General features: G+C 43.8%; 5 protein-coding genes and 1 long non-coding RNA gene across 6 annotated transcripts; 5 read left to right on the top strand and 1 right to left on the bottom strand.

The window, feature by feature from the left end:
- Positions 1-9,133: 9,133 nt before the first annotated feature.
- Positions 9,134-16,734, bottom strand: LOC310800920 (uncharacterized protein). The gene is made up of 6 exons (XM_083664806.1): positions 16,710-16,734; positions 15,333-15,413; positions 12,928-13,043; positions 9,689-9,758; positions 9,473-9,545; positions 9,134-9,269 (listed from the first exon to the last, which is right to left on the bottom strand). The coding sequence occupies exons 2-6, from the start codon at positions 15,369-15,371 to the stop codon at positions 9,196-9,198; spliced, it is 372 nt and encodes a 123-aa protein (XP_083520932.1). The 5' UTR covers positions 15,372-15,413; positions 16,710-16,734; the 3' UTR covers positions 9,134-9,195.
- A 37,670-nt stretch (positions 16,735-54,404) lies between these two features.
- Positions 54,405-55,895, top strand: LOC310800912. Its single transcript, XR_014553918.1, has 4 exons — positions 54,405-54,456; positions 54,626-54,718; positions 55,175-55,243; positions 55,649-55,895. It is a non-coding gene; the product is annotated as an uncharacterized lncRNA (long non-coding RNA).
- Positions 55,896-62,357: 6,462 nt separating this feature from the next.
- On the top strand, positions 62,358-83,400 carry LOC310800906 (angiotensin-converting enzyme-like; the record flags this gene model as incomplete). The annotated part of the gene is made up of 14 exons (XM_083664790.1): positions 62,358-62,775; positions 67,959-68,135; positions 69,866-69,953; positions 71,798-71,941; positions 74,791-74,982; positions 75,619-75,716; positions 75,875-76,044; positions 77,414-77,637; positions 77,760-77,904; positions 79,058-79,156; positions 79,632-79,754; positions 79,860-80,066; positions 82,746-82,864; positions 83,378-83,400. The coding sequence occupies exons 1-14, from the start codon at positions 62,554-62,556 to the stop codon at positions 83,398-83,400; spliced, it is 2,031 nt and encodes a 676-aa protein (XP_083520916.1). The 5' UTR covers positions 62,358-62,553.
- A 3,617-nt stretch (positions 83,401-87,017) lies between these two features.
- On the top strand, positions 87,018-91,638 carry LOC310800904 (uncharacterized protein; the record flags this gene model as incomplete). Its single annotated transcript, XM_083664789.1, has 5 exons — positions 87,018-87,156; positions 89,417-89,465; positions 89,614-89,683; positions 89,822-89,992; positions 91,501-91,638. Exons 1-5 carry the CDS (start codon positions 87,087-87,089, stop codon positions 91,636-91,638), a joined length of 498 nt encoding a protein of 165 aa, XP_083520915.1. The 5' UTR covers positions 87,018-87,086.
- An 883-nt stretch (positions 91,639-92,521) lies between these two features.
- LOC310800908 (uncharacterized protein) lies at positions 92,522-96,245 on the top strand. Its single transcript, XM_083664792.1, has 6 exons — positions 92,522-92,689; positions 92,817-93,026; positions 94,747-94,872; positions 94,990-95,154; positions 95,908-95,991; positions 96,128-96,245. The coding sequence occupies exons 1-6, from the start codon at positions 92,549-92,551 to the stop codon at positions 96,152-96,154; spliced, it is 753 nt and encodes a 250-aa protein (XP_083520918.1). The 5' UTR covers positions 92,522-92,548; the 3' UTR covers positions 96,155-96,245.
- Positions 96,246-102,213: 5,968 nt separating this feature from the next.
- LOC310800903 (uncharacterized protein) lies at positions 102,214-136,310 on the top strand (the record flags this gene model as incomplete). Its single annotated transcript, XM_083664788.1, has 5 exons — positions 102,214-102,283; positions 104,548-104,577; positions 112,273-112,408; positions 122,142-122,435; positions 134,688-136,310. The coding sequence occupies 5 exons, from the start codon at positions 102,214-102,216 to the stop codon at positions 134,890-134,892; spliced, it is 735 nt and encodes a 244-aa protein (XP_083520914.1). The 3' UTR covers positions 134,893-136,310.
- Positions 136,311-144,179: the final 7,869 nt, after the last annotated feature.

The following is a 144,179-nucleotide window of genomic DNA, read 5'->3' as shown; positions in this document are numbered from 1 at the left end:
GACCCGCCCGTCGGTCCTGATCCTGATGTGTTCCAGTCCGCAGTGTTTTCGTTCCCCCATAGAAATGCAGCAGTAGGCAGCCTAACCTCGCCAGTCGCTACGAGTTAGAGAAAAAATAAGAAGCATGGACATAGGCTACCAAACAAAGCATTAGAAACTTGCCGGATCCATTACATCTTTGAAGCACTTTGGTTCCTACGTTCCGCCCAGGAAGACCCGCGTCTTCCGGTGGATCTTGCGCTTTGTGTGCATCAATGTTTTCGTTCCCCCATTTTACTGTTCTGACTAGTCTCTTATGCTGCCTTCCAGACAACTGGGACCTTCGGATTTTCTGGCCTCCTATTAGGAAAAGTCCGCTGGAACGGCACTCAAAGTGGGAGCTCCCACTTGAAAACTGGGAGAAAAAAATCTACCCCCACTAGGCTGGGAACCAGTTGTCTGACGTCACACAACAATGGCCGCAACATGGAGTATGTAGTCCAAAGTATTAAGTGCCTAAATAAAATGTATAATAGAGTCTGTTACATTATGTGTCATTGCTGCTCCTCATTTTCATTTAAATATGTAAGGAGGGTGCTCTGCTCGTTGTTAAGCTGTCTTGCTATTTGCCAAACAAAAAAAGTTTGTCGCGGTCCACCATGTTTCTTGGTTGCATTTTGCCTTTGTGCTCTGGAATGCTTTGAAGGTGGGGGGTGGGACTTTTCCACTGGGAAACATCCACGTCCCAGGTGTCTGGAAGGCAGCATTAGAACAGACGAGTTGGCTTCCGCAATTTTCAAATGCTTCCGCCATACCTGCATTCGCCGGATGTAGATGAGAGAGTCTGTTTTAAGAGACTAGTTTTGACCGGAACTGAATTCTCTGTCAAGTGATTTACACAAAAACATCAATCATTTTTGTTTTGAATGACTATTCAGAGAGGAAGTCTTCAGTTTGGCCAGTTTTATTGGAAGAGCTTCGAAACTGAGAATGGAGAAGTTGTTTATCTGAAGCTGAATCAAGTAAAGTTTTGTTTTGAGTGCAAAATCACACCAATGTGTCTCAATACACTTTCCAATAAACAACAGAACGATCAAAATAATCAGTTAAAAGACAATGAACTGTGAATAATGAATAATACAATGAACATAACAAAAACACAGTTGAATAGAGGAAAATATTCAATCCAGGGTAGGATAGAGTAAGAGAAAGGACATAAAGCTAGGTTAATTAACTATCTAAAAAAATCAACAATACTGTCTCAATTCATGTACATTTTTATGGTTAGTTTTAAATTAATTAGTTTTAAATTAATTACACACTGTGTGTGTGTGTGTGTGTGTGTGTGTGTGTGTGTGTGTGTGTGTGTGTGTGTGTGTGTGTGTGTGTGTGTGTGTGTGTGTGTGTGTGTGTGTGTGTGTGTGTGTGTGTGTAGGGCTGGGTATCGCCACTGACTTCCCGATACGATTCCGATACACAAGGTCCCAAGCCGATTCGATATCGATATTTTAGTTACAATACCAGTTTTGCTTTGATAATGGAAGAGATTCTCAAAGAACTAATGCTGTAAATTGTACAAGGAACCCTCTAACCTGGTGCATTATTAAAAAATATTAATATTTACATTAAGAATTAACCATAAAGCAAGCAGTTACATCATGTAATTCTTTTTTATTTAAACATGACAACATAGTCATTCAACATCTTATCTTTCTTTACAGTCTTCTGTCTCTTTCTTTACAGTCTTCTGTGAGAAGCCAAACAAATTTAGATTTCCACTATACAACAGAATCATTGAACAGCAGCATGTTGTAAACAGTGTTTCATAAAGTATAAATGCTTTGTAAATAAAATAAAATACAGCTCATGAACATTTCCAGTTCACAAACATTATAGTGCAAACAGATTTGAGGTCTGTACATCTGTCTCATGGTGCATGCACAATGCACATGTAGCCTACACTTTTTATGTTTTTGTTTTAACTACAAACATAAATAAACGTCAACTTGAAACTATGTTTTAACTACCACACACAGCCTATAATATTATAGCCTATGTTATATATATATATATATATATATATATATATATATATATATATATATATATATATATATTGCATTTTAAAATATCGATACTGGGATTTATGTATCGATACTTGTTCCTTCACATGAATATCGATTCAATATCGATATATCGATTTTTTTAACCCAGCCCTAATTCAGTATATATATATATACTAGGGATGCACCGATATGAAAATTTTGGCCGATGCCGATAACCGATATTAACATTGCTGTTATAGCCGATAACCGATATTTACCGATGTCGATATGATCTGTATAAAACCACATTTTTATGATCATCACATTTTGTACATACTGAAAAACACATGTTAACACTGAATTTGAAAAAGTTACGCATTTCTTTATTTGCAAAGCCTTTGGAAAAGCCCATAAATCATAGATTTACTGCATTATTTCATATCAATGTGAAGAATTTGCCTGATAATGATAACCGATATTAACATTGCAACATCTGACCGATACCGATATGACCGATATGTTAAAAAATGACCAACATCGGCCGATACCGATATGATTGCCGATATATCGTGCATCCCTAATATATACACACACACACACACACACACACACACACACACACACACACACACACTCTGTGTTTGTGTCTCTAATTAGGATGGTAATGGTTTCCCACATGTTGTTGTGGTGACAGAAAACATGAGGGTGTTTTCAGCTGTGAGCAGTATCTCCATTCTTTATACAAGTGCTTCTCTAATTGTTTGAGAGTTTTTGACCGTGGTTACACCATGTCTTTTCAAAGCGATTCCACCCACGCGCGTCATTTAAATGTTTAATTTGAGTTTGGATGTGTGGATGGATTTATTTTGTCCCCACTCATTACTTCCTGGAAAAATGGCATTTGGTGCATTTGAGCATGGGAGGTGTGCTTGAAGGTGGCCACAATACTCCCTGTGAAATCCAAACACAATGTGAACCAGGTAACCAGGTCATTCTGTGCCATGGCCAGTGTTGGGCAAGTTACTTTCAAAATGTAATATACTACATATTACTAGTCACTTTCATTGTAAAGTAATAAGTTACTTTACAATATTACTGTCTGTGTAGAGTAACTTGTTACTTATTACACTACTTTTGGATTACTTTCACCAAAACAACAGCAGCAGCAGAATGACATCGCCGCCCCGGGACCATCCTGAAAAATAATGTCAACTGTCTTGAAGTCAGTGTAAACAATCCAAGATTCTAAATGTTATTATTTTCCTTTGTTATTGTCATCTATAGTGGCTATTTGCATAAAAACACAGTTTGATTAGGAAATGATTGTATCTTTTTTTAAATATGTGCTTGGATTTAATAAAATGTAACTCAACTTGTAACTTGAGTTACTTGACAAAGTAACTGGTATAATATTACTGAAATCCTATAAGTAATAAGTTATATTACTGAGTTACTGGTAAAAGTAATATATTACATGTAATATGTTACTTTTGTAATGAGTTACCCCCAACACTGATGGCCAGTGTTGGGCAAGTTACTTTCAAAATGTAATATACTACATATTACTAGTCACTTTCAATTTGAAAGTAATAAGTTACTTTACAATATTACTGTCTGTGTAGAGTAACTTGTTACTTATTACACTACTTTTGGATTACTTTCACCAAAACAACAGCGGCAGCTGAACGACATCGCCGCCCCGGAACCATCCCGAAAAATAATTTCAACCGTCTTGAAGTCAGTGTAAACAATCAAAAATTCAAAATGTTATCATTTCCTTTGTTATTGTCATATATAGTGGTTATTTGCATAAAAACACACGGTTTGATTAGGAAATGATTTTATTTAAATATGTGCTTTGATTTTTTTTTTTTATCGATTTGTAACTTGAGTTACTTGACAAAGTAACTGGTATAATATTACTGAAATCCTATTGGTAATAAGTTATATTACTGAGTTACTGCTAAAAGTAATATATTACATGTAATATGTTACTTTTGTAATGACTTACCCCCAACACTGGCTATGGCACAGTAAGAAATGTAGGCCTATTTACTGTAGGCTATATCTCCTTACCCCTTTAAGGGGAGAGATATATACTGTATATAACTGAACCTTGCCCTTCAATCCTCCGGAGAAGCTCTGGCAAACAGAGACCAACGCAGAGGATGAGAAGTCCACAGAATGGTTCTTTAAAAAGAACAATTGCACCGCAGGCTAGAAATAGCACTACATTATCAAGGCAAAAGGCCATGGACCAAATAACTGATGAGCTGTTTTCATCCAGACGACAGCTCTGCTGTGATGATAAGAGTTCAGTCAGTTTCCAGCACAAGCAAGAAGAGAGCTATGATGAGAATGAGCACTTTATAGCTCCATATCTAAATGAGAACAAAACAGTGAAGGATGTTGAACCAGAACGAAAATAACATCCAACCACGACTGCTGTATTAAAACAGAAAACCAGAGAAGAAACACTGATTTCAAAACTTGAGAATACATTGTCTTCATAAGAAAGGTTATATTAATAATGTATTTTGTCTGACTCTTATATCTCCGTCAAAATGATGGCATTTGGATAAAATGTCCTTGCAAGTCAAGAGACCGTTATAAATTAACTCTAAATAAATCTATGCTTCAAAAAAAAGTCAAACCGTGTTGATTTTTGTCTCTGCAAACATACATAATTACCATGTTGCACCATAGAACTGTATGTCTACAATAGAAAAGCGTGAACGGTTTTATTGTCTATACTCTAGGGAGGGCAGTGCTTCTCAAATGGGGGTCCGGGGACCCCCAGGGGTCCTTGAGGGGGTTCCAGGGGTCCCCAGTCAAAAGGGGGGTCATTTATTTTCACTATAATTCCATTCATAAGTAACACAATGACTATTTTGGTCATGGGTTTTATACACTTTCTGTAATAAAACATCTAAAAGCATCAATCTTATTATCATATGGGGGACCGTGGGACAAAATCCTATCAAATGGGGGTCTGTGGTCTAATTTTTCTCACTTTAGGGGTCCTTCATGTGAAACAATTTGAGAACCACTGATCTAGGGTTATGTCTACAATACACTCAAGTGTAATTCTCTGTTGACACACTAGATGGTGCCATCATACAGCTAGCATACAGGGCCATGAATTAAAGGTATGATTTCATACTCTATAGATAGATGGTAACATTTAGCCTACTTAGGTCACAGTAAAACAGCAATTTATTTCCTAACATTTACACTATACAAAATACATCATTACAAATATTTCACACTGACAAAAATATATTATTAGCATTGTATCCAAATAAAAAATAAAAACTGGGAACAAAAAACAAGACTTTTTACAGTCCCACAAGAGACACAAAGGTCAATTGTTTTCATAGAAAACGTGGAATTTCAGTGCTGATTTTTCAGTGTGTGATGCATTGACAGTGTGTTAAAACTGATCACAATAAAAATACACAATCCATCACTGATCACTGGATGAACGTGTGTGTGTGTGTGTGTGTGTGTGTGTGTGTGTGTGTGTGTGTGTGAGGAGAGACATGGCGATTGTAGCTTAATTGGCTTAATGCTTCAGGTCAAAGGAGGGAAGAAGTTGACAGAAGGCCGAGGTCCTGCTCGTGTCTTCATGAAGAAGTCCCAATACCCTGTAGGTGGAGCAGAAGTGGTCGCCCCAAAGGCAACGCTTCAAGGAGTCTTTCCCAAGATGGCCGACCGCGTGCGGCCTAGTGTCCGTGTTGACGCTGCTGGTTGTACTGGTGGTTGTATTGGTGAAGTTGGTGGTGGTAGAAAGCACGATATGGGCAGTTCCCCTTCATCACAAAGTGTTGAAACGTAGGCCTCATGGACATATCTGACGAGAGAGCACAGAACACAATTACCATCTCTAGCCATACCAATACACCTGCTGTCAGAACACAATTACCATCTCTAGCCATACCTATACACCTGAGAGCACAGAACACAATTACCATCTCTAGCCATACCTATACACCTGAGAGCACAGAACACAATTACCATCTCTAGCCATACCTATACACCTGAGAGCACAGAACACAATTACCATCTCTAGCCATACCTATACACCTGCTGTCAGAACAGCTGCAGACACAAGGCATAACCAGACACACCTCAGCTGGGGCTGCACGATATGCAAATCATCATCATATTGGGATTATACTAACAAATGTTGCAATTGCGCTATGCGATATGATTTTAGTGGGAATGGTAATTTTTCTATTTCATTTTCACTTCAAATAATTTACAATAAGGTGTCTGGCGGTTCCGCGCGTCGCACATTTGCTTCGTTGCTCAGCGGGGGGAGCTGTGCGAGCAGCTAGAAATTAGCACGCAAAGCGCCTGGTATTTCTAGTATAATGTGATGTGATTTTTACTGGAGTATGAACCAAACATGCATGTTCCCTCACGCCTGGAGAAGAGGATTTATAAGCCGGGGCATACCACACGGATGTGACGTCATTCAACCGCCACATCCCAGTTTGTTTGCGTTTCCCAGTTACAAAGGAATGCACCATGTTGTATGCAAGCGTTCTTGAAAGGAGTTGCAGTCGCGTGTTATTTCCCTGTTCTATCCACGGTACTTCAGAAGTTTAATTACAAACACAAGACTCGTATGTGCGGAAGATATTATCACGAATATATCAAGTGGAACTGCCGCTCCGTTTAACTCTGGGGAGAAGAAGCTCCTCTCTTATGGGACTCAGGTTTAGCTGTGAAGCTAACGACATTAGCTGTGACGCTATTGGAGCTTTGAGTGAGTACGTTTGTCAGTAATAGTTCTGGAGGAAAGGTTCCTGTCACTGTGTGAAAATGAAAAAGACTCATGTCCAGAAGCTGCACAGAGAAGCCTTGTCTCCAGACATCATTCAAGAAGAGGTTCCCACTGAGCAGCAGGAGTGGAGCCCCAGTCTGGACCAGGAGGACCCAGAGCCCCCACACATGAAGGAGGAACACTGGATCAGTCAGGAGGGAGAGCAGCTTCAGGAGGACCCAGAGCCCCCACACATTAAAGAGGAACAGGCAGAACTCTGGGTCAGTCAAGAGGGAAAGCAGCTTCAGGAGGACCCAGAGCCCCCACACATTAAAGAGGAACAGGCAGAACTCTGGGTCAGTCAGGAGGGAGAGCAGCTTCAAGGGCTGGAGGAGGCTGATATCACCAAGTTCCCATTCACTCTCTACACTGTGCATGTGAAGAGTGAAGATGAGGAAGAGAAACCTCAGTGCCCACAGCTTCATCAAAGCCAAACTGAGGAGAACAGAGAGGAGCCTCTAGCCAGTAGCTCAAATGAACAGATGAAAACAGAAGCTGGTACCAAGCTGGTACCAAGCAGCTACCAAACCTGGTTTGGTAGCTGCACTGCCGCCAACCGGAAGACCCTGCAGCGCATCGTGAAAGCAGCCAGGAAGATCATTGGTGCCTCCCTCCCCTCCCTCCTGGAGATCTACAACACTCGCCTGGGTCGCAAAGCCACTAACATTGTGTGCGACCCCACCCATCCCTCTCATGGACTTTTCTGCCTGCTTCCGTCTGGGAGAAGATATCGGAGCCTCCGGGCCCGCACCACCAGACTAGCTAACAGCTTTGTCCACCAGGCTGTCAGGCTGTTAAACTCTCTTCCCTCTCTTCCCTCTGCCCCCAGTCTGGACTGTTAACTTTTCATTGTACAACTCCCCTCTCTTCCCTCTGCCCCCAGTCTGGACTTGAACCCATATCCTCACTCAGCACCAGTCACTTTATGCAAAACTACTATGTCGCTTTGTTCATTTTATTGCACTTTTCTGCCATCACTATTTGCACTATCTGACTTTTATTACAGTGATTACAGTGACCTTATTATGACCCCTATGGTAGTATTTTATTGTATGTTTTTTTAATCTAATTTATCTTCGTATTTTATGTCATGTGTTGTCTCCTATCTGTATATTGAGTGCACCGTGGATCGTGAGATACAGAATTTCGATGCTCTGTATGTCTTGTACATATGGTAGTGATTGACAATAAAATTGACTTTGACTTTGGTGGAGAGGACTGTGGAGTATCAGAACCAGCCAGGAACTTAGATCAAGCTAGTAGTTTACAACCAGCTAGTGATGACAAGACTTCAGACTCTTCTGGACCTGAGACTGAAGGCACTGATGAAAAATGGATGGGAACTAGTGAACCTCAGTCAGGGTTAGACTCACAAAGAAACAGTAAGTTCATCTACCCAAATCGCTCATTTATAGCGTTGTGAAATGTCGGGTGCATGGCGGGCGTGGATCTATAAATAGCACGAAATAATTTGCGCGGATTTATGGCGGGCGGACGGTTCATGCATACACACAGATTAGGGTGGCATAAAAGCTCATCCGAGCATCTCTACTGTGTACCTTTTGGCATCTTCCCAGGTGATGGAGTCTTGAGAGAAGGGGTCCTCCTAATAAATAAATAAATAAACAAATAAAGGCTGCACTAAAATTACAATGTGGGAGGTAAAACCCAACAATGCCCCTTCATAATCTTACCTTTATCAGGCCAATGGCAGAAGCTGGTCTGAGGCGCAGGCTTCGTGGTGGAGCGGGAGAGTCAGGAGGCAACTCTGGGATCAGGTGAACTCCAAATGAAACCCGCTTCTTCTTCAGTCGCGGACTTGCTTCAAGTTCTCCACGTTCTCCACTTCTCTTACGTTTTTTGGCCGTCTCACATTTTTCTGAAGAATGAATTGAAAAGATGATTATTGTACATCAATACACTGCAATACCATTTAAGACTAAATAAGACATAAGATGGATTATAAAGCAATAGCATTTCAAATGCTAGGTTGGAAAAGAGCTATTGAACACTGCAAAAGCCTTTTAAACAAACATGCTGGGATACGTAAGTGTAATGCACAAACTAATTTAGTTAACTCACTTAACATTGTGTGTGAAAATACAAAGATTACAATGCATGCGGTTTACCATTTTTGAAAGGAGCAACATCCGGTTCACGACGTACATCCTGGGTTTTGAGATTCTTCTCTATGCTCCTTGATGACGTCCTCCACAGGGGCTCCATTTTGGAAGCATCTGGCTTTCCAGCGACTTTCCTGACTGACCCAGGTTTGGGTGTGCAGACCCTTGAGGCTGGCGTTTGAGGCACGCTGACAGAAGCCTTCTGTAGAGTCTCCACCTAAATGTTTTCCTCCAGGCAGTGCTGGATGTTGTCATTGTTGCATAGTTGCATTGTTCCATCTTCCAAATGGTCTAGAAACAAGCAAGAACAAAAGATTTATTTTAGATCAAAGACAGTCATTTTAATACAACTGAACTCCACAACAAAAACAGACGGGTAGCCTAGATATCTTGGCAAATAAAATAATTCTGATTCTGATGATATTTTTTAGTCTTACAAGTCTAACCACTGACTGAAAACAACCCCCCCCCCCACCAATCACAAATAGACTCACCTGTGGACACTTCAGATATCCTCTTTTCTCCCACCTCAGCAGCAGTGGTGTCGCTCACTTGATCTTGCAGAACCTAGGTGTCAGCACATTGTGATTAGCACACACTAATGATGCACATGTATACACAATCTGATTGATCAGGGTTGTAGGGCATATCCAAGGTGCAGAGCAGTACACAATGCTTTATAGATCGATTGATAATAACAAATGAATTACTTTGAATGTCTCAGTTTTGCCGGCTACTGAAGGCGTCTTCTTTGGTGTGGGTGCTGGAGGGCCCTCAAACCTGAAATGGCAATGAATAACAAAATGTTAATGGTCTCATTCACATTTAGTGTTCAAATGTGTTCTGTATCTGGATACGCTATCGGGATAATGATATCGCATATTATCCGATCACTTGCTTTGCATTTACACCTGGTATTTAGATGTGTTCTTCATGTCTGGATGCGGTCCACATTGTGATCTTATCTGATTGTGTGCGCACTGTGCAAAGCAGGCAAATAGCTGGAGAGGTGGAATTATGGACAAAACCAAACATGGCAGGTGTAAAATTGCCCTCAAGATTTTGATACTTTTATTTTCATGAAATGCTTTTAATGTCCACCTCTGACACACATTTCTTTCGACAGTGGGGGACAAAAGTTGCCCCCACATTTTTTTTTAATGTCCTCCACTGCATTTAAGGCAGAGACAACGATTTCATGGGAGGCAACAGAAATCATGCTTGCAGCTACTGTGAATGCTACTTCAGTGTTTCCCACAGGATTTTGAGCTGTTGTGGTGGGTGGCAGGCAAATGTATGTTTCTCCATATTTTGCACGATGGAGAAGACAACAGAATAACGTTTCATTTAGACCAAAAAATAAATAAAATGTATAATTTTTATTTTTGACCAGAGTGAAATGTTATATGGTCTCTGATTCTAAATATAGCTGAATTGCTTGGTTTGACCAAGTAAAACATTTTTTTACAAGAATTTTACGAAATGTAGATGGGGAAAATGAATGGCGGATGAAATCCCTTGGTTCGTATACGCCTGAAGAGGGAGTGACTTTGGCTCTCTATTTAGATGGCATCATTGCATGTTCACTCCAGTCTTCTAAAAGAGAGAACGTTTCATATTTGGTGAAGGGCTGCTCAGATCTTTACAGTGAATGTGCTATGGTTGTTAAAAGTTAAAATACTTTAAAATGCTCAGTGCAATGCATGGAGTAGTTGCATCACCCGTGGGCCAGGCAGTCAAAGCGAGCATTAGGCAGACTTGCTTTGATGTGTAACGAACAGTGTCTGGCTGATAGCGATGTTTAACCTGGTTACACACTAGGGATGTTCATCAATTATCGAAAATCGATAATTGATCGTTAAGGAATTGATTCGATCATGTGGAATTTTGATCGATTATTATTATTATTTTTTACTAGGACTAGGTTTGGGTGGAATTCGTTCCTCCTCGCCCCACTCCATTGCACAGCCGACTAACGTGAGGTGGAGCTTCATATAGTCTCTATTTTTCTGGCTGGGCACGGGCCTTTGTGCCAACAAAACTGTTTTAAACATGGGGAATTCACACTGGCATGCGCCGGGACATAAACAAACGCACCCAGCGGTCTGCAGACCTGTGTTTCCATTACAGTTTTTCGCAAAATAATTGCGATATTTCTACAACTTCGACAATGTGCAATTGCGACTTGTAGGCGTTTCCATTGAAGTTGAGTTGAACGCAATTCCCCGTTGCAGCAGCTGCCACAGTGATCACGCACGGGGATCTGCCCCAAATCCCGTCCCCTGCATGCTCAAATCCAACCAATGGTCAATGCAAAACACCACATGAAGTTACAACGCATATAAACGAGCCTGATTATCAATTCAAAAGAAAATGAGTGTCAACATATTGCTGGCTGCAGTGAATGCAGTGAGCGCGAGAGGCAGAGGAAAAAAGGTAGCCTACAACTGCGCGCACACAGACAGGCAGCCTGTCACCATGGACCGTTTCTGTCATTAAACATGATCTATTTTCCCCAGCTCCGCTTTTGCACAACACTCGTCTTTCTGCTAGGTAGCGTTGCTTAAAAGTTTTCCACTTGCTGCGGAGGTTTTGCCACGGTTTATCGAACCTTTTCTCCCTCATTTCCTTTCATTTTCCGCTCCGTTTCCAAAGGAGAAGATGGGTCACATGACATGCAAATGCGAAAAATCTGTTTCCATTACACTTTTGCGATAAACTGCTATATCGACACGTCTGAAAAACCACCTCATGAGAGCGCAAAAACTTTTTGCGATATTTGGGAGGTTTTTCGAAATTTACGTGTTTCCATTACCCACTTTCTATTGCGATATTTAGATTTTGCGCATTTCTGAAAGTAATGGAAACACGACTAGTGAGGCTCAGGCCTGTTGATTTGACTCTTGTGCTGTCAGCTAAGCTGGAAGACGCCGATTGCCTTACATCATGTAACCTGACATGTAACATGTTTGTTTACCTGGCCACAGTGCTAGTGTCTGATATTCTTACTACACAGCAGCATCGCCATTATAGCTGGCCGAGAACACGCAACGTTATTACCAGACCAGAGTAAAATATATATATATATATATATATATATATTATTACTACGCTATCGATAATTGATCGTTCATTTTCCTGATTTTCGATTATGGAAATTGTTCAAAATTAACATCCCTATTACACACGCAGTCAAAGCAGTCTGACGACCGCTGTCGACGCGCCGAGGTGTATGAGAGCAGACACTCTTCTCGCTGTGATGTGATTTCCTGGTTGCAGACTTTCCGAGTAGACGCGGCCGCCTCCCCCACGTGCATCTCAATGAATGACGATGCATTTAATCAATCAAATGTCTTGAAAACGACATTCTACTCTGCCTCTGATTGGCCCTGATATCACTCAATCACTCCGCTGTCCTGTGTGTGTGTGAGAGAGAGAGAGAGAGAGAGAGAGAGAGAGAGAGAGAGGACCAATGTGGAGTTTTGCGAGGGGGAAATGATTTGGCACTCATTGGTGCATTTCGGCACTGCGCCATAAATGTGTCAAGTATGGGAAACACTGTACTTCAGTGACTCCTTCACTATAGATAGAGTCGGTCTGTGTGGGAACGCCCACAAATTGTTACTACGGCTGGTGCCCGAGTGGGGTAAAACCCCCCATCTATCTCAATGGGCTGACTCACCAAAGGATGGTGCTGCAGCTCTACACTACAGGATTGGGGAATCTAGAGCAGGTACATAGACGTCCGTTCAGCCAAGCTACCCCAGTAATATTGTGTATAAATGGGTTGTAACATTTCCAACTTCCAAAAGTACAGGCAGTTCAGGAACATATTACTATTGAGAAGGCAAAACTGATGTGAGTAAAGTAACTTTGTGGTGAAGAGAATTGATGTCAATGGTGAGAGGAACTGTGAAACTTCTGTTTGTACCCATTGAGCAAAACTAACCTGAAAGAACGATAAATGACAGTGATCACATCTCCATGCTTCAAACATTCAGACTGCTCCAAATCCTCTCCGTTGACACGGGTTGGATGCTCTGTGCTCAAATTCGTTAGAATGACCTGGGGGGGAAACAGAAATGAAAGAGTTATCTCAAATACACATATGCTGTGTTCATTTAGCTTGAAAAAGGAGAATACCGGTGTGATTTAGAGTTAAAGTCTATTTATTCATTTTGCAATGCATGCCCTATGCAAGTAGATTTACCACTTTTCATGTTTAAGATACATAGTGTTGTCAGAGCTAGCTTCAAAGTAACTTAATGTTTAAAATGCATTGTGTTGTCAGAGCTAGCACCAATGCAGCACTGATATGAAAAGTCTCAACTCTGTCAAAATGAAATAACAATAAAACAGAAATTTTGACAAAATAATAATAATACATTTAAATAAATTAATGTCTCACATTTGCTATGACAGATCTAGCTTGGGCATTTCTCAAGTCTGTGGAATTTGTTTTTCACACTGCAAAAATGAACGGCATGGCTTCTTCTGAATTGAGGAAAACCCTGTTGTGCTTAGAAAACTATAGCATATGATGGATGTTGCAGTTGAGTAAACGGGGTAGTTGGATTCAGAAATCAGGGAAAGGGTATACTTAAGCCCAAAAAAGTTTGAGAACCACTGAACTAGAACCAATAGCTTCAATCATTGACATCACGTGGAAGATTTATAATCTCAAATTAGAATCACAATACTTTTCTATCCAGGTTCAGTCTCCCCAGGCCTATAGCCGCTACATTTTTACATTAATTTACATTTACTTGAATTTTGTTATGGGTAGATTTATACATAATTGCAAATTCTACATTGATTTTTTTTTGGGGGGATTCTAGAAATGGTCTGGCTATAGTGTTGTAGTGAGTGAATTTTTACAGCAACTGTAATGCAGCTTTATATAAGGACATTTGGTGCCAGACTTTCATCAATAAATGTATGTTTTCTTTAAAAAATAAATAAATAAATCAGTAAATTGAATTTGTAAACCTGAACCCATGATTTCAAAGTGGTGTATTTTTATTGAGTGTAACTTCTTATCAATATACATTCTTTGACCCTGTTCACAGAATGGTAAATGGCCTGCATTTATATAGCGCTTTTATCCAAAGCGCTTTACAATCAGTAGGTTGTAAACCAGCTCAGTGGCCTTGTGGTCTGAGTGTCCGCCCTGAGACTGGGAGGTCGTGAGTTCGATCCCCGGCCGAGTCATACCAAAGACTATAAAAATGGGACCCATTTGCCTCCCTGCTTGGCACTCCGCATCAAAGGGTTGGAATTGGGGGGTTAAATCACCATGTGATTCCCGAGCGCCGCTCACCGCTCCTCCAGGGGATGGGTCAAATGCGGAGAACAAATTTCACACATTGTGTGACAATCAGTGGGACTTTACCTTTACAGGTACATTCACCCATTCACACACCGATGGTGGCAGGCTACCACAGCACGCAGGGTGCTGGCACACCATCAGGAGCAATGTGGGATTCAGTATCTTGCCCAAGGACACTTCGACATGCAGACTGGAGGAGGTGGGAATCGAACCACCTACCTCTTTTATCCAAAGCGATTAGTGGACGAGCCACGCTATACCTCCTGAGAAGTAGAGAGCTGTTTCCCTGTCAGAGCTACTCTGCTGTTCCTAACTGGGAGTGTGCTGGGTGCATTCTACTGCAGGTACTGGGTAGGCCACACTGACTAACTCATAAAACCCCACATCCCCCCAAAAATCACAACTATCCCTTTAACTGTGCCGAATGTGTGCAGGCGCATGATCTGATTTCACCAAGTAACAGTTGTTCCTGGACCAACATTTCTTCCTAGTATGGGCTGGGGAAACCCCGCCCAAAACTCATTTGATTGGTCGCCACAATTGCTCCTTAAAACGTGAGTCAAGGAAAAAATGTGGTTAAGATTAGGGTTAGGGTGTGGAAAAAGTGCAGCTGTCAGCGAGCTCGGTCCTATGGCTAAATGGATAATCTAATCTGAGAACTGGGGTTCGGCTCCCGGTCGAACCACACACATTTGTATAAAACATTAGGTTTAGGCAAGTACAACAATGTGGTTGGGGTTAGGGTTTGGGTCTGGTTGGATAAGAAAACCCTAATCTTAAACCACATCTTTTTTACTTGCCACATGTTTTCAGGAAGAAGCAATTGTGGCGACCAATGAAATTAGTTTGGGGGCGGGGTTTTCCCGGTCCATACTAGGAAGAAATGTTGGTCCAGGAACAACTGTTACTTGGTGAAATCAGTTGGTGCATGTGCAGACACAACCAGGAAGAACACAGCCGGTATTATCCTTTAAACATGTCTCCTGTGGCAGGTTCATGTCAGTGAGTGTTCAATATGTAGTTACCTCTTTATTTTCATTGAGTTCAATTCTGCAATGCTCCATGGAGACTTGAGGATTGTGAAGGCAAATATCACAATCAGGTGTCTATGAGATCAGAGAGAAGCAAGTTGTCAGTGCAACAAACAAACTTAGAAGAATTGTTCATCACATCTGATCAAAAGACAAGCTCATTTTCTACAACCAGAGAAACAGTACTGTAATTCTATGCCATGTGATTTATGTTGGTACTGTGTGTAAGAACAGGAACAAAATGTGTTTCAGATGTTTTTGTCAAAAGAGTAGTGACTTCTTCATTGACAGTGCACGTCGGCGTCTGCTCTAGCCCCATAACGTGACCCTACTAACCTACTGTACTCCGATATTCTCGTACAGCAGTCAGGGTCACACAGCGTTCGATTCGTCAATGAGTGGGAGACGCTGTTCAAAATGCTCTCGTACCCGTATCCGACGTCCGATTGCAGAACCGAAGACATGATAGTCCCCCTACTGAAGCCAGTAATTTGGGTGAGCCGGTGTCATGCCGAGTTTTGCACCCCCGCCGAGAATTGCATCCCCACCTTCCGGGAGCATATTGTAATGATTTATACGGAAACTTAACTGTTTAAAAATGATATAATTGACTGGGTAGACGTGATCTCCAAGCCAGGGGGTCTGTCCTGGCTCATGGATACCGACTTTGATGTATTAGATCCGCGTGGAGGTGACTTCCATGCTTGGGGCTCTCTTCTGGCTCATGGAAGCCGACTTTGGTGCTTAAAATCCGGGTACAGAGGACCTCGAGACCTGGGGATCTCTCCTGGCTTTATGGAGGGGGGTGCACATCTCGGCAGTTTGTACCTGCCGAGATTTGCATCCCTGTTTTTAAGTTAAAACTAGTCTGGGCACCTTCCACCCCGCTTTTTGTCATGGGGGCGTAAACCCCGGACCCAGAATTAACACCGGATGGCAATGCGCCTAACAACGTCTTTGTTGCCGTTAGCTTGACAACGCTGCCATCCGGTCTAGGGCGGGCTCTAGGCGGGAACCAGTAGGGTGACAAAATCAATTGTGGGCGGGAGCCAGGCTCTTTCTCGCCGAGAAGAGCCTGGTGACGCGAGGTTAAGTTAAAACCATTGACAGTACAGTCCCAAAATATGGTGGGGGTGCAATTCTCGGCGGGGGTGCAAAACTCGCCATGACACCGGAACAACTGGCGACCGTCAGCCAAATGCGTCTGTGGTTTCCACAGCTACGCCAGCTGTTGAAAGGACGCAACAGAATACGTAGCTGTCCTTGTGAATGCCTCCGTTTCGTTCCCCAAATAACATATCAAAACATACCTGTCTGAATGAGTTGTCTCATGAGACCTGAGGAACCGTGTCACGCAGGCTAAACACTCACCTCTCCACCAGCATCCACCCACCCGCACGCTCTCAGCGGACTCACGTTCTATCTCTCTACACACATACCTCCAAAATAGCTTCCCTCCCCTCAACCAATCCCCGAAGAGAATACCACCCCCACCTGTCTCTCTGGTGCGTTCATGTGCCGTAGGAAACTAGCAATCTAGCACACAACATAAACCCCGTAATACAACACAATCCCACATTTACCCCAAAACCCACATCGCTACAATATATAAAATAATAATTAATTACTGGGTCCCTGATGCTGTGACATCCTGTATGGTAAGCCAACTTCTGGATATGTAGTCTGGTTATTCTGAAAATATTTACTAAATCCAGTAGCCTAAATCATGTAGTATCATACATTTACTGTGTTGGTGGCGGTAATGCACCAATTCGTTGTTTGCCAACCGCCAATAATAAAACTTAAGAAGAAGAAGAGGGGAAGTGACGTTTCAATCAAATCATATTCAAATGACCAATCCGGCAGGGACTATCCTAACGGTCTTCAAATCACCACCCTCTTTGAAGGATTGTTCCGCTAAATCCGTAAACAAAATAGTCCCTCCTTGACATGCGTTATGTGAATCGGAGGAGGGCCACACATATCTCCAAAAACAGTTGAATACAAAACCATGCCTATTGTACCTCAAAGCGTACAATAATTTGGTTTGGTAACAGTTTGATTTCCGCATGTGTTTTGGCGGAGGGATCTAACCGTATGCTTGCTAAATATAGGCGGCAGCTCCGCTCCAAGTAGTCATTGCTGATCTAGACGAGAAGCAGGGCAGTTCGGTGTTAGCGACTACAGTAGCCTACATTTTGTTTCTGCTGATCGGAATATCGCAGTTTGTGTTTGTGGATTCCAGAAATCGGCGTGACTGAACGGTTTTGCAGGTAAGGTCATGTTATATGCTAGCTAGCTCATCTATGAGCGATATTTCCCCCTGGTGTTGATGAGAGTTCGCACCTGCCGTGGGTTGCACCGTCCAGCTGTGCATCCATTGAAACCTATGGTTGAAACGTAACCTAGTTTGAGCGTGAAGTCTCACTAAGTCCGAGTTTACGCAATACTAAAATATTCGGGTTGCACCAAGTGAAATAGTTACAAGTAGGCATAAGTTAGAACTTAAATTGTACACCTACGTGTAAAGTCCTCCATAATGTAGGTAGTAATTAGCACAGCTGTTCTGATCAGTTATTACACCCTTTGATATTTATGACTCAGGCTTTTGTTTTCCACAAACTGCCTCGCTGCATACATTTTAAAATAAAATAACGGCAACAATTTAGCGAGGCAGGATGGTCGTAAATTAGCCTACAACGAGAAAGGAGTGGAGTGCCAATATGTGTTGATGTTGAATCATTTGAAGAAGTGGAAGGTGTATTTGAGGCGAAAATAATGAGTCTGTTTAGAGTTGGTGTAAGAGGAGAGTACTTCAGTGTGTTTGTGTTTTGAAGGAGAAATCCCTGATCGAGTGTTTTTGGATAGTGTCAGCTACAGTGTAGGCTATAGGAAGAGGGACTATGAGAGGGCTCCTCTCAGGTGTTGTTCTTGTCAGGAGGACGGTCATGTTGCTGCAGTGTGCAGAGGAGAAAGGACATGTGGACGGTGTGGTGGACACGTGCAGGAGTGAGACATGTAAACATGAAGTCAAATGTCTGCACTGTGTGAGGGGAGTCACAACACAGGATCAGCTCAGTGTCCACGTAGAGTTAAAGGAACACTCTTTAACTCTAAAAACGCTTGTCGTTTTCCTTTGCTTATGGTCCATTGTGGATATTGGCAGAGTTTGAGTGCGTTCTGAAGATGTTTTTCCTCCTCCTGTCTGTCCTTCTCATCTGTGATGATGCTGGCCCGGTTGTACAGTGTTCTGACGACTGAGAGTTTGTGTGCTGTGTGGTGTTCTGATGTCTTTATCTTTATTGTTTATTTGAGCAGGGACAGTACACAATAAATATATTGCACCAGAAGTGGCTAAAAGCTCATTTGCATCTGTAGACCCTGGGTGCACAGAGTCCTGTGAGCACACAGTACATATCAAATAGAGAAATTAAAAGAAAATCCTCGTGTCTAAACAGTCAAGATGCATAATAAAATCAATGAAGCTTACAAGGTAATACACATACAATGTGTACAATCCTCCTCCAGAGGAGGTACTGATCTGTGTGTGTGGGTTTCCTATATACTGTAATTTTGATGCTGCCGTCTTCTCTGTGGTGAATGTTCATGTCCAGGAATGATATGGTCCGGTTTATTTCCTCTTCGTGTGTGAATTTCATATTGCCGGTGCTGTCTATTGTGTAGATGGTCCGTGTTTTTGTGTGTCCAGTTTTTATTTTTTCCAGCATGTCATCCACATATCTTTTCCAGAGTGTCGGTTTGAAATGTGATGGTGCTGTGTGGATGGCTTTCATCTCCAGGTCCTCCATGAAAAAACTACTCATAATAGCTGAAAGTGGGTCTCCCATTGCGAATCCTTTTTGTCTCTATAGTTTACCTTTGAATTGAAAATATGTTGATTTAGCAATGAAATGTAATGGGGTGGAAATGTCATTGGCTGTCGAGTTTGTGCATTTTTTCAGGGTTTTATTCAAGATTCAAGATTCAAGATTTTTATTGTCACTCCATGGTACAAGTATCACGTGTGAAATTCTTGTGCTGTAGACTCCGTTTACGACATAGTACAAATATAACAATGAGTGCAAAAACAATAAGCAATAAGCAACAATAAGCAATAAGGCAGTATAGTGATAAGACAGTCCGAGACAGTGGCATATTCACTGCACATAGGTGCACATGTCATGTGCATACGTTAGACGTGCTTAAACATTTTAAATTCGACGTATTTGACATACAGGTGCAAATAGCATGTACCTTATTAAACATACAATTAAACATTAGACATACGTAATGGTAGCAGCTGCAGTACGGTACGGTACGACTACTACACTATTTGTGTATGTTAAGGAGTCTCGTGGCCTGCGGGAAGAAACTGTTCCTCAAGCGATTTGTGCGTGCTTTTGGAACCCTGTATCTCCTCCCTGAGGGTAGCAGGGAGAACAGGCTGTTGTGGGGATGGTTTGTGTCTTTGATGATCTTCAGGGACCTCCTGAGGCACCGCTGGTTATACAGTTCATGCAGTTCTGGCAACTCACATCCTGTTACGTGCTGGGCCGCGCGCCTCACCCTCCGTAGCGCCCTGCGGGCCATGGTGGTACAGTTCCCGTACCAGGTGGTGAAGCCGCCAGTCAGCAGGCTTTCAATGGTGCCTCTGTAGAAGTCCCCGAGGATTTCTTTCCTTAGCCCAAATTTCTTCAGGCGTCTGAGTCCGTGTAGTCGCTGTTGGGCCTTTTTGACAACAGTGGCGGTGTGACCGGCCCAGGTCAGGTCCTGGTGGATGTTGACTCCCAGGTACTTGAAGCTGTCCACCCTTTCCACCACTACAGGAGAGGAGAGAGGGGGGGTGGCGGGGGGGAGGAGAGAGGGGGGGGAGGAGTGGTGGTGAGAGGTGGCTGAGGTAGGAGGGGAGGCGCTCTGGCAGAGGGGTCGAACCTGGCGTAGAACGCGTTTGAGTTCGTCTGGCAGGGTGGGAGACGCGTTGGCTTTTTGCTGTTTTTCTCCTTTAAAGTCTTTGGCAGCATGCAGTCCCCTCCACAGGTCTCTGGGGTTGTTGGAGTCTAGTTTTGCCTCCAGCTGCCTTCCATATTCTCTCCGTGCTTTTTTTATTGTAACTCGGAGGGCGTACTTCGTCTGCTTGTATTGTTCTGGCGTCCTGGACTTGAAGGCGGTGGTCCGGGCGTGAAGTGCAGCCCGTACCTCACTGTTGATCCATGGTTTCTGGTTCGGCATTGTTTTAACTGTTTTTGTGGGGACTATGTCCTCTGTGCAATGTTTAATAAAACATGACACCGTTTCAGCGTATTCTTCCAGATTCCAATTAATAACTCATTAACTCAAATCAACTCTCAATAACTGTCAAACTAGATGAAGGACAGAATGTTTGACAGTTATTGAGAGTTGATTTGAGTTAATGAGTTATTCATTTGAGTTAGTGTGGACCAGTGATGTCACTGGTCCACACTTTAACACTCAATAACTGTCAAATTAAATCACAGACTTCAAAACAGTTTACAGTTTTCTAAAATACTACTGATGTTCTAATGATACAAAGCTGGTTGAAAATGGGCAGAGTGTTCCTTTAAGCCATCACACATGCAATACTTTCAAGACCTTCTTCAACCTGCTGTTAATGGTGGCTTTTATCCTACAATGGGGCTATTATTTAAAATGATATGAAGTCAAATGGGAACTTTGACAGTATAACTGGCTAGCTTGCAGGTGCTTGTGCTACTTGTACGATGTTAAAAAGTAAAAAAGTGGCATCATGTCTGGTGAGGCAAAACAACTGCCTAAAATTCATAATAGCAGAAATGGCGTTAAAATGTAAGGTATTTTCAGCTTGGTGGCCTTTATCAAGTCATATATGACTCATATATGACTTGAAAAAGGTCACCAGGCAAGACACTGTGACCTGTGACCTGTACACAAAAACACATTGCCACACATTTTGACGGAGATGGTCTTATTACCTGATGCTGTGGTGTCCGAGAGGGTGCCAGCATCCAGTGAGGAAGAGCTTGGCTGGGTTTCCCAAAAGCTTCTTAGCGCTAAGAAGCTAATTTAACCCTTCTTAAGCTGGAGAGCATTAGCGGACGTTGCCAGTTGCGGGGATCCTAGAGTTGGAAACAACACTGACTGCGTTAGAGAAACGCAGGGATCCGTGTTGGTCATAGCCACCTGTGGAGTCGCTGGAGTGTGAATTGGCCCCGGGTTGAGATGAACATCTCCTGACAGCAGCAGTAGGAGGAATATAGTTGTGACGGTTTTCCATCTCGCCGGCCGTTGTTGCGCAACCTGTCCCGGCCCAGATCCAGGTGCAGAAGCTCTTCAGCAGGAAGGAAAAAACGGCAATATATCCATGTCCATAGAAATTGATCCTTGGTTTTTCGGTTAATATACTCATTGGGTCTTCAATGTAGCATCGGGCATTGTAGCCGGGTTTTGTTCTCGGGCCTTCCACAGTATTGCAGGTGGAAACCGCGGGGATCAGCAACAATAGGCTACAGAGAAGATATATACAAACATCGTGTTTGTTTTCGCCATAATATTGTTTTCGATCAGGCTTTGAATTCTTGCTGATCTGATAGAGATATCTGATGAGTTGGTAGATAGGCATTAAAAAGGTTAAAATAGTAAAAATGACAAAGGTTTGGAGCTGAGTGGAGCCTGCCAAACCACTCACTCCTCCTTCCGCCATCTTTCTGTCTTTCTGTCAATAAAGATGGCTTTCCTTGAATCCTTTTCCTTTTTAATTATGTTTTTAGTTTTCTTATTTCCAGACAAATTAGTAGAGTAGATGTTATTTTTACCTGGAAATGTGTGGTGTGGCAACCGTGGGCGCAGGCATCCCTGGGTTGTGGCTAGATGGGGTCCAGCCACGGATGGAGTGATGTGAAATTGTGGCAATTGTTATTATTCCATGTAATTTGTGTTACTTCTTGTATAGTGTCATGACGAGGTGTGTGTGTGTGTGTGTGTGTGTGTGTGTGTGTGTGTGTGTGTGTGTGTGTGTGTGTGTGTGTGTGTGTGTGTGTGTGTGTGTGTGTGTGTGTGTGAGAATATGTTGCATGCGTTTGTGATCACCAATACCATTATTATTATTTTTAGGGCTTTATAGCATGAATGAGAGATGAATTGAGGGGGCAGCTATTATTGTTTTTGTATAAATGGCAGCACTCAAAGCAGCATGCAATAATACAGTCCACAGCAACTGAGATAGGCTACTAAGAAGGACTACCCGTAAAACTGCCGTGTTACACACATTAAACTGGGACAGAGAGATGACTAACATTACCCACAGGTAAACATTACCCACAGTAAAAACCTCCGACTTTTCTTCCTCTCCTTTTCCGCACGACATACAGGGGCAGGAGGGAATGACGCACGCAACATTTGACATGAATGAAATGAGGGTTCAAACGTAACTCGCCCAGCTGGCGAGACACCCCCAACCCCCCCCCCCCCTATTTTTTTGTAGTGAATCACAGTAAACAGAGATATCACACACACATACACACACACTTTGTTGTAGTGAATCACAGTAAACAGAGATATCACACACACACACGCACATACACACACACTTTGCCCTCAGTTGGCTGCCTGTTTAATGTTAGATGATTGAAGTCAGACAGAAAATAGATCCTTGCTGTGCAGTGTTCTAGCTAACTCTTCCTTTGCTGTTTATAGGTACAACATGCCACTACACGGGCGGTTAGTGAAGCTGAACAGGAGCAGAGGAGATACTGAAGACCATCACCTGCTGTCTTCATGGGAGCCTGTAGGCCTATGGATGACATGGGCAAATCCTGAATGGCAGGCGGCCATCGCAGCATTTGAAGCAGCAGAGGCCTTAATTAAAACGTGAGTTTTATAGTCTGGATGTCACCATTGTGATTTTATTTTATTTGGGTTTCTCAGGGATGTAAACTAGTCACCGTTAGGTGACAGTCACCTTTTTTCATCCCACAATAGGGCACTTAAGTGAATGATTTTGTGTCTGCCCTTGTCTTTCGATCAGATGTGATGAATAAGTAAGATGAACAAGTCTTGTAAGTTTGTTTGTTGTACTGACAACTTGCTTCTCTGTGATCTCATAGGAAACCTCTTCGCATTCATCTTTGTGAATTTCCCTGGGAGCATTGCAGATTTGAACTCAATGCAAACGAAGAGGTAACTACATATTGAACACTCACTGACATGAACCTGCCACAGCAATACATGTTTAAAGGATAATACCGGGCGTGTTCATCTTTCCTGCTTCTGTCTGCACACTTAAATGGATAGTTGTGATTTTTTGATGTGCCACTGTTCCACACTTCTCCTTTATAGATGAATAATGCTGCTGTTTGTTAAATATTCACTCATTCAGCACAGAAATGTGTCAATTGCTTTTGTTGTTCTTGTCAATGGACGAGTTTTATAGAGAAATAGTGAAATAACTGTTGCGATGGTGCAGTGTGCCGTGCCACGCAAAGCAGCGCGGCACAACCCCTCCCCCACACCGCTCTCTTTTTTCACCATACATGAGTTTGCATCCCTGTCTAAAAGACACCAGTATTCCCCTCTCTTAAGCTACATGAACACAGCATGTTGTGTGTTTGTATTTTCATGTATTTTCATTGTTGTTTTTCCCCCCAGGTCATTCTGATCAATATGAGCACAAAGCATCCAACCCGTCTCAACGGAGAGGAGTTGGCGTTGGAGCAGCCTGAACGTTTGAAACACGGAGATGTGATCACTACCATTCAATGTTCTTACAGGTTGGTTTTGCAAGCTTTTTGGAGGGGTTGCTCAATGGGTACAAACGGACGTTTCAGAATTACTGTCACTATTGGCATCAATTCTCTATACCCCATTGATACACAATCTATTAAACTGTGATCTATATCTCTGTAGCTGGAGAACTTATCTGGGAAAATCAAAATGTGAATGAATGCATTGTGTAAACACACAGCATGCATTAAACCAGCCACAGGCAGCCAGGTGTAACTGGTATCCGTGTGTTTGCGTTTGTGTGAAAGAAGCGCCCACAGGGCAGAAACATCATGACTTTGAAGTCATGATAACTGTGATATAATTCCTTACCATAACTGTATGCTTTGAAAAACATGGTCAATACTCTCCATCATCAAACAAAGTTGGCAACCGTCTCTGAGATGCATTCACAGTAGCTGCAAGCATGATTTCTGTTGCCTCCCATCCATGAAAGAGTTGTCTCTGCCTTAAATGCATGCTGTACAGTATCATGCTACGCCTGCCATGTTTGCTTTTGTTGACAATTCCACCTCTCCACCCCTTTGCCTGCTTTGCACAGTGCACGCACAATGAGATCTGATCACAATGTGAACAGCATCTAGACATTAACACATGTAAATACCAGGTGTAAATGCAAAGCAAGTGATTGGATAATATGCGATATCATTATAGCCTATCCAGATACAGAACACATTTGAACACTAAATGTGACTGAGAAGCATTAACATTTTGTTGTTCATTGTCATTTCAGGTTTGAAGAGCTTCCAGCACCCACACCAAAGAGGACGTCTTCACCTGGGAAGAGTACGACTCCAACTAAGACTCCACAGAAATCTTCTGTCAGCGTGCCTCAGACGCAGAGAGGACTTCCTGCAGCCCCCCAGAGGCTCACATTCAGTGAGGCGGTTGACCAACTTTCTGCTGAAAAGCCCAAGACTCCCACCAGGAGGAGCAAGAGCGCCACCCCCATCAAACCTGCTCTTACTAAGGGACAAGAACAAGCCAAGGTGACTGAGGTCCAGCCAGATGCTTCCAAAACAGAGCCCCTACTCAGGACGTCACCACTTCATGAGCTGGAAAAAGGTAAACGGCGCGCATTGTAATATGTTATAGTGAGTTAAGGAAATCTGTGTGTGTGTCTGTGCAATACATTGATCCTAGCATGTTTGTTCAAAAGGCTTTTGCAGTGTTCAGTAGCTCTTTTTCAACCTAGCATTTGAAATGCTATTGCTTTTATACTGTATGTTCTGTAGAGCTGCCGAAAATAATCGATTCAGAGATGCATCGCGATGCTTAATAGGACGATTCTGAATCGATTAACAAATATCAAAAATCGATTTTATTTTTATTTTTATTTTTTATTTTTTTATTATAATCAAATAAAATAGAATGTAAGTACATGCAGTTGTTTATTTTAATTATGGATCATAATACAATGCAATTCCAAATGCACTTTTATTTTAAAAGTAGCCACACAGTGAGAAAAAAGAAAGTGAGAAAAAAATAAATCATGTATTGCGGAAAAAGTGATGCATCGATTTAAGATGCATCGAGATGCATCGGAGATGCATCAAGATGCATCGTATAATCGAATCGAATCGAATCGTAGACTTGTATAATCGAATCGTATCGAATCGTGAGATCAGTGAAGATGCACAGCTCTAATGTTCTGTCTTATTTAGTCTTAAATGGCTTTGCAGTGTATTGATGTACCATGTTTTCAATTACATTTTCAGAAAGCTGTGAGACGGCCAAAAAACGTAAGAGTGGAGGACTTGGGGCGAGTCCACAACTGAAGAAGCAGCGGGTTTCATTTGAAAGTCACCTCAGCCAACTGAAGAAGAAGCAGATTTCATTTGGAGCCCTGAGCCCAGAGCTGTTTGACAAACGTCTGCCTCCTGACTCTCCATTACACAAATGGGCCACTGCACGACGAAGCCTGTACCTCAGCCCAGCATCTGCCATCGGCCTGATAGAGGTAAGATTATGAAGGAGCTTTATTGGGTTTTACCTCCTACCTTCAATTACCTTAATTGTAATACAGCAGGTATTTATTTATTTATTTATTTATTTATTTATTTATTTATTTATTTATTTATTCATTTATTCATTTATTTATTCATTTATTCATTCATTCATTCATTCATTCATTTATTTTAATGGATTTTGATCTCCATAGGAATTCGAACCATCACCTGGGAAGATGTCCCCCACAGTGCAGGGCCCCTTCTTTGTCTCACTCATCAGCGTCCCATCACCCGTCGCAGAACAAGATTATGTCACTTTCCTGGTGCCTGGAGTGGCTGTTACCGCTGCTAAAGTTGCTGCAGAGCTCTTGAGCAGGAGAAGTGGCGTTTCACGGCCATCTATGAAAGGTATGTTGGGCTCCAAACTACATTTTCCCCACTACCATCCTCAAGCCTTCCTGAAATATTATTAGTGTCTTTTCAACATGCATGGGAACAATATCATAAAAAAAGGTTTTTCTGAATAATTAAAGGAACACTCTGCCCATTTTCAACCGGCTTTGTATCATTAGAACATCAGTAGTATATCGGAAAACTGTAAACGGTTTTGAAGTCTGTCATTTAATTTGACAGTTATTGAGTGTTAAAGTGTGGACCAGATCACTGGTCCACACTAACTCAAATTAATAACTCATTAACTCAAATCAAATCTCAATAACTGTCAAACTAGATGAATGATGAATAGTTTGACAGTTATTGAGAGTTGATTTGAGTTAATGAGTTATTAATTTGAGTTAGTGTGGACCAGTGATGTCACTGGTCCACACTTTAACACTCAATAACTGTCAAATTAAATGACAGACTTCAAAACCGTTTACAGTTTTCTGATATACTACTGATGTTCTAATGATACAAAGCTGGTTGAAAATGGGCAGAGTGTTCCTTTAATGCATAGTAATTGAATGTATTTGTGTGCACTGACCCTTTAAGACTTGAGTTGTAAAGGGAGGTAGTGAAGAGTGCTTTGCATACTCTTCTTCTCATATATTCTTTCTATTTTAATAGAACCAGAAGTTGGCTGTGAGGAGGAAGATGGACCATCAGTTAATATGGAGAATGTCCCCCAAGCTGACATGGCAAAAGGTACGTTGTCTTCTAGTGTTCTTTCATTTATGTTTAAATTACACTGAACAAGCGTCCGGGTAGTGTAGCGGTAGATTCCCTTCCTACCAACATGAGTGTCGCAGGTTCGAGCCCCCGTGTTACCTCCGGTCGGGCGTCCATACCGGCACAATTGGCTGTGTCTGCGGGTGGGAAGCCAGATTAGGTGTACGTGTCCTGGTCGCTGCACTAGTGCCTCCTCTGGTCGGTCGGGGCGGAAGGGAACTGATGGGAATAGCGTGCTCCCCGCTGTCAGGTGAAAAGAAGCGGCTGGCAACTGCGCATGTGTCGGAGGAAGCATGGTGCTAGTCTACGGCTCTCCCCAGATTGGCAGAGGGTGGAAATTGGCCAAGTACAATTTGGGAGAAAATGGGGGAAGTGGGTGGGGTAAATACACTGAAGAAGATTCCAGCTGCCTGTGTTTTCCAAGCCTATTTTTTACTTTTGGAAATTAAAGTTTGTTTAGTGACATAGCTGTGAAAAAATAGTATAAGTTTTGCTCATATTGGACACTGTTTGAAAGAGAAGTAATGCACAATGTCATAGTTTGAATTAACACGTTGAGTGCCAAGGACGAGATATCTCGGCTTACATGATCCAACAGTTGAGTGCCAAGGACGAGATATCTCGGCTTACATAAACATTTTTTTTTTTTTTGACGGTGGGATGTGCATCTAACCCTTTTACATCTCTTATATAAGTATTGGACGTGTACAACGTGTACAACCCATTCCACCGACCCACTAAGTGGCGACAAGGAAGGAGGAAGGCAAGCAAAAAGCAGTGTGACGAAGCCATTCTCATGAAAATGGATTGGCGGAGGCGCTTTCGTTTTCGCGCTGATTGCTGGCGGTGCGGGATTGCAAACTTGCATGGTGGATTGCGGATGGAGCACACTTTGAGGCACGCAGCGTAAATATGACCAGAGTCGCAGGGGCTTCATCGGAGCTCTCGGCCAGGGCTCCGGGAGGCGGGCGAGTCCAGCCGGGCTTCCTCGGGGAGCGGCCGCGCAGACAGGCACAGCCAGGCACAGCCGCACAGCGGCAGCGGGGCAGTGAGACTGGTGACAAGCTTGTGGTGCAGCAGGCCATTTTGCCTTGCAAAATAGCACCAAATTGGAAACAGCCATAAAAGGCTTTTAGAATGGGATTTTCAACCCATTCTTTTTTGTTTCTTTTTCGCTCTAATTTAGAGTAATTTAATTTCTATTCAGAAATTTATTTGAGAGGTCGAGAGTATGAGAAAGTGCATTTGCACAGGTAGGAAAGTGCTTGTGACACGGCGCTGCAGCCAAGAAGAACGCCCACGGAGGGAGGAGTTGGAAGCAGAGGGGAGTTTCCTGCTGTTATGGAGGAAATTACTGTTCAAAACTATTGTTTAGGTCTTACTGATGCCAAAAATGAATGGTTAAAGTGACTGTTCTATCGAATTTCACAAAAAGCCGTTTATCTCTGAATATTTTTTCTGACGCTGAAACCATGCTGTATTCAACTGCTAATGCTTACATAACTACTAACTCTACAAACTAACTCTTTTAGACAGAGAAAGCACACATTCTATTAGTTCTTTTTAGATGATTGGTGTTCACGAAGTCCTAACAGAAAAGAATCCTCGGCTCTTGTAAAATGAGCCTAGAATCCTCAAAAAAAAAACTGGCAGAACCTACCTACAGCATTGAAAAAAGGCTGGCAGTCAATGTGTTAAGATATTCAATTTTATTTCTGAAAAAATATGACACTTGGGGAAACAACATTAACAAAGACTAATGCATATTATCAAAAGATTATCTGATCCCTGACTCAATTATTTGACTAATCAATTATAACAGTTAATGTTCAAATAATACAAATGTGAAGAGAAGTTGACTTTTCCACCATCTTTATTCCAGAAGCGGAGGCTGATGAACTTGACAAGCGGAAGTACTGGCAAATAACTGAATTACTGCCGACCGGACTCAGGATGAGACGGGTCAGCTTAACCCGCTGCAACTTTCCCTGCAACGGTTTTGTCATGCGGTCCCAAGCCCCAGCCAGGTCCCAAGCCCCAGCCAGGGCTAAGAGAGGAAGAAATGCACCAGCCAGGGCTAAGAGAGGAAGAAATGCACCAGCCAGGGCTAAGAGAGGAAGAAATGCACCAAAAGTTGCTGTTGATGAAGCTGCAATGCTGCCAGAGGTTGCCATGACGGCTGAAAAGGTGCTGGAGATTGATGTTGAGGCTGTGAGTGAGCAAACCCCTCCAGCAAATGTCAGTCATGACGCAGATGAGTCTGAAGCAGCCCTGGAGGAAGCCATCTTGAAGCCCAAGAGAGGAAGAAAGAGAAGACCAGCACCAACAGTGACGGATGCTCAGCAGGAGTCCCAAGCCCCAGTCAGGGCTAAGAGAGGAAGAAATGTCCAGAACGTTGCTGCTGACGAAGCTGCAATGCTGCCAGAGGTTGCCATGACGGCCGAAAAGGTGCCGGAGGTAGAAGATACGGTCAGTGCTGTGGAAACTAAGCAGGAGTCCCAAGCCCCAGTCAGGGCTAAGAGGGGAAGAAGGGTTTGCCGAGGTGTAGCTCCTTCCCCTCAGGAGCCCGCTGAGCCGAAAGCAAAAAAATCAGTTACCTGGAAAGACAATTTATCAGTGGTGTGGTTTTACAACCCAAAGGTTGTGAGTGAGCAAACCCCTCCAGGAAATGTCAGTCATGACGCAAATGAGTCTGAAGCAGCCCTGGAGGAAGCCATCTTGAAGCCCAAGAGAGAAAGAAAGACACAAGACAGACAGTCCCGAGCCCCAGTCAGGGCTAAGAAGGGAAGACGTGCCAAACAGCAGAAAGAGGTGGAGGGTGAGACTGTGTCCCAGGAGAAATCAAGGAGAACAAGAAAGGCCAGAGAAGACCCTGTTGAGCAGACATGTGTTGTGGACAGGAAGAAGAAGGGAGGAAAGGCAGCCACAAAGCCCAGTAAAACAGTTACCTGGAAGGACACTTTGACCTCTGTGCGGTACTTCAACCCGAAGACCGTGTCCATTTTGTAAATAGTTTGTTTTGTTTTCTTGTTCGTGTTCTTGATGTTATTATTAAAGTTTTGTATAATGAGAGATTCTGAATGCTCATTTTTGTCAAATCCAGTCTGCCCAAATGCCGTAGTATGAAATAGGGTTGGTTACCAAAACCCGGTACGTACTTTTAGAACGGGTACTACCGGTGCCGAATTGCAACGCAGATCTAGATGCCTCATTCAGGTACCATGCCCGAGCTGCTGAGCGAAAGATCCGCCCTCCTGAAACGGCGCTGCACGCACCTTCACTAACATTCTAGGGCATAACACATAAAATTGTTTGAAATCCTCTTTACAGTCTCTTAAAAAAGAAAAGAAAAATGTTTATATCCACTTTATTTATTTTTAAAGTACCGTTTCAGGCACAGTTTAGGTACCGGTACCCGTTTTAGAAATATCGTTTTAGCACCGGTATCGAAAAATATGAAATTATACCCATCCCTAGATATGAAGTCATGATTCAATTTAATTTGTTGCTAGTTTATTAGCCAGTAATATTGTGAGAACCTTTAAGCTAGTTTGTGGAGACTAGATTCTTCATTTTCATGACATAGTAATTACTGGTTGACACCATTTAAATATATACAGTGAATGGTTGACACAAGGTGACATTTCATTACCAGAGGGGTTTTCAGGAAGCTCAAGTTTAGCAGAGAACTAAAATATTGCTTAAAGGTAAATCTGTATTTGACCAGATTTGATGTTGGTCACCCTTTTTGTTACACATGCACATGCTGTGATTTATCCATATTGGTGCTTGTAATTTATATACAGGCAGATCCTGTATGTCTGTTTCTATAGATATAAATCATTCAAAATGTTTGAATTAAATGTCAATGGAACTATTCTGCATATTTAAATATTAAAAAAAAATGAAGGAAACATTTGGATGAACAATTCTCTGTTCCATCATCTCATCAATCTAATCTAAAGAGTCACCAACAGAATAATGCTGCCTTCATTTGGGTTTGACTGGAAAGCTGAGACTTGTGCTTTCAATGGGCCCAATTGTATTCATGTGTGATGTTAGTCCCCATAGTAGCCATTTCATTGTAGTGAGACCATTTTTCAAAACTTGACCTCACTGTATAAAATAACTACTTTAGCAGGTTCATGCAAATCTGTGGTCTTTATTGCCATAGCCATTTTTTATTTTTTACATGTAAATTGGAAGGAGGTGGGCACTTCAAGTGTGGTCACCCAGGGGCACCACACTTTATTTATTTTTTATGAATAATTATGAGAGGGATGCCCTTTTTTCACTTGAGCACCTGCCCCCCAAAATGTCTGCACGCCACTGAGGACCCCAAGTGGCCCGACTCAAGTAGCAGTACCGCCTTCTAGAGATGACAGAGACTTGAAGGATGTGGAGGAGGTGACATGGAGCAGTGACAGTGATACAGAACAGGTCCAGATGACAGAGACTTGGAGGACTTGGAGGAGGTGACATGGAGCAGTGACAGTGATACAGAACAGGTCCAGATGACAGAGACTTGGAGGACTTGGAGGAGGTGACACGGAGCAGTGACGGTGATACAGAGCAGGTCCAGATGACAGAGACTTGGAGGACTTGGAGGAGGTGACACGGAGCAGTGACAGTGATACAGAACAGGTCCAGATGACAGAGACTTGGAGGAGGTGACACGGAGCAGTGACGGTGATGGAGAACAGGTCCAGCCTTACCCCACAGATAGGAGTCATTTTGGTGAAATTGGTTCAGGTTATATAGACCAGTGGTTCTCAAATCGGGGTCCGGGGACACCCAGGGGTCCTTGAGGGGGTTTCAGGGGGTCCCCATCCATTTATTTGATCTATAATCCATTAATAAGTAACACAATGAGTATTTTGGTCATGGGTTTTATACACTTTCTGGACCATGGGACAAAATCCTGTCAAATGGGGGTCAGTGGTCTAATTTGTGTCAGTTTAGGGGTCCTTCATATGAAAAAAATTGAGAACCACTGATATAGACTAACTATGGGGCCTTGCAAACCTAGTGGTCGGCAATTACTATACATTCTTAAGCATGTATTGTTGTAACAAGTCAAACAAAATACATTTTTCACAAATCTCTTGACCAGGGTGGGAGAATCTCTTGACCAGGGTGGGAGTTACATGCAGGCCATGGCCTCCGTTGCCCCTCCCTCCGGCCCGTGGTGCCCTGAGATCCTTCAGGCCACCTTGGCAGTGCCCTGCTACCAGCCTGCTGCTCAAAGAGATCAACACTGACCTCTCTGCTCTGGACACTGAGGGCGTCTATGAAGCACAGGTAATATAGACCTTTCATAATGCTGCTCTTGATGCTATACATACATGTGTGTGAATCAGATGCAGACTGACACACTTACTCAAGTTGCATTCTACTAAAGGAAGTGCACGCTAATTGATATTTCCACATGTGCTGCTGTGTACAGAATATGAGGCACAGGAGGAGAGCTCCAAAGAGAGAGAGGGCCGTCAGCCTGAGGTCAAAGATCTGAAAAGGCAGATGGAAAGAAAGGCTCAAAGCAACGAGAAGAACCTTTTGAGCCAGCTGGCAAGTTTGAAAGCACAGGTTGGTACTGTTTTGAAACATGAGAAACACACATTGATGTGCTCAGTTACGATGTGGTATCCTGCCTTTACATATTGAAACAGGCAGATACAGAGGGACGGTGGAGGAGGATAGGATTTGTGAATATTGTGAGCTGAAGGAAGTGGAGAATGAATTTCATTTTATTTTGTACTGTCCATTGTATCATGACTTACGAGAGATACTATTTAAAAAAGTTTACTCCCCTGAGCTAAACTTGTTAGATTTTGAAGAAGGAGCCATACTTGAATTTCTTTTTGACAACATCTTTGCTTTTTCCGAATATATTTCACTTGCGTGGGATAGGAGGAAAAAGATGACATAGTTCATTCATATATTTTACTTACTACATATTGTAGTTAAATCTGTGTTTTGCTGTCCATTTCCTGAATGTATTGTTTATGCACCGGAATCGATATGGTAATTACTTTATGTTGATGTGTCTGATAATCCCATGTGGGATGGGTCATGTCATTTGTCCTGACACGTAAATAAAACTTTCATTCATTCATTCATTCACATTGAATATAGCGATTCTACACACTGTCTCTTGCACGCACACACACACACACACACACACACACACACACACACACACACACACACACACACACACACACACACACACACACGCAGAAATTAAATTATGGGTGGGCCTGGATAAAATTGGTGGGGCAATTGCATGACAAAATTTTGCGCACAAAATTCCTAGATGTCATGAAGTTGTCATGCATTAGACTCTGGAGATGATGTGCCCTGCGTTTTTAAGCTACAAAACCATTAGCTAGCAAGGCAGCAGCGTTTGCCTCTAGAAAACAACCAATAATTAAAAATAAAATAAAATTGGGTGGGCCAGGGCAAGAAGTGGGTGGGCCTGTGCCTACCCAGGCCCGCGCGGCCGCCGAGAATAATTCTGCTAAACACCAGCTGATCCATTTTCCATTCATTGTGTATTGGGCTCAAACTCCGTTTGCGCATGAGCACGCAGACCACCCGTAGTTTTGCTTTTCGTTGCATCTCAGCTCTGTTCAAGATGGCGGAGGTTGGCAGGGAAACTCTTTTAGGGAATAACTACGTTAAGTAAGTAATTTATGATTCAATTTGTAATCATATAACATTTTATTGATTAGACTCATGTTGTTTTGACCTAGACAGCATCGCGCTGTGCATTGGCGTCAGTCAACGTCGCGTTAGTTCGGGGGGGGGGGGGGGGGGTATATTTATTAACGTTAGGATAGTATTGTAAAGAAGTGGGTATTCGTCCAAGGAACTGGAGACTTGAAGTTGGCAGGGGCGGTTTTAGCATCAGAGCTGACATTTGTGGTCCATGACCAAAGGTCATGGACCTTGACCAAAGGTCATGGACCACTGAACCCCTAGGGGGGTCCGGGGGCATGCCCCCCCGGAAGAAAATTTTGTACAGTTTCAAGTAAAAATGGATCAAACTGGCGCACTTTGAGATCAAAATGAAGAGACTAGATCTATGAAGAACTACACACATCAATATCTTCTTTACCGTTCTGTGGTTTTACAGCAATGAAAAAATAATTGTTTCCCTATATATACTATATATATTCTGCATACAGGTTACTATATGGTAGAATTATGCTTGCATAAATAATACCAAAATCACTTCAGGGGAGTTTCAAGTAAAGTAACATTTTGCTTTGTAGGCAAAACAAAAGTAAAATTAAATCAAAAGGGAACTTCCTAACTTATTGGCTGGAATAATATTCCGACAAGATAATAATATACTGTAAGCACTAAAGCAGGAGTTTGCAGTCAACTAGTTGAAATTAATATGTGGCAGTATTTGTGGGGGTCAAAATCTATGTAGGGTGTACCACCACAAATAGATCAGTGTATGGGAAACACTGACTATTAAATTGTGTGACTAGAAAGACACCAATAAATCTGAGAAAATGTACTTTAATTTTGAACAACAGCACTACAACGGTGGCATTACAAATGGTATTATGAAATTATTGTGTGAAAAAACAAGAATGCCACTTTTTTCATGAACTTTAAGCAGAAAATTAAAAAATAGTTTTAAAGCAAAAATAAATAATAAATAAAGATCATTTTAACATTGGCTCAACCAGCCCATCTTACTGACCACCAGGGGTCCTGGTCCTTAATCCCTTTTTATTACTCCCATGCCACTGGTACTGTACACAAACAAGGCTGTTTAAATATCTGCCTTGCACTCCCTTAGAGCAGGGGTGTCAGACTCATATTAGGTAGAGGGCCGGATTTGTTCAACTGAGACCTCATGGGGGCCGGATTTTTTTTTTACTAAAATCAATTCGACTCATTTACCCATTTACTTCACAAAAGAAATACTGCTCTTTCCATTTCTCTTGAAACTGCCTGCATTCCGTGTCAACCTTTCTCTTTTTCGACAGCATCTTGTTCAGGGGCGGACTGGGATCATAATTCAGGCCGGGCATTAGATACCAAGCAGGCCAGGCCGATACGGGCCGACGCGCGTGCCGGCGTCAGAAAAATTTGGGCCGTTTAAAGCTCAATTTGGGCCGTTTGAAGCCAGATGTGGGCCGTTTGAAGCCCAATTTGGGTCGTTTAAAGCCAGATTTGGGCCGTTTGAAGCCCGATTTGGGCCGTTTGAAGCCCAATTTGGGCCGTTTGAAGCCCAATTTGGGCCAAGTCCAATTTTACAATGAGATGCACCCACTTTAATCCTGAATAAAGTAATAAAACCACTAGTAAACCAGTAGGCGGCGCCTGGCCTGATGTTCAGTGAGTGGCCTGACTGCGGGCACAATTTTTTTTTTTTTTTTTTTTTTGCAGGCCAGGCCAGGCCAGGCCAGGCCACCGGGCATTTGCCCGACGTGCCCGATTATGCAGTCCGCGCCTGATCTTGTTGATTCTTTTGTTTTTTGGTAGGTAGCTGAATGCGCGATTCAATTCCAGCGTGGCATCATGGCGGCTTTGTTTACACCTGATGACCTACTGACATACTTCCTTGTAGTGCAGGTTAATTAACTTATGAATGAACTCTTAGCTTGCTTATTAGCCACACGTAGTTCATGATAATGGGGTGCGAATTTAATAATAATAATAATATATATATATATTTTTTTTAATATTCCAAAACATCTCGCGGGCCGGATGAAACCTGCCCGTGGGCCGGATCCGGCCCGCGGGCCGTATCTCTGACATCCCTGCCTTAGAGGGAAATAACAAGCCTGTAAGAACTTTTATTGAGATACTGAACTAACATCACAGCAAGACATAAGTGATGCCATGCACGCATGTTAAGCTATCGTCATCATCACATCAGACAGGCTGTGTAAAGCAGCCACTTGCGATTCTGAAGGGCTTAATTTCATTCAGATAACAAGGGACCCGTTTGAAAATGTTTGTCACTTATGCCCATATGTTTCTCAAAAAACATCACATCCATTTACACCCGCTTACTGCGAGCTAGCATAACATGGCTGGCTGGTGCCATGGTAGCCTACCTACCTTCCTCCAGTCCACCTGTTTGTCTGGCAGGCACAGCGACAAGTTCTTTTGTTTAGCCTACGACAACATTACGTGCTAATTTGCATATCAATATGCTCTAATTAAGTAACTACTAACGACTCTGACTGCTCAATGCTCACCTCAGTTTCATTGATCATGAGTGGGGAGAACGATTGTGTGGACTGTGGAGGACCACTTCGCTGCTGTACTGTGTGTGTGACCTGTGTGAAGTGATGTGGGATTAGGCAGATAGATGGAGGAGGGAGCGCCTGCGCAGCCGTGGTTCTAGAAACTTTTCGGGTGGGCTGAACCCCCCTAAATTTTTGTCTCAGCCCACCCTAAGAACATAGAGAGGGGGGGGGGGAAACATGCACACAGCGCATTGAGTGTAGTCAGAAACTGCTACTAATGACCACCATGGATTTGGAGAGGGATTTAAAAAAAAAAAAAAAAAAAGTTTTTTTGCCTCTATTTTTTTGGGTGGGCTGAGACTATTTTTGGGTGGGCTAAAGCCCACCCAAAAACGGCCTAGAACCGCCCCTGGAAGTTGGTACAGGCTTTTTATTCTTGTCTTCACAATACACGCTCAATACTCGCTGCTAGCTCTACAACCACCCGGTCAGCTCCCTCGCATAGCCTGACTGGCCTCCGCCCCGGCCGCTGGTCACATATATCCCCTTCCCCCTAGGAACACACCCACACATATCAGTTCCTAGCCAAGCACGGAAACACCCCAATACACGTAATTACCCGATACGTTACACATCCCCCACACAAATTTAATGTCGCTTCCACGCGACATGCACAACCCACACACATCCCCCTGTACCAAAACACACCCAACACAATATTTTTCCCATCACCACATCAAAATCTAATTCCCACAAACCCCACAACATTTCAATTCCCCACAATTAGTCCCTTCTTTTTTTCCAACACCCCCGTCATAATGTCCAGTTTGCATCAGGTACTCCGTAATGTCTAGTTTTCCATTAGGTACCCCCATAATGTCTAGTTTCCCATTAGGCACTCCATAATGTCTAGTTTTTCATTATTTCCTTCTTTTTCACACATTCATTTAAACACAAGCCCCCCACATTTTCCTTAGCTTTTCTTTTAAACCCCATTTCCATCCCCCCTTTTCCCAGCTTCACCAATTCCCCTGAAGCACTCTTTTCGGTCCCCCCTTTTTGTTTGTTCCAGTAGCAAATGCACGAACGAGCACCGGATCGACATCCTCGTCCTCCGGTCTCCACTCGCGCCCGTCGACTCTCCAGCTGACCCTGGCGTCGTCCTCCCGGCCTCGCACTCGCTCGTTTTTCCGTCCCCCTCCTCCAGGGTTGAGGACAGCAGAGCGAACACCACCGGCGTCGATCTTCCCCTCGGCTCTCCGCAGTGCAACGTTAGGGGGTGTATAGCGGTTAGGCTGGGCCGGTTCCCCCGGCGGTAACCCCTCTCGCTCACTCGGAGACACGAGCGTCGCTCTCCCGACTGTAACAACGCTGCAGACGATGTCCCTCTGGCTGTTCCCCTGCAGCACCGTTCTCCTATCCGTCACCACGTTCTCTTCTCCCCGGCTGCTCACGCTCTTCCCAGCCTGCGTCTCACCTCCGGCCTCCACACTCTCAGTGCAGTCCCTGGCCAAGTGCTCCGGTGACTGGCAAGTCCAGCAGAGTCTCACCTGTCTGCCGCCTGCACGTCTCTCTTCTCCCGCTGTCCCCCGATCTCCGACAGCCTTTGGACACTCTCTGGCTAGATGTCCAATCTCGCTACATGTCCAGCAGGCTCCCTGCTGTCCATGTCGTTGTCCCGCATACCCGGTCCGTCTCCCGGAACCGCATCGGCACCACCTCGCCACGTGGCCCGGCTCTCTGCAGGTCCAACACAGTCTCTTTCGTGGCTCTTCCGGCCGCTCTCCCCGCTGCATTACCTCCGCGCTCATCAAGTCCACCCGCTGCATGACTTCTCGCAGCGCCCGCATCACCTCTACTGCCCAGGCAGGAGTCTCTTGCACCAGCCGTCCGACCTCTCTCAACACACGGGCCTCCATGCCCGCCAGCATCGAGCTGATCCCCGCCGTCAGCTCTCCTTTCCTCCCGTTCACCGATGGCCATTCTCCGGAGATACTTGATTCTCCGCGCACCATCGCACGTGGTTTTAGCAGCTAGCAGTTAGCAGTTAGCACCCCTGGTAGCTAACTTACTAGCGCTAGTTTCTAGAGCCAAAAAGCCGCACCACCCGTCTCTTTTGCCGTTCCTTCTCACCCTCTCCCCTCTCGGCCGAATCAGAGGCGTTACCGCTTTACTGTCTGGCACCAATGTAACGAAGTGGGTATTCGTCCAAGGAACTGGAGACTTGAAGTTGGTACAGGCTTTTTATTCTTGTCTTCACAATACACGCTCCTAGCAGCTAGCTTCGCTGCTAGCTCTACAACCACCCGGTCAGCTCCCTCGCATAGCCTGACTGGCCTCCGCCCCGGCCGCTGGTCACATATATCCCCTTCCCCCTAGGAACACACCCACACATATCAGTTCCTAGCCAAGCACGGAAACACCCCAATACACGTAATTACCCGATACGTTACAGTATTGTGTGTCTGGTTGGCGTCTGTTGTTTTGACGTAGACAGCATCGCGCTGTGCATTGGCGTCAGTTAACATCGCGTTAGTTCGGGGGGGGGGGGGGGGGTATGTATTTATTAACGTTAGGATAGTATTGTGTGTCTGGTCGGCGTCTGTGTTCACTGATTTATGTGTAGAGGTAACGCTCTGATGTGTATGTAGCTGGTATATTAAGGTTGGCATGTTAGCTTGCAGGTAGGTGCTTTTCCTCTGGAATAGTAGTGAGATAACATTAATGCTTTCAGATCGTCTGAAAGGTTATTGGCATGTACAGTATGTAGCAGGTGGCAGTGTTGAGGTGCGTTTGTTTCTCAATAGCTTGTGGTTGGTTGGATTACAGTCATGTCTATAGCTACGACTTCATCTGAAATCAGCTTGACTGTAATGCTAGCTTGTAATGTAACTGTACAGTATAGCAGACTGTACAGTTTGTTATTATCTACTGAGACACACACACACACACACACACACACACACATTCTGATATATCTGCCTGTGAAGAACAATCTTCATCTATACTGTGATATAACCAGACATAATCTTCAAAACAAATAAAGGTCTGGAAAATGTATGCAATATTTGATTTGAAAATGCCTGTGTTCAACACAAACACAATGTGGAACTCAGGCTATCAGAAGAATGCAAAACACAGTGCAACTTATTTTGATTTTCTTCTCTTAAGATGTGCTGGAGTCATCTTTATGGCCTAAAAGCCATGTCCCTGGGGAGAATGAAAGTCTGCTTTCGAAAGGGGTCCTACGGCTTTTTGCGGCAGGATCCTTCGGAAGCAGCTAAAAAGATAAAAAATTACCACTCTTTGCAAGATACGTCAGCACCAGTGAAAGAGGAGGTGGTCAAGAAGAATGCTTTTACGGTCGTCTTCCAGAGGGGAGGAGACTATACTGACCAAACTGAAGTACTGGCGGAGTATATTCTGCAGTTTGGGAAGTATAAAGGCAAGAGCTTCAAATGGCTCTTGGAAAATGATGTAGGCTATGTCATCTACCTCATCAGAAAAGTGGATCAAGAAACAAGAGCTGGCACCTTCTCAGGTGAGGGCCACAGCAAAGACAGCCTGTTGTCTTTCCTAGGATATGCCCAAACACATAAAGAAATCAATGACCTGCTGGCCTATGAAGCAAACAAGAATACTCCACCAGAACCTGTCATCTCAGAGGGAGACAATTTGGTTGGCTTTGGACGGTTTCCAAAGAGAACCTGGAAAGACGTGTGGGAGAACAGGGCTGATGGCTATGCATCATTCATCACGACCAAGAAGAACTGCCATGCAGGCACGCAGATGTACAAGCTGCAGAGGTACTTGCTCCAGCAACACCAAGAGGAAGCTGTAGTGACATCTGCTGCCACACCACCCTCTTCTCAACAACTCGGTCAGTTCATCAAATATATCCACAATAGTAAGCCTACATTCACAAATAGTACTTAAGATACATATTTAATGTGTTATTACATCTTTTAGACATGGATGATGATGAGGAGTTGGAGAAAGCAATGCTGAGCCTATCACCCTCAAAGTTGGGATGTGAGTAAATAGTTTTATTTATATTAAACTATGTATAAATGAAGACATGATCAACATCATTGAACTATATTAAACTAGGCATCTCACGCGCTCTGCATGCTCAATTCCTCGACTCGCCCGCCCTGCACCTAACCGAGCTGGCCCTGCAGCTGGCGTATGCAACTCGGCCGCTGTGTGGCCTTGCCCACAGCTCGGCTGCTGCATGGCCTTGCCTGCCCTATTGGCACACTGATGATGTCATCAGTGGGACTGATGTCCCACTAACTGATGAAAAACAAAAGGCTCAGACACAGACACAAACATATAATTCACATTCCAATACTACAACTTAGAATTTAGAGTTTCTTATCAGACACAGACTTGTCATTCCTACCAGCTGACAGCGGGGGGCGTGGTCGTCCTGTCAAATCTGACAGGACGACCAAGCCTCAGTAAACAATCAGCTGTTAAGACACATCATCTAGTGACGCCTCTGATGAAGACCATGGAAAAACATGCCAGGTAGGAATGACAAGTCTGTGTCTGATATATAAGAAACTCTAAGTTCTAGAGTAAGGTGCCTATGTGTTTGCAAGAAGTGTGCGTGGGATCCCACGCAAAGGGTCCATGAGAAGTCAGTTAGAGATTAATGTTTTAATGAATCCACTTTTATCCTCTTAATAATTTTTGGTTTAATATTCCTCTAGGTTCAGCAACACCTGCTGTCACAGGAGCTCCAGTTGTGTCTACAGGCAGAGGTTTCTTTCCTATCAGTCTTGAGGCACTGTTACTGATTTGTTTATTATTTTGGCCGTGTTCTGGCTGTGTGTTCATGTTCCATTTTTGTCTTGTGTTCTACTAAGATCAAAGGATCTTAGTATTTCAAACGTCGCGTAAAGGATTGGTGAGTTCACAGTTTGTATTTCTGAAGAATAGTGTTTGTTATAAAACACATACATAGTGTTGGGGAGGGAGACTAACTCTGATTTCCTTCCACAGTCCTGAGCACTCCAGAGGCAGCATTATCTAAACCAGGGGACACTTCCATATGTGTGCCTACTAGGGATGGGCTTTTCTAGCAAAAACACTATTCGAAATTCGCTGGCCAAAGTCGACTTTTAATCGAAATTCGAAAATAAAAATAAAAAAGTAAAAAAAATTAAAAATGTAATTTTTTTTTTTTGGTGAGTGAAATGTTGCATTGTCTCCCCTGATTCTAAGTCTAAGGCTTTATTAATTAATAGAAAAAGCTTCTGCTGTGGATTTTTAGCTCAAACAAGCATTGCACCACTGAAGTAAAGAACATGTTACATGACATTGACATTTTCGAAAATAAAAAACAGTTTTGACAATCATGAGTGGTTCATTAAATATTTAGTAGGCTCAGGTCTGAGTGCCAAAGGGGTGCCAAAGTCACCCCCTCTCCCTCTTCATGGGATTTCATCCGCCATTCATTTTTCCATAAACCTTGCTTAAAATGCTTATAAAAATTGTTTTACTTGCTCAAACCAAGCGATTCGACTATACTTAGAATCAGGGGAGACAATGCAACATTTCACTCGCCAAAAAAAACAAAAAAAAACTTTTTTTTTTTTTTTTCGAATTTCGACTTTCAATAATAAAAGTCGACCTTGATAATAACGATTATTCGAAAATTCGAAATTCGATGCCCATCCCTAGTGCCTACCTCCTTCTTACATGGTAAATATATTCATAATAATTACATCGGGTGCCCAAGACTCTAAATTTAATTATGTCATGGTTCTTGTTTAAAATCCTCTAAGATGTATTTCAGTCAGGACCACTTTAGTCAAAAATAAAGCTTTTATTGATATTTGTACAAGTTATATTTGGCGGTATGGCTCTGTTCTGGAGGCTCATTGCCCTTCCATGAGCAACATGGAAAGCCTTTAGGCAAGGAGAGAGCAGCAAAAGACCCCCAGGTACAGAACAGAGCAGCAACAATGACAACAGAAATGACATTGTTTAAGTCAGAGTGAGACAGCATGAAAGGAGGCGCTGGGGAGGAGGTGGCTTGCAAACGGCTTGCAGAGGAACCAGCAATGTTGACTGAAACAGATTTAAATAGGGCGCCCTGTTTGATTGTTGTTGTTTTTTTGCTCAACTGTTTGAGTTGAGCCAATTTAATGCACCAGCTGATGTGGGCTGTCACCCCACCAGGTCCTCCTGTCCAGGTTTCGAGGGGTCCTCCAAGAGCCAGAGAAAGCAAAGGAGAGGGAATCGGTGAACCTTCAGTCCCAGTGAAGACCACAGTACCTGTGCCGCCACAACTGCTGCAGGTGTTCCCTGAGCCCACTGAAACATCGACTCAAAGTATCCCAACAAACATTTTCACGTATAATGACCGTCTGCTGCACGTCAAACCACTACATCTAGTCAGGGTCTAATTATATATTCTGAATGGAAATCTTAGCGACGTAATTCCTCTACTTCCCCACAACGTGTCCAGATTCAACGATTTTTGAAAGACAAAAGATCGCACCTCATGCGGGATTCGATCCTGCGGCGCCGGCTTCGCAGTCATGTGTCTTATCCATTAGGCCACCGAATTAGTTACAAATGCTACGGATTTGGTCATATATAGAGATACTTAACATTGAGCACTTAGCATTTTGATGGTCCCGACTGGAAGTTGCGTTGATAGGCTAGCTGCCTCGCTAATTCTGTTTCATGATTTCAACCAGCGATGAGACAGGTATATTTATATAATTTACGATAATATAACCAACGTGACTTTAGCAGACAGCATAGCACATCCAAAACCCACAACACTGCCTTTAGTTACGGCAAGAGAAATGGGACATACCACAGGATTCAGGAAGTTTGTGATAAATACAAGCCCATAGCAAGAGACACTTGCACTTATATGACAAACGTGTTTTCATATTAAAAAAAGAAAAGGGCGTTCAATAAAAGTCGTCATTGCAGGTGGAGTGCATGTCACACTGTGAGTAGGCTATCTGATCACACAACAGGTAAATTGTCAATCAAATGTAATTTTATTCAACAAAAACACAAAAGACACCTACACGTGGTGTTTTCAAAGCAATATGAGGTCAATATTTTTTGTTTTGAAGTGACAGTCTAAACGTTACTTTGGAGGAATGTGGAGAGAACGTCAGACTTAGATGGTAGATGCCAAACCACAATTCTATCGTCTGGTGATGTCGCGGTCAAGACGATGTTTGCTGGGATGTAATTTAATCTTTACCAAGTGACCAAGGTCATAATATTCTGCAAAAAATGGATAGAGCTGATGGCTCAGCTGATGTGGGTTGGGTTTCGCATCAGCTCCTAATAAGCTGTGGGCTAGGTTTAAGCTGAGCTTGACCACATAGTGCCATGCTCGATGTCACCCCACCAGATCCTCCTGTCCAGGTTTCAAGGGGTCCTCCAAGAGCCAGAGAAACCAAAGGAGAGGGAATTGGTGAACCTTCAGTGAAGATCATTGTTCCTGTGCCTCCACAACTGCGGCAGGTGTTCCCTGAGCCCACTGAAACATCGACTCAAAGTATGTTTTATTTAGAAGTTTATTTCAGGGACAACGTACAAAAAAACATTAATCTATGAAGAGAAAATATGCATTGCACTAGATTATATAGTATATACTAGATTTGTGGGGACTCTGATTCAAGCCAGAAGACAAAAGCAGGTTTAAACGCAATAGAGGGAATGCACGTGACGTCACGGACGCGACAGTCAGTGCGGGTACGCCCACTCAGCTGCAGTGAGTGTCAAAACGTCTAAACAAGCCAGGTGGCGCCGCCGGGTCACGGTGTTTAGCGTTCAGCTTCCGCGAGAAAACAACGAAAATGGTAAAGTGCTGTTGTGCCATTGACTGTAAAAATAGATTCAACAAGGTGTCGGAGGTATCTTTTTACAGGCTGCCGAAAGCTAATGAAACGGTCCCGGTCTTCTCTGCAGCTATCCAGGGTTTCAATGAGGGCTCATTCATTCTCTGGCTGTGTTCTACCTGCACAGATATAACGTTACATGAGTGATAGTGTTCACTCTGAACAAAGCTAGGGACAGCGTATGCTATATTTTTCTTAATAAAAGTTGTAATAAAATGAATATGTACCTCTCCACATACAACCAGAATATCCATTGCTGTCCTCGTTACTTTAATGTCGCCAACAAATCCAGCCTTAAAGTACGACCACGCTACGTCCAGGCTCTTGTATGCTTTCATGCTTTGGTTTGTGTATTTCCCCGGCGTCGATATTAAGTACATATAAATGTCAGGAAACCCTATTCCTGGCCACATGTCTACGTCCATGGACCACTGGTTCTTTGGCAAGCTGTAAGGGTCACATTCGAGTCCAACTGCCTTTATTTTAAGCAGATAATCGTTTATATTAGCCGTGGTTTCGCTACTACCCCTGGCAGAAGCCACGTTTGTTTTGGAAATTTGACACTCAGTGCTGCTCAGTCCGGCTGAGGGGGCGTGTTCGGGAGGGGGCGTGGCGTCGGTGCATTCCCTCTATTCATAGCTTTCAAGGGGCGTTACGTGATGCCGGGAACGCCCACCTGACGGTCAAACAGTACTGCTAAGTACTGTTTGAGCGGAAGACAGCACAGGCATCACTACAGTATCTTCTCTTTTAGCAATAGTCTCACTAATCCCACAGTGGTTTACCTGCTTTTGAGATCTGCAAAAAATAGTTTGCTTCTGTCTCACCCGTTCTCCCTCTCTCTTCACACGCGACGAGGGCTGTGCTCTCTCTCCACAACATTATAAAAACGAGTCCGCACTCCGCACGCAGTTTGTTGTGAAACAATTTCTCCGAACTGCCATGTGTTGGACAGTAACGTTAACGATAGTTCGGTTTGTTTGAAGTGCCCAAAACGTGCAGTTTGTTTAGATATCGTTCTTTTTCAACGCTTGATAGATGGTCTAAATATTCCTGACTGGAAACTGGTGGAAAAAAGACCGCTTTTTGCTGGAGCTGCGTCTGGTCAGTGTTCAGCGCCATTGTTGTTTTGAGTTTTGACCGCCAGAATGGGCGTTCCTTGTACTTACGTAACGCCCCTTGAAAGCTATGAATAACGTGCCTGTGGACGAGAGGAGAGAGGCTTGGTCAGGCAACATCAAATCACCACATGCCTATGTTTAGGGAGAGGATTGGGAAATGGACTTACCGCCCGACAGCAAGGAGCGCTTCCTTCTGGAGGAAAACCGGCCACACAATGAGGTTCAGAGCGGCGTCTGTTTTTCTATGGCCCCTAATTGTGGGATCCGTTCCAGCCGTGCGCTCTGCTCCCAATCGCGCCCGGCTGCTAGCGGTCCCACTGATTCATCATGTAATTGGGGAAGTACCTATTATTGATGACGCGGCCTAGACACCGTTTCTGTCGGGATTCCCCGGCTCTGACGTCACTGTGGTGGCTGGTTGTCCTCCCGCTCTCACCTGTCAGGGGGTAGGTTGCCGAGACTCCACAGATTACTTATACAAAGAAACAAGAGGTCTTGTAACTGATTCACTAGCTTGTCCCCAGCATGTGATACAGTATGCCATGTGGAAGAGAATCATAGCATGCATAAATGTATTGGCTGCATCTAAGGAGAGACAGTTTCTGATGTGTCTAAAATTAACTATGTTGTACTTTAATGGTTTAACTTTTTTTTTTTTTTTTTTTTACATGTAATAGAATCTTTACCAAATGACCAAGGTCATAACAATATTCTGCAAAAAAAGGATTGAGATCAGTTAATGTAGCTGTTGTTTACATGTCGTTGAAGTTGTGATATCATTTGTGTTAGTTTAGGTGTCCTTAATGTTAAACAGTTGAGAACCATTGCACTATACAATACAGGCTGTAGCGGGTTTCACAATTTGAGTTTACTGTACTATACACTTTACTATTTTCTGTCTTATAGCAGTGGTCCCTGTCCCTCTACCTTTGCTTCCTCCGAGCTCTGACCAAGAGCTCCATCACTGGAAGTGTTCACAACAACAGAGAGTGTGGATGAAGACCGAGCTGGAGTCCTTGGGCCTGTGGCCAGGTTCCCATCCTGTTCGGCATCGTTTGAACATGGTGTCTCTATGGCGTCACCCACCTCAGCCAGAGCTCATTGACACCTTATCAGCTCTGCCTTCTGCCCAGTATTTCCAGCTGCATCCTTTTTTCATCTGGAAGCCTGAGAATCCCATTATGGAGAGGGTGAGGAACAACTACGTGCTACCATGTCTCCATGGCTGTGCTCAGCCGCAGATTGCCTCATCAGGTGCGGGAAGGCCACGCGTGATTGCTGGAATCGGTGGGCAGTATTACATCTTGTCCTCAAGGCTTTGCTGCAAAGCATGCCAAAAGCACTGGTTTGCAGACAATCCCCAGTGGCTGTGCAAGCTGCCCAAAAGATTCCAGAACATCCTACCAGCTGTCCTCACCTACAAGAAGGCAATCTGCAAGACCATCATGCATGAGCTCAGGCGAACAGGGAAGTCTCCAAGTGATATGGCGAACCAGATCACTGAAATGCTTCACCTGAAGTATGAGCAAGCACACTTGTCATATCTGCACAGCGTAGAGAACGTGATGGATGGCGAGGCTGGACTTTATTCCCAGCAGACCATCACAGGCTTCATGAGAGGAAGCAATGAAGCTGCACCGTTTGGAAGCTACGATGACAGAGATGGGTGGTGTGGTGTGTCCTTGTCGGCTTTCTATTTAACAGACTGCCTCCTTCATGAGTTCCAGCGACAAGAAGCAGATATCAACCTCCTTCTCCAGGGTACGTTTGGCCAAGTACTTAGGTCTGACCACACACAGAAAATTGCCAGGAAGGTGACGTTGACATCAGGCACCATGTCATCCTATGCGGTCATGAATGAGAAGTGGATGATCATCTCCTGGGTGATGGTTCAGTCTGAGGCGGAGGCGTCACTGGAACCACTGTATGAAGGCCTTGCTCACAGGTACATCACTGCTGGAGTAAAGAAAGCCAGCTACCAGTGGATGGACAGGTATGCAATCTATTTATTTGTCATTCTGTCTTATTTTAATCCATTAATTAATGTTTTATCATTTTCAATATTATTTCAATCCATTCTTTAATGTAATGTCATGTTATATGTTATGTTAAATCCATCTTATTTAAATCCACCCCCCCCCCCCCTCTGTCTCTCTATTTCTCTCTTGTCGTCAAGGCGAGGGGTTCTGACCCACGGTGGTTAGTTTTATGTTCACTAAACCCACAGTGGTTTACCTGCTTTTGAGATCTGCACTTGCTATTCTCTTTCTTTCTCCCTCCCTCCCTCTCCCTCTTCACACGTCCTCATCCCAGCGACTCCAGAACCTAGTACAGAACTATAGGCTACTCGTCTGCAGCTGTCTGTGTGCGTCTCCTGTCGGGACTATAAAACAAAGCAAGCCTACAGTATACTCGTCCATGGTGTCCAAAATTGAGGGTCTTGGGGAAAAGGAGGGGGAGGATTGTGATTGTGTTTGTGTTGCATTTACCTTTGTTTGTGTGTGCGTGTGTGTGTGTGTGTGTGTGTTTTATTGTATTCTTTCAGGGACTGTTGCGCTGCCTTCAAGGTGTTGGACCCAAAGCCAAATGACCACTTATCCTGGGACTCCTGGAGGACCACTGAGGCCATAGTTTCAGATTCAACTTGCGGCAATTTGGCCAACACCTGCGCGTCACGAAAACAGTTTAATGAGGACATTGTGGTGAAGCTGGACTTATTCCACTGCATGCAGCGGTTGACCAGAGGCTGTGTCTCAGAGCACCACCCACTCTACAGCTCCTTCTGTCAGTTCCTCTCTGCAGCATTTACAGTGGTGGACCAGAGTGACCTGCAGAAGTTGAAGGAGGCCTACACCTTCTGCAGGATTGCGCGAGCTGTACCCAACACACAGCACATCCGTGAGCACTGCAGAATGAAAATCCCACCCCCACGGGAACTGGTACAGAGAGTGGAAGATGTCCTTAGGCGTTTCCACCTTGCCAAGGACCACAACGACATCCCCCTCTTCAAGCCCTCTATGTTAAAGACCTGGAGGATTCAGCGGGTCCACATGTTGAGAGGCTGCCTCACCGACCCAGAGTTGGAGGATGCGTTCCTGTACCGGTATGGGGGCACGCTGCAACTCAATCATGTCCCAGGAGAGGCGGCTGCCGTGCCCATTTGGATTCCTGTCAGAGGCACCTCTCAGCAGGAAGGGTATCACTTCCACCAAGCTAAGTGGGTGACTGGTAACAAAGTCTCTCCTGAATTATTCCAGGCACAGGGAATAACAGGTGTCGCACGGTGGAATTACCAGAGACTGGTGGACCTCAAACAACCAGATGTGGTCTTACCTGCAATGTTTGATCCAGTGCTAATAGCAGAGCTGAATGCTGCCTCTGTGAAGGTTACTGGGCATCCCAAATACCCAGCCCTGCTGGTCTCCAACAGAGACACTGGAGAGAAATTTGGTCTCCAGTACCACGAGCCCGGTTGCAGCCCGGTTCCCATTGACTGGGATAAACACAGGTCTCTGAAACAGAAGGACATGTCCGTGTTCATGACCCCTCTTCTCCTTGACACTGATCAAGCCCAGCCTGCTTTGCTTCTGCCTGGCCTGCCTCCACCACAGCCTGCTCTGCTTCCACCTAGAGATGAAACGGTATGAAAATGTCATATCACAACTATAGTGAATGATGAAAGTTTTATTTTGAAAACTCAGGCGTGCAGCCTGCATCTGGTAGACTGTTGCTAACGTTGGTTGAGGGACAGTGTTTTTCAAAGCGCTGTAACCAAAGTTTGGTTTTATAGATAACTAGCTCGGCCAATGCGCGGCCTCGCCTGTCCTGCAGCTCGCCGAGCTGGCCCTGCAACTCGCATTCGCAGCTCGGCCACTGTGCGGCCTTGCCTGCAGCTCGGCTGCTGTGTGGCCTTGCCTGCCCTATTGGCGTGCGCACAATGTCTCCCTCTCTCTCCCTCAAGCTCTCTACCCCTCTCTTCTCTCTCCCTCCATCTCCTCCTCTCCCTCTCCCCTCAGTCTCTCTTGTGACTTTGTGTGTGTGTGACTGAATTGATGATGTCTTCAGTGGGACAGACAGAGAAACAGAGAGACAGACAGAGCTCTAGCTCCCATTTATTTTAAACCGTAATACTATTATCTGGAAATGTATCACAGTTTATCAGTGCTAATCATTTCATCCCTACTTCCACCACAGCCTGGCCTGCTTCCACCACAGCCTGGCCTGCTTCCACCACAGCCTGGCCTGCTTCCACCACAGCCACCTCAGCCCCAACGAAAGAGGACGAAGACATGCCTCTCATGTGGCCAACCCAAGTCGCGCTATGAAGGTGATGGCTCCTCTATTCACTTTTTCTACCAGGGTGGACAAGTTAGATACTTTTATTGCTCATCCAAAGTGTACAACATTTACAGAGCAGAGGGTCTCACAAACCCAAAAATGTCCTTTCAGGAGTTCTTCCAAACTCCCTTCTTTCAGAGAGAAATTGAGGCAACAAAGCAGAGAGTTGAGGAACACCAAAAAAAGAGGAAACGCACAGAAGAACCTCCAGAAGAACCTCCGAAAGGACCTTTATGCAGATTCTGCCGCATGGCATTAAAACAAGGCCCTAATAGTCCACACGTACACATTGTATTCCCAGGCGTGGCAGGGAAATATGTTTATTGCCCTGAAAAGGTATTCTCTATATACCAACCTCAGGGCATGAGAGAGAAGATGACCTGGTGGGAGTTCCATGCCTCTGCTTTTTATGAAACAGAAAAACAGAGATGGGTTGCTGAGAAAGGAAAGTGACACATCAACCTAAATGCACACACTAAAGAGACACTATCGGTTCTCTGCCCCATTCCTTTAAACAGTTACTCTCCCATCATCAGCCCAATCTTTCCAGTAGCAGCTGCATACTGACAGCAATGTAAAGCTTGGAGCTGAACTGGCAGGAGCATGTAGCATGGAGTTAACTGCTCTGTTTAGTGGATATATTGGTTGCAGGAGAGGGATGCTGTTACTTAAAATATTTGTCACTCAGAGCGTATGTCCATGCACTGAGGTTGTCACCTGTAGCCAGTGGCTAATGTTAAAATTTGGCTCATTTGTTTGGTTTTATATTGTTAACCTGTACCTTTTTTTGTTCTTCCAACAAGCGTTCATTCTCTCCTTGAAACATAACAAAGTTTGAGGTGTTGTTTTCCCCTCACTGTGACCCAGATGCAATTTGTCCACTGCATGGTAGCCATGGAATCACAGGTCAGATCTGCAGCTTTGTTCGCCCGAGAACCGGACAAATCTAGCACGTTTTATGTGCTGTAGCAGTTGAGTTGTGAGTTGTGAGTTGTGAGTATAGAAGAAAACCTAACGATCTAAGTTGAGTTGTGAATTGGTCTGGTGATGTCAGGCTACATCTTTCATCTTTTTTGTTTTCTTTTTTTCACAACTGTAAAACTCCCAACGGTTTATTCCCATGTAAATCCATGGATTCAAACCTTTGTTTTAAGGCAAGAATAGGATGTCATTATTTATGATTTGATATACTTGATAGTTAGCTACATTGGATTGATGTTAGAATGGACCTTCACTGAAGTACAAAACCTGTGTGTGTGTGTGTGTGTGTGTGTGTGTGTGTGTGTGTGTGTGTGTGTGTGTGTGTGTGTGTGTGTGTGTGTGTGTGTGTGTGTGTGTGTGTGTGTGTGTGTGTGTGCGCACGCGCTCACGCTCGCTCTGTTCAAAGACACTGTTTGAACAGCCCCATCACACCTAAAAAGGCCCGAGAAAGTGGTGGGCGGGTGATCTCACAAGTGTCAAGACCCCCCTTGAACTCTGGCCCACACTGTGACTGTGTGTGGGTGTGTGTGTGTGTGTGTGTGTGTATGTGTGTATGTGTGGGTGTGTGCTAGTTAATTAAGTAAAGAATGTTTCAATTGTAATCAAACAGTGTCGTACATGTTGGATATTGCTGTGAAATACAAATAGTTGGATTAAACTGTTCAAGGAATCGGATTCCCTTGATTTGTAATTTCATGTCACAAATCACCTTAACCTATCTGAGGTGCACAGTGTAATATTTGAAGCTGGGGTGAGGTTAAAGGCTATTTTAATATGTGACGTGCTCTATCAAAATCCGTTACATTGACCCTGAAGCACATTTTGCGTTTTATACACTGTTGTAAGAGGAGAATGTAAGCTTTCTGGTGATATGAAAATGATCTTTGTAGTCCAAAGATTGAGTGACATACACCCAAATATGTCTTGACTGTTTCAAAACTATGTTTTTGAGAAAAACGGGCTCCAAGTATGACAAAGTAAGTTTGTTTTGCTTGTCACTCTACAATTTATTAGCTTCAAAATGCTTTATTTGCTCACATCGGGTGAAACGCCTAAAAAGCCTAAATCAATATTTTCTCATAAAATCACGTTTCAACAGGGTTTCTACACAAACGGCCCATTGCTACATGTGAGTGATTTTTGTCAGAGCAGGTCAAATAGCAGGTTGACTACCATCTACACGTTATGGTGTCTGGGAGGGTGAGGACCATGCTTAAAATTCAAGGTTGTAATTTACAACAAGTTGACTCAAAACAAATCATACAGAGGCTGCCCACAGGGATTACAGTATTACATATTATACTTTGGGCCTTGCGATATGCAAAACTAAAATAAATCCACATTTCAGACTGAACTGATGTGGATTCTCACCTCCCTGTCATGTTCAAGTTGAATGCAGCAGTTCAGTGCCAAGGGGAGCAGACAAAACTGCTGCTATCTCATTGGCTGTCGATTATTGACATCTCTCCTCCTCTACTCTCTTCAAAGTCTCTCTCCTCAACTTTTCATTCAGTGTCAGAGTGAATGGAGTGGAGAAGAACAGAGGTGACATCCAGCTCAGCAACTACTGGGTACATGGCATTTGATTTGTCTAAAACAGGTAAGTGACTTTTTGACAAAGTAGTAGATAAAAAATGGGGCAGATACTGTATGTAGTCGGAGCTTTGGATGTTGAATGACATTGATCTGTGGGCTCTATCTATATCTATCTATATATATATATATCTATATATATATATATATATATATATATATATATATATATATATATATATATATATATTACATATACACGGATGTATGGAAATAGCAGTCAAATAGCTTTATGTGCCTTTGATTGCTGTCCTTGTTTGTTCGTTTTCTTTTTCGTGTAAGGACATTGAGAGCAAAGTATACCGGAGTCAATTTCCTTGTATTCCTTCTGCATACTTCACCAATAAAGCTGATCTGAGCTCTATAATTTTGAATATCTAATTCTCTCTCTCTCTCTCTCTCTCTCTCTCTCTCTCTCTCTCTCTCTCTCTCTCTCTCTCTCTCTCTCTTTTCCTTCCTCCTTATGTCACAGGCCAGCATGCAAAAAAAATTCAGTTTTTTTCCTGGGAGGATCACCGTTGCTTTCTGCAAGGGACCTCAAGGGTGTCTTCGCCAGGATCCAACTGATGCAGCTAAACTGCTCCAGGACAACCCTTCTCTGCAGGACATGTCTGCACCTCTGAGGGAGGAAATTGTGAGACAAAATGCCCTGACTGTGGTCCGTCAGAGAGGGGGGGATGCCTCAGACAGCACAGAGGTGCTGGGGGAATACATCCTGCAGTTTGGTAAATATAAGGGAAAATCTTTCCGGTGGCTTTTGGAAAATGACGTAGGCTACACAATCCACCTCATCAAGCAGACAGAGAAGGAAGAGGCTGCAGGAATGTTTATGACTGAGGGGCACAGCAAGGCCAGCTTGTTGTCATTTGTTTATTATGCCTTCAGCTTTGACCAAATCAAATCTGTTCTTTGTTGTGAGTGGGAAAAGCCCCCACCTCCCCCACCTCCAGCAGCCTCAGACGATGACGAGCTGGTTGGCTTTGGCTCCCGTGCCAAGAGCACCTGGGGGGAGGTGTGGGACAGCAGGGCTGATGGCTATGCAGCCTCCATCATGGGGACTAAGTCTTTTCCAGGGACTCAGAGGTACAGACTGCAGCAGTACCTGAGAAAGAAAGAGTCCACCTCGGTCTCCTGTCCACCAGTTCTTGCCTCAAGTGCACCTGAAGTCATGAGTAGGTGTTTTTCCCAGTATGCCCAAAATGTGTTGTTTTGTATTATTTACATAAAAAAAGTGTAATTACCTAGTGACTGAAGATTCAAATTAGATTTAGGCTCAATGGTTGAATGTGAGTCTGCTATATGATTGGATCTTTTTGTGTGTTGCCAGCTGCTGCTTTTACATCATCATCATCAGCATCATCATCATCATCATCTGCTGTACCAGGACACGCCACACAAAAGAAAACAGGTTTAGTAAAAGTCCACGCCTTTTGGATCGAGCCACAATGAATTGCTCTCCAAAACGGATCCATGAATTAAACCGTCCCTTTTGTGTTCTGTCCATGTTCTGTCCATGTTCTGTCCATGTTCTGTCCATGTTCTGTCCACGTTCTGTCCACGTTCTGTCCATGTTCTGTCCATGTTCTGTCCATGTTCTGTCCATGTTCTGTCCACGTTCTGTCCATGTTCTGTCCATGTTCCACTAATATTGTGTTTGCATGCTGATCTTCCTACTAACGAATAGGGTTCATGAATTGATCTCAACGGTGAGGGTAAGTTGATCCCCCCCCCCCCTTCGTGCATGTTATTTAAAGTATGAAAAGTCATCTTGCTTCCCCTGCTTAGACTAATAAAGGCTCAAATAGATTATTATGATTGAACTTCAACCCACACAGAAATGTGTATATGAATCAAGTGTGTCCATTATATTACCATTACATTTTTTTAAATATCAGAATGAAGTATGCCTTGAATTTATAAGACTTAGCAGGTGAAGCCAATTTTTGGTAGTTTGTGCATTTACCAAGACCGATTGTTTCATGTTTCTAAGTAAATAATGTCTGTTTTAGGGCCATCTGCTTCAGTGTCCAGACGAAGTGCTCCACCTGCTGACACCCAAAGGAAAGTGCACAAGAAACTAGTAGATGGTAATTGCAGTATAATTTGGCTCTCCATCTGCAATATATTTCTATTAATCCTATAAATACATTCTCGTGCACTATTGTATTTAAATCACTGGCTGATGAATGCCTCTTGTTATCCCATTGTCTTTCTGTCCTTGTCTTTCTGTCCTTGCATCTCCTGTCATGCCTACAGTGAAGAGACCTGTGCCGCTTCCTCCTGAGCTGCAGTTTATGGTGAAAGAGCTTGGAAGTCCGCAGCAAACCGAGAGGACTGTCTCAGCACCAGGTGTGTATCATGGGCTGACTTTCATATTCACTTTTAAACTGTGGCCCATATGACTCGTATGGGGCTTTCTGACTGGCGCCCCGGTACCGTTCCCGAGCACACTTGTCTTCAAATTGCCCCCAGTTTCGGAAACATTTGACGAGTGTGAACGTTGCGTTCCGTTCCACACTCGGTCGCGCAACAGAGAACCCTGACAGGATCCACTTGAAAAGGTGGTCTGGGGAGCGCCCTGGCGTGCACGGGCACGGAACACTTGCCAGTGGGAAAGCCAACCGTTCCGAACCTCATAGACAACACACGGAGCAAGGATAAACTCCAGGCATAGTTGATGACGCAAGTGCACTCTGTTCCGTTTCCGAGCACGGAAGAAATGTTAAATGTGAAAGGTAATACTGATAAAACTCAACTGAATAAGAAATTAAAATGTGTGAATGTTCTCCTTGTCCTCCTTGTCAGCTGGTCCTTCTGCTGTTGGTCCCTCAGAGAGAGACAGACTGGACCCTCATACACCAGAGACACCACACAGTAAGAGGTTTTATAACTACGCTGAAGATGTTACTGTGGACAGAATATGTTTTCAAGTATTGTACAATCTGTGATAATAATAGAATGTATCAAAATGGTGAAAAGACCACTGCTCATCTGTATCAGACTTTGCTGAGGTGCTGGAGCTTTAGAGTATCCAAATGAGTGGGAAAAAAAGCAGCATCTGCACACTCAAATGTGTGCAAAAATCGTGTTTATTGCAAGCTTTCGGTCAGTCATTCTTCAAGGCTTCCTGAAGAAGGTCTATGACCGAAAGCTTGCAATAAACATGATTTTTTTGCACAGATTTGAGTGTGCAGATGATGCTTTTTTCACTCATAATGGAATATGTATAAATGATGTCACTAATTATGTAAATTTTTATTTTTATCCTTGTTCCCACAGCTGCTCCTGTGGTTGCTGTTGCTGTTCCCCCACCGACACAGACACCAGAGAAGGATATACACCGTTGGACCTGTTCCCATCATCAGAAAATGTGGATGAAGATGGAGCTGGAATCTCTGGGACTGTGGCCTGGCCATCAACATAAGCTCAAGCCTGGAAATGCCCTTTCATTATGGCGTTGCCCTCCACAGGCAGAACTCATTGAGACTGTGTCAGCGCTCCCATCGCGCAATTTCTTTCAGCTCCATCCATTTTTTATTTGGAAACCAGAGAATGACATCATGGTGAGACTGAGAAATAATTACGTCCTCCCGTGTCTTCATGGTTGTCCAATGCCAGATATTGTCTCAGGCGGTGTTGGTAGGCCTCGAGTGATCGTTGGCACGAGTGGACAATACTACATATTTGCTTCACGCCTTCGCTGCAGGGCGTGCCAGAAGATTTGGTTTGCTGACAATCCTCTGTGGCTGGATAAGCTGCCAAAGCGGTTCACACACATTATACCAGCATCCTTAACTTACCACAAGGCCATTTGTAAGTCAGTGCTTTGGGAGCTGAGGCGCACTGGCAAGTCACCCTCAGACATGGCAAACCAGGTAAATGAGCTGATGCACCTTAAATATGAACAAGCTCATCTGGCATACATCTGGAGCATAGAGAACCTCTGGGATGCTGATGCTGGGGTCTATGGGCAGAAGAAGGACGACACGCCACAGTCTACGCCACAGTCTTTTGGAGCCTATCTTGACAGAGATGGGTGGTATGGGACCTCTGTCTCTGCTTTCTACCTGACTGACTGCCTCATTGATGAGTACAAGTGCCAAGAACCAGCGATGACTAAAATCTTGCAGGGCACATTTGGACAGGTCTTCCGGTCTGATCACACCAGGAAGGTGGCCCGAAAAGTGACCATGTCATCTGGCACCATGTCAAGCTATGCAGTTATGAACGAGAATTGGATGATTGTCTCCTGGGTGATGGTGCAGTCTGAGACAGAGAAGTCCGTTGAACCCATGTACCAGGGGTTAGCCAAGAGGTACAATGATGCAGGGGTGGAGAAGGCCAATTACCATTGGGTAGACAGGTGAGAAATACCTCCAGGTCCTTTTACTGTCACTCAGAACCAGTGTTGGGAAAGTTACTTTCGAAATGGAATATACTACATATTACTAGTTACTTTCATTTGAAAGTAATGTTACTTTACAATATTACTGTCTGTGTAGAGTAACTCGTTATTTATTACATTACTTTTGCATTACTTTCACCAAAATAACAGCAGTAGCTGAATGACATCGCCGTCCCGGAACCATCCCGAAATATAATTTAAACTGATTGTAGTCGGTGTAAACCGGCCCAAAATTCTAAATGTTATCCTTTTCCTTTGTTATTGTCATCTATAGCGATTAGTTGCATAAAAACACACAATTTGATTAGGAAATGATTGTATCTTTGTTTCAATGCGCTTTGATCAAAAAGAAATGTACCGGTAACTCAAATTGTAACTTGTTACTTGATAAAGTAACTGGTATAATATTACTGAAATCCTATGGGTAATAGGTTATATATTATATTATATATTTTTTTTATAGCATATATAGTAATCAGTTCCTCCTCCTTGTGTTCAGGGATTGCTGTGCCCCATTCCGAATCCCTGACCTTGCCCGCGGAGAGCACCTCTACGAGGATGCCTGGAGGACCACACCATCCATCATCACTGAGTCCACTGCTGGGAGTGTGGAGAACACCTGTGCATCCCGTACACAGTACAACTCCAACATTGTGGTCAAGTTGGATTTGTTTCACTGTATGAGGCGTTTCACACGGGAGTGCACTTCAGAGCATCACCCCCTCTACAGCACATTTTGTCAGGATCTCTCCGCTGCCTTTTCTGTCGTGGATCAGGAGGACTTGCAGAAGCTCAAAGCTGCTTATCAGTTCTGCGGGATTCAGCCACCAAATCCTACAAAAAAGCACATCAGACAGCACTGTAGGATTAGAATTCCACAGCCAACAGAACTGGTTTACAGAGTGGAGAACGTTCTTCGACATTTCCACCTGACCACAGACCCAAACAACACACCGCTCTTCAAACCATCCATGCTGAAGACATGGCGCATCCAGAGGGTGCACATTCTCCGTGGGTGCCTCAGTGACCCTGAGGTCACACAGGGAATCATGTATAGGTATGGGGGAACTCGGCAGCTTAATCATGTCCCTGGTGAAGGCGCAAAAGTCCCAATCTGGATTCCAGTCAGAGGGACTTCACAGCAGGAGGGGTATCATTTCCACCAGGCCCAGTGGATTACTGGAACTCATGTTTCCTGTGAATTGTTCCAGGCCCAGGGCATGACAGGAGTGGCACGATGGAACTACCAAAGGCTTCTGGACCTCAAGCAGCCAGATGTAATCCTCCCAGCTGTATTTGATCCATTACTGATAACTGAGCTCAACTCTGCTTCAAAGAGAGTAAGGGGAAAGGAGAAGTACCCTGCACTTCAGCTCTCTGATAGGGACACAGGAGAGAGGTTTGGCCTTGAATACAGAGAGCCAGAGTGTCGTCCAGTTCTGCTTAATTGGGACAAACATAAGGTGCGTGGCAAAGATGATCCTTCTGTGTCCATGCCTCTCCCCACTGGCCCAACACCATCCACAAACACAGCACCACCCACTGCTGTGCCACTCGCCCCTGGCCCAACACCATCCACAAACACAGCACCACCCACTGCTGTGCCACTCGCCCCTGGCCCAACACCATCCACAAACACAGCACCACCCACTGCTGTGCCACTCGCCCCTGGCCCAACACCATCCACAAACACAGCACCACCCACTGCTGTGCCACTCGCCCCTGGCCCAACACCATCCACAAACACAGCACCACCCACTGCTGTGCCACTCGCCCCTGGCCCAACACCATCCACAAACACAGCACCACCTACTGCTGTGCCACTCGCCCCTGGCCCAACACCATCCACAAACACAGCACCACCCACTGCTGTGCCTGTGTTCCAGTTTCTCCAGATGTTGTCCCAAGGAAGCATGGAACCTCCAGTTAAAATGGGTAAGTTGATACCAATTTCAAGGATCAGCATTTTAAATATCATTTTAAATCACGTTTTATACTCATGGACATCAACTGAATAAATATGAATAAAATATCAATTAAACTTTATTTTCTTTGTTCCAGAAACCTCAAATATTCCACCCCCACCCCTGCCATTGCAGTCTTCACCAAGGAGTGCCCGCACTGGACCAATCAAGACTGGTGGACGACTGTTCGTGTTGGACCACCGACGCTGGACATCACCTATGAAAGATGCTATCGACGGCCTCCTAGACAAGTACCGTGGACAGAACAACATGTTGAAGCTTGTGGATCAGGAGTACAATACTATGGTCCATCAGTCTGCCACAGATCCAAACAGTCTGCTACATCCAACAACCAAACACCATATTTTGCAGTACATAAAACACCTGGCTAAACTGGTGAACACAAGCTCATCACTGAACACCAGTACAGATAAACTTTTTCAGACACAAAAACTGTGGCAAAGTTTAACTGAGGGAAGCGAGACAGTCCATGTCCCAGTTGTAGCACTGCCGCCAGCCATTGTGAATCCAGCAGACCTGGTCTCACAACCAGCACCTGAAGAGCCACTAACACGGGATAAAATAGATAAAATAGTGCAGGACATATTGCAGCAGCAGCAGCAACAACAACATCAAAAACCTAGGCAGATAAAAAAATGTCTCTCATGTGGCCAGCCAAAATCCCGATACCAAGGTGATGGATCATCAATTCATCACTTTTATCAACAAGGGCCCGTTAGATATCATTACTGCTCCACAAAGGTGTTTAAAGCTTATTCTGCAGAGGGCCTGACAAATCCCAGAATGGCCTTTGAAGAGTTTGCACACACCGAGTTCTTTCAGCGTGAACTGCAGTTAACAAAGCGCAGAGTGGAGGACAAAGCTGAAAAGAAAAGGAAACTAGCATTCTCTCCACAGGGGAGAATGTGCCGTTTCTGTCGGACACAGCTAAGGGCCCAAACAGCAAACATGTTCACACAGTGTTTCCAGGAGTGAGAGGAAAATACATTTACTGTCCTGGTAAAGTCCTCGACTTATACAAAGACAAAGGCATGACAAAAGAAATGACATGGCGTGAATTTCAAGCCTTGTCATTCTATGGCATGGAAAAGGAGAGGTGGACAGCAGAGAAAAATAAATGATGTTTTAGGATTATAACACTATACATTACACATTTGAATCAGTCATTGTTTTTATGTGCTTCCCATCATGCCCTTAACATCTGTGGTTCTCAACATGCGGTCCTTGAAGGCATTTCAGAGGGTCCCCAGCAAAATGATCAATTGTTACAAATTTCAACATTATTTCATTTGCAAGAAGTTATCACAATGAGGGAATGTAGAAGAATGATTGTGTTGATCATAGTTTCACTGTTATCTCTCTACCAACAGTACAGATTGACAAAATCATATCTGACAGTAAAACATATTCTCAGATTTGGGCCCGAGAGACAGAATCTCATCAAATGGAGGTCTGTGGCTCTAATGTGGACTGAATAGGGGTCCTGATTAATCCAATTCACTTCATTTGCTTGTATATATGGTATGTGTGTATGTATGTGTATTGAGTGGATTTACCGTAATAAAACATTGATTTTAAGGAAATAATTTGTTTCACTTGATTTCATCTTCAAGGGCATTGCTCAGCTTGTTTTCAATTATAATAGGTCAAATAGTTTGTTTATCAAATTCATTTTTGAATGCAACAGTTTTCAGTACAGTATCAATATGATTTATGCAGTGTAATAATTATGCTATTACATGCTATACTTTGGGCCTTCCTCTACAATTATCTGTACAAAAAATGCTATAGCCACTACACATTTCAAACTAAACTACTGAACTGATGTAGATATTAGGCTAAGCTGCCTCATGTGACATTTTATTGAAAACTTCAACTGGGAGCAGAAAAGTGCCTGACTTCATTTGCACCTGTCACCTGTCATCTGTCAAACTGCAGTGTGAATCATGTAATAGTTGATATTTTTGTATTAAAATGAATCAACTGTTGTTCATGTTGACTAAAAACATGTTTTAGTTATCAGCAATGGTGCATGACAATTGTTTGAGGTGGGGTAAATAAACCTTTACATCATAAAAAGGTGTCCCCCAGGTGAGATTCGAACCTGTGTCTCAAGAGTTGTAGATTACATACTCAGTGTTCTAACACTGTAGCCTATGTCACGTGAAAATCCTGGCCATTTCATTGGCTGTCAATCTGCTACAACAATACGTGGCTGGCCGCCGCGGGTTGGGTGAGAGTTCTCGCTGAGAAGAGCCTGGTGGCGCGAGGTTAGGTGAGAGAGAGAGGCTGGCTCACCTGGGATTGGCTGGGGGAGGGGAGCTGCGTGAGAGCCTGGGAGAGATGGCTGTGTGTGGAGAGGTGGAGAGCTAGGCTAAGCTAGGAGAGAGCTAGCGAGAATAGCCGTGGGGTTTGTTGTTTTCAGCCGTGGGCACGGCCATCAGTGCTCTTCGGGTTCGCCATGATGACTCCCTGCGTCGGCTATGGGCGGAACACAGGAACCAAAGCTTCAAAGATGTGATGTTATGGATCCGGCAAGTTTCTTCAAGTACTTATTTGAATACTTCGTTTGGTATGTCCATGCTTCTTATTTTTTCTCTAGCTCTGGCGAGGTTCTGGCTGCTAGCTACTGCTGCATTTCTATGGCCGGGGGAACGAAAACACTGTGGCACACAAATAGACCAGACAAATAGACAAATTATTGTTAGTATTATTATTGTTATTGTTATTATTGTACAAGTAGTGCTGGGTGATAAAATAATATTATGGTTTATGGCAGTGATTCTTGCCATAAACCTCACCCGTCCTGCAGCTCACCAAGCTGGCCATGCAGCTTCACCCGCAACTCGGCTGCTGTGTGGCCAATGAGACCGAATGAGACCAGCATCACTGATGATGTCAGATTTATGACATCACTGATGATGTCATCAGTGGGATTTATGACATCCCTGGTGCTTTCACAGTGGGATTTATGACATCACGGATGATGTCACAGTGGGATTTATGACATCACTGATGATGTCACAGTGGGATTTATGACATCACGTTTGATGTCACAGTGGGACAGACACACAGAGCCCGAGCTCCCATTTATGTTGGGGATATATAGATAGATAGATTAGATATGGCCAAATGGTGCGAATTAAAAGTGCAATAGAACACAAAGTAATCTAAGAAGGATAGAACATCAAATCAAAATCATTGCATTGCCTAGAGACTAAAATATATATATAAAAAAAATGGGAGTGAGATGGGACGGGAGTCATTCTACCAGGAGTGGGACGAGACAGGATTTTTTTTTTTACCCTGGCCTGGGATTGGCACGGGACAGGAGTGAAAAACCACTCCCATGTCATCCTCCACTTTAGACTGCTGAGAGAGGCAAGGCTGCAGAGAAGTGTGGGCTGCTTTAAACGGCTCCTTAACAAGGAGCTGGCTGTGGCTTCTGTGCCTTTCAACCAGCAGACAAGGGTGAGGAAGGAGGTGTGTGAGGGAGTGGATGAGACAACAGCCCCAGGGTGGAGGTGTGTGAATGAGTGGATGAGACAACAGCCCCAGGGTGGAGGAGTGTGAGGGAGTGGATGACACAACAGCCCCAGGGTGGAGGAGTGTGAGGGAGTGGATGATACAACAGCCCCAGGGTGGAGGCGTGTGAGGGAGTGGATGATACAACAGCCCCAGGGTGGAGGAGGCGCACTCTCACTTCACGAAAAGGTTTTTTTTGCCTCTTCTTCTAACTCTTCTGACACGTTGCACTGTAGTGTGTTTCCTCCCTGAGAGCCAAGTGGAGCAGGATGGACAGCTTTGTGTCAGCAGCGCTGCTGCTGCTGCCGGTCTTGGGACTGTGTGAGGCTCTGCCTGCCCGCTGGCTGCCGGGGGAGTACTCCAGCACCGCGGCTGAAGCAGCGAGGTTCGTCAGTGACTACAACAGCACGGCCGAGGAGGTGTTCTTCGAGAGTCAAACCGCCAGCTGGAACTACAACACCAACTTGACAGACCACAACTCCAAGCTGCAGGTAGGTACGACGACGGTTCCATGTCATTGGTCGCACACCCCAAAAGTCTGAAAAATGTCCCATTGGAGAGAAAGCCCGTTTATCTGACAATAGATAAAAAATAAATAAAAATTTAAAATAAAATTAATAAAAATAAATAAATAAATAAATAAAAAACTCACGTTTTGAGTTGAGTTCCCCTCCATTCCTCGGGCCCAGGCCGGTGTCATGTGACCAATGGGCAGTCTATACAGAGATTAGGCATGTTGAACTGGTGTGAGTTGAACCTTTCCCATAGAGAGGTCCCTGCCCGGACTGGCACCTCCCACTCACAAATGGATGCACGGTAGAGGCTGACATTATTTCGGGAATCCTGTGGGGTTTGTTTTGGTTTTTACCTACTTGTTTTTACGAAGTATGTTTTTGATATCTGATTTTAATTACTCTGCTTGAAACTTGCTTCTTATTGATATTCCTTTTTACATTTCTTTTACTACAGTGAAGTTGAGTGGGCTCTGAGTTTCATTGCAGGTGACAGATGTTTGCATTGTTGCCGGTATGACAAGAAACTTGAAAACTTCACAGGAACAAAGTAAATGGGAGCCGGCGGGACAGGAATCATAATACCGTAATTTCCGCACTATAAGCCGCACCGGAGTATAAGCTGCAGCAGCAAAATTGCCTGTTTGTTACATATATAAGCCGCACCGGACTATAAGCCGCAGGTGTTTTAATGTTTTTTTTTTTTTTTTTTTAATTGTGTTTTAATGTTTAATTACCATATGTAAGGGTTCATGCACAGAGGGGATTGTCGGGAAAGAGATGGCTGTTTGAGGAAGCTCCCATTTATTAACATTTCAACAAAACAACATAACACAACACCACCTGTGTTTTTATTTACAGTGCACACAGTGTCCGCGGTGTGGTGAAAAGAGGGCAAGAGAGGAAATTAAAACAGAAGTGGATTTATAGTTAGAAAGAGTGCTAAAGAAGAGAGAATTCATTTTTTTTTTCTTTTTTTTTCCGGAAAAATCCATAGATAAGCCGCACCGTTATATAAGCCGCAGGGCCAAAAAACGGGGAAAAAGCCGTTATATATACCGTAAATTCCGGACTATAAGACGCACCGGTCTATAAGCCGCACCTTCAAAGGTGACTATTTTTTTCTTCTATAAGCCGCACCGGACTATAAGCCGCGGGTGTTTTGATGTTTAATTACCATATGTAAGGCTTCGTGCACAGAGGGGATTGTCGGGAATGGATGGCTGTTTGGGGAAGCTCCCATTTATTAACATTTCAACAAAACAAAAGTCAGGTCACTAATCCCCAGACAAAATCACACATTGTGGTATTTTTTGTTTTTTTTACAGTGCACACAGTGTCCGCGGTGTGGTGAAAAGAGGGCAAGAGAGGAAATTAAAACAGAAGTGGATTTATAGTTAGAAAGAGTGCTAAAGAAGAGAGAATTCCGTTTTTTATTTTTTTATTTTAGTTACCCACAGTACTATTGACCAGTCCAACTCAAAAGATATTCGGCAGTTTCACTTTGAGCTCTTGTTCCGCCGCTGTCCATCAATGGTTATGACGAGTCTCGCTGGGTACAGTACGCCAAAGCGATATCCATTGACTCGATGATGCTGTTGTATGTTGCGCGTTTCTGTTGCACCAACGCGGAGGTCCTGCCGGGACGAAAAAGCGCGTACCCTCCCAGGTGAGGGGCTTCTTCCCCGCAGCCTGGAGGATGAGTTGACGGTCGGGCCAGCGGAGTAGGCAGATGAAGATGGCCCTCGGTGGCAGGCCGGAAAGAAAGAAGAAAGGAGGAGGAGGAGAAACCGCCACCTCCACAGCCAGCCACCTCACACACCCCAACTGTTTAATAGTGCCCGGCTCGCATGCCTCTCGGTCGGCTGGCCGGACAATATATGCACCCCGCTGCAGCAGCACCTTCGGGAGGTTTTCTCACTGTGTTCGGGACTTCGGCTCTAACTCGGCCAGATGGCTGGACACGAGTGAAACTCTTCACGGTTGCATTATTTTCTTTAGTGAGTGAGTGGATGGACTTCTGCACGTTTTCAAACTTGTTTTCAAGCTGCTCAAAACCTCTGAGCGATGTCGGACTTAATCGATAGTGTTTCACGGAGTAAAAGTTTAGCCCAAGCGGTGTATCTCCAGCCTCCAGCAGGTGAGTCATTTCCTCATTCATGGCGTGATTGCTTCGTCTTTTTCTTTCTGCTTACCTGTGTTGTGTTATGTTATGTTATGTTATGTTGTTAAAAGAGGGCAAGAGAGGAAATTAAAACAGAAGTGGATTTATAGTTAGAAAGAGTGCTAAAAAAGAGAGATTTTTTTTTTTTTTTTGGAAAAAATCCATAGATAAGACGCACCGTTATATAAGCCGCAGGGGGCAAAAAAGGCCAAAAAACGGGAAAAAAGCCGCGGCTTATAGTCCGGAATTTACGGTAGTTTATATAGTTTATATAGTTATATATAGTTTATATAGTTTATTATAGTCCGAAATTTACGGTAACAATAAATCAGGTTGATATAAATATGTAGTTAAATAAACAGTCGGAATGGGAGTCATTGTTCTTAAGACGGGCAGGAGTTTTCTTTGTGGGACTGGGTTGGGAGGGACAGGAGTGAAAATCCACTCGAGCCCTGGTTGATTTGGAGAATGACAGGCTCAGTTTCCTCCCAAAGTGGCCAACTTTGCTTGCGTGTTCTGAATAAATGTGCAGGGGGTCTTGCGAGCTTAATATGTCAACTGATTATTTGTTCAACTGTCGGACTTTTTGATATTTTTAGTTTGTGCTGTAAGGTTACCCTTAAACTTTTATCTAAGGATGCCTTTAGGAAAAACATTGTTGCATAAAATCACCCAAAGATTACCTTAGGATGTAGTAAGGGAAAACCATTCGATCTAGAGTGTTTGCTCTTAGCTACTTAACTTAAGTATTCCCTTATATGCTTGTCAAAAGTATCGATAGTATCGATAAAAGTCAATACTAAAAATTTGAAACGGATACAATACTCATTTGCAACAGGTATCGATAGTATCGATACGTATCAATACTAAAAAATTGAAACGGATACAATACTCATTTGCAACTGTATCAATATCAGCAGTGCTTTCTCTTAATGAAAAATCAAACATACCACTGATTTCTCCCTCCCTGTCATTGGTGGGTATCTTTTGCTTCAATAAATTCAAAGTATTCTGATAGGCTGATGACTAGAGCAGGTATAATCTGCTGTGTTGTGATAGGCTGATGACTAGAAGCAGGTGTAATCTGCTGTGTAAGGTCAAAGTTTTTAGTGAATTTTATCAGGTCTAGATTATGGAGAAGCGTGCATCTGTCCGTCCATCTGTTTGTTTCTTTTTTATGCCTCTTGATGTGTTGTCATCCCGCCGCGTGGTATCGAAAATGGTATCGAGTATCGATATTTTCCTGGGTATCGGTATCGAAGTAGAAATTCTAGTATCGTGACATCCCTATTCCCTTATGAATTATGCGTTGCAACAAGGTCCTTAGTAACTAAATTATTTGTGTAACATAAGCCGTTTTCCCACATGCGTACCGGAAAATTACCTGTAAGTCAATATCGGACATTTCCCTTCACACCTCTCCTCTGGCATGTGGGAATCTATCAGCGAAATTGCCTGTATGTGGGGGGGGGGGGCGGCACTGCAGAGCGGGTGGGGAGTGACGTGTCGGCAAAACTCTGAATGGTGAAATAAGTTTGCTTGTTTATCCGTTCACCTGCATCGCGTTGAAGCACTTTTTACAGACTGGCTTCATTTGATGTGTCCGGGCTTGCCTTGGCTGTCGGCAACGTAAGCAAAATACTTCCACTTTCGCTTCGTGCATTTGCTTAGTCCCTGTCGGGCTGTGACTTAAGGAGGAGGACGGACTGTGGCCAGAGAGCGAGCAGAGAGGAGAGGGGAAAATCAGCACAGCACACCCACACATGAAGCTGACATAGGCTACTGCTCTTATTATCACAAGATCATTTCGCCAGTTTGCTTTAATGTGCGCGAATGATTAGATTATGCCCGCTGGAACATTAAGCAACGTGTGTACACCTCGCCCATGAGAGTGTCGCGGAAAATGACTGCACCCGTTTCTCACTAGTATCCGCTAAAGCGCATACCGCTCTTCTGACAGGCTGGAAAGTGGTGAAATCTCCGCGACGACGGGGTCGCGCTTATACCAGCACGGCGCCTTTCTCACATGCAGGCATTAGACCACGTACCGGTCATTTTGCGGTACAAAGCGCATGTGGGAAAAGGGCTAGAGTAACATACCAGAATGGCTGAATTTATGGTGGTTGAAGAGGCTCAGACACAGAGAGAAAAAAGGAAAAGAAAAAAAAACATATATAAGGACGTTCAGTGTTACAACGTAGTGCTACCAGCCACATACGGTGCTTATGTGCTTCTAGGAGATGCTGTGCGTGGGGCCCCACGCAAAGGGTCCGCGAGTCACCCGTCACCCTTGACCTCGTCAAGATAGGCCAGAAACGGGTCCCAGACAGGGAAGTTCAGAGAAGTCTCCGAGCAGCCAAAGATGGCGAGTTCTGCCTCCGGCTGAAGGTTTATTTTGGAGGCCTTAAGAGTACCAGTCAAATATCCTGGCCCAGAATCCCGCTAGTGAAGCACAGAACCAAAAGGCATGAGATCTTCCACGGTTCTTTTGACAGAGATTTCTTGCATTGATTTTGTCCATTATTTCTGGCCACATCCTCTGTTTGTGCATATTTTTTTTTACGGCTGCTGCATCATAGAAACAATTACTTTGTATAATTTGCTTACGCTTGCCACATTCTACAAGGAGAATAACATTTTCATCTTCGGTCCAGTTTGGCTTTCTATGTCTATATTCTCATTGTTGTCCATTTGGAAGAAGCTAGCTATAACATGCTGTCAAGTCATGTTAATGTTGAAGGATGCTGTGAGTGAAGTGAGCAGAGTGAAGCGTGCGTAACCATGGTAACTGAAGTGCTCTGTGCTGTATTCTGACAGTAACTACCGTAAAAACCTCAGTCTAAACACAAGCAAGGAGTAAACCTAAGATCCTTTATGGAACGCTCCTAAGTGAATCCCTCAGCTTAGGCAAAGATATTGCCTAAGGGACAAATTTAAGATTGAAACTTAAGGTAATATTTGCAGAGATGACAAACTCATTCCCCCCATGGCTCTATAGGTAAATGCACACCTAGAAAAGCAGGCCTTCACCGAGGCCTGGGGGAAGAAGGCCAAGCAGGTGTTCCCTCCTGAGTTCGTGGACACGTTCCCTGTGCAATTCACTGACGTCAAGAAGCTGATAGGCCAGATCAGCAGACTGGGAGCCGCCAACCTGCCGGAGAATGACAGAAAGGAGGTTTGTTGTCATCATCATCATATACAAGGAAGTGGGTTCTGTTTGTTTCAATTTCTGTCCCACATTGGATGATGTCATCAGTGATGGTCACTCGAGAACAATTGTGATCTCACTGATGATGTCACAATGTCTATGAAGTTGAGCAATTGTGCGCTGAGTGATGTCACTCGAACACTGCATGTGGTTTTATTACTTTATTAGTTAGTCTGAAGTAATAATTACACTTCAGGGTTAAAGTGGGTGCATCTCATTGTAAAATTGGACTTCAAACGGCCCAAATCTGGCTTCAAACGGCCCAAATTGGGTTTCAAGCGCCCCAAATTTCACGCGCGTCGGCCCATATCGGCCTGGCCTGCTTGGTATCTAATGCCCGGCCTGAATTATGATCCCAGTCCGCCCCTGTTTTTAACTATATCGCCCAGCCCTACTCATGATATATAATATACAGTCTCTAATGTATGATTCAACTTTTCCCATGTTCTAATCTAGTGTAAAAAAGCAAACAAACTGAAAAAAGAAAAGAAAAAAATAAACAAAAATCGCAATAAATCGTAATATCGAATCGCAATAATCGTAGAATCGCAATACTTAACACGTTCACTGCCAATGACGAGTTGATACGTCAAAAAAAATCCAACGGTTGACTGCCAATGACGTGTTGATACGGTGGGACGTGGATCAACGCCCCCCACGTCTCCTATAAAAATATTGGAGCCACCGAACGTGTACAACCCATTCCACCGACCCACTAAGTGGCGACAGTGCTCTCCAGACTAGAAAAAGCCGAGCCAAAACTGCAGGGGAACGCGCGAGGAAACCATTATCATACTGTAAAATGGATTGGCGAAAACGCTTTCGCTTTCGCGCATTATCGCGCTGGGAGCTGGCGGTGGGGGATTGCAAATTTGCATAATAGATTATGCGTGCAACACACTTTGAAACAGCGGCAGAAAGCCCACAATCGCACGCAGCTTCATTGCAGCTGAGCTCACAACCAAAACGACTCATGCAGACTCGCCCAAAGAGCAGCCGCCAGCAGCCAGGCAGCACAGACAGGCAGAGCCTCGCTTGTGACAAACGCTGCAAAGCCATCAGAGACACACCCACGGAGGGAGGAGTTTGAAGGAGAGGGGGGTTTCCTGCTGCTATGGAGGAAATTACTGTTCAAAACTATTGTTTAGATGTCTGACGTCTTACGCCAAAAATAAATGGTTAAAGTGACTGTTCTATCGAATTTCACAAAAAGCCATTTATCTCAGAATAAATTTTCAGACGCTGAAACCATGCTGTATTCTACTGCTAATGCCTACATCACTACTAACTCTACAAACTATCTCTTTTAGACAGAGAAAGCACACATTCTATTAGTTCTTTTGAGATCATTTGTGTTCACAAAATCTTAGCAGAAAAGAATCCTCGGCTCTTGAAAGATGAGCCAGAATCCTCAAAAAAAAACCTTGGCAGAACCTACCTACAGTATTGAAAAAACGGCTGGCAGTGAATGTGTTAAGAATCGCAATATAAATCGAATCGGTACCCAAGAATCGTGATAGTATCGAATCGGGAGATAAGTGAATCGCCACAGCCCTAATATATATAATGTAATGTACTACTATATATATATGTTATATATATAATATATTATATTATGTAATGTACTACTATATTAGCAGAAATGCTGAACTCTTTCTAAAATGAAAGCATGACTTCCACTCTTTTCTTGTCTCCAGTATAATGAAATTCTCAGCACCATGGACAAAATCTATTCAACAGCCAAGGTGTGTCCAAAGCCAAACCTTTGCTGGAGCCTGGATCCTGGTAAGTTGGTATAAATACATTTTCACATGAATTATTTGAAACCGATTTCTTCGAATATCTGCAGAACAATCTCTGTTGTGTCTACGGGTGGAAACCTGTAATTACACATCCGGAAGATACAGGCTCTCGCATGTTTACAAGGGCTTGGTATGGGAAATGAGCGCTAAAACGAAGTGTGGAGATAGGTCTGGCTATGCAAGACTACTGCGTTGCCACAACGCAATTCCTTTTTTAGGTAGGTAGTTAGGCAAATATATATATATTTTTTTTACCCTTTATTTATCCATTCCAGGGAGGACCATTGAGAGCAAGCTCTCTCAAGGATGTCCTGATTACAATAATACAATTACAATGACAAAAGTTGCAGTACATCATAAAAATCACAGATGCAGACAAGTAAAAGGGCTATCCAAAGCAGGTGCATCTCCTATGTAATGCATCCTCAAGTAGCGCCCTGAACGTCTCTATGGAGACCATGAATGTCTCTATGGAGACCCTGAACGTCTCTATGGAGACCATGAACGTCTCTATGGAGACCATGAACGTCTCTATGGAGACCATGAACGTCTCTATGGAGACCCTGTAGGTCTCTATGGAGACCCTGAACGTCTCTATGGAGACCCTGACCTGAACGTCTCTATGGAGACCAGTCTGTCCAGTTTAAGAGAGTCCTGAGGTTTTGCAACTAGCCCTGAAGAAGGCCTTATGGCCGAAACATGTTGGCTGTTTTATTCTGTTCTATGAAGAACTAGCCTTATATTAAAGCTTTTTAATGAAGAGTGCCTTGGAACCTTTTTTGATGAGTCCTGAAGTTTGTTCCATCTATCAGGAGCATCAAAGGTAGGTCATTCCAGTAGGTGGAATGACCAATCTGTCTGATATCCTGTAGCTCTAAAACTGAAAAGAGAAGACAAATAAAAAGTATGGTTTGGCTGGTTGTTGACTCCTCCTCTAAGGTTAAATTTTAATAATCAATAATAATAATAAAGGGGATTCAGTTCTAAAAGGAGTTGGCTAAACGTACGCCACTTTTTCAGAAGGGGGGCAGCGAAAGTGATGTAGTAAATTAACGAGTAACATAACTAATTACTTTTGATACCAAGTAATAAGTAAAGTAATCTTTTTACTTTTTCAAAGGAGTAATCAGTAACTAATTATATTTCCTGGGGGCACGGTGGTGCAGTGGTAAGCGCTGTCGCCTCACAGCTAGAAGGTACTGGGTTCGATTCCCACCTGGGACGCTGTGAGCGCTGAAGGAGTGCGTGCCCGTCCGCATGTCCTCGAGTGCCCGCCGCCCGGGTGGGGTCGTCAAAAAGGGCCTTTCTGTGTGGAGTATGCATGTTCTCCCCGTGCCCCCTGGGGGTTTCCATCATATAGGAACCCCACACCAAAACATGCAATATCATGGTTGCTGATGTGGTGCCTCCGCTAGTCGTTCGGGGCGCCTGTTCCGAGGGAGGGGAACTCGTTGGAATAGCGTGATCCTCCCACGTGCTATGTCCTACCGGTGCAGCTTCTCCTGTCAGGTGAAAAGAAGCGGCTGGTTAACTGCCCATGTCTCGGAGGAAGCATGGAGCCAGTTTCGGCTCTCCTCAGATCGGCAGAGGGTGGAGCAGCAACCAGGATAAATAAATTAAAAAATTTGCACTAACGGGGGATAAAAAAAAAACTGGAAAAAAGTAACTAATTACATTTCCTGAGTAACTTGCCCATCACTGCTAAGTGGACACATATCTATTGTTTTAGCCTCCTCTTTCTGTTGGAGGCGAGGCCTCAGCGTCCCTCTATTTGCTGTCATCTCTGTGACTGAGGGTGTGTTGATTTTGTTGTCTCTCTCTCTCCAGAGCTGACATCTATCATGGCCAACTCCAAGAGCTACAAGAAGCTGCTGTACGCCTGGGAGGGCTGGCACAATGCATCAGGTGTACCTCTTCGGAAGTACTACCCCCAATTTGTGGAGCTCAGCAACAAGGCCTCTCAAGCTGATGGTAGGAACTTCACCATGACCTGACATGTTGCAAGAACATTACAAGTCAAAAGTTTGGATACATTTTTCTTTATTTTTACAACACTATCTTCTATCTATCTTCTATATATCTATGTATAAAATTAAAATTGAGTATGCGGGCTTTGTCTGTTTCAAGTTCTGTGTTCGGCCACAGCTATGCCGTTTTACGTGCGATCGGGCTGAAACCTTCGGGTGTGTAAAGGGCACCCCTGCGGGTGACCTGACTGAGCCAAATTTTTTAATTAAGGTTAATTAGCTAATGATGTGATGACATCAGCAATGATATCATCAGTGATGATGTCATAAGGGCGCGCGCACACACACACACACACACACACACACACACACACACAAGGAGGCATTGTGACAAGACTGATCAGTGATGTCATAGGGGGGTATACACACACACTGTCAGGATCAGAGTCAGACATGTGGATCTATTCGCGGGTAGTTGAGGGCCACGGGAAACTTGGTAAGTCTTGAGAAGCTGGGGTGTTGTGGAACTTGATGGCTGGGGCTGCACTGTTCGAGGTTTGGGAACGGTTGCAGAAGTTGCAGGTTGCAGAAGTTGCAGGTTGCCGAGGTTGCAGAGGTTGGTGTGATCCTTGATGTGAGTTTATGAATCACTGGCCAGGACCTGCAGGAGCAGGCCCTTATAGACCCGAATATGACATCACCTGTGTTATGACATCACCAGCGAAAGGCATGAAAGACACTTATGAATCATGACATCATCAGTGATCGATGACATCATAGTAGGAATGACGACGTCAAAGTAGGAATGATGACGTCATCCTAACAGTACCCTCCCCTCAACGGACGCCACCTGGCGTCCAATGAGGCCATCAAGGATGGCATCTGGGAGACAGAAAATCCGCAGGTTCTGGTGGGGGTGCTCTTCAGCAGGTGGTTAGACGCAGGTGGTTAGACCCCAAAGGGGGTGTAGGAGAGTGAGGTGCTCTTCAGCAGGTGGTTAGATGCAGGTGGTTAGACCCCAAAGGGGGTGTAGGAGAGTGAGGTGCTCTTCAGCAGGTGGTTAGATGCAGGTGGTCAGACCCCAAAGGGGGTGTAGGACAGTGGAGGTGCTCCTCCCTAATACTGGATATCGAAGCCATAGATAGACCGATACGTAGACAGAACTTCTACCGGGTCCGGTGGATCCTCTGGAGCCGGCCATCCCCCGGGGCACGATCCAAACATGGGAGGCTGGAGACCATCAAAAGGGTCAAATGCCGCCGTCTCCGAAGGCAGAGCCACAGGGGGATCTGACTCAGCGAGGCCTGCCCTCCCGACCTGTAGTTTGGGGAGGTCACTCACCGCCTCCTCCTTTAAACGCCTCTTATTTCTTCTTGCTCTTGACCGAGGGCTGACGACACTACGGGGACCTCCCAGCATCAAGCTGGAACCTACGTGTGGGTCAAGAACTGGAATAGGCTGCTGCTGAGGTACGGGTTCAGACTCGGCGAGGGGAAGGTCCACAGGTTGTGCCTCAGGGACAGCAGACTCGGAGTCCCCCTGCGGGGGGACGGAGCTGATCTGCAGGCAGTGATTGAACTTCTCAATGAGACGATCTACAGTCTTCTCCAACTCCTTAACCTTCTTGGAGACACACTGCCACTCCTGGGTCACGTGAACGCTGCCCAACCGTATGGGTTTCGGGGTTGAACCCGTAGAGTCTTGATCCACTGGGAGTACCACGGGCCGGCGAGCGGTGGGACCACTTACTGGACGCCGGGAGCAGGAGGAGAGGTAATGCCCGGCTCGACCACAGTACAGGCAGCTCCGGGTGTCCAAACGGCGCTGCCTCTCCTCTGGTGTGATGCGAACCCTGCCGGTCAGATCACGGTACAGATGGCTGCTGGGACTCAAATGTGGCTGCCCCTGCTCTGGGATGACGCGAACTCCCCCCCCAGAATATGCGCTTAGCAGCTGGAGGCGGCCGAGAGGCAGAGCTAGAAGCAACGGCCGCTGTGACCGGGGGGGTAGCAGGTCTGGAAACCTCCGGAACGACGGTGCGCTCGGAAGCTGGGGCAGGAGGGGCAGAAGGCTGCGGAATGACCCCCTCAGGAGGGTTTAGTCCGTCGAGAAGATCTAGCCGTTTTACCAGGAGGGCGTACTGATCCTCGGCCTTGGAAGCCAGAGCCTGGATTGCTTCTTCCTGGTGGGCAATCAGGCGACCGTCGAGAAGATCTAGCCGTTTTACCAGGAGGGCGTGCAGGAGCAGGCCCTTATAGACCCGAATATGACATCACCTGTGTTATGACATCACCAGCGAAAGGCATGAAAGACACTTATGAATCATGACATCATCAGTGATCGATGACATCATAGTAGGAATGACGACGTCAAAGTAGGAATGATGACGTCATCCTAACACACACACTGATGATGTCATCAGTGATATCATAACGGGACACATACATACACACACACACACACACACACACACACACGGAGGCATTGTTGACATCACTGATGCAATAACATTTAGTGAGCAACACACACACACACACACACCCGCACTCGCCAATTGGGCAGGCGAGGCCACGCAGCAGCCGAGCTACGGGCGAGGGCGCGTAGCGGCCGAGCCTAGGCATCGAGCGAGCGTAGCGCATCGAAAGAACTTCATACATAGGATCAACTTCACTATTTATACTTGTGCAAGAAACAAGCATTTAAGCATAAGCTTTTAGATTGACATGACCTTAAGATCATGAAAAACATTCAATCAGGGGCGTTCAAACTTTTGACTGGTAGTGTGCACAGTACATTCAAAATATATATACATCAGGCAAACATCTGACAAGATGAACATTATGTCCTGTCTAGGTTTTAAGGACACTGGAGATTACTGGCGCTCCTGGTATGACACTCCAACGTTTGAGGAGGATTTGGAGAAAATCTACAAGACCGTCGAGCCCCTCTACCAGCAACTGCATGCTTTTGTCCGCCGCAAGCTCTACAAGCAGTACGGCCCCAAGTACATCAACCTCCAAGGACCCATCCCAGCTCACCTGCTAGGTAGGGCAGATGCACCTTTTGATGTTGCCAGTACCTGGCTGGAGGGATGAATGTGTGTTACATACTAGACTAGCCTATACATCAACAGTTATTATAGATGCATAGGAGGAAGTGAAATGTAATCACACCAACTCCTGGTGACAGTCCACAGTATCGAGGGAGGCACGCCATTGCCTGCCAGTCATTTTGTCTCACTGCTTTAAAGAAACGGTGCTTGTGAGTAGAGATGTAATGGTATGAAAATTTCACATCACGATTATCGTGACCAAAATTATCACGGTTATCGTATTATCACGGTATTCGTAATAAATTGCTGAAAATGTTCAAAGAGTAGTGAGAGACTCACTGAAATCATGTTACGTTTTATATTGAAAACTCAGACCCAAAAAGGATTGATACACTCACTGAAATCATTTCTCCAAGGCTGCACGTTTGCATCTGGGAGACGGTTGCCAACTTTGGTTGATGATGGACAGTATTTACCATGTTTTTCAAAGCACTGTAACCATGGTAACACGGTAATCACGGTAACACGGTTTTAATGATAATGAAAATTTGAAACGGTGCGGTTATCGTAAGGAATTTGATCAGCAAGTTGATGCTGATGCTCGAGTGTCTGTTCTCCCTCTCCTTCAGGAAACATGTGGGCTCAGACCTGGCACAATATCTATGACATGATGGTCCCCTTCCCTGACAAACCCAACGTGGACGTGACTGATGAAATGGTCAAACAAGTAAGTCAGGGGAAAGCTGACATGACTATGGAAAAAGTGAAATTCAGTTGTTAGGTCTTGCAGACAATGAAATCAAACCCTTTCTGTTTTTCTGTTGAAGGTTGCTTTGCTAGAACCCACTGAGGTGAAGCATTTCATTGTTACCTCTCTTTCTCCAGGGTTACAATGCCACACGCATGTTCCATGTTGCTGAGGACTTCTTCACCTCTCTGGGCTTGTTGGAGATGCCCCAGGAGTTCTGGGACAAATCCATGCTGGTGAAGCCTGTTGATCGGGAGGTGGTGTGCCACGGGGGTGCCTCGGACTTCTTAAACCGCAGAGACTTCAGGTAGACAACAGAAAAGGTCCTGCGGAGTCAGCTTAGAACATTTTGCCTGGATGGAAAGTCAAAAACTTTGGAAAGAAATTTAAGCAAAAGCCTTTAGATCAGAATGGCTTCAAGTTCATGAGAAATGTATACATTCAATCAGGTGTCAAAACTTTTGACTAGTACTACTGTATTGATCTGCCATTACCGTTGATAATACTGTAACGGCACAGGCGAGGCTGGTATCGAACCCGGGTTTGTCATTCGTAAGCGCAACACATTAACCATTAAAGGGACCAACATGCTCACTTTATGCATAGAGACCGGATCGCTACACTGCCTCCCCTCCCCTGCGCTTCCGCGTACTCTGCCGCCAATCATCCCGTTTATGGCGTCCTTCCGCTCCCTCACGCAACCGGGGCGCCCTGCGCCTCCGGTGACCGCACCGTGATCCCTACCGACTAGGGGTGCACAGATCGATCGGCACGCAATCTGTATCGGCCGATTTTGACCTCATATATGCGATCGGCTGATTGCCGATATTTCTTTATATTAAGTTACTGTATTAAAACTGCTGTCATACAAAAATTTACAAAAAAAGGTTATTTTCTGTTCCAAAATAGTTTAAAAACAATATACAATATAAAATTGCTTGAAATGCTGCCCATTGAAAATCAAAGCATATACGCTGGTTTAGTTGCTAGAACAATATCAATATACATACTTTTCACACCAAACTGAGCGCAACTTGAAAATAAATAAATAATAAGTATGTTATTAGAGTAGTTGCAGCCAATTTAAATTCTGTCACTTGGATTTTGCTGTTTGAAGATAGTTGTTGAGCTGAGTAAACCCTGCAAAACCTCTCTGCAGAACTAATACAATTTAAACAATTACAGCAGTTAAACATATAAAACAAGTAAGGAATGTAGCTTTTATTTTTATTTATTTTTTATAAAAAAAAGCCCTATCACTAATCAGGCTTTCCAACAATATAAAATACAATACCAATTGGTATTATTAAAGGGGAGAAATAATCGACCGAATTAACGTTTCCAAACTTTTTTAATCCTACAAGGTAATCGGTGATCAGTCGATGATCGGTTGGGCAGATATTTCCCATAGGCAATCGGTGATCATGGCAAAAAACGTGATCGGTGCACCCCTACTACCGACAGATCCCACTTCTGACACCAATATAACGACACAGGCAGGGCTGATTTCGAACCCGGGTCTGTCATTCACAAGCACAACATGTTAACCATCAGACCAAAGGGACAATCCGGTTGGCCAAGGACCAACGTGCTCACTTTATCCATCGAGACGGCTACAATACTGTCGTTGATTATACTAACTGATAAGGAATGAATTGATAGTTCCTCCTCTTCAGGATTAGGATGTGCACCACAGTGACTATGGAGGCTCTCTCCACCGTGCACCATGAGATGGGACATGTGGAGTACTACCTGCAGTACAAGGACCAGCCTGTAGGCTTCCGGAGAGGAGCCAACCCCGGTTTCCACGAGGCTATCGGCGATGTCCTGGGTCTCTCCGCCTCCACACCCAAACATCTGTACACCATCGGCCTACTGGAGACTCTGACCGCTGACCATGGTAATTATAATAATAAACTTCACTTAAAAAGCACCTTTCAGAATATAGTGACAACCTTTTCGAAAAACAATCAATAAAATTCACGAGTTATTAAGTGCTTTATTTGTAATCACTTCCTGCAGAGACTGACATTAACTTCCTGTTGAAGACGGCTCTAAGCAAGATCGCGTTCCTCCCCTTTGGCTACCTAATCGACCAATGGAGATGGGACGTGTTCAGCGGAGGCACGCCCCCAGAGCGCCTAAACTCTGACTGGTGGTACCTCAGGTTGGCAGTTAAGATTACTCATTTGATTTAGATTTTTTAATTTGTTTACAAACCCCCCTCCCCCTCCCATCCCATCCCATTTTTATCCCCCATTAGTGCTAATTCTAATGTATTTATCCTGGTTGCTGCTCCACCCTCTGCTGATCTGGGGAGAGCCGAAACTGGCTCCATGCTTCCTCCGAGACATGCCCAGCCGCTTCTTTTCACCTGACAGGGGAAGCTTCACCGGTAGGACATAGCACGTGGGAGGTTCACGCTATTCCAACGAGTTCCCCTTCCCCCGAACAGGCGCCCCGAACGATCAGAGGAGGAACCACTTCAGCGACCAGGATATTGCATGTTTTTGGTGAGGGGTTCCTATATGAAAGAAACCCCCAGGGGGCACGGGGAGAACATGCAAACTCCACACAGAAAGGCCCTTTTGACGACCCGACCCAGGCAGTGGGCATTTGAGGACATGCGGACGGGCACACACTCCTTCAGCGCTCGCAGCGTCGCGGGTGGGAATCGAACCCAGGACCTTCTAGCTGTGAGGCGACAACGCTACCACTGCGCCACCGTGGCCCCCTACTCATATGAATCTTTGGACCAGCTGAGAAAACGTGGTTTGGGAAAGTGAATGATTGATGCAAAAATGATTGGTGCCGAAAATGGTTCTTTGGAGTAATGCCATAGAAGAATCCCATAGACAAACACCTCTCACGCCAAGGTTCTAGACAAACACCCCTAACGCCAAGGTTCTAGACAATTTATTTGTATAATTCACAAGCATGTCTCAGAGGGCTTCACAGAAAATATGTCTAGCTAATTCTAGCTGACACAACAGTAGCAAATTACAATACTAATAATAACACATTGAACAAGGGGTGTGTGTGTGTGTGTACCGTCCCTCAACACCTACTGAGGTGCTCTTGAGCAAGGCACAACCCCCGACAGCTCTAGTGGAGCTGCTCAGTGGCCAGCAGTACATGACTGTGGTTTTAGTGGGCAGCTCCCAGAGATGCAAATATGTGAGATGCGCGTGCGAAGCGTGCAATATTTCTAGTAATAATAATACCGTAATAATAATAATTCAATTTGTGTAGTGCCTTTCAATGACCCAAACACACTGGAAACTGAATCCATCTATTCCTTCTGCCATTACTCTTTAAAGGACAAAATACCAAGGCGTCTGCCCGCCCACCAAGCGCACAGAGGAGCACTTTGATCCGGGGGCAAAATTCCACGTTCCTGGAAACACACCATACATCAGGTAGCATCCTGTCCAAACATCTCCAACTGCCACATCTGACTAACTGTTAGTCAGATGTGAAGAAGAAGACCTTTGGTGTGCCTTGTGTTAGTCACTAACACAAGGCACACCAAAGGTCGTCTTCTTCTTCTTCTTCTTCTTCTTCTTCTTCTTCTTCTTCTTCTTCTTCTTCTTCTTCTTCTTCTTCTTCTTCTTCTTCTTCTTCTTCTTCTTCTTCTTCTTCTTCTTCTTCTTCTTCTTCTTCTTCTTCTTCTTCTTCTTCTGGGCCCCAAGATGAAAAATGATGGTTAGATACAGTAGGTGGTGTAGAAATGCAGGATTTTCCTGTCTCTCTCTCCCTCTGTCTGCATGTGTGTGTGCTTGTGTGCAATGGCTCGATTTGGATAGACCTAAGAGACTAGAGTGTCAGATGATGGTAAATACAAAAAGGTAAATACAGATGATGATGTGATGGTGGTGATTATTATTATTGCAGGTATTTTGTCAGCTACATCCTGCAGTTCCAGTTCCACGAGAAACTGTGTCAGGCAGCAAAGCACACAGGCCCTCTGCACACGTGTGACATCTACCGCTCCAAGGAGGCGGGGGCCATCTTAGAGTATGTGAACTCATAGGGCCTCCAGAGCTGACCACATTTACAGATACGAGCAAGTCATGTTTAAGGATGCAGTTTATGGATGCAACCATTTCAATCTTCTTCCAGGAAGATTCTTCGGGCTGGCTCTTCCAAACCTTGGCCTGAAGTGCTCCAGGAAGCCCTGGGCACCAACAAGATGGACGCCGGTGCACTGATGAGATACTTTGAACCCATTATTAAATGGCTAGAAAAGCAGAATGTGAACGAGACCCTGGGCTGGCCAGACCTCAACTGGCTCCCGCCCATCCCTGAGGGCTACCACTCAGGATATTGGTAAGCTCCGCCCATCTCTGAGGGCTACCACTCAGGATATTTGTAAGCTCCGCCCATCTCTGAGGGCTACCACTCAGGATATCTGTAAGCTCCGCCCATCCCTGAGGGCTACCACTCAGGATATTTGTAAGCTCCGCCCATCCCTGAGGGCTACCACTCAGGATATTTGTAAGCTCCGCCCATCCCTGAGGGCTACCACTCAGGATATTTGTAAGCTCCGCCCATCCCTGAGGGCTACCACTCAGGATATTTGTAAGCTCCGCCCATCCCTGAGGGCTACCACTCAGGATATTTGTAAGCTCCGCCCATCCCTGAGGGCTACCACTCAGGATATTTGTAAGCTCCGCCCATCCCTGAGGGCTACCACTCAGGATATTGGTAAGCTCCGCCCATCCCTGAGGGCTACTCAGGATATTGGTATGCTCCGGCCATCCCTGAGGGCTACTCAGGATATTGGTAAGCTCCGCCCATCCCTGAGGGCTACTCAGGATATTTGTAAGCTCTGCCCATCCCTGAGGGCTACCCCTCAGGATATTGGTAAGATTGCACAGGCTAATACTGAGTAGACAAAAATCCACCTTCTACCTACCTTTGACATACTGCATATATGTCAAAGGTAGGTAGAAGGTGACTAAAGGAAAACGACACACATTAAACTCACCTGTAGGAATGTAGATTAAAATCACAATAGCACCAAAATACACAGGTCAGGTTGACATGTTTAGATGTTTTGACATGTTTAGACTTTTTCTCTTAGAGTAATTTTAGTGATTCATTTCTATATTTCCATTGTTAATGGTTAATGGCAGATGGGATTTGTTGCCGTTTTCTCTACACCTGGGCCGTTTCTCAATAAGCGTTCTTGTGTGTTCTTGCGTTCTTGTGTCCCTGTGAAACGTCATCAGTCGCAGCCCAAGTACTGTTCCAATACAAAGTTCACATTTCGCCAAGAACGCTTAAAATTCCCGGATGTGTTCTCGACACGCCCACTTTACCGAGGATGCTCTGGTTGGTGACTTGTGTCAACTTGGCAAGGCAGATATCCCAGCATGCATTTCGGCATAAGCAGAGGCAGAACGCAGCAGAGAAGACGCCATTAGCTCCGGAAAGTTTTTTACAATTTAAAGTTTTATTTCATCACTAAATTAATTTCTGATGACTTTTGATGCCTACAAGCAGGGTAGTAGGTTTCAATAAGTGCCACTTTACGAACATTTATGGCGAAAAATGGCAAAAAGTTCCAGAGCACAATTGGCTGCTTCTACATCAGCTGAGCTTTTTATTTGTGTAGTACTGCAGGCGGCCTCTGCGCTGGTATTGCGCAATACTCTCAAGAACGCATCGTCTCAAACTGCCAACAGCGTCATGTGTGCTTGTGACCTAGCAAGTTCATTCTTCCAAGAACGACTAGCAAGAATGTTCTCCCCAAGAACCCAAGAACAAGAATGCATTCTTGGTATTGAGAAACGGCCCTGGTGTGCATATGCATTTTCCTTCTCTCAATTACACAGGTGTCTGTCATCACACCTGATCTCATCATGTGACTGTATCATGTGACACTTGACCACTATATCTATGATGGCGTCCTGTACTGTCTTGTCTGATGAAGAGCATGTAGCTCGAAACGCGCTACAGCAATAAATCTGGAGAAAAGGAGCTCTGCGGTGTGCGAGTAGTTTTTATTCTTTTTGTCTCACTGACATCACAGTCTGCCACGATACGATTTCGATTCAATTAGCCCTTTTCACAGCTGCCATTTTGTGTCTTAAAGGCAGGGGAAACGCAGGCACTGCAACCAACTCACTAATTAGGGCCCCAGCACTGGAACACCTAAATGGACTGGAAGTTGGACACCCTAATTAAGGTTTTGGTGCACCTGTGAAACTTCCTGCCTTTTAGACACAAAATGGTGGCTGTGAAAAGGGTCTATTCAGGGGCCTGCGATCGATATGAGATGATATCGCCCATTTAACACAATCAGTTACATTTCCATCAACTCACAAAAAGCAACTCAAATATTTGACAAATGTATTTTATTTCTGAGCTCTTCCAGGCATTTATATGAAAAACAATCTGTTCAATCTAAAGTTTAAGTGTAAATGATTTTTTTAATCAGTTAACATAAAGCAGTGGTTCTCAAATGTTTTCACGTGAAGGACCCCTAAACTGACAGAAATTAGACCACAGACCCCCATTTGATATGATGTTGTCGCATGTTCCCCCATATGATAATAAGATTGATGCTTTTAGATGTTTTGTTACAGAGTGTATAAAACCCATGACCAAAATAGTCATTGTGTTACTTATGAATGGAATCATAGCGAAAATAAATTACCCCCCGTTTGGCTGGGGACCCCCTGGAACCCCCTCAAGGTTCCCTGGGAGTCCCCGGACCCCCATTTGAGAACCACTGCCATAAAGGGCCCTTGATGACCTTTCAATTATGAACATAATCAATGCCATGCTTGGATTTACAAGGCGTATCTTCAAGATGACGATAGATATCTCACTTTGCATCAATACACGATACGATATTGATGATGTAGCGATACATCAATAATAGCTCGATGTATTGTCACACCCCTACAAACAAACTAACTACTGTATCTACCTACCTATCCTGTTTCATTGACATAACTAGCTACAGTATGTAAAAAGAGTATCAATTATTTGCCTCAGCTGGAGAAGAACCTGGAGATGTCCAAACACACCATGGAGTACGGACAGAAGGCCCGTCTGTACAACTGACTTCCAGGATGGCTCCGTCAAGTGCTTCATCACCCGCAGAACTGGAAGAGGTGCGTGGGGGTGGGGGGGGGGGGGGGGGGGGGGGTTGCAGCAGTTGTACTAGTTACACAAACATTTCTGAGTCTGGGCTGCTCAAATAGCCATAGGCACAATAGTTTTATTGCTTTAGTTAAAGAATAACTGCGCACTAAACCCTTTTTCTTCAGCTGAAACCCGATGTATGTGATACAAGTTTATTTATTAAGAATAGTGGTGTAATAGTATGGATTCAGATCAAAATCCTGACATTTTAGTGTAAGTCAGAGATGTATGCATTTTTTATTGTACTCTGTTCTTACAAATGTGATTGTATGTTGTAATTTTGATACGATGTTGTAATTTTGGTAGGCTATTGTATTCCTGTTTGCTTCTCTTACTTTTCTTCACAAGTTCCTTAATGCTTGTTTGATTTGATCATGTGCACGCTTACATAGCTTAATCCAGAGCATGTTGTTGGAAAGTGAACAACGTATGTGAGCAGCAAGAGACTCCGTGACCATGTTTAAAATGTGTTTGTGTCTCAGAGACTCTTTCCTCGTCACAGTGAGAGGCTGAGATGCTGATTGAAAACACTGTTTAAAAAGGAGACTCTTCAATCATCTTCAAAGCCCCTGCCCTTTGCGTAGGGAAACCCCTTAGGGTGCCAGTGGCTCTCATCGCTCCAGGTTCCCCTCAACTCAAGAGACACTAACATTTAAATGATGAAGCTTGGAAGAAGGTAACAGACCTGTGGAGCATTTAGCTGAACATATAGTAGAGAGATGATTGTCTCCTGTTTAAATGCACAATATTCCCCCACAGACTGACTGTATCTATAGAATCAGTGTGACATCACACCGGAACCACAGCAGTTTACTAGTAGCCTATGAGTTGTGCCAAACAAACGTTATATCTCAAAAACTATACATCACATAGCTTATATTTTGACATTCTGAGTGAGAGCAGAAGTAGCTCAAGGGTCTGATGTATAATATATGTATGTCGTGTTAAAGTTGTGTGAACTGTCGCAGTTTTTAAAATGAAGTGAATTTAGTAGAAAGCACTGCTAGCGTGAGACACTCAAGGCTGGCTCCATAGGGTCCCATTATAAGCTGCCGTTTGTGTACCAACACTGATCCCTCGTATAGCCTACTGTAGCTCTTGGGGTCAAAAAGGTTGGTGACCCCTGACCCCTGCACTAGATTGTCTTTTCCATCTGCCACATGAGAAGGTCCCAGATCATGTGGAGAAAAAGGGGGTTATTTTAACAGATCAGTGTGGTAAATTAAAATGATGGGAACTAACCCTAACCCAAGGCAAACAACCATTAATATAGTAAAAATCTATTATATTTTCAGCAAAGCATTATATTTTCCCCTTTAAAATATAACTTACACCAGTTTCATACATCTTATGATGTCAACTTTAATTTTATCCCATACACCATAAAGGTATAAGCCTCTAGGTCTGCATGGAGTGAGGTTACACCACACCAGCTGTCAGCCACACTGCAGCTACATGTTGCAGCACAGTGCCCTCTAGTGGTGTCGACATACTGCTGCCTGCTGTCTGGTCTCAACTGCTCCACTGGTAGTGGTTACATCCTCCTATTGATAGGATTCTGTTACATCACCACACGGCCATCATGGTAGGAAAGTAACAGGTGATTGTAATCAATTAACAGGTGATTACAATCAAGTGACACAAGCAGCCAGGGATGTACTACCGAATGGGCCTACCGGCCGAGCCAGTAGCCAGGGGCCCATAACCCAGAGCGTCTTCACAGGGTGCACCGTGGATCTTGTCCAAACCTGGGATCAAATTAACCCTTATGGCACCAACCCTTTATTTTTGACAAAATGTTCCACAAGTTTATGGACAATTAGAGGGTTATTGTACTTTTGGTTTTAATTGAGTGTGCCGCACTGTAAGACCCAATAGGCCCAAATGCAAGACTACATGCCTATAAGGTTTAAACTTCACTTCCTTGTGTTTTTGTAAAACAACTTTGAATTGAACTGTAAATCCATTGTGTGTGTTGCTGTAATAGCTGTATATTTTTTTGGGGGAAAACAGTGTGCAAACAGCCAGGGATGTATTACCGAACGGGTCTACCGGGCCCAGGCCCAGGGGCCCAATGCTCCAGGACCTATCTGTCAAACTCCTGAAGTTTACAGACAACACAGTCATCATCTGCGACTGCGATGAGTATGCATACAGACAGGAGGTTGAACGGTTTGCCCTCTGGTGCGGTCAGAACAACCTGGAGCTGAACACTCAAAACTCAAAACTGTACAGAGGAGTCCCCCAGCACTGGCCACCTCGCTATATCCAACAGCTCTGTGTCTACGGTGGAATCCTATAGCTTCAGTTCCTGGGATCCATAATCTCTCAGAACCTCCATCATCCAGTCTGTCCTCTGCAACTCACATCACTGTCTGGTTTGGGTCTCCCACCAAACACAACAGGCACAGACTGCAACAGATGGTCAGGACTGCAGAAAACAAGTCATTGGTGCCAAACTGCCCTCCATCCAGGACCTGTACTCCTCCAGAGTCAAAAAACCAGGCAGGAAAGCTAAGGAGAAAAACATGTTAATGCAAGGTGTAAAACCATAGGTGTAAACGCACCGTGATCAGGATGTGATCAGATCTGCCTGACCACATCTGGAGGTAGTCTGGCTCACATTGAGAGATCTCTTTCACCCCATTTACACCTGGTTTTTAAATGCGACCATTATCCAGATAACTTGGATACAGGTCATATTTAAAAAGGTGTAAATGTTTGAAAGCCTTTGTTTACAATGTGGTGTGGCTTATTTACACATTTACTGTGGGCTTTCATATTTAGGCTACTTGTATTTGTAAAATGTAACTACTTTATCTTTATTATTAATTATTATTAACTATTGCAGTCCTCATGACAGCCATGTAGGGGTGTGAAGCCTTCGTTTCCTGAGTTATTTTTCTCCTGTGTTTTGTATTAGTTAAGTTAGGTAAGATACCGGTTGTTTCTTTGGGGTTGTTTTTATTTGACAGGTAGCCTAAGCTTAACTCATAAATAGATTTTGGTTATTGTTTTGGGTTGTGCACATCACATTACATTAAAAACAACTGTTGTTGGACTGCAACCTATGGTGGCCTGGTCATCCTTGGGAGAGGGGAAAGGGGGGAGTCGCCTTTTTTATGTTATGTCTCTGGTTACCCCTAGGCTGGGCATACCACTGCCTATAATCCTATGTCAAAACAATGAGAGCAGAACAAAATGGCATTCAATAATACATTATTATAAGGTTCCTGACACTTTAAAAGTTGGACTCTGGTATTGATCATGCCTCCAATACAGCTGTCCAATTGTTTATACTTGAATATCAGGAATATTAGGCCTATGAATTGTGTCTCACCTACTGCTGTTCTGAGCTTGTGCCATTCCTGCTCTGTCTCAGTGCAGGTGTGGACAGACAGGGGGCACAACCTGCACATTCACCTCTGAGTAGTAATAATAATAAACTTTATATAGCACATTTCAAACATAAAATGCCAATCAATTACATCACCAGTTTGAAACAGCAAAGCAGCTGTGTGGTTACACACTGCAGTGCCAGCAAGACATGAGCAGTGATTTGACATGAGGATGACAGGATCCGAATCCCCAAGGAAAAATCTGTCATGAATCCCAAACCCCCCCCCCCCCCCCCCCCCCCCCCCCGCTCCGTGACCGTTGCATGCAGGGACGTGAAACCAGACCTGCTTTGCATACAGGAATCATGGTTAAAACCAAACCTAGATTTTAATAACGCGGTGTGAAGGGTATAATGGGATGTGTGGGAGTAGTGGAGGGGAAGAAACTAGTTGTCCGTTTTTTTTAGAGGAGCTGGACTGATAACAAGACTAATGGATTAGGGGGAACATTGGATGGATTTGTCCAGAAGGAGGCGGTAATGCAACATGTTGGATGCCAACCGCCGTAAAAACAAACAGAAGAAGAAGAAGTGACCTTCCGGTAGTAGAAGGGACCAATGGTGTGGACGCGTTGACGACGGTGTTTATGTAATTGACCTGATTGGTCGACCTGGCTAGAGCGGGGAGCTTTAAATATTCTGTTTGCTGACACTGACGTCAGTCTCTCGCCAGTCCTTGCCAGTTACAGTAGAGCCACACTCTCTTGACTGTCGTACCGAGCATTGGAAGTCAACGCGTCCGTTTGAAGAGACGACTAGCTAACAGCCAGAAGACTAGCTAACAGCCAGCCAACATGCACCCGAGTGCCTACCGCCTGCGTTTAGCAGGAATCCAGCTTCTTCCTAATCGAGGTTTGGAGACAGGTGAGGCATTCTGATGATGAAAATCGATGGAGTTTGGTGCTACCGTCTCTGCTAGCCAAAAACAAGCTAACGTCAGTTAGCACATTAGCTAATGTGCTTGCTGGGTTGAGTGGGTTCTAACTAACATGAATTAACGTTACATCTTGAAGGTCGGTGGTTACGGTAATGGTTAACGTTAGGCAAGTAAACAACTTGGTTATAGGGGTTGGTAAAAAAAAAAAAAAAAATGTTAAACATGTTTTAATGGCCGCCGGGGTTTATCTTTGCAGGGCAATGTACACGCCCATTAGCTAACGTTAGGCTCTCCTATCATGCTAACAGTTTGTTTTAATTTACAGCATTTTGGTAAGCTAACTTAACAGATGGATGTTTGCAGTGCCTTTAAGACTGTTGTGATTATCTACTCACAAGTTGACTAGCGTTAGAAACCAGAATTAACGTCCGTGTGGAACAGTGGAACCCAGGTTCGGTGAAAGCAGTTAATTTGGCATTAGCCATATCCCTATGAGAATATGGTAATGGAAGAGCAGGGGTAATCTGCTGTGTATGGGGCTGTTCACAAAGCGTTTTTGCATGGAAAAAGCTGCCTGGAGCACTGTCTGTTTGTGAGGAGAAATAAACTTAACGGACACACCGTGATAGGGTGATCTGACGTTAGCTATTGCAGCAGTTCGGTCAAGTTGGAAATATACAGATTCGCACTTCTCGGACTGGAGGATTGCTCGTTTACGTGAAAATGAGGTTGTAGCTCGTTGTCTACCTTACTAAGATGGGAAAGAGGCGTCGTGTGTGCGGTACAAACGCTTCGTTTATGAGATATTGATCCAGGAAGTGCGAATCTGTCAATATATTTACAACTTTACCGAACTTCAGCCACCTCAGAACTAATGTGTCCGGTCGGTGTGGTCCATACTGCTATAGTTATGAGCTGCCTGTTACAGTATCGTCAATCCACTGATTACAACGTCATATGTTCTGCCAAAAAGTCATAATTAACTGCAACCAAGTGATTAACGTTAGCTAAAGGTGATAGCCAAAAAGTGATTATTTCTCCATATTGTGGCTGTTATGGAGAATGACAGTGCAACAGATTCTGTTAAAGTGTCATTATTATAAACAAGACACCAAGCCCTGCCAGCTCAACAGCAGTGCTGTTGTGTAGCTGAGCCTGACGTCCCTACTGTTGTTGTTGTTGTTGTTGTTGTGGGTGGTGATAGCCCTTTTTAGTATTTACTATATATTCTCATTAGTATAGTAATATGCTAGTGTTTATATTTTTTATTCTTGTTGAAATGGCTGGTGTGATCTAAATTGCTTGTCATTTGTTAGGATATGGCACAGACACTCTTGATCATGGCATTAGATATGAGTCTGTAGCCAAAACCAAAACAAAGGCTTTGGGCCTTGCATAGCTGACTTGATTGGCTGTAAATGCACAGGGCTCCCCAGCAGATAGCATTGTGCATGATGCTACAGGGAATACATCTTCTTTGCATGGCTGTATGATGACGTAAAGGAGCTTAGTAGCTAGCAACACGCAGGAGGCGGCCTCCCTGTTGGCCAGGGCGTCAGGTGTGCGACTCGAATGGCTGAGGGGAGTGAGTTTGGACAGATAGAATAGCAGAGGTGAGTCAGAGCCAGAACCTTTTAGAGACGTGCAGGGTATCCGCGGGGTCTTGAAAAGTATTAAAAGTTGATCAATCAATTTAGGGGAAATTAAGGCCCTTAAAAAGTATGAACAAGTTTTGATTGCCATTGGAGAGGTATACAATTTGGTAGCTATTGTGCTGATGGTGTTAAATGAGCATATATTGTCCCATATCGATCGCAGACCCCTGAATTGAATCGAAATCGTATCGTGGCAGACTTTGTGATATCAGCAAATCTCGTATTGTTGTCCAAATAATCAATATAATATTGTATTGTGATGAAACTTGTGATTTACACCTCTATTGCTGATGTGACCAGTGGCGTTGTTGAGGTCTGGAAAAAGTATTAAAAAAGGTCTCAAAAGCTATTGAATTTAACTTCAGGATTCCCTCATATACCCTGGAGAGGCTGTGTGAAGCAGGTCCTGGCTCCTCGCGGGGCAGTGTTGGTGTGGGCCGCTCAGGAGGGAGAGGCAGTGCCTACAGGGCTGAGCTGCCTCCCACCCTGATTGGTTGACAGCTGTGGGGCAATCTGCTTTCCTTGATAGTCGGTGAGAGAAACACTGTTGTTGTACAGTATATTAATGGACTCTTTCTTTCTTTCTTTACAGGATCTAATTCTAAGCGTATGGTTCTGCTTCCTGAGTCGCCCAAAAAGCGGTAAGCACCTAAGAACTGAAAACACTTAAAGAAGCCCCACCCCCTTTAGATATTGGACAGGTTCACAACTCCTGCCCCCATCCTCCCCCATATGAGTGCTGGTTGTATGACAAAAAACTATTTCTCATTTGGGTCTTCTCTCTTTCAGGTTAGACGCAAGTCTTCATGAGGCTAGAGTGGATCAACTGATAGCATGGAATGGAGATCTCTCTTCCCAGGTAATCTAAAAACAGGATGTAAATCCTTTCTAGTCAACTTGGCATCTTGGGGCTTCCGGAGACTTGGATTACACCAGACGAGCAATCCCACATTTTCACTATTAATGTTTCCTTTTTATTTGCGTCTTGTCTTCACAGCTGGCCATCTCCAAGGCTGAGGTTACCAGGCTGAAATACACTCTGGAATCTTCTCAGATGGAGTGGAGCAGAACTATCTGCTGCCTTCAGGCTCAAATCAGCCAAGCAACAGCCGACAAAGCCCGCTTGATTCAAAATGAGCAGGAGACTGAAAAGTACTACAAGTCACAGGTGAGTGTGATCTCACACACTACCCACTGAACACAACATACTTTTCAATTTCTCTCTTGTGCAGATCTCTAAGGCTGGCTTTACACGCTGAAACCTTCACGCAACTTTAGTTGGTTGAAACTGAGGTGAAACTAAGTTGCAAATGATTTGCATGGTCTAAAGCCCTCAGCAACGCACTTGAAACTTGTCTGAAACTCTGCTGCAACAGTTGCAAAATTCTCAAGTTTGTGAAACTAGTTTTATGCAACAGCCAATCAAAATGCTGATAAGTAGGCTATGCTATTAATGCACTGATGCATGCTCGCATTTGCATGAAAATTATGTTTCATGCTATTTGCAACCTGCAACTACCGTAGTTGCCTAAAAGTTTCACAGTGTAAAGCCAGCCTAACTTATTTGAAGTTTCACAGTGTAAAGCAGTGGTTCTCAAACTTTTTCTGTCAGGCCCCACTTTGGAGGAAGAAAATCTTTCGGGCCCCACCGCCCCAACAAAATTGAAACAAAACGGTCCAAGTTTAACTTTTATTGACATAATGACCATTCATTTCTATATTCTGGCTGTTTTGCCCTGCACATCTTTTCAAAAACAATAACAATAAAGTGCAACCTCTACAAAACAAAATAAATTCAAATATCTTAATTGTGAGTTCAAGTCACTATCACTGTATTAAGGGCTGCCTGTTTTCCACTGCAAATCGTTTCAAAACAATAATAAGGTGCAACCTGCAGAAAATAATAAGTGCAGACATTTGTGAGGACTCAAGTTTTATCAGTATTAGTGGCTGCAAAAACCCACACAGTTCTCCCAATTCAGCCCGTGTTGTGTCAGGTAACTGTCCAGAAGCATAGCTCTTCAGCTGTTGCTCTGCTTGTAACGTACTTGCAAAACAGCAAATCCTCACTCAGTGACTCCGACGTGACAAAGCGAACATAGGCGATAAGCAAGCAGTCTTTATTGCTGTCCGTAGCCTCGTCCACTTGTAAGGCGAAACGTGTGTCTGTCAGTTTTTCCGTGAGTTGTTCCTCGAGATCATTTGAAATGTCACATATACGTTTTGCAACTGTGTCATTGGACAGCGGGATAGTCTTCAATTTTGCAGCGCTGGTCTCATCCAGCATAGTTGACACCATACGGATAGCTGCTGGGAGTATGAGCTCCTCAGCGATGGTGTGCGGCTTCTTGCACTGTGCAATTCTGTATGCGACCTTGTATGACGCTAGTTGTGCTTTGCTGTTCACTGATGCCACTTTTACAAAGCGATTTTCCGACCTAAAAATGGCTAAAACATTGGTTCCGCGGATTTCACCCGCGCCCCACCTGTAATACCACTGCGCCCCACAAGTGGGGCGCGCCCCACACTTTAAGATACACTGGTGTAAAGCCAGCCTAACTTAATTGTTGAATGGTGGTTGGGGGTACATTTGTTTAGAATTAACATAATTACACCAGAGTATTTATTTTGAAGTAATTAATGCTTCCTTTTGATGTGTGTCTTGTGTCTTCACAGCTGGCCTTCTCCAGATCTAAGCTTCTGATGCTGATAGATATCCAAAAATTTGCTGAGGAAGCGTGGAGCAGCCTAGAGTGTAAACTCCGTGAAGCTACAGCCAGCAAGGTCAGATTAAAGCCTCACAGCTACATTTAGTCCATTATGACCTGATGCATCATTTGTAGGGGTGTCACAATATATCGTCCCACGAAATTTCGCGATAGTAAAACGTCACGATATGTATCGTTGAGATGAAATCTCATATCGTGATTTTTTTTTTTTTTTTTTTTTTTTTTTCCAAAAGTAGACAAAGAAACGTCTTTGTTTGTTGAAGTTCAATGTGTGGAAAGTAGTTCAGTTGAACAAGTCTCTGAAGAGACACATGATAAGTTATACAGGAGAGAAACCATTCAATTGAGTTTCTGGCAAAACTGTTTACTTGACAGGAAAAACTGAAGATGCATAAAAAATAGACTAAGAAAAGTCTTGTTGTTTGAGTTTGAAGAAAAACTGAAGATGCATAATGAGAATTTATACTGCTGAGAAACCTTTTAGTTCAAAGTAAATCTAAGTGACGGTGTAACTCATTCTATTTCAAGATAAGCCTTATCTCCAATCTCATGTTTTTTCTAGTTGTTATTGTAATAACAATTTCCCACAACAGCATGTTTTGTATTTGTGCATTTCAAATAAAATACTACTTTTCCAGTCATATATTGTCATTATTCAAGTTTAAAAAAATATTGTTAAAATCGTATCGTATCGTATCGTTATCGTGAACCCAGTATCGTGATACGTATCGTATCGTGAACTGAGTGTATCGTGACACCCCTAATCATTTGTGATTATTTTTTATTATTTTGACATATATACTGTTACAATGTTGGATGTTCATATTAAATATATATAATTTAAGAAGTATATGATTTGAGGTGGATTTTCCCTTTACGCAAATCTAATTTTTAACCACTGCACAATTCCTCTTTCCACAAACTGTCTAAAACAGGAAGTGATTGAGAAGGAAGCAATAGATCTGAAGAATGAGCTGAACACTGCATCAAGCTCCATGAAGCTCATGAAGGAGAGCATCTCTGCTAAAGAGCAGGTGCTGAACACTGCATCAAGCTCCATGAAGCTCATGAAGGAAAGCCTCTCTGCTAAAGACCAGGAGCTGATTGAAGCACAGCAAGGCTACCAGGAGGCAGAGGTGAGTGTGATCTCACACAGTCACCAATGAACACAACACACTTTGAAGTTTTACATTTCTCTCTTGTGCGTATCTGTTAACTTAAATGTTGAATGCACAATCCTCTTTCCACGAATTGTCTAAACAGAACGTCATGGAAAATCAGGTCCTTGATTTGAAGAAGCAGCTGAAAGGTCTAGTAAGCTCCCTGAAGGCCAAAGATCAACAGCTGGCCTATCACCAGGAACTCACTGACCTGAAGGAGCTCCAGACGGACGGCATCTCTCACTATCTGAAGGCGGAGGTGTCGTTCCTGCTTAAAGAGGACCTGTTGATGGACGAGTACTACGAGGCAGAGGTGAGTGAGATCTCACACAGTCTCCACTGAACACAACACACACTTGTGCATATCTCCAACTTAAAGAGTTGATTTTGAAGTAAAACAAGATAGATTGTGTGTCAAGACTAGGGTTGTCACGATACCAAAATTATGACTTCGATACCGATACCTGCCTAAATATTGCGATACTCGATACTTAAACGATACCACGGCAAAAAGCTAAAACAACAGGAAAAGTCGTGTAATAATGGACGACAGAAGAACATGGGAGTTAAAATTCATGTTTTGAGTCTTCATCATACTTTATGTGGTGTTCAAAGATAGCTGGGGAAGGCTGCCTCAACTGATTCTGCTGGCATCTCATTTGACTCAATAGAAAATGAGGAAATGTGTTCAGTAGAGCGCAGAATAGAATAATGTCTGTTCAGTCTACTTTAGTGTAATCTGAGTTTGAGCTTCATCATTAAGTGCCAGATTTACAGTTAATCTCATGTATCTTTATTTATTTCCACAATAAAATGTATGTGGTAGCCTATGTGGTGTCAAGTGTTTTCTTGTTTGTTCATACATGTAGGCTAGGTGAGTTTTTGACAATTAGTATAACATTAATCATGGATTATTCTAAATAAATAAATAATTCTCAGTGTTATTAAAGCTTTTACATGGTAATATGCAGTAATCTGATGTTCCTTATACTTAGTGTATGTGAGTTATTTGACAGTTAACGTTATACAGTTTGCAACCTCATATCACTCTTAAACACCGTCATATAGCCTACCCCCTTGGCAGAGGTTAGGCGCATTGCCTTTAATTGCCTCGTCAAACGAACTGAAAAACGTTTGCTTGTCACAAAATAAATCACACTCGCTTGACTTGACGTTATCACATTCGCTAAACTGTGACACTTTGTACTAGTCGGATCGTCTGTTGGAGAGATGCTTTGGCAAGTCAAGTGGACGTGTTGTCTCCCTTTTGCCTGTGTAAACATCGTTTTACAGACGGACAGCTTTGATGTCCGTGCATGCTTCGGCATAGCCGTTGTAATCTGACTGTATGGTTGTAATATTAAGTGCTGACTCCGCCCGTGTGGGCCAGATTCAACATACGCTGTTAGAAATGACAAGCAAACCCTATCCTGCTGCTCTCAGGTAGGATAGAGGCTGCAGTGAAGGCGAAGCGCTGTGTGTGTCAGACAGGCAGAGCGAACGAGAGAGAGAGAGAGGGAGAAAAGCCAGCAGGCAAAATCCGTAGAGATTCAACACATTAACGTTGCTTCCCATGGTCAGAAAAAGTCGCCAGATTTGTCGCTAGTTGCCTTTGAGAAATAAAGTCGCCACGTGGGTCTGAAAAGTAGCTAAATATATCGACAAAGTCGCCAAGTTGGCAACACTGCATGTCCACCCGATCGGCTGAACAGAGGAGTGGAGAGTGGAGTGTCAGTGAGACAGGGGAGGGCGGACTTGGCACGCCCACAGGGAGTTGAAACAGACAGAGCAAAGCTGCAGCACACAGACTCCGGTGGAGAAACAGACGGTGGCACATGGATGCAACGCAACTCATGTCATTTTTAAAAGTACCGGTACTAAATTAACGTGGTATAGTATCCTTTTTAACGTCAGGGTATCGCGGTACTGTTGTAGTACCGGTATACCGTGCAACCCTAGTCAAGACACACACTCTGTCCCCTTCATTCCTCGCCCACCAATCTCACTAAATCCCTGTCTGTATCTTCCTCCAGTCTTGCCTCTTCCCTCAAGTCTTTGACTACAAAGACGAGCTCGACCCTCCTGGCAGCTCGTCCGGGGCAGTCCTCTCTGCGTCCATGATGCCTGAGCAGCTGCACGACAGTCGGACTCAACCCAAGGTTGGTTTGCTTTTTGTATTATTGTTGTTGGGAATGATGAATATTTCTTACATTTTGCACTAAATAGTGCTGGTTGCTATAATGTTGGCAATTTGTCTCCCTGTCTCAATCTGACAGAAAAGGGTCTTCAGCTGTTTTGCTCGTCCCTTCTCTTCGAGCACCCCCAAGAAAGGCCTGAGCAAAAGGCACAGTGCTCAGGTGGCAGCTGAAGCAGCCAGGAAGTCTGCCAGAGTCACCAGCAGCACGGCCAAGACACCAGGCCTGCCAGGGAGCGCTCACAAGGTGACCAGCAGCACGCACATGTTTGAGGGACACACTCTGAGCCATTAACCATTCATTGTTTCACACTCACTGAGAGATTTAATCATAGAAATACAAGATATACACGCTAGCGCCTCCTCTGGTCGGTCAGGGCGCCTGTTCGGGGGGCAGAAGGGAACTGGTGGAAATAGCGCGATCGTCCCACGTGCTAGGTCCTGCCGGTGAAGCTCCCCGCTGTCGGGTGAAAAGAATCGGCTGGCGACCACACATGTATCGGAGGAAGCGCGTGTGCGTGTCTACGGCTCTCCCCAGATCGGCAGAGAGGGTGGGGCAGCGACCAGGGCAGCAGGGGGAATTGGCAAAGTACAATTGCGGGGAAAATCAGGAAATAAAAAAACATTAATTGAAAAGATTTAACCCATTGATGCCTGATGCAGCATTTGCGTGTATATCCCTCATTTGTGTGTGTATCCCTTTAAGACCGCGAACCGCGTCACGCCATTCGCGGTCTTAAAGGGATACACACACAAATGCTGCATCAGGTATCAATGGGTTAATATAGAAATACAAGGGACAGCTACCCCGTGGAGTCTGTGCTTAGTTAGAGACTTGCACACACACTGTGTGAACACTAAATGCATGCAATCACACATGCCTAATATAGAATATACACAATTAGAAGGAGCAATTTGATCAGAGATGCAGTTTTATCTCTTGTATTTTAGATGCTTGCTATAATGTTGGTAATTTTGTCTCCCTGTCTCAATCTGACAGAAGAAGGTGAAGACCAGCTGTTCCCCCCGCCCCCTCACTTCAAGAAGACCTTCCAGCTCTCAACCTCACCCCGTCTTGAGTCGAGTGAGTCTCTTGCACGTACGCACACACACACACACACACACACACACACACACACACACACACACACAGTACATTGTCTTGAAAACAGCCCTGCATATAATGCCTCTCACGATTGCACTATTTGTGGTTCTCTCAGGTTGCAAAAAGGGAGCTCTTCGCATAAGGACAGAGGAGGGAGAGCAGCTTCAGGAGGAGCCAGAGCCCCCACACATTAAAGATAAGGACCGAGGAGGGAGAGCAGCTTCAGGAGGAGCCAGAGCCCCCACACATTGAAGATAAGGACTGAGGAGGGAGAGCAGCTTCAGGAGGAGCCAGAGCCCCCACACATTGAAGATAAGGACCGAGGAGGGAGAGCAGCTTCAGGAGGAGCCAGAGCCCCCACACATTAAAGATAAGGACCGAGGAGGGAGAGCAGCTTCAGGAGGAGCCAGAGCCCCCACACATTAAAGATAAGGACCGAGGAGGGAGAGCAGCTTCAGGAGGAGCCAGAGCCCCCACACATTAAAGATAAGGACCGAGGAGGGAGAGCAGCTTCAGGAGGAGCCAGAGCCCCCACACATTAAAGATAAGGACAGAGGAGGGAGAGCAGCTTCGGGAGGAGCCAGAGCCCCCACACATTAAAGATAAGGACCGAGGAGGGAGAGCAGCTTCGGGAGGACCCAGAGCTCCCACACATTAAAGAGGAAAAGGAGGACCTCTGGACCAGTCAGGAGAGAGATCAGCTTCAAGGGCCAGAGGAGGCTGATATCTCCCAGTTCACATTCACTCCTGTCACTGACTGTGAATATTGAAGATGATTAAGAGAAGCCTCAGTCCTCACAGCTTCATCAAAGCCAAATTGAGGAGAACAGAGAGGCAGAGACTCTAGCCAGTAGCAGCTCAACTGACCAGATGAAGACAGAAGATGATGGAGAGGATTGTGGAGTATCAGAACCAGCCATGAAGTTAGATCCATTTACAACCAACTAGTGCCGGAAAAAAGTGCAAGACTTCAGACTCTTCTGAACCTGAGACTGAAGACACTGATGATTTATGACGGAAACTCTTGAACCTCAGTCGGGTTTAGTCACAGGTGAAGAAAGGCTTTAGTTGCTCAGTTTGTCATAAAAGATTTGACTACAGGAGCAATCTGCTGAGACACATGACAGTCCACACAGGTGATAAACCAGTTAATTGTGCAATCTGTGGTAAAAGATTTAGTCACAAATCACATTTGAAGCCACACATGAGAGTCCACACAGGCGAGAAACCAGTTAATTGCTCAGTCTGTGGTAAAAAAGTGTTGGTTGTAAAAGACGTGAAGAATCACACAAAGAGCCACAATGGAGAGTAACCATTTTTGCTGTCTGTGGTAAAAGACACATAGGGAGAAAGCCCTTAATTACTCAGTTTTTGTTTTATATACACTAATATAATTGTGGTCTGTGGTTGATTGTTGATGACGGTAGTTAGATGTAGCTAGGCTCACAGTCAGCCTGTTTCTGAGTGAACAGCTGAGTACAGTTGGGAAACTATAAACAGGCAGAAAAGGGAAAAATAACAACAGGAAATTGATATTCAAATGTGTTTAGTTAGTAAAGCAGAGGAAGCAGATTGAACTGCTAACTGTTCTGTTGCCTTGACACTTTTGTCTGACTCTTTTTTTTCTGGCTCTGAGGAGATCTGTCTGAATACAATGTGGTTCCATGGTGGAACATACATTAAGTCAACTTTTAACTGTGCTGTTCATTCTGTTTGTGTTCTTGAAACTACGTTCTGCATTGTTCAGTGTTTGTATAGCAGGTGAAACTATTGACCATAATTACAGTTTCATCTGATGTTCTATTCCGATTTGGTTCAAAACAGCGTAACTATACGCATTTCTATACAACGCAGCCAGGAAAAGTTTATATATAATGCAAAGAATCCAGCCGGGAAAAGTTTATATATCATCATACAGTATAAAAGGGAGCAAGTGGGCTTTGTCTGTTTGCTTCTATTTTTGTCCCATCACGATGATGTCATCGTGGATATCATTATCAGCTTATCACATCACTGATGATGTCATAGGCATTGTGAAATCATCAGTCACTCGAGCAATTGTGATGTTTTCTTTATAAAAGGGAGAGGCAACGGCCCCTGAGCAATTGTTCGCTGCACATGCCAATAGAGCAGGTGATGCCATGCAGCAGCCGAGCTGTTGGCGATGCCGCATAGCAGCTGAGCTGTGTATGCGAGCTGCAGGGCAGGCGAGGCCGCGCAGCGGGCGAGCCTAGTAATTGGGCGCACGAGATGCCTAGTATATATAGAATGTATATATGTATATAATTCCTCCAAATCCATGTGAGAGGTGGTGCAGAAGGTCTGTTTGTCTGTCTGCACCAGATTCATATTAAAGAAGGATTTTCACTCTGTAAAGGTCAGACTCTGCAGAAAGATCTGTTTGTTATTGTGGTTTCATGCAGTTCCCTCTTAATCCCTCTGGAACTAATAAAGTTATTTGAATCTTAACTTTTTGCCTTCAATTTTCCTTGTTTTTTTTTTTGTTTTTTTTTTTACTCCTATGACTGAAAAAATACAATGAGGTCACTAAGAACAGTAAACTGAACTAATGGGTCCTTATGGGAATGTTATAGACCGTTTTCACAGAATTGTGTCGCTATAAAAGTTTGGAACCTCGCTTATATCATGTCAGTTATTGTACTAGCAAACACTGCAACATGGAGTAAGCTGTGGGACATTTAAAATGTTTATGTTAAGTTGAAACTGTCAATATAAATATTAGTCAATATAGCTCAAATGAGATCATAATTTCTAAGAAATGACAGTCATATGAAGTGAGTTTTTGCAATGTCCCCTAAGCTGGCCCAAATCAAAAACACAATAAAATACCCCAGCCAGCAGATAAAGAGCACATTATTGTTACCGTCAAATCTCTATGGTCCCCCTACCTCACGGGCCCCAGTGCAACCGCACTGTCTGTCTATATCTACGGCCCTGATCTAGACAAAGATGGGTTACAAGCAAATCAATTAGAGGTGGCAACAACAATGAGGCCATTTACACCTGGCGTTAACATGTGGTTTCTGCCATCAGATTGCAATCAGATTGTATTTTATCACTTCAGCCTGATTCCATTTACACCTGGCGTTAACATGCATTTTAATGGTTGTCCTCTCAATCCGCATAAAGTTGGTGTATATAGATTGAGAGGACACATTGCATTTACACTTGTGTTCAATGTGTACACAATGCATCCCTGACCACCTCCGGAGGTGGTTTGGCTGATCAGATTGCAATCCTTCTTCAATGCGTTTTGGGGGTGTTTACACCTGGCATTTCAAGTGATAAAACACAATCTGATTGCAATCTGATCAGAGAAAAAGCATGTTAGGCTTCTATATAATATAATGGCCTCTATATAAGTAAGGCATAAGGCATATATATAAGGCATATATAAGGCCTTATATAAGGCATATATAAGGCATATATATATATAAATATATATTATATATATACCGTATATATATACAGTATATATATATATAGAGAGAGAGAGTATATATATATAGAGAGAGAGAGGTTCTGGGATGGAGACCAAAGGAAGGCATTCGTATCAGATCCAGCAATAAGTCGGAGAGGGTCGGTCACTGGGGGGGAAGTAGGGAAGAGGAGTGCATGATTAGTAGGATCAGAATGGAACACACTAAGTTAAGATGCATTAGGGCTCATTCATTTTGGAAAATAAAAACTTTGCACAGTTTAATTACTTTACAATATTCAACACAATTCTACATAGAAGAATTATGGGCAGGTAATGTAAAAATAATGTAAAAAATGTTTTAGCTCATGTTGTAGTTCCCACAGAAACCACAAGATGGAAGCACAAAACAAGGAGCCAAAGTCAGGCCTGCTCTCCACCTCTCACTGTTGGCTACTGCATAATTTCAGTACAGATGTCAAATATGAATAATCAAGATCAATATTATACATCTATATTTAATATTAACCTCGTCCTCTAGTAGTGCAATGGAATCTCCTAACTGAAACAGATTACAATTTAGATGAAAAATGACACCCCAGAATTAACCCTCTGACCATCACTGGCAGTATCAACCAGCTTTTTGCGGTAGTCTGCCTCCTATCAAACTATCAAAACAAGCCACTCGTCAAGGCTTGGGCCAAATAACTATGTGTTAACCTACTGAGCCAACCTCTCTGCATACTTGCACACTGAAATCAATATCTAGTAGCCTCGCTACTTGATCGTTTCTTTTTCAATTTAAACAAGAACTGGATTCTCTGATGTTGCAGACTTGATATGTATTCTATAGCTAATTAAAACACTTTACACCACACTTTATGAGCCTAGTTACTGTAGGCTACATTTTTACAGAGGTCTAATACTGTACCCTTTTGCCCTGCCTGTTTTTAACTTGTGCACAGCTTTATTTTTTGTGTATGTGAGTGTGAGTACTATGAGTGCAAAGCAAGCCAGAGTCCAATTCCTTGTATTGTTTGTACATAGGCCTACTTGGCCAATAAAGCTGATTCAGATTCTGACGTGGCTTAATTTTGAAAGTTGTAATAGGAAGTGCTACGTGTTATAAATGTACAATAGCTTTACACTAGTGTAGCGGAAGTGTCACGTGATTTTGGGGGACAGAAGCAGATGGCACACAGCTGTAACACATTTTTCCATGTTTTAACCAAAGGAATGATGGCTATTGTTTACGCAAATTCTTTTAACGTAGATAATTTGCTGAGTCTAAACCGGACAGCTGACGACTAGCCGCCCAACCTGACCCGTTACTTGATTTGCTTTATTCGATCGTTCAGTCGGGTCGTGGTGATGATCCCCGTCAGTGAGAAAACACCAGGTTAGTGGTCGTTGCAGCTGCACACAGAAGACAACATAAAAAAGAAGGTTTGGAATATGAAAATATTAAGAAAACATAAATGATGAAAATTAGACGTAGCCTATATGTTATACACTAACTAGCCTACATTTGGCTACGCCTTGGTTACCCTTGGTTAACGTTACATAGTTTTTTAAACGAGTAATTCATTTTGAAAGATTTATGACAATCCCGTCTCCGTCTTCCCCGTCTACTAGCTCATTAGAAAACCTTGACCACACAAAACACAACTAAGCAGAAAACACAACTGAAACGTTACTGACCCAAACAATTTCTGTCTGACTTGTTTTGAGCCCAAATTTTGGCCTCAATCATACAAGTGAAAATTGAGCATCGTACGAGTTGGGTTCTGAGTTCTGAGGGACAACTTTTTGCGCTTTTACTTTGAAGGCGAAATCTGCCAACCGGAAGGGTGGGTGCCGGTAGCTGCTTGTAGCTCGCCACAGGCAGGAGGACAGAGCGGATTCCATTGGAAAGCTGTAGTGTAGGTAGCTAAAACGGCAGTAAAAAAACGAGGGGAATCGTTCAGCAGCTGTCGAAACGGGAAAGATTTAGACAATATACTGAGGGAATCATTTGAGAAAACTCAGACAAATGCGTCTGGGTGACAGAATGGACAATATTATGATTTGGAGCACTTTGGTTGGACATCGTTTTGCAGTACTGTGAAACGTTCAATTCAGAAGGTGGCGGTAATGCACACAATTATGTTTGCCAACCGCCATTAAACATCAGAAGAAGAAGAAGAAGAAGAAGAGGGGAATCGTTGGCTTGTATGTGTCGGTTAACGATGTCACCTCTGGGATGAATCCACCACGGTATGTCGGTTAAATGCTGGTTAATGTCTGGGTACGTTAATGTAGTCATATGGTAGGAAAACATGCTCCTTTCCTCCTTTCCACTTTTAGCCTCCCTCTCATTCTTCCAGGCAAATTAGCAGGCTAGCCCGTTTGTGTTTTGTCTCAAGATAGCATGTGTGTTTGCTCATTCTAATCCACCAGCTGATGTCATATCTAACCTAGCTAAACCCTCTCCCCTCCAGCTCCCACACCTCTGTGGAGATACATGATTAGCCTGGACGATGAGCAGGAGCAGAGGATAAGAAGAAGAAGCAGCGGCTGGCTGCCTGGCTTCCTGCAGGATTTCCCCAGGCTGTTTGTTTGATTGTGGAAATGGATGGTCTGTGGAGGAGCGGCGGCACTGAGCGGAGCTAGCTGGCCGACTGTCCCGGCTAGCAAGGCGACGTTTCCAGGCTTTTGGATGACTGTTGACCCGGGGAGATCAGCACTACTACCTACCTTCCCTCTCTGTTGAAGGAGTCAGGATGGGGGAGCCCAGTCTGGACGACGCCAATGTCAAGGTGGCTGTTCGTGTTCGGCCCATGAACAGGAGAGGTGAGGCTCTCACACTGCTGTCACAACACACTGAGGGGTTTATGGGTCATCAACTGCGTGTCAGATTAGAGATATTATGGATAGATTGTATCTCGGATTAATGAGATTATGGGTAGACTATCTCAGATTAATGAGATTATGGGTAGACTATCTCAGATTAGTGAGATTATGGGTAGACTATCTCAGATTAATGAGATTATGGGTAGACTATCTCAGATTAATGAGATTATGGGTAGACTATCTCGGATTAATGAGATTATGGGTAGACTATCTCAGATTAATGAGATTATGGGTAGACTATCTCAGATTAATGAGATTATGGGTAGACTATCTCGGATTAATGAGATTATGGGTAGACTATCTCAGGGTAGACTATCTCAGATTAACACCTTAAGTGCCATAGCCGAAATAATTCGTCTTACATAATCCAGCGCTTGAGTGCCAGAGCCGAGTTTTTTCGTCTTAGATCTTTTTCAGTGGTTTCCACTAGCTGGCGCCCTTGGGCAATATGTGAATGTGGATCCGACCTCTCCCGCTGCCCCGGAAGTACTCTAACAAAGATTTCTATATAGGGAAGGCGGGCTCTTTGATCAGCGGGTTGTGTAGGTAAGATTGAGCGAGTAGACAGAGACATAGCGATTTATATATAGAGAATTTCAGCAATTTAGCAATTTAGAGTCAGATTTAGAGCGAGTTGGTTAGCGTAGTTGATTTAGTTGTTAGTACAGTAGTAGTGTTTAGTATAGTCTTTATAAAGACTTTGTTTAGATAGATAGTTAGCGGTAGTTACAGTTAGTGTTCATTGTAGTTAGCTTAGCACATTTAGCGTTAGCGTCAGTTCATTTTAGTATTTAGCCTTTATTCTAGTTCAGTTTATTCTAGTTCAGTTTGATCGAGTTGGTAGCCGGTAGATTAGCCTTATTTCAGTTCAGTTTGAGCTAGTAGTAGCAGTAGTTTTATTTCAGTTCAGTTTTAGCTAGTCGTAGCAGTAGTTTTATTTCAGTTTAGTTGGGAGCGGGTGGCGTGTTTGTGCCATGCCGGCCAAACGCAAGCGGTCTTCGGCGGCTGCACGCAAGCGATCGGCCGATCAGAGATCACTGCTTGATTTCTTTTCCGTCCGAAACGAGCTTGTGCCGGAGACCGATTCCGAGGTCTCGGATGATGAACGGGGTGAGCCTCTGCATGTCGCGGCTGCGGCTGCAGGGCTCACGACTGAGTCCGAGTCGAGTGACCTCCAGTCTTCTCCAGACGCGGAGGATTCTGAGGAGGAGTGGGCCCCGTCGAGGAGCGAAGCTCCAGAGAGCAGTGGTAAGACGATGTTTGAGATGACTTGTGTAACTTGTGGAAATGTAATTACTATGACTATACAAAAGCCAGCAGTCAGTCAATTCATTTTACTTTTATTTCAGACTCTGAACAGTCTGAAGATGAGCCTGAGGCAGCCAGCTGTAGCGGTACTGGTGCTGCAGCCTCTGGTGCCAGGAAAATGGGTAAGAGCACACCTCAGAATCAGGTTTATTTTCACATCACAGGTTCCAGCCAGCATTCAGTACCACACATATAAAAAACACTATTTTATGGTAATTATGTATTTCTATAATTTGCAGATTGTGGCAGTGGAGCTGGAAGAGGGAAACGGCCTGCAGGTCCAGGCTGGAGTGGAGTTGACTGGGAGCCAACCCACATCCCCTTCACAGCTGAACCGGGTCATCATAGTGGTGGTGCTGCTGAACCAGTTGACTTTTTCCAGCTCTTCCTGGACGATGAGCTGCTGCAGGCTATTGTTTTCCAAACTAACTTGTATGCACACCAGTGCATCAGTCAGGTGAGCGAGGCTCTGCCACATTCGAGGCTTGGGAGGTGGAAGGACACTGATGTGGCAGAACTCAAGAGCTTCTTGGGACTATACTTCCTCACTGGGATCGTCCAGAAGCCTAAACTGGCCATGTACTGGACCACAAATGAACTGACTGCTACCCCCCACTTCCCCAGAACCATGTCTCGCAACCGCTTTCAGCTCCTGACACGATTCCTCCATTTCAGTGACAATTTTGATGTTGATGGTGCAGACAAGTTGTTCAAGGTCCGGCCAGTTCTGAACGACCTGTTAGCAAAGTTCAGAGACATGTTCACACCGAGTCAAAACATTAGCATTGATGAGGGGATGCTCCTGTGGCGTGGGCGGTTGGCCTTCAAAGTCTACAACCCCCAAAAACCCATAAAGTATGGGATCAAGTCCTACATCCTGTGTGACTCCCACACAGGTTACTGCCACAACATGAAGCCGTACTGTGGTGAGCGGGCCACCCTAGGCGAGACGGTGGAGTTCCTCCTCGGGGACTTGGCAGGGCAGGGGTACCATTTGTACATGGACAACTATTACAACTCTGTTGGAATGTGTGCACAGCTGCTGGAGTGTCAGACACATGTCTGTGGCACTCTGAGGAAGAACAGAGGCGAGCCACCTGCTACCATGGTCACCAACCACACCGTGAAGCTGGGGGAAACGGTCATGCGCCACAATGGTGGCACCATGGTTCTGGCCTGGCGAGATAAAAGAATCGTGAAAATGGTTTCCACGCTGCACGACGACACGATGGAGACGGTGCAGGTCAGGCAGAAAGGCAGCAGAGAGAGGGTCGCACACACAAAACCCAAGTGTGTGGCAGACTACAACAAGTACATGAATGGGGTCGACAGATTGGATCAGAACATTGCATACTATCCGTTTGCCAGGAAGACAGCCAGGTGGCCCTTCAAATTTGTCATGTACATGTTTCAGATCTCTTTTTATAACGCCTTTGTTCTGTACAAAGCTAAACACCCAGCTAAACGCCACAGAAAGTGTCAAACATTGCTGGATTTCATATTGAGTGTTGTCGGTGCATGGACCAGACCTGTGGTGGGGGGTGGCGGGGAGGAGGTGGGGGCTGGCGGGGAGGAGGTGGGGGCTGGCGGGGAGGAGGTGGGGGCTGGCGGGGAGGAGGTGGGGGCTGGCGGGGAGGAGGTGGGGGCTGGCGGGGAGGAGGTGGGGGGTGGCGGGGAGGAGGTGGGGGGTGGCGGGGAGGAGGTGGGGGCGGGGGGCAGTGACCAACCACCCCGGCGACCATACCTGGACCCTCAATGCAGGCTGGAGGTCAATCTAGCAGGCCATGTAATGGTCCTCATACCACCCACACTCAAAAAAGATACCCCAACGAGGAGGTGTAGCATGTGTGCCAAGAAAAAGGTTAGAAGAGAGTCACGCTACATGTGTGTCAAATGTGGGGTCTCATTACACAGGGGTAGCTGCTATGAGGAGTACCACTCAAACAAGAACCTTGCTCAGCGGAGCAGGCGCTGAGTAGGCATGGGTTGTAAAAAAAAAAAACCTGCCAGGGATTGTTTTTGCTCTTTGTTTGATTGTTTGCTAGCTAGCAGGAATACATAAAAAGTACCTGCTGATTTTCATGTAACTTTGTGGATGGGTGTAACATGGGCCAAGGAAGTACCCATTACATTTTGGAGCAGTTCTGGATTCGGTGTACGAGCCCAAACCGGTTTGATCACGAACTGAAAAAACCTATAAAAAAAAAAAACATGTAAAAAAAAAAAAAAGCTGAGTGACCTGTGGTCTGCTGTTGTTTTGTATTTATTTTGACATTTATTTATTTTATTATGGTATTATTCCTCCATTATTGAAAACAACTATTGTTCAGATGTCTGATGTCTCACTGATGCCAAAAATAAATGGTTAAAGTGACTGTTCTGGCTATTTGATTGAATTTCACAAAACTGCGATTATCTCAGCTTTCCTTCCCAGAGGCCAAAACCATGCTGTATTCAACGGCTAATATCTACATAACTACTAACTCTACAAACTAACTCTTTTAGACAGAGAAAGCACACATTCTATTAGTTGTTTTTAGATGATTGGTGTTCACGAAGTCATAACACAAAAGAATCCTCGGCTGTTTTAAAATGAGCCAGAATCGTCAAAAACACCCCTGGCACAACTTACCTACAGGAATGAAAACATGGCTGGCACCCAATGTGTTAATGAGATTATGGGTAGACTATCTCGGATTAATGAGATTATGGGTAGACTATCTCAGATTAATGAGATTATGGGTAGACTATCTCAGATTAGTGAGATTATGGGTAGACTATCTCAGATTAGTGAGATTATGGATATACTCTCATATAGGTATTACCTATCCATAATCTCACTAATCTATACCTGATCTGAATAGGAATCTCAGATTAGTGAGGTTATAGACTATCTCAGATTATTGATATTATGGATAGACTCAGATTAGTGACATTATGGATAGGCTACTGTATCTCAGATGAGTGATATTATGGATAGATATCTCAGATTAGTGAGGTTATAGACCATCTCAGATGAGTGATATTATGGATAGATATCTCAGATTAGTGAGGTTATAGACTATCTCAGATGAGTGATATTATGGATAGACTAAGGCTGGGCGATATCGACAATCAAATATCACAATCTTTTTTGACCAAAAATACCTCAATATCGACATTGCAACAATTGTAGGGGGACTATAGACCTTATTCGCTAACACCGGACAGCACAGCGCCATATTGTTGACATACCGTCCTGCAGCTGACAACTATAGTAACGGCCTTATTGTCGTTTCTGTTCCATTACAAAATAGCGATAGTGATGACAGCAATAAAAACCCCAGAGTTGTTGTTTGTATGCTGCCGTTAATGCCTGTAATAATAAACAAAAGAAAAAACGAGGTGAACAGACTTTGCTGTGAGGAGCTGTCAGAAAGTTTCACCTGTCTCTCCCAACTATCCACACACCTCTCCTGTGCTGCTGACATATCCTCCGTCTCGCTCCCTTCACGTCTGTGGACGGTAGAGATAGAAACAAACCACGGGGACTTTATTGCTGTCATTACTACAGCCACATGTAACGCAGGTCACCATCCGAACACAATAGGAACGATACAGGTAACGCTAACGGCGGCTAGCTTCCTATAAATGCTGCTCTCACATAGGTTGTCACTTAAGAGCTGCAGCGCTATGTCGAGAACATGGCGGCGGTGGGCGTGGCCGTACGTGAGTGACGTCAATCGTGGTTCCATGGTGGAACATAAGTCAACTTTCAACTGTGCTGTTCTTTCTGTTTGTGTTCTTGAAACTACTTTCTGCATTGTTCAGTGTTTGTATAGCAGGTGAAACTGTTGACCATCATTACAGTTTCATCTGATGTTATATTCCGATTTGGTTAAAAACAGCCTAACTATACGCATTTCTATATAATGCAAAGAATCCAGCCAGGAAAAGTTTATATATCATCATCATATAAAAGGGAGCAAGTGGGCTTTGTCTGTTTGTTTCAATTTTTGTCCCACTGATGATGTCCCATCACCATGATGTCATCGTGGATATCATCTTATCACATCACTGATGATGTCATAGGCATTGTGAAATCATCAGTCACTCGAGCACTTGTGATGTTTTTTTTGTAAAAGGGAGAGGAATTGTTGGCTGCACATGCCAATAGAGCAGGCGAGGCCACGCAGCAGCCGAACTGTTGGCGAGGCCGCGTAGCAGCCGAGCTGTGTATGCGAGCTGCAGGGCGGGCGAGCAGAGAAAGACCTTCACGTCACATGTCACTGTTTGGATCTCACCTCACCTGCAATTACTGCTCATGGCCATATGTGATGTCAGGAGAGCTGCCAGTAGCCTATGTAGGCTACTTGTAGCCTACTTTGTTTGTTCCTTCAGAAGACCAGACCTGATCAAAAGAGAGGTGTGCTTGGCGAGTTCATGTTGATGTGCTGATGATGGTCGAGTCCTGTAATGTGTCTTTGCTAACACAGGAGGTCCCAGTCGGCCAGTTAGATGCTACAGGCCCCCACCAGCCTGAGCAACTGTAGTCCTGTCCCGATCTGCAGGCAGAGTGCTTGGCAGGCACTCTGATTCACAATCTGGATCGCACAGTGACAGCTACGAAAGCTGAGATTTTTTTTTTTTATTGTATTGTAATTGCACATTTTCCCTTAGATTGTTTTTGTCAGTTTGAGACTGAGCCAGTGTTGGTGTAGGCCTATCAATTGACTAGTCATGAAATCCATCAAATTCTTTTTGTGTCCGCTAGATGTAGGCTATTTTTTATATATTTGCGAGTTCACTGTCCTTTTGTCCCTATCTTACATGTAATATATATATGCTTTGTATAGGCTATACTTTTTCTATTCATCTGTGTGATATTTGTAGCTATTTAGTGTTATTTGTATTTCTTGTCAAAATAAATTGACAAATAACCTTGGATACAATATACTCCTATGAGTATGCATGGTTCTAGCTGTGAACTTTAACAATGTCTTTGAAGCTTAAAGCAGCAGTGCTGGACTTGTATGATTAATGATTTCTATGAAACCAAACCATCAGTATCAAAATCATATGCCAAATTATTAGGGTCTACAAAAAAACTGAAAAACAAACAGTATCAAAATAAGTCAGAGTCCTCATCCCCTGCAGTGTGTACAAGAGAGAGAGTCATTGTAATATGCTACAGTAATTATTTTTGTAAATACAGGTGAAGTCATCAGCTTTTGTGGCTTATAATCATGGACTGTATGTATGGTCTGTAGAAGTTTTTATTCCATACATTATAATTCAAGACACTTCTAGCAGTAGCTAAGAAAAATACAGTAGGCCCTATACAAAAATAAAACTATAGCCTACAGAAACTAAAAGAAAGAATGAAAGAAATTAACTCAGAAACACTTTCTCCGTTGTGATTTGTGCATGCGCAAGTGGTGGCAACTATTGAACATGCATAGTCCACTCCAGAGCCGTACTCGAGTCCACTGCGTTTCTTGTTTATTGCTTTTACGACAACAACAACTTGCTTTACGTTCCTCCCTTCTCAGAAGACTTTGCTAGACACTTAAGTCCCCTAATGAAATCCCACAATTGCCGTGGCCTGAGTCTGTTATGTTATATGAAGCTGGCTATCTGAGCAACATAATTATGCTAACAATAGAAGCTACACACCATCAAACCTGTTACAGCATGTTACTGGGTTGTCAGAGGAGAGGAGACTTACAACAGGGAGCGCGTGAGGTAAATGCTGGTTTGAAGTTGTGAACAGTGGAGATTAGTCTCATAACTGTGGGCTTTCGTGACAATTCATTCATGACATGAAACTTGTCTCGCTATGCAGCTGCCTGTCACTGGCTTGTCAAACCTACTGCTGTACAGTAGCTGTTTGTCTATTCACTGTCAATGGAGGCAACAGAACTGCAGCTAGGGGCTACTCAATGGAGGAGGCCTCTGCTAGCTGTTAGCTTGTCTATTCACTGTCAATGGAGGAGGCCTCTGCTAGCTGTTAGCTTGTCTATTCACTGTCAATGGAGGAGGCCTCTGCTAGCTGTTAGCTTGTCTATTCACTGTCAATGGAGGCAATAGAACTGCAGCTCGGGGCTACTCAATGGAGGAGGCCTCTGCTAGCTGTTAGCTTGTCTATTCACTGTCAATGGACGACTGTGCTAGCTGTTAGCTTGACTAGTCGGCTTGAACACTTTATGCACGTTAGCTTTTTATCTTTTTTTGTTTTAATTATTAATGCGAGCGTAATCACAGCTCTCGGAGGTGTTTTGCGTTTGGTCCTGTGCAGTGTTGGGGGTAACTCATTACAAAAGTAACATATTACATGTAATATATTACTTTTAGCAGTAACTCAGTAATATAACTTATATTATATTATCAGCGGGATATATGCCACAACACCACGCAGCTCGAGTGCTATATTGCTTTTATAAAACGGTTTCCAAGTATAATAATATAATAATAATAATACTATAAGTCCGACTGGCATGGTATTCTGATAGAGTCAGTTGAAACACTACTGTAAGGCGGGACCGCAAGAACGTGCAGGTGATTTGATTGGATCGTTCTGGAGACTGAAGTTGACATTGGCCAATCCTGGCGCTTGCTGAGAAGCTGAGAGCTTTCTGGAAAGCCCGACACGCAGCTCGAGCGCAGCGCTGCATTCTCAGCGCTTGCTGAAAAGCTGAGTGCTTTCTGCAAAGCCCGACACCAACTAACGTTACGGGGTTAAATGCGGGGTTAAATGCGGGGTTAACAGCCTTTTTTTTGCAAAGAAGACATTAGCCCGCGTCTATTCTTGTACAAAACATAATTTTCTGCAAAGTATTAGTAAAGTTATAAGCGAAGATCGATGCACAAGGATCTGACAGCTGTCTCCGCCATTTGTTTTTTTTTACATTGTCATTTGAGGTAACCAAAGGCTTTTAGTAAGAGAGTTGCCATGGCAACCAATAACCCATGGCCATGGGTTATTGGCCATGGGTTATTGTGTGGGTTACACACACACACACACACACACACACACACACACACACACACACACACACACCCCCCTGGTGGCTTTCATCTCCTCCAGCCCCCTATGCAGGATGCCCCATGGAGAGGAGACAACAGACTGTTGTGTGTTTGATCTGTGGGAGTGAAGCAGTGGGGAGGGCCCTGGGAGAGACAAGGTGTTTACAGGGTTTCATCTGATTGGCTGGCTCTGTTACAGAGGTTTACCCATCAAACTCTTTATACAGAGGGGACATGTGGAGGGTTTCTAACTTGCTTTTAAAAGTGTTGATGAGTGTCTATGATCTCTGCAATCAGTCAGTACATTTACATACACTTAAAACATCGAATTATTGCGTTAGTCTAAAACCGGACTTTTGAAATGCATGTTGCATGCTGTAGCCAAGGACTCAACATGGCGCACACACAGACACAGGTAGATGATGCCTCTAGTGCAGTGCTGACCAATTTGGTCAGCTCTGCTTGTTTTTGGATCTGCTTGCCACGTGTGTTCACTCCTGAGATTGCATCCCTGCAAATTGTCATGGCAAATTTTTTACAAAAGATGGACAATAAAGCTGATTTTCAAAGTACCTTGAGGATTTTTCAAGTTGTGAATTAAGTCAAATTTCTCTCTTGATTACAAATGTGGAAAATACAACTGTTTTTAACTGGGTGTTTACTGATTAAATGTTTAAGCTCCCCACAAATTCAGATGCTTTTTTAAATATATATAACCAATTGCAAATTATTACAATTACCAAACAGATCAAAAGTAGATTATTATATTGAAATGTTATTTTAGATTTAGAATGTTAATTTTCTATAAAACACAATACATTTGAATGTAATTCCACAACGACTATTTTTGGCCCTCGGCCCTCCACCCAGATTGAGTTTTGGCCCTTCATGGGAAAGAATTTGGGCACCCCTGCTCTAGTGTGAGACGCATGCGTCCTCAATGTAAACGATGGCTAGGCTAGTCAGCATAGGAGCTGAGCATCAGAGCTAAGTTACTGTATGTTACAGGCTATGTGATCTCATTTTGATAACTAATGTAATATTTGTTCACTTCCATTCACTGAGCCTCCCCTGAAACTGTTTGGAGCCCCCCTGGGGAGGCCTGCCTCCCACTTATTTAAGACCTTTATGTTTACTCTTGCTTTTAACTGCTACTAAACTACTGCCTCTCTCGGCCTGTAATTTAAAAAAAAGATTCCTGTACATTTCCAACAAATGGACTGTGCATGTAATAATAATACTGAAGAATGCCTTGTAACTTATTTAAAACAGAAATAATGTTTCATGTTTGTTAATTTGAGTATATATTTTAACTAAAACTGTCGGCTGTGTTTTTTATGTGTTTTTTATATGTGCATTGCTTTGCTGCTTGTTTTTTCGATTATTTTTTTGTAAAGCACCTTGAATTGCCTTTGTGTATGAAAGGTGCTATATAAATAAAATTTGACTTGACTTGACTTGACTTTATAAACCTCTTCTCTCCAGAATGTTACCTCTCATCTCCTCTCCTCTCATCTCATCTCCTCTCCTCTCTCATCTCTCCTCTCCTCTTATGTCCTCTCCTCTCTCCTCCCCCAGAGCCTCCCTCTCAGTACAGTCTGTTCACCCTGGTCTCTAACCTGTGGGCTCACCTGTACGTGGCTCTGGAGAAGAACGCCTGGCTGCAGAAACGCATCGAGGAGCTGGAGGAGGAGCACAACTTCCTGCGCTGCCAGCTGGACCACTTCATGGTCAGCATGAGGAGCCAGGAGGGTGAGGCCCACGGACACGCGTCACTCACCCACACTGCACTGACACCAGAGACAGCACTAGAGCCATAATACTAGATATGATTACATTGGAATCAATCCCTGTGGGGGTAATTGGGTTCTTAGAAAAGGATTCAGCAAAAACATACATTAAAAAATAGGGGTGTCTGGGTATTGTAGTGTAGAGGTAAAAGCACTCGCCTAACACCACAGAGACTGGCGTCCAGTTCCCGGCAGCTGTACTTCTGGCTTGGTCAGACGTCCCTACAGACACAATTGGCCGTGTCTGCGGGTGGGAAGCTGGTGGGTTATGAGTCCTGATCGCTGCACTAGTGCCTCCCCTGGTCGATCAGGGCACATGTTCGGGGGGGGAGGGCAACTGTGTGGAATAGTGTCCTGTTAGTGAAACTCCTCGATGTCAGGTGAAAAGAAGCAGCTGGCTTCCTCCAACACATGCACAGTTGCCAGCCGCTTCTTTTCACCTGACAGCGAGGAGGTTCACCGGCAGGACGTAGCACGTGGGAGGATCACACTATTCTCACCAGTTCCATTCTGCCCCAACCAGGCGCCCCAACCGACCAGGGTGCTAGTGCAGCGACCAGGACACAGGCCCTCAATCTTTGCTGCATGTCATCCCCTCTCTCTCTCTGTCTCTCTCTCTCTCCACCTTTCCTGTCTGCCTACTGTCCTATCTATTAAAATGCAAAAAAACAACAAAACAACAACAACAACAATGCCTGCTACAGCCAACAGGCTCGTCAATGCTTTTCCGCGCTGGCAATGGCCCTGGTGAGACAGACACACACACACACACACACACACACACACACACACACACAACCCGTCATTACGAGATGTATATCTTTGACTCCAAAGTAGAGTTCGGCAATATATCAATATTATTGATATTGTGACATGAGACGATCTTCTTAGATTTTGGATGTCGTAATATCTTGATGTGGCATAAGTGCATTACAGTAAAGTGATGTCATTTTCTGTTCTATTATTTTCCTTTTTTAATACATTTTATTTTGGTTTTTCATTATGTAAAACGTATACAATGACAGTACAAAAGTGTTGTTCACAATACAAGACAAAAAAACGAGTAAATAAGATGATAAAGAGACAAAAATACGTACAAATACATCATCTTCACAGCATTAGATGAGTGAAAATAGAGAGACCATTCACATAGTCATTCAATCCTGTGGGATGTGAGATCTTTTCCAGAGGTATGCAGCTCTTCACCTCTGAGAGCCACATTCACATTGGCAATGGGAGGTCTGACTTCTGTCATACATGTTTTGGCAATGACCAGGAGGATTTCCCTAAGCTTAAAGGAGGACTTACCCCCTAGATATGTATTAGAACAGTGATTTGAAAATACCTATGGAAAAAACCAAGAAATGACATATACTCTTGTCTATACTAGACTCTTTGGCTGTGTTCAAGTCAAGATTTTTTTTCGGAAAACGACGCCATTACAGTTTGCCTACTGCCTCAAAAATAATTTATTTGAGAGGGGCCATATCTTTATAAATATCAACAACTAGCCAACGCTGGTGGCCTGTTTGTGGTTGAAAGTTATATCAATTTGGTAATTCAGTGGCGAACTAGAAATTTAATTATTTTTCTGCATGTATCTCTATGGCAGTGTCTCAAACTACGTTACGAGAGCAAAGTGACGTGGGCTCGTTACAGCAGCACACCACACAATACGACAAACCCCCCGTTCTGGGGTAACACAATGCGAGATTTCTCTACGTCATTCCCTCGTCCAAGTTGCCATATAGTCCCTTTTTCATTTTAGTTTGGGGGCTTTTCGTGATTCTTGTTAAAAGTTGTGCAAAAGTTTTCCTCTCAGCGCAGTGCAGGCTGCGCCTCCTCCCTCCTGCCAGACCCCGGCTGGCGAAACAGCCTGCTGCATGCATGGGGCGCTCTAACCTCACGGAGCAACAAACAAACACAGACAGAAATAGCTGGTGTGCGATTTAGAGAATACAGTCTGAGATTGGGTACAGGATTGAGGGAATCCCGCATCTGTTTGCGAAGGTGCGACTGGACAGGACGCTTTTCACAGACGGGCACAGTAGTCGGAGCGAGGCGAGTGTCTCTCAGGGCTACTCAGGGCAGAGCTGCAGATCTCTCCTCCTCCTCCTCCGCGCATTCAGTCTGTCCAAAATCATTACCGATATAATCTCAGTAGGAGGGATGCAGGGAAATATGATAGTAGCCGATGTGTTTAGAGAAGCTTTGTCACGTTGTCACGTCGTAGTATAGCGTTATATTTTACATGTGCGCTAAACTGCGACCATATTTGTTTGCGGAAATATCAGACTGCTCTCTCTGCTCTCAGAGCACAGAGAGCCCAGCTGCTGCTGCGCGCGCCCCCGGAGCTTGGCGCTAGTGCATGAGGTTTTACAGTACGACTCTCTCCCGCCCGCTCCCGCCTGCCTGGGCTGGAGACAGCTGCTTCCAACTCGGACTGATAATATATACATCATCATTCGAGCTTATCCAGGTAAGATATTAATAAAGTAGTGACACATTCAGCGGGAAACTAACTATAATTAAGACATGTGCCAACTTTGACGACGTTTGGTTCAGTATTTTAAGAGCAAACTTCAATAGGAATAGGCTTGGAGTTCTGAGGAGCCGAAAGGGTACAGGGGGGGTAGGGGAGTAATTATCTTGAAATCCCATAGTCTTTGGGGACAACCTGACGTCAGGTTGTACCAAATCTCCCATTCATTTGAGGAAAAAAAAAAAAAAAAGCAGTGTTCCACCCTTAGAGGGCGCTTATGCCAGTTATGCTGCTGAAAAATGATACAAATGGCAGAATGGCAACAGTTTGGTGTCAAATGTGGAAATTCTGACCAGAATTCTTCACACATCACCCCCAAAGTCATATATATTGGTTAAAAGCTGAAAAAAAGTGTTTTGGGGGTTAGTTACACTTTAAGTTATGTGAAGTTAGTAATCTGGTAATCACACAAGGGGCTCGTTTTGATGTGGATATTAAGTTAAGTTAGTAATCGGGTAATCACATAAGGGGCTCATTTTGATTTGGATATTAAGTTAAGTTAAGTGAAGTTAGTAATCGGGTAATCACATAAGGGGCTTGTTTTGATGTGGATATTAACACATTAAGTGCCATAGACGACCTAACTCGTCTTACATAATCCAGCGCTTGAGTGCCAAGGACGAGCTAACTCGTCTTACATAAACATTTTTTTTTTTTTTGACGGTGGGACATCAATCAACCCCTTTTACATCTTCGAGATAACTATTGGAGCAAGAGAATGTGTATAATCTATTTTACCGACCACTAAGTGGCGACAGAGACAGAGAGAAAGCCACAGCCACGGACCCGTGGACCAAAAGCAGCCGCCTCCCGCGGAAATGGCTTGGCGATTTTACAGTCAGAAACGAAGGAGCCTCATTCTCATACTGTAGGCGGGGACGCTTCGCGCTGCTGCGGTGGGGGGTTCCAGAAATGGACTGGGTGAGCAGCATAAAGCCTAGAGTCGCACGGGGCTTAATCGGGGCTCTCAAACCCAAGAGACAGTGAGACCTATCCACACTCGCTGCCAGGGAGAGGCTGCTCAACTCGCTGGAAACTCCCAGCAGCACAGACGGAGGGAGGAGCCCGGAGACACACACACAGAACGGACAGAGATCCCCTCCCCCCAGAGCCGCGGAGCAACGCGCGAACACACACACACACACACACACACACACACACACACACGCACACACACACACACACACACACACACACACACACACACACACACACACACACACAATACAGTATACAGACTCGCCCAAAGGCACCCACAATCACAGGCAGGTGACTATTCTGCTGAATTTCACAAAACTGCGATTATCTCAGCTTGCTGTCTCATACGCTAAAACCATGCTGTACTCAACGGCTAATATCTACATAACTACTAACTCTGCAAACTAACTCTTTTAGACAGAGAAAGCACACATTCTATTAGTTATTTTTAGATGATTGGTGTTCACGAAGTCTTAACAGAAAACAGATCCTCGGCTGTTGTAAAATGAGCCAGAATCCTCAAAAAAAAACCTGGCACAACTTACCTACAGGTTGAAAAAATGGCTGGCACTCAATGTGTTAAGTTTAGTTTAGTTAAGTTAGTAATCGGGTAATCACATAAGGGGCTCGTTTTGATGTGGATATTAAGTTAAGTTAGTAATCTGGTAATCACATAAGGGGCTCGTTTTGATTTGGATATTAAGTTAAGTTAAGTGAAGTTAGTAATCGGGTAATCACATAAGGGGCTTGTTTTGATGTGGATATTAAGTTTAGTTAAGTTAAGTTAGTAATCGGGTAATCACATAAGGGGGCTTGTTTTGATGTGGATATTAAGTTTAGTTAAGTTAAGTGAAGTTGGTAATCAGGTAATCACATAAGGGGCTCGTTTTGATGTGGATATTAAGTTAAAGTCGAACTGAACCTGTTTGTCACGTGCATAATGAGTCCGTTTCAGACTGAAAACATAGTTTGTCTAAGATGACAAGTTGAGAGGCGGGTCATAGTATCATGTCGATGATTTTATTTGACAATTCTGGGGACTGGATTGGGCTTTGGCCAATCCTGGCGTGTTCCGCCTCCAAATCGAGTGGGATTCAGTAGTTGTGGCGCTCCCCTCGGGAAGAGCCGTTTGACGGGAGAAGTGGAGCTCAGCGAGCCGCAGGCAGCCAGCTGCCTTCGTGTTGCCGAGCGGAGAGTGCAGCACGTCGGCCTGGAATCTCCAAAGTGCGACCCCTGACAACCAAGCTCTCGGATGCGCGCGCCATTATCGCTGCTATAACGATACGCTATCCCTGGAATGCGCGTTTTAACGAGCCAGTTACATTTCTTTGCATTCTTAGAGATTATAGTTTTTGTTTTTATCCATGTTTCTAACAATTGGCCAAGTTAGTAGTTAGTTTATGGGATAGGAATTCTGCCAGATGACAGGCACTAGGCGCCATTTTCGACTTCATTTGGAAGAGAAAATTATCCAGAAATGAAGATTTGATTGACAGCTGCATGTCGTGATATGATTGGTTGAAATGGGGTAGAAATTTGATAGTATTGGGTGACGTCAGCAAACTGTAAATCACTGTTATCAATGAAATCTTGAAAAACGAACTTTTGATGTGAAAAAGTGTGAAAAACTAAAGAAATTAGATTGTTGTGATTTGTTTTGCATACATTATTAAATAGGTGCACTGCATACCCAGGTATTTGAAGTAAAAGAAAAGAAAAGTCATTCTTGGGTTCAGCTCGACTTTAAGTGAAGTTAGTAATCGGGTAATCACATAAGGGGCTTGTTTTGATGTGGATATTAAGTTAAGTTAAGTGAAGTTAGTAATCGGGTAATCACATAAGGGGCTTGTTTTGATGTGGATATTAAGTTAAGTTAAGTGAAGTTAGTAATCGGGTAATCACATAAGGGGCTCGTTTTGATGTGGATATTAAGTTAAGTTAGTAATCGGCTTATCACATAAGGGGCTCGTTTTGATGCGGATATTAAGTTAAGTTACCGTAAATTCCGGACTATAAGCCGCGGCTTTTTTCCCGTTTTTTGGCCTTTTTTGCCCCCTGCGGCTTATATAACGGTGCGTCTTATCTATGGATTTTTTCCAAAAAAAAAAAAAAATCTCTCTTTTTTTAGCACTCTTTCTAACTATAAATCCACTTCTGTTTTAATTTCCTCTCTTGCCCTCTTTTAACAACATAACATAACATAACATAACACAACACAGGTAAGCAGAAAGAAAAAGACGAAGCAATCACGCCATGAATGAGGAAATGACTCACCTGCTGGAGGCTGGAGATACACGGCTTGGGCTAAACTTTTACTCCGTGAAACACTATCGATTAAGTCCGACATCGCTCAGAGGTTTTGAGCAGCTTGAAAACAAGTTTGAAAACGTGCAGAAGTCCATCCACTCACTCACTAAAGAAACTAAGGCAACCGTGAACAGAGTTTATAATGCGGAAAAGCGCATCCGCGCACTGGAGGACAAAAACAACACAGTGAGTCCGAAAATGGATAAAATGCAAAATCGAAACCCTGCACACGCAGGTTGATGACTTAATCAGCAGGAGTAAAAGAAATAACATTCGCCTGATCAATGTAAAAGAGGAGCTGAGATCGGTGACATGGACGCTTTCGTGGCAAAATCCTGTGTTACATCCTGGACCTGAAGGAAGGCGAGAAACCACCAGAGGTGGACAGGGCACACCGGGCGCCTCGGCCACGTCCAGACCCCGGCCTGCCACCGAGGGCCATCTTCATCTGCCTACTCCGCTGGCCCGACCGTCAACTCATCCTCCAGGCTGCGGGGAAGAAGCCCCTCACCTGGGAGGGTACGCGCTTTTTCGTCCGGGCAGGACCTCTCCGCGTTGGTGCAACAGAAACGCGCAACATACAACAGCATCATCGAGTCAATGGATATCGCTTTGGCGTACTGTACCCAGCGAGACTCGTCATAACCAGACCGGACTATCTTTAGCACTCTTTCTAACTATAAATCCACTTCTGTTTTAATTTCCTCTCTTGCCCTCTTTTCACCACACCGCGGACACTGTGTGCCCAGCGGCGGAACAAGAGCTCAAAGTGAAACTGCCGAATATCTTTTGAGTTGGACTGGTCAATAGTACTGTGAGTAACTAAAATAAAAAAATAAAAAACGGAATTCTCTCTTCTTTAGCACTCTTTCTAACTATAAATCCACTTCTGTTTTAATTTCCTCTCTTGCCCTCTTTTCACCACACCGCGGACACTGTGTGCACTGTAAAAAAAACAAAAAATACCACAATGTGTGATTTTGTCTGGGGATTAGTGACCTGACTTTTGTTTTGTTGAAATGTTAATAAATGGGAGCTTCCCCAAACAGCGATCTCTTTCCCGACATTCCTCTCTGTGCACGAACCCTTTCATATGGTAATTAAACATCAAAACACCCGCGGCTTATAGACCGGTGCGGCTTATAGAAGAAAAAAATAGTCACCTTTGAAGGTGCGGCTTATAGACCGGTGCGTCTTATAGTCCGGAATTTACGGTAGTAATCGGCTAATCACATAAGGGGCTCGTTTTGATGTGGATATTAAGTTAAGTTAAGTTAGTAATCGGCTAATCACATAAGGGGCTCGTTTTGATGTGGATATTAAGTTAAGTTAAGTTAGTAAATAGTAATCGGCTAATCACATAAGGGGCTCGTTCTGATGTGGATATTGGTGATCACAGAAGGAAAAATAAATACGCATATCCAGAACGCCGTTGTTTTTCTCCCAGGGGCAGAATCTTTGGTTACAAATATACCAAATATTTTAAATATAATACAGTGGTTCTCAAATATTTTCACGTCAAGGACCCCTAAACTGACCCAAATTAGACCACTGACCCCCATTTGATATGATTTTGTCCCAGGGTCCCCCATCTGATATGATTTTAGCTTTAAGATGATTTACTGTATTGCAGAAAGTGCATGAAACCCATGACCAAAATATTCATGCCTTCTGTGTGTGTGTGTGTGTGTGTGTGTGTGTGTGTGTGTGTGTGTGTGTGTGTGTGTGTGTGTGGGTGTGTGTGTGTGTGTGCGCGCGCGGATCGAATATTCCTCATAGGCTTAATTGATATATAGCAGGCCTCACTGTGCTCGTCGACATGAGTGCACTGAAGCAACAAGACCACCTTGGTTTTGACCACACACCAAAACATATGTGACAATATGTTTCTGCTGGAACAGTTTTGTGGGGATGGTATGTCTGGATGTTTTTGTTGATGATGTCTCTTAGTCAGTCTGCTGTTTTCCTCCATCTAGATTGTACCATAGATACATCAGTTAGGACCTTTACACATCGAGAGTGTTTTTTTTTTCCGTGCGATTAATTCGCACGTCAATAATATTTTCAGAATCAGTCAATGCAACCGTGCATACCAACGGCGAAGTTTCGCTGAGCGTTTATTTTCTCGGACCAAGGTCGATTTTTCAGAAATTCGCCTCCGACATGTACACGTCTGTTGCTGTGATTGACAGATGGGTCAATATTCGCATCGCAGTTTCGTGCTGTATATTCGCAGCGCTCTCGGTGTGTTAACAACCTTACGTCTGCTGTTTCCCTCCATGTGTAGATTAGATTGTGCCATAGATACATCTGTATATTTCCCATAAGCCACCAGTGACGTGTTGCAGTGCGGCCGAGATAAGGCAGAACTCGTACCTCCAGCTGTGAAGCGTGTAGTGCAGTCTAGCATGGCACGCTGCGTGGGTGGCTATCTCTCTGTCATCTGTGTGTGTGTGTGTGTGTGTGTGTGTGTGTGTGTGTGTGTGTGTGTGTGTGTGTGTGTGTGTGTGGGTGTGTGTGTGTGTGTGTGTGTGTGTGTGTGCGTGTGGGTGTGTGTGTGCGTGTGTGCGCGCGCACACGCGTGCGATTGGTTCCTGATTGTTAGCGGCCTTGCTAGAGACGGCCAGTAGCTCGTCAAGAAGCGAATGTGTTTTTCATCGAAAAGATGGATTTTGGTTTCGCTCTCATTCTCCCCATTCCTGGACATTATCTTGTTTTCCAGAAAGTCCTGGAGATGTTTTCCATTAGATTGCGTATTGGTTATTGGAACATCCGTGACCATCCCATTCTTATATAACGTCAATTCCCTCTGTTCTTCTTTTGTTCCTCTCTCCTCCACGTCTGGTTTCATCCTCCCCCTATCCTCCTCACACATTTCTATTCTATTCTACTCTGTCATTTTCTATTCTATTCTATTCTATTCTACTCTGTTATTTTCTATTCTATTCTATTCTACTCTGTTATTTTCTATTCTATTCTATTCTACTCTGTTATTTTCTATTCTATTCTACTCTGTTATTTTCTATTCTATTCTATTCTATTCTACTCTGTTATTTTCTATTCTATTCTACTCTGTTATTTTCTATTCTATTCTACTCTGTTATTTTCTATTCTATTCTATTCTATTCTACTCTGTTATTTTCTATTCTATTCTATTCTACTCTGTTATTTTCTATTCTATTCTATTCTACTCTGTTATTTTCTATTCTATTCTACTCTGTTATTTTCTATTCTATTCTATTCTATTCTACTCTGTTATTTTCTATTCTATTCTATTCTACTCCACTTCATCTGCAAATAGAGAGGCAAAGTGACCGCCTACTTCCTGCTTCAGCACTGTATCAGAGATTTTCATCCGCCATTTATTTTCCCATACACATTTCCTAAAATGCGTATAAAAATAGTTTTACTGGTTCAAACCAAACGGTACAGATATATTTAGAAACAGGAGAGATCGCATAACCTTTCACTGGGACCAAATCGTTAAAAAAATGCGGGTTTAAAGAACATATTTTTTCGATGTTGTTTTTTTAAGTTTTGGTCCAAGTGAAATGTTCTATGGTCTCTCCCGATTATAGCGTTAGCTGAACCGTTTGGGTCGACCAAGTAAAACTATTTTATAAGCATTTTACGAAATGTCTATGGGAAAATAAATGGCGGATGAAAATCTCTGGTACAGTGCTGAAGCAGGAAGTGATGTTCCACTTTGCCTTTCTATGCCATGACATGCATTTGAGCTAACACTAAAAGACAATTTATCATTTTATATATACTTTTTGCAATTGACCTCAGCCAATGTGGAGTTCTATTCTATTCTATTTAATCTTCAGGTATGACCAAAGCTCTTTTCCTCTTCTCCATCCTCCAGAAGATCGTCGTCCAGACCCGCCTCCCCGCAGGCAGAGGGTCTCCCCTGGGGCGAGGACCGGGGCCACGACGAGTCTCCGCCCCTGGAGCCGTTCCTCCACGAGCTCCCCCACCACGAGGAGGAGCAGGGGCGCCCCCTGGAGGAGGAGCCGCTGCCCCACATGCTGCTGCCGGCGGACAGCCTGGTGCTGCTGGAGAAGGCCGAGAGGAGGATGATGAAGAAGAAGAGGAGGAACAAGCAGAAGAAACAGCGGCACCGGCATTTCAACGACCTGTGGGTCCGCATCGAGGAGAGGTAAGAGGGGGACAGATGATGACCACCAGTGTTGGGCAAGTTAACTGCAAATGTGTAATTAGTTACAGTTACTAGTTATTTGTCTCAAAAAGTAATTTAATTACTTTAGAAATGACTGCATAATAAAAGTAATTATTTACTAGGGAAAGTAACAGTTGCGTTACTTTTAAAAGTCTCCTTCGATTGCCTTATTAATGCACAGATTATTGTAGTGTTGCTGTGGCACAGTGTGGGACAAGACATACTGTCAAAGTTTATCATGGTACCTGCATGAGATACTTGAACATTTGCTTACTGGGGAGGCTTATCCACCTTATTTCTAGCTGCCATGATGCCTGATGGGTGCTTCTTCCTCTTCTGGTGTAATAGACTGTTTTACAGTCTATGGTTTTAACTTGACAAAAAAAACGTCTATGAGGATTTTACAGCAGAGCCATTCTGCTCTACAGCCGTGTCGTTCGGGTGCTGGGATAACGTAATGCATTGTGGGTAGTCGGCTACTGTGGCTAATGCTAGCGGCTAGCGTAATAGTTACTTTACATGGCAGTAAAACGCCACTGAATGACCAAATTGATTTAACTTTTAACCATTTCGAGTAACACTGTTTCCATACGGACCCCCAGCGTTGGTTAGTTGTTTATAACGTGACTATATTTATAACTTTTATAACGTACTCCAGCTTCCGGTTTATAATTTCGGGTCTGCAGCCAAAGAGTATAACAAAGGAAATGGCAAGCTGCAACAATAAGTCACGTTAAACCGGACCTTGTACCCACAATTATTTTTTTACAGTGGGGCATTCAAAGATAAGGTGGATAGACTATACGGCTCAACAAGTACCAAGTACCAACTCTTTTGATGAGGATTTTCCGAAACGTCTGTGGGAAAACGAATGGGGAATGAAATGTCTAGGTCCCATGCCTGAACCAGGAAGATGGCGTGACTTTGTTACAGACTCAAACTGACACTGCCTGGTGTTGTGCTGCAGGCTAAGACAGCCAGCATATCACATCTCACCCTACTCGTCATGCCGTCCGCACACACAGCAACACACAGGCTGTAGGACCCAGCTGGCTGCAGCCTGCAACACACAGGCTTTAGGGCCCAGCTGGCTGCAGCCTGCAACACACAGGCTTTAGGGCCCAGCTGGCTGCAGCCTGCAACACACAGGCTTTAGGGCCCAGCTGGCTGCAGCCTGCAACACACAGGCTTTAGGGCCCAGCTGGCTGCAGCCTGCAACACACAGGCTGTAGGACCCAGCTGGCTGCAGCCTGCAACACACAGGCTTTAGGGCCCAGCTGGCTGCAGCCTGCAACACACAGGCTTTAGGGCCCAGCTGGCTGCAGCCTGCAACACACAGGCTTTAGGGCCCAGCTGGCTGCAGCCTGCACAAACAGCACCACACAGGCTGTAGGACCCAGCTGGCTGCAGCCTGCAACACACAGGCTTTAGGGCCCAGCTGGCTGCAGCCTGCAACACACAGGCTTTAGGGCCCAGCTGGCTGCAGCCTGCAACACACAGGCTTTAGGGCCCAGCTGGCTGCAGCCTGCAACACACACAGGCTGTAGGACCCAGCTGGCTGCAGCCTGCAACACACACAGGCTGTAGGACCCAGCTGGCTGCAGCCTGCAACACACAGGCTTTAGGGCCCAGCTGGCTGCAGCCTGCAACACACAGGCTTTAGGGCCCAGCTGGCTGCAGCCTGCAACACACAGGCTGTAGGGCCCAGCTGGCTGCAGCCTGCAACACACACAGCAACACACAGGCTGTAGGACCCAGCTGGCTGCAGCCTGCAACACACAGGCTTTAGGGCCCAGCTGGCTGCAGCCTGCAACACACACAGCAACACACAGGCTGTAGGACCCAGCTGGCTGCAGCCTGCAACACACACAGGCTTTAGGGCCCAGCTGGCTGCAGCCTGCAACACACACAGCAACACACAGGCTGTAGGACCCAGCTGGCTGCAGCCTGCAACACACACAGCAACACACAGGCTGTAGGGCCCAGCTGGCTGCAGCCTGCAACACACACAGCAACACACAGGCTGTAGGGCCCAGCTGGCTGCAGCCTGCAACACACACAGGCTGTAGGACCCAGCTGGCTGCAGCCTGCAACACACACAGGCTTTAGGGCCCAGCTGGCTGCAGCCTGCAACACACACAGGCTGTAGGACCCAGCTGGCTGCAGCCTGCACACAGCAGCACACACAGGCTGTAGGACCCAGCTGGCTGCAGCCTGCACACAGCAACACAGAGGCTGTAGGACCCAGCTGGCTGCAGCCTGCACACAGCAACACACATGCTGTAGGACCCAGCTGGCTGCAGCCTGCACACAGCAACACACAGGCTGTAGGACCCAGCTGGCTGCAGCCTGCAACACACAGGCTGTAGGACCCAGCTGGCTGCAGCCTGCACACAGCAACACACATGCTGTAGGGCCCAAACGGGCTGTAGGACCCAGCTGGCTGCAGCCAGCTGCTATGAGTGTCTTGGATGTGAGAACAGCAGCTGGGAAATCCTGTGAGCATCCGGTTTGGGTTTGGGCCTCCCAGTAGCTCCGGGCAGGGACTAACCGGCTGGCAAAGCAAGCTCACCTTTCAGGCACCTGCTCTCAAGGTGATGTGGTCTGCTGTGCTGAAACCTGCTGTGCTGAAACTGCTCTCTTTTAGTGGGGCATAGGGATGTCAACGGTTAACCGTTAATCGATTAACCGTCGCTAACGTCGTTGTTCGGTTATTGCTGTCGGTCTATCAGTTAATATAAAAAAAAAAAAAAAAAAAAAACAATTTTTTTTTTTTTTTTTTTTTTTGGACACGTTTTTTGAGTTTCCTTGCAGATTTTGCACAGTGTTTTGCATCATGCAACTATTTTGTTCAAATTTTGTTCAATTGTTGGCAGCAAATCGAAATAGGCTATATTTTGTTTAAGTTTTTATGCTGCAAAAGACAGTAGGCCTAATGTGAAAAAATCAAAAGAAATAACAGATTGTTGTTGTTGTAATGTTTACATAAACAGGAAATAAAGCTCTCAAAAATATATTTCCTTGTCATCCATATAAGAGCCAGAATGATTTTGGAATGATTACCTGATCAAAATGTGGCAATAAACTTATAAATTTCAGCAAAGCCAACAAAAAATAAAGGCATAATTCTAACACAAAAAGCATTAACATTTCAGCATCTAAATAGACACGCCTTGTTTGGGCATGAGCTCATTGAGTAAATAGACAAAAAAAAAAAAAAAAAATTTTGTTTTTGTTTTTAATATTAAAAAATTATGAATTAACCGATAGGTTAATCGATTATTAGCGTCGGTTAATCGAAAGTGAAATTAACCGAAAATTGACATCCCTAGTGGGGCAGTTAAGCATAACAATTGTGCATTCTGTGAGAAAAGCGTATCATTTGGTACACCTACAGCCAAAGGCATTCCAAAAAAGTATTAGATATGAGGCGGGGGGTGGGGGTTGTGGATGTTTTTTGCGGCCACAGACTGGCAGCCTATGGAAAGTGTAACTGACACAGACTGGCAGCCTATGGAAAGTGTAACTGACACAGACTGGCAGCCTATGGAAAGTGTAACTGACACAGACTGGCAGCCTATGGAAAGTGTAACTGACACAGACTGGCAGCCTATGGAAAGTGTAACTGACACAGACTGGCAGCCTATGGAAAGTGTAACTGACACAGACTGGCAGCCTATGGAAAGTGTAACTGACACAGACTGGCAGCCTATGGAAAGTGTAACTGACACAGACTGGCAGCCTATGGAAAGTGTAACTGACACAGACTGGCAGCCTATGGAAAGTGTAACTGACACAGACTGGCAGCCTATGGAAAGTGTAACTGACACAGACTGGCAGTCTATGGAAAGTGTAACTGACACAGACTGGCAGCCTATGGAAAGTGTAACTGACACAGACTGGCAGTCTATGGAAAGTGTAACTGACACAGACTGGCAGCCTATGGAAAGTGTAACTGACACAGACTGGCAGCCTATGGAAAGTGTAACTGACACAGACTGGCAGCCTATGGAAAGTGTAACTGCAATAAATGTGTGTAGACTAGTCTGATCTGGATGATCTTCTTGTCAATACCTGATGAAGCCTCCTGCGTGTTTCGTGTTGGAATAAAACACGGGAGGAGGAACATTATACCTTTTTTACATCAGAAGTCCCACTAGTACACGTGTTTTTGTTACCCAGGAAAGCAGCAGGGGGCAACAGCAGCAGCAGCCTTTTAAACTTTTATATCACACTCTCAACCCACGTTTCTCCACGGCTGCAGGCTGTCTCTTTCCCCTCCCTTTTCCCTTCTCTCACGGCTGCCCTAGGTGCAGTAGTGTCAGGTCAGCTAAAACAAAATGGAAACTTCCGGATAAAAATGTCAAACTAATGTAATTTAAACAAGTAAATAGCCTGACTGATGCACGTTGGAAGAGAAAAAGGTGTTTCAACAAACGAAGCAGCAAACATTGTATCAAAATACTCATTTTGATGTTAAGATGACATAATAGTGAAGCTGTAAAGCATTACTCAAAATGTGAGGGATTTAACGAGGGATTTATATTTATTTTTCAGGCTTCGCAGTAAAAGTGACTAGGTCAGCAGTATTGTTGCTCTCACCTAAACACATTTCTTCAATCTCTCTCTATTTTAATATTCTGAGTAGGATGGTTTTATGGCTCCAGTCCTCTAGATCAGTGGTTCTCAAATGGGGGTCCGTGTTACTTTGCCAGGGGGTCCGCGAAAAGTTTTCAGTTATTTAATTTTTTTTTTTTTTTAATGCTACATGTTACTTATTCCTTCTCAAACTACTTCCTACATGGTGCTAGTCTATCAAAATATCTTGGCTGTCATTGATTGTGTTGCATAGTGGCTTTCTGTACTGTTGACAAATTGTGATATTGTAAGTCGCTTTGGACAAAACAAAAGCGTCTGCTAAATGACGTAATGTAAATGTAATGTAAAAAAAAAATATATATTTTTTTTTTTTGCAAAATCTTCATAGTTCAATGAAAAAAGTTTATGCTTTAAATCTAAAATGGTTCATGGATTACATTCTAATAACAAACCTATCAAATTAAAAGTCAAGCACGTTACCGTGGAAACAATTAAGCTTAGCCCAAAATCACAAATCAGAATGAGGGGGTCCCCGGTATATTTTCTATCTTGTAAGGGGTCCTTGGCTGAAAAACATTTGAGAACCTCTGGTCTAGAGAGAGAGTGGCGTCAGTGGAGGACCAAAATGCGAGACTCATTAGCCAATGAACAGCCAGGAATGGGTCTCGCGCTACTTTTGCATGTTAAAATAAAGCTGATAATGTACAATTTGATTCAAGGGATGAAAAACCCTTTCAAAGTACAACACAAACTGTCTATTTTGCTGCAACTCGACAGTGCTGCTTAATCCAGGACCTTACTTCCTGGAACTCTTGAGAGTAAAAAACTGGTCCATTGGAGTGAATGGAGATGTCGCAAGTCTTCTATATATACGGCTCTGGGATCCACTAGATTATCACACACACACACACACACACACACACACACACACACACACACACACACACACACACACACACACACACACACACACACACACAATCAGGGTTAAAAAGGGTTCAATGTTTGAGAAATCCAAGCATACAGCCTGTTTCCACAGGAACAGATGGGGCTTGTAAGCATGTTTGTATACATTATGTCTGCAAATGTGTTTTCTTTTCTTTTCCCCCCATGTGTGTGTGTGTGTGTGTGTGTGTGTGTGTGTGTGTGTGTGTGTGTGTGTGTGTGTGCATATGCTCCAAAGCGTGCCTGGTGCACGTCTTCGTTTGTATATTTTAATGTCTGACAAGCTATGACTTTAATATTACAGTAATATTCAACATGTTGAAGGAGTTCACTGTAGGGGGAGGTCTCCTCCCAGGCCTACTTCTTTCCACAGCAAAGTGACAGAGAGGAGAGAGAGAGCGTGGGAGAAAACACAGATCCAAAGAGAGAGTGAGGGTGTGTGTGTGTGTGTGTGTGTCAGTGTGTGTGATTCTGCAGGTATGAGAGCATGAGAGAGAAGGTGTGTGTGTGTGTGTGTGTGTGTGTGTGTGTGTGTGTGTGTGTGTGTGTGTGTGTAATTCTGCAGGTATGAGAGAGAGAGAAGGTGTGTGCGTGTGCGTGTGCGTGTGCGTGTGTGTGTGTGTGTGTGTGTGTGTGTGTGTGTGTGTGTGTGATTCTGCAGGTATGAGAGAGAGAGAGAAAGAGTTAAGGGGGGTGTGTGTGTGTGTATGAGAGAGAGAGAGAGAGAGAGAGAGAGACTACACTGCTGTAATTCTCTGCTGTCTTTGATGCATGGCCACACACACACACACACGACGCACCTGATTTCCTTCTGCCTTCCCAGGCCCTCACTGGCAGCTTTGTGTAGTACAGCTCTACCCAAATAAACCTGCTGGCAGCTTTGTGTAGTACAGCTCTACCCAAATAAACCTGCTGGCAGCTTTGTGTAGTACAGCTCTACCCAAATAAACCTGCTGGCAGCTTTGTGTAGTACAGCTCTACCCAAATAAACCTGCTGGCAGCTTTGTGTAGTACAGCTCTACCCAAATAAACCTGCTGGCAGCTTTGTGTAGTACAGCTCTACCCAAATAAACCTGTTGGCAGCTTTGTGTAGTACAGCTCTACCCAAATAAACCTGCTGGCAGCTTTGTGTAGTACAGCTCTACCCAAATAAACCTGCTGGCAGCTTTGTGTAGTACAGCTCTACCCAAATAAACCTGCTGGCAGCTTTGTGTAGTACAGCTCTACCCAAATAAACCTGTTGGCAGCTTTGTGTAGTACAGCTCTACCCAAATAAACCTGTTGGCAGCTTTGTGTAGTACAGCTCTACCCAAATAAACCTGTTGGCAGCTTTGTGTAGTACAGCTCTACCCAAATAAACCTGCTGGCAGCTTTGTGTAGTACAGCTCTACCCAAATAAACCTGCTGGCAGCTTTGTGTAGTACAGCTCTACCCAAATAAACCTGTTGGCAGCTTTGTGTAGTACAGCTCTACCCAAATAAACCTGCTGGCAGCTTTGTGTAGTACAGCTCTACCCAAATAAACCTGCTGGCAGCTTTGTGTAGTACAGCTCTACCCAAATAAACCTGCTGGCAGCTTTGTGTAGTACAGCTCTACCCAAATAAACCTGCTGGCAGCTTTGTGTAGTACAGCTCTACCCAAATAAACCTGCTGGCAGCTTTGTGTAGTACAGCTCTACCCAAATAAACCTGCTGGCAGCTTTGTGTAGTACAGCTCTACCCAAATAAACCTGCTTCAAAAAAGACTTTTCTGAAACGGTCTTATTATTGACAGAAATAAAGCTAAAAGGACGCCTCAAATATCTGTTCTTCACGTTATCTGAAATAATGGTCAGCTTTAACATCCATCTATGAACTAAAGCCAAGAGCTGCAGGCATTGTAGCTCGCCAGCGCCAATCAAAGTAAAGTAAATATGAAGTGCGAGCTTAATGCCAGTGATGAAAACACTTCACTTTGAGGTTGATGTGGAAATCGTGATGTGAAATGTTTGGACACTGAATGAAAGGTGCAGATGTGTTTGTCTTTTTCATCACAGTTATGAGATCATCAACTGATCCATTCAGTTGAGTTTCTCTCCACAAAGCACTTGTTCTACAGGGAAACACTTTGGCACTTTTGTATACTGAAGAACAGCTTCTGAACTATTACTGTTCCTAATTTAATGGGAAGCTATTCCCAAGTTTCCTGATGAGACCGTGGGCACTTCCATGACACCCTCCCTCCCTGTTTCCAGCTGCCGGTTGCCTGTTTCCACCCAGCACCGTTCATAGCAAATGCGACTGAAAATAATCATAATAATTGTTGTGACTTTGTACCTACCTATGTCTTGTAATGGAGCCCCCCAGCACAATAATTTCACACGTGCATAATTGTACAACGGAGATATCTTGAATGTTGAAAGAGAGAGACCGCTAAAGCTACGTTCAGGGTACGGTGGTGCAGTGGTAAGCGCTGTCGCCTCACAGCTCGAAGGTCCTGGGTTCGATTCCCACCTGGGACGCTGTGAGCGCTGAAGGAATGCGTGCCCGTCCGCATGTCCTCGAGTGCCCACTGCCCTGGTGGGGTCGTCAAAAGGGCCTTTCTGTGTGGAGTTTGCATGTTCTCCCCGTGCCTCCCGGGGGTTTCCTTCATATAGGAACCCCCTTCACCAAAACATGCAATATCCTGGTTGCTGATGTGGTGCCTCCTCTGATCGTTCGGGGCGCCTGTTCAGAGGGAGGGGAACTCGTTGGAATAGCGTGAACCTCCCACGTGCTATGTCCTACCGGTGAAGCTTCCCCTGTCAGGTGAAAAGAAGCGGCTGGCTAACTGCCCATGTCTCGGAGGAAGCATGGAGCCAGTTTTCGGCTCTCCGCAGATCGGCAGAGGGTGGAGCAGCAACCAGGATAAATATAAATTAGCACTAATGGGGGATAAAAAAATCTGGGAAAAAAAATATATATATAAAAAAAAAAAAAGCTACGTTCAATGACCAAATAATAAGAGTTCCGGTTTGGACGTTTAGCCTTCAAAACAAAAGCTGCCGCTATGCAACCACATACTATTTTTTAGCAATTTCGGCTAAAATAAGCCCATACAGTACGAGTGAATTGACATTCACCTCGTTTTTGTAAAATATCGCCGCTATGCAACCACACAACGTTACTATTTTTAGCCATTTCGGATCATAAGCCAAATGTTCCCACTCTTTGACAGCGGCGCGCACTTACTTGCTAGTGAATTTTTTTTAAACAGGAAGTCGACAACCGGCAACCGCTGAGAATCATGGGAAACGTAAGTCCAGGAATAAGGTGAATAGTGTCAAACTTGTGGTAAGTTCATTGGGATCTATAGTGTTCCTGTTGCATACTTGAATAGATGGTTCTTGTATCCAGCAGTGAGTCGGAGACAGCAAAGGTTTTCTTTTCACAAAAGGAAAGAATATATATTTTATGTGGCTTTTAAAACATGGCTGGCTACACCTCGCCTTGACCAACGCTTTGCTCTCCAAACCCTTTAGACCCTGTCTGTGTCCATAGCACATTTCATACACAACACAGATCAAAAGAAAAGACCATGGAGAGAGAGAGAGTGTGTTACAGGCTAAAATATAAGATCCAAACGGTCACAGTGCAAAATTATTTGCATATTTTTACTTTGTGAATGAATTCATAATATATGCATATTTTCTCAATAATTATATCTTCTTGTCTAAACGCACTTTTCCCAATACAGGCTACTGTATTGCCAGCCAGGTTCTCTGCTCTGGGGGCTGGGCGAAGTGAGTCAGACATTATATTCTGTTTGTAGCATCAGATTTGTCGGGTAAAATACATGACAGAGCGGACTGCTAAGCCCAGGTGGGCTCGTCAAGTTTGCATGTTCTCCCTGTGCTCCCCTGGGGTTTCCTCCAGATAGGGGTGTGGCTTCCTTCACTGCTCACAACAATATAACTCGCCTGTCTCGCCAGATACACAGTATAGCCTAGTAGTGGATTGCTGGCTTCTAGTCGTGCTGAATATCACATTTAGTGGCTTTAAATCATCACTTTTTAATATCCCACAGTTACTCATTTGAACAATAAATGCTGTCTGTGACAAGTCTCTCTAATATTCAGCCCATTTCTTTTCTCTTTTTCTTCTCCATCTGTCTGTGGATAGATCAATGTCAGTGTTCATAACTGTATGTATTTTTTAAATCTTGGTCAGAGTGGGGAGAAGGAAGGGGATGAGGGGCGAAAGGGAGACTTGGTGATGGAGATTGGATGTGGGACAATATTTAATATTCTCCCTTTGTATTATTTTCCTTTTCTTTACATACTGTAGATTTTTTTTTTTTTTACATTGACCGACTCTGTAAAGGGGAAAAACCCCCAATAAAGAAATAAAATGAAACCAGAAAAAGAGAAATACCAACATGCTACCAATTGTCTTCCAAACTGGAGTTAGCGTTGTAATCCTGGGTGAAGTGGCTCTGCCCGCTGTTGTAGTTAGTGCGTTGGCAGCCGGACCAGACTTCAGGAACGTGTGTGTTTGTTTTGCCTGGCCGGGTCCCAGTCAGAACCGCACGAGCGCCGCAGGGCCCGACATCAAACGGAGCAACAGAAATCATTTAATTGCCTTTAACACGTTCACTGCCAACAACGAGTTGAGTCGTCAAACACAATCCAGCTGTTCACTGCCAACGACGAGTTGAGTCGTCAAAAAAATTTTTTTTTTTTTTTTGACGGTGCTACGTGGATCAATGCCCCCCGCGTCTCCTATGGAGATATTGGAAGTATTGAATGTGTATAATCTATTTTACCGACCAGCTAGGTGGCGACGGTGCCCTCCCGACAGAGAGAAAGTCAACCAAAAGCAGCCGCCTCCCGCGGCTGCTTCCTCCATTCTCAAGGAAATAGCTTGCCGATTTTACAGTCATCAGTCACCAGACTCGCCGCTCTCGGGCCGCGCCAGCAGCAGCACACGGGGGATTGCAAATTAGCATAAGCCTAGAGTCGCACGGGGCTTCATCGGGGCTCTCAAACCCAAGAGACGAGTGAGCCCTATCCACACTCGCTGCCAGGGAGGGAGGCTGCTCAAACTCGCTGCCAGGGAGGGAGGCTGCTCGAACTCGCTGCAGCAGCAGCAGCAGCAGAGCACTCGCTTGTGACAAACGCAGGCTGAAAGCCACTAGACACGCCCACGGAGGGAGGAGTTGAAGGAGAGGGCGTTCGGAACTATATTGTTTGGATGTCTGATCTCTCACTGATGCCAAAAATAAATGGTTAAAGTGACTGTTCTGCCTGTTTGATTGAATTTCACAAAACTGCGATTATCTCAGCTTTCACTCTGACAGCTGAAACCATGCTGTACTCAACGGCTAATATCTACATAACTACTAACTCTACAAACTAACTCTTTTAGACAGAGAAAGCACACATTCTATTAGTACTTTTCTGAACTTTGTGTTCACAAACTCCAAGCAGAAAAGAATCCTCGGCTCTTTTAAAATGAGCCAGAATCCTCAAAAAACGGCCTGGCAGAAGCTACCTACAGCAAAAAAAAAACGGCTGGCAGTCAATGTGTTAATAGTCTTATTGAGAAAAGAGAGACAGAGACCGAAATAGAGAGTATGAAAGTGAACCCGGAGAGAGGGGAGGGGAGGGGAGGGGAGCGAGCAGACAGATGGAGAGTTTGGCTTAGCTGACCAATGAGTTGCACTCCCGTCACCCACGTATCAGTGAAATCTCTTTTAATTGGCCGATGCGATGTTAGCAGTGGTTTCCTTTGTCTTGGAAGTCTCCTCTGTAGCCCGCGGGCATCGTTGTTATTTCCATTGTTTTCCTTCTGTAGTCCCTGCCATCTTTTCTCTGGTCATTGTGGACAATATAGGAACGTACTGTAAGGGAGACTAGGGAGACTTCTGCAGACTATGACTATGATTTTCCTTTCATATGAACAATGCAGTGGCCTAGCAGGGCAGAGATAGAACACATGCAACACGTTAAAAATAGGAAATCAGTCTGGAAATAAGACGGTCTCTTCCCCTCGTCCCGGGCCGGGCGGTCTGCCTTCACTCAAGCGTCTGGGTCAGATTTGTGACTATTGCTATGGTCACTCCCTTCATAAGCAAACGGTTTGCACTCAAAATGCGTTGCGACCAATCACAGAGCTCAAACCTCAAGCAGCAGCGTGTGTTATAACGGAAAACAGTCCCCCCCAGGAAATCGTGATTTGTGCGATCGCAGTAATTAATGCAAATTCAACCGCTCTCCGCAATATTTGCAGGAGCTAGCAGTTTGTCAAGATTCCCACGATTTCTCTGCAAAAACGCAACTTGCCATTTTTGCCAGTTCCCGCAAATTTTACAGAAAGAAAGAAATCGCAAATTGCATTCCTTTTTTAAAAGGTTGCCATTAGTTAGTAGTTAGGGGGGGAGCATCGACATAAATAAGAGGGGGGGGAGTGGTTAAAAGAATCACAACTTTTTTCAATTTTACAGAAAAAAAATTGTGTTGCAATTTGTTGAGTAAAGCCGCTGCAAAATCAAGCATTTTTGATCGCAACAATCACACACACACACACACACACACACACACACACACACACACACACACACACACACACACACACACACACACACACACAACTCCTGGAGAGACTGTGAAATGACTGGAAATCGATGTCTGAATAACCTCCCCTCTCTCCTTTCTCCTCCCCCCCTCAGCACTATGGTCCAGTCTCCGCCTCCCCCGCTGGTACGCATCATCAACGGTTACATCACAGTGCAGCCGCCCGACCGAGTCCACAGCCACTACAACTACCACCACACACCTTCGTCATCGACCTCCTCCTCCTCGTCATCTTCCTCACTGACGTTTCTCTGCACGTTGTTGACACTCCTCCGAAAGACGTGGACCGTGCTGCTCTAGGTTCTCGCCCGATGGCAGAGGACTTGTTCCACAAATTAACGAGGTGTCATAATTGGGTCTGATCACGGGATCACGAGATCTAGAAGAGATCTTAGCGGAGAGTAATGGGCACCCGGAGTTGTTGAAAGACTCTTGCGTGCTCTGCTGCAGCTGGAGCTGGTTTTATGGAATCCTAGGTCACATTGTCCATTCACAATACAACATGCATTAACATAAAAATGTCTCGTGAGGTTAAGAACATGGAATTTGAGTCTAACCAGAAGTGCCACTCTACAGTCGAAACTCCACGGATTGCTGGTGTCATCGGGGTTAAATGGCGTCAATAGAACATGAGGTCCCAATGAACATGGAGTTTTATAATAACGTGCGGCTTTGTTGGAACGCCGAGCACGAGGTTTCATGCGGTTTCGATCAGACGCTCGCGCGAAACCCGGAGCGAGCGTACAGCGTGAGAAACACGGCAAAGGCAAGCGGAGGAGTTTTTATTGGACATTATGGACCGTTACACGCTCTGATGTTGTGACCGACGGTCCATCATTCAACATCCAATGTCTCTGAGAAGGTGCCATCTCGCTGAACCGACTGTAGAGTAAATAGACATTAGTTTAGTTCAAACATTAAGGAACCGTCAAGGAATGTTAAAATACCGTCAATACTCACAACTGCATCGTTACTGTATGTCATTTGTGTGTGCGTGTTGGTGTGCGTGTGTGTGCGTGCGTGCGTGTGTGTAGGTGTGTGTGTATGTGTGCGTGTGTAGGTGTGTGTGTATGCGTTTATGACAGACTCTATCAGCTCTTAATCCCCTGCCCTCGCAAACAGAGGTTTTCTCTTCCAACCTTAATTTATTCTTCCCTTTTCAGAAGAATTTGTTTAGCGTTGCGTAATACTGTGGGGGGAAATTGTACATACTGTTTCTACATATTATAGATGTATTTTAGAAATCTAAAAAAAGAAAATTATCAAAAGATTTGTTGTTGTTGTTGTTGTTGTTGTTGTTGTTGTTGTTGTTGTTTATATATATATATATAAATAGATATGCAGTATATTTTTTTGAAAAAGAAATCAGGAACTAACCACCATAGCCCGTGTCACGTGTCTCTCTGAGGTGAAATGTTTGGAAGGGAGAGATGATTGTATTGTTTATGTATCAGTGTTATCAGTGGTTTTGCTGTATGTGTTTCCTGAAAGATTTTTTTTTTTTTTTTTCACATAGAGATTATTTGTTTAATTTATTTAACTATAGTTGTAGGTCACATAAATCACTCCCAGTGTTTATTTTGCAGTCACTGTGATGTCCAAATATGTATCTATGGTTTCAAATGTGTTTTCAAGTACATTTCCAAATGACAGTAATGATTAAGTCAGTTTCAAATACATACTGCTATTCCACACACAGCGTAATTCTTTCAGGTCTTCTGTCATTCGCATTTCACTTATGTGGCATGAGGTGATTGTAATATTTTTTTGCTATAAAGTTGAAAACAATAAAATATTTATCTAGATTAAAATCTGATTTTGATGTACTTTGTGACACATAAAAATCAACAGGAATTCACTTTCTACTCAGGTCTGGGAAATTAATTTGATCATTGTCAGGTCTTGACACATTTTGGACTTAGACACTGGAAAAGTATGAAGCATTATTTATAGGTGCTTAGTCAAATATGAATTCATATTTAGTACTTATTAGTAGAAATTAGTACCCACTGTTGTTTCACATCCAAATTAGCAAAGTGATTTAGCCATTGATAAACGCTTGATAGTTTCACCAAATGTGATCCGCAGGCTGAAGTTCCATTACAGCCTCAGGGGGGCGTACTATGTGTGGATGGCACATGGTTGAAGGAGGAGCAGAAGAAGAAGAAGCTGAGTCACCTGAAACACCTGAAAAGGTAACCACATAAAGGTGCTAGGTGAGTACTTTTACCTCTACACGACCCAGACACCCGATCCCGTACCTACCTACTGTACCAGACCTCACACACACACACACACACACGTACACATAGACAAACACACAAACACACCATGTCCTGCCTTGACCCAGGGTTGATGGTGTGTTTATGTGAGGTTAACGTGCTGTGATAAGGCAGCTTTTAGAAGCTGTTTGATGTGTGTATGTGGGCTGCCACAAACAAGGCTGCTGCTCCGCCAGGGAATGTTGATCCTGCAGGAAACAAACAGGAAACCAGAGCTAATTGATTCTTCAGATGTACAGGAAATGAGAGCTAATTGATTTGTTATATCAACAGGAAAGGAAAGCCAGTTGACTTGTTAGTTTGCTGCTTTGATTTAGGAGTGCTCGGTGAGTTGGAAGATGTTGTGGATTTTGGTGTAGGCTCAAGTATTTTAAAAAGACAAACTGTAAGAATCATATTACGGTAAGAACATAAAAATAAGACTGCATAGTTGTCTATGTAAATGTAAAGATGCCATCAAAGAGCAGTTGGAAAACGTAATGAGAATGAGTTATTAATTAGTTATTAATTATAATTGATTAAATGTTGGCTGTGTCTAAATTTTTTATTTTTTTATTAATATGGTACATAGTGTATCTCCTTGCAAAAAATTTTTGAGTGCTTACATCACAACGAGGAAAGTTTGCCCCAGGAAAAAACAAACACACAAACAAACAAACAAACAAACAAACAAAAATAACACTTCAAAAAACAACTATTGGTAATGGACCTTGCATTGAACATCACAGAATAATGATAGACTGTAACCTATATTATGATATCAGTGTAAGAGTACCTGAGGGTGCAGTTTCCTTTTACGCAATTGATTAGTTATAATTGTCTGAATGTCCCTCTAACGAGACAAATACTTTCTCTATTGATCTAATGTGCAATATAGAAAGGTTCAGATTATTACATGTCTGTAACTATCATGTGAGTGAAAGACAGAGAAAGATACCAAAAAGAGCTAGAAAGAGCCTGAAGTCCTACATTTACCCAAAGCAAACCGCATAAGCCCATAGATCAGACTGTAGAATATGTGACTCTAAAAATAGATCTTATCCGCTCCGTGTAAAACAACACTTTTATAATAACATACCCTTTAAGTCACTCAGTCATTCTATACTAGAATAAACAAATAAAGGGGCAGGTCACTCATTTAATGGCCTCCTACAGAGCACTCGTGCTGACAGATTCTGCAGCTCATTTACCAGTGAAATCATTGAGTAAACAATGGTGTGAATTCCATCAGTCCAAATTGAAACTGAAAAGACATGTGACTCTTTTCTTAAGCTGCTCATTTGTGTGTGTGTGCATGCGTGCATGTGTGTGTGTGTGTGTGTGTGTGTGTGTGTGTGTGTGTGTGTGTGCGCGTGCGCGTGTGTAGTTTTGTGTCATTTCTACTGAGATAGATATACAGTAGTGCTCCTACTTGAGTAAAATATTTCAGTATCCTTGGACAACTCCGTAAATTTGAGTGGTATTTTCAATGAATTTCAAAAGTATTTCTCGCTTGATAAAATATAGTTTTCACATCTCTTGAAACCTCTTAACACACGCTCAATAAAACACATAACAGTGTCATTCAAAGCTAGCAAAGACGATAGCTTGGGCCATTTTGCTGTTCCAAACCCACGAGTTCAGCATGACAGACATGACCTGAATTAGCTGGAGGATAGTATTTCAACCAAAGTGATTTTAATCAACTTGTTCTGTGATTGATGCGCATGCGCGCAGATACACACACACACACACACACACACACACACACACACACACACACACACACACACACACACACACACACACACACAAGAGCAGCAGCAATTATGAGAATTTGTTCATCTATTGGTATTCATTTAGTTTGGTGAATCTCAGGGCATGAATTCAAATCTGTTGCACCCGTTGATACAGAACCGATTTTAAAATCAGTCAATCATCATCATCATCATCCTCCATGTGATTTTCACTCCACATGTACTGTAACGCTCTATATGTATGTCCAGCCAAAGTGGCCGTTTATGCCCTCATTCATCACAATCTGAAAAGTCAGCTCTCGACAGATATCCTCTTTAAAATATTGAATGGACGGCTTCTTAAAACACTATCAAATAAGAAAATATGTCGTATGAAAACACACCACGGTGGACCGGAGCTGAAAACACACCACGGTGGACCGGAGCTGAAAACACACCACGGTGGACCGGAGCTGGGGTTGCCAGAATGGACAAAGTAAACCTGCAGGAATTGAAAGCAGATGTCCGCGCAGACGTCTGTTTCCTGTGGAACACACAACTAGAGGTAGAAACTATTGATATGGCATCAAAGATTAGACGTATGTTTTTCAAAGCCCTGTCTTGACCCAAAGGTAGTTTGCATGAGGTTAAAATGGATCCCCTTAATTATTCTGGATAAATTGGTATCAGAAGTTATTTATTACAATATAGCTTATACTGCCAACGCCCTTTCACCCTAAGAGCCTTTAAAGCAGAATACCACATGATTGGCTATATTGAGATACTGGCCAATCATCAAGTAAAATAGTTAAGATGGTCAAATTTAATATAACCCTCTTTTTGAATTAGGCTATTTGTGAAATCATTAAGTCTTTGCGAAAGTTTTAAAATCACTCGTTTATGTATTTTTTAAAAAGACAGATTGTATTCAAAATAGAGCATATTGTTGCAAGTGGTGATTGCCCTTTTTAAACAGGTAACGCTTTAATTTTGTTTACTTCAAAGCAAATGATGAAGTTATTAAGCACTTTGCAAACATCCAGTGTTTCCCACAGAATTCAAATCGACTTGTACTTGAATTTCTTGTTGCACGGTGTGTCCTGCTGCCAAGTCCCATCCTCATTTTCTGCTTTGCTTATCGTACATTATACTTTGGCATGGGGCAAATACAACTGTTATCTTAGTGGCAGCATCGTGGCACTTTTATTTTGAAAAAATAAAATGCACAATACATGCAACGGTAGAAGTAAAAAAACTAAAGGAAGTGAACCTCTGTCATTTATTCATAGGCGTACTATTAATCTATTGACTATAATACTACTTGAAACATAAAATACAATTTTATACACACACACACACACACACACACACACACGCATGCGTGTGTGTGTGTGTGTGTGTGTGTGTGTCTTAGTTTGTACATCTGATTTCTGAGACATATGAAAATACAAATTGTATTTTTGGCATTACATATGGCAGAAGTAATAAGTATAATCTGCACTAACCATAAAATTACTTTGCTTTCATTCATCCATTCATGCATTTATTTATTAAATTAATTCCTTCCAGCTTCCCATGCATCATCTATCTGTTACCAACCATATCATCATCATCATCATCATCAACCCATCTATCAATTTATTTGTCTGTCTGTCCTTCCATGCATCCATCTACACGTTTCACTCCACAAGGTCAAATCACTTTTCCATTGTTCAAACAAGCCCAGAATGTGATTGTTTATGTGATGTAGCTCTGGCTAATCCCTCACAGCCTTACACAAATAAGCTAACGTGTGTCTGCTGTTTTCACGCCGGCTATTATCAGCGCATCAAGCTAGCAGCCACTGGAGTGTTCACTCAGACCCACGGTGATTAGTGCCGAGTGTTGAGCGACTTCTCTGCATATTTACATAGCAAATCTCCTTGGGGTTATAATATGTTATCGGCGCTGGTTAGTGCTTTGACCCATATGGGGGAAATCATAAGAGAAAACAATAGAATGATTCAGTTGACTAAAAACACTGTTCTCTTGGGTTGTCTCAACCTATCACTGTAATGAAGTCAAAGGAAAATAGACGTATTGATGTTGTGTCACTCTCACTCTCTCTTGCTCTATGTCTCTCTCCCCTCTGTACAGTACCTTCCCTCTCTCTTTCTCTCTATGTCTCTCTCCCCTCTGTACAGCACCTTCCCTTACTCAGTCTTTCATCCAGACCCATGTTACTATCAACACTGTGATGGAGCGGCGGTTGAAAGACGATTTCCTTAATGGCCAGTATAAATACATACTGTACTATAATCACTTACAAAATGACTGTAACTGCAAATGCATGGGAAATCCATTTGGAAAAGGGGGTTTATATATATACACATCTGTCATCTTTGTACATTTGAAGAAGAAGAAGAAAGAAGAAGAAGAAAGAAGAAGAAGAAGAAGAAGAAGAAGAAGAAGAAGAAGAAGAAGAAGAAGAAGAAGAAGAAGAAGAAGAAGAAGAAGAAGAAGAAGAAGAAGACATGTTTATGTATGTTTATGTGTGTGGTTGGGACAGGGTTGTTCTGAGAGGTTGATAATACATTATTGTGTGTGTGTGTGTGTGTGTGTGAGAGAGAGAGTGAACGTGCACGTGCGTGCGTGTGTGTGTGCACATACATGTTTGTGTGTGCACATGCGTGTGTCCACATGTGTGTGTGTGTGTGTGTGTGTGTGTGTGTGTGTGTGTGTGTGTGTGTGTGTGTGTGTGTGTGTGTGTGTGTGTGTGTGTGTGTGTGTGTGTGTAACAGTGGTCTGAGTGCTTCTCTGTCTGTGATTGTCAGCTTATAAACAAATGAAACATTTGTGTGCTGGCGCCACGCCATGGGGTGTCACTCAGTTACGGCTGGGGTCAATGGATGCCTTTCACAGGAGCCATTTTTTGGGGGTTTAGGGTTATTGATAGAAGGAAGCCCACACTGGGTGCTTGAACTTGGAGTCATGACACGCACACGCCTATGCGGCGCATACACACACACAAGGTGCCGCACACACACACACACACACACACACACACACACACACACACACACACACACACACACACACACACGCACACACACACCAATTAGACCAAATACAGGTTCTGCATGGTTTTGGTTGATATCCATTTTCACCCTCTATACGTCGGCTCCCTCTCTCAACCCCCAAAACGACCCCCCTCTGAGATCCTCATTCTCTTCAACGTTAAGAATGTGTGCTCAGGGTCGGGCACAGTCGTGGGGTCGCTGGGATTTAAAGACGAAGGGGAAAGGTCATGATGATTTAAGGGGGCTGAATATTCTGGATTAGCAGGGGTTTCTTGTGGTCCCATGGTCTTCACATGTTCATCTTGTCAAGGCGCCCTGGAATTCTGATCAGCACCTCAGATTGGGCATCAAGTTGGCTCAACCTTATTCCAGACTGATGCCAGGTGTGAAAACTCCATGAAGAAGGGTCATTACAAAACAGGATTTCACTGAACGAGTATATCCAAAACTGCCATATGAAAATAATATGTCTATCCCAATACTTGCACAATAGAAATAAATGGAATAGCCTAAAGAATCTTCATTAATGTACAATCACTTATCTGCTGCACTCTTGTAGACTATGTGGTAAAAGAATGTGCAAACCATTTCACCAAGCAGGGCCAATGAGAATTAAAAATATATATTAGGGCTGTCAATGTTAGCGTTAACGCAAATTCCTTTTAATGGCAATTTTTTTTGGGACACGCAATAAACGTGCAGCGCGTAGCTATATATATTTATATATATTATATACTAGAAATTCCTAGGCTCGGCCTCACCTGCTGCATGACCTTGCATACACAGCTCACCTGCCGCGTGTCACAATGCTTATGACATCATCAGTGATGTCACTCACTGATGACAGCATCTAATGTGGGACAAAGATTTTAACAAACAAACATTGGATTTTTGCAGTTTAAGATAAACTATTAAGATTATGGAAGCAAATCTGCAGTCAGTCAATATTATAATGAATTAGCAAAGGAAACAGCAGGTCAAACAAATCAAAACATGTCAACAAAAAGTCTCATTTCATTGTGTGGTCTGTATTTTAGTACTGTGAGTCTGCAATAAACCTGCATGCAATGCTGCTCCCTGTCTGTGAGTCGAGGGACTGCGGCATCTTTTCATCCAGACTTGACTGATGGTCATTTATCTGTCAGCCTTCTTCTCAGCACATCAAACTTTCCATCTTAAGCCATGGAGCGGGTGACAGCTTCAGGATTCACCCCGTCAGGCAGGTCTCCACTCTGATCTCCTGATCTTCTGTTGAAATGTCTTCATCACCTCCTTCTCTTGGAGGTCTCACATGCTTCTTCTCTTGGAGGTCTCACATGCTCCTTCTCTTGGAGGTCTCGCATGCTTCTGGGCAACACAGTTCACTTGCTGGACCATAGCCAGAGAGACTGAGCACCATCCATCAGAAGTCCAGGAATGAGAAGGGAGAAGATTTCATACACTGTATTTTAAACTACACCAAAATGACCAAAAAGTAGTTTAACTACTTGACTCACTACGCAAATATGAATGTTGTTGAACCACCAGCAAGCTACTACAAAATGTAGTTCAACTACATGTAGTTCGCTACTCCCCAACACTGATTATGTATATACCTATATACAGTATATATATATATATATATATATATATATATATATATATTCACCAATAATAAAAAAGCTTCAGGTGCACGGCACAAAAGTAACAGTCAAATCAACAAGGAACGCCAGCACGCTATGAATGTCCTTTCAAGGTTTTATTCCGTCATCGAGACCATACACAACGGACATTTAAACCAACAGGCCTTCTTCAGCGTTGTGATACATAAGGCGGAAATGACAATTATATACAGGTAGCATCCGGAAACACAATCAATTAAGCCAAAAAATTCAGCAAATAGTTTCTTTCCAAATACACCACAAAACAGTAGTATAGGAAACAAATACATATAAGATATGTGAAACATATAGCAGATGCTTTGGAAGCTCTTAATGCTGCAGTAGTAAGCTCCAAGCAGAAAAAGGGGGAAGCACGGGCAATGGTCCCGCTATGATCAGTCAGGAAGTTTAGCTAGAGAATCACATCATTAAAATAGAGCAAGTACATAGAAATACCAACATAGAAATATAGAAAATAGGAAATAGAATTACACACTTTCCTTAAAGAAAACAGTCCAATAAAAGCTCTTTAAGGAGCCCAATAAGGAGCTTTTATTGGGCTTTTAAAAATGTATTGGGCTAAAAAAAAATATATATTTAAAGTGTTGGGTAAACTGTACAGAAGCAACATGGTCTGAAATGTAATGTATTCTAATAAAACCTTTTGATGTTTAAAACAATCTATGAATTGTTGATTAAGCAATATACCACTAACCACAATGCATAACCTGACCCATTTTTTTTTTACAAGTTGTACTTTACAGCTCTCCTTTAGGCCACACAAGACACGCATGTAGCCATTTGACAACATTTATTTAAATGCATTTGTTGAGTCACCAAAGAACTCACATTTGAAGACAATGAGCCTCTTGTGCATTCTCGGTCTCTGTC

The sequence above is a fragment of the Poromitra crassiceps genome (assembly GCF_964638095.1).
Source record: "Poromitra crassiceps genome assembly, contig: HAP1_SCAFFOLD_132, whole genome shotgun sequence".
NCBI lineage: Eukaryota > Metazoa > Chordata > Actinopteri > Beryciformes > Melamphaidae > Poromitra > Poromitra crassiceps.
Note: the sequence above shows the minus strand (reverse complement) of the source record. Positions and strands in the feature narration are given on the sequence as shown.

Coding starts and splice junctions, on each gene's coding strand:
- LOC310800908 (XM_083664792.1), top strand. CDS start 92,549: ATGAAGCTCATGAAGGAGAGCATCTCTGCTAAAGAGCAGGTGCTGAAC. Junction 92,690..92,816: donor AAGGCTACCAGGAGGCAGAG/GTGAGTGTGATC, acceptor TTGTCTAAACAG/AACGTCATGGAAAATCAGGT. Junction 95,992..96,127: donor CTCACCCCGTCTTGAGTCGA/GTGAGTCTCTTG, acceptor TGGTTCTCTCAG/GTTGCAAAAAGGGAGCTCTT.
- LOC310800920 (XM_083664806.1), bottom strand. CDS start 15,371: ATGGAGCATTGCAGAATTGAACTCAATGAAAATAAAGAG. Junction 13,044..15,332: donor AACTCAATGAAAATAAAGAG/GTAACTACATAT, acceptor TTTCCCCCCCAG/GTCATTCTAACGAATTTGAG. Junction 9,759..12,927: donor GTCATTTATCGTTCTTTCAG/GTTAGTTTTGCT, acceptor TTGCCATTTCAG/GTTTGAGGGCCCTCCAGCAC.